Here is a 105,493-nt window from a genome sequence, read left to right as displayed (position 1 = left end):
GTTGTTGTTTTTTTTGTGTGTGTGTGTGTGTGTGTGTGTGTGTGTGTGTGTGTGTGTGTGTGAGACTGTGACTCTTGCTGCACTTCTCTGATTTTGTCAGTTTGTCAGTCCATCTTTAAATATTGAGTTGTGATGCTGAATCTCTTTGCGTTGTTAAAACTGAAATTTTCTGTTGCATTTTAACCTCTCATGCCAACCTATGGTGAGTTGATATGAAATAGATGAATAATACAATAAGATAGACACTATTAGTTTGTATACTACAGGAACATTTCAGTCTTTTTGGTGTAGTTTTTTTTTTTAATCTTTCTAACTTTGTCCACATTCTGTTACATTAAACTCCAAATGAAAGCACAAAGAGCTGCTTAAGTGGAAAGGAAAACAAGAGCTGCCACTGTTTAGTCCAGCACTGTTTGCCTCTTTTGAATTTGGATGTCGTTAACGTCAATCATATCACCCCCTACTGTTGCACCATATGTATTACAGTCCATTTTTGACTGGAAGCAAACAGACTGGTTGCAGAATGTTTCCCCTCCAAAAATCAGATGAAAAAAATGTTGATTTATAAAATAAATATGTGACATAGTAGACAGTGCTTTGAAAGCTGAGAAGTGTGTCGGCGCATCTCGGTTTTACAAGCCTTTCACCTGAAAACAAGCAATTATTTTGAAGACATTTACAATTCAAAGCACGTTTTGCATTTCCACGGCTTCCATTATGGATACGGCAGATGGTACATCAGCAGTCGTGCAAAGTTGAGTTTTTGTCTAAGACTTTTAATACTAATCATTTAAAAATGCCTGAGTGGAATCTTGAGATTGGTTAGGGACTTCCCCAGTTTATTTATTGTGAACAGAAAAAAAGAATAGCTTGTCATCTTTTCTTGCTTCAGCACTCCTTAGCGAGCCTTTTGGCAAATTTTTAATGAATTTGTTTGAGTATGATGCCTGCCTCGACCTTTTTATGCCATTATAGCGGCTTATGATGCAAATGTGCTTTTCTGAGTAATAAACTCCTGTTAATTTGAAATTTTATTTTCTGCCGCTCAGAAAAAATCCATTAGATTTTTGTTCTTCTAGTTAAGTGTGTGCGTTTGCGTTGCAGGTGAGAGACACTGTACTCCCAACTAGACGCTCTACTCTGCTCAACCCGCCTTTCCCCACCTACTTCACCGAAGAGGAGGTCGACCTGGACGAAGATCTGTACGATGACAACCTGTTCGTTCACACGGAGCCGTCCGTAACGCTGACCTGACCTGCGTGTAACTGTGTGTTTTAATGCTTTAATAAAAGAATCACCCCTGGATCTGCCTCGTTGTTTCTCGGCGAGCGTCAAAATAAGCAAGAGAGTAGCGGCGAGCCGGCCTGTTTGATCAAAAAAATGATTTTGGTGTCCCTCTCCACCCTGAAACCATGGTAACTGTAGGAGTGATGATGTCACTAGAGGATCCCCAAGCAGAGAGAGAGAGCAAGAAGGGAAAGACAATGAAGCAAAACAAAGAGAGAGCCGGATATGTTGGAGAAATGTGCAATATCTATGCGCGGTGGAGAGGAGAGGGCAGGGGAGCAGCTGAGCCGAACACAATAAGAGGAAAAGCGAGTGGAGTGCAGACTAGAAGAAGGACGAGCTGTCGCGGAAGAGGAGGGCAGTGAACGGGGTGTAAGGGATGGAAGCAAACACAAAGGAAGAGGGGAGAGCTGGAGAAGGTGTGGAGGGCAGCAGAGGGAGAGGCAGAGTTGAGGGCTGACAAAGGTTGACATTTGTGCATAAGAGGATAAATGAGAACATTAAAGTTGCAGGAGAAACCGCTGTGCGCTTAAGTGTGCGTTTGTGTGTTCATGTTCAGCAGTTTTCAGATGAGGGAGATTAATTTGGGGATCTTAAATCTCTCGCTCTCTTTTTATTTATATATTTATATGTGGTAGCGATGAAAGTTTTTCAGTGGTGTGTTGGATAAATAATCACATAATTGCCTTCCTCTGAACTGTTTAGTGCCGTTTAGCGGCTCTATCCTCAGCCGCCTGCATATAAATCAGCTGCCCTTTCTGCTCTGGATATCTGCCGTGTAATTGACAGCCGCGGTAACGAGCCCCCCCCCCCTTTTTTTTTTTTTTTGTCTGAAACCGCTGTCGAGCGGCAGCGACGCCTCACAGGAAACCCCTGCAACGTCGGCGGACGGCCTCTGCATCCCACGCCTGCTCCCTAATTGAAACGGCACACAGCGGCTCGCTCTTTGAAACCCGGGTGGGAGGGACATCCACGGGGTTAACTATCATTTAGGCAACAAAGGAGCGCGAGTGACGAGGCGGTTTGTGGCGTCCTGCTCTGTGTAACATGCCACAGCTTGTAGGTCTGCGAGGAAGCAGCGGGCGCTTTGAAATGGAAACGATGTCGTTTGAAAGTCCTGTTCTGCAGAGGCTGCACATCGTCAGGCTCCTGGTTGGTTGGAGGGGGAGGAGGGTGGGTTGGGAAGGTTGGCGTCTTTATAAAGCAGCAGAGCAGAAACGCAGAAAACCAAACCCGTCCTTGATTTGGGACCCGAGAGTTGAGTTCATATAGCTGAACAACTTTGACTCGCGTAAGCAGAAGGACAAAACGAAGTACGCCGATGAATGCCTCACCTTCTGGTTATTGTGCTTTGGTTGGTTGTTGTGGCAACGCCATCAACTAACGGATCAAAACTCAGTTAAGCTTTTAGCACTTACAAGGTTGGAAATGAGGATGTGTATGGTGCTACTTATTTATGATTAACAGAAAAAAAAAAATCTAGGCTGGCATTCAGACCTATTGGCACTAGTTGAAGAAATGTGTCATAATTCTTCAACTACAGTGTTTTTTTTTTCTCTTTTTTTTTTTTGCAGAATAACACTTAGAAAGTCAAAAATTCATTGTTTACAAGCAATTCCTTATTCAACAACGCTTGTGGGCACCCGTAAAAGTAGATCTCAATGTCTACAAACCTTTCATCAACAATCAATATGTTTCTTTTTCCCCTGGGTAATAATGTGACCCATTTTTCTTCTGACAAGTCTGGAGGAAGTCTCATAATTATCTTTCCCCCACGAATGGTAACAATGAAAGTCATAATAAATCTTCAAGCCTCGCCGTTAAGAACTGCAGCAAAGAGTGGCGACTTGAAATGAACAAGTCTTCCTAACAACAATTAGACCCTGTCTCCATGACCACCATCAATAAAATTGATTTTAAGGTGTTTTTTTGTTTTTTGTATACATCTTTACCAGGATAAAGCAATTACAACCAAAAAATTGCAGAGTTGTATTCTATTTAGCATAGCTTTTGAGTGAATATTTTACTAAAGCAGCAAAAACAAAGCGCATAAAACGGCCTATTCTTACACAACTGTACACACACACACATACACACACACACACACACACACACACACACACAATGTGATAATGTCACAGATTGACCTCCTCAAGAGTCACACAGAAAGCAAAGAACACTTCTCAGTCCCTCCTCTTCCACTTGTCATTCTTCTTCTCATTCTCTCCTGCTTCTCCTCCTTTTGCCATCGTTTTCCTTTTCACCTTCAGCACTAAACCCCCTGCTCCCCCAGCTCTCCTCCACCTCTTTCTTTACCCCCACCCACCCGCACTCAGCCCTTCTCCCTCTGCTTCCATATTGATTTACTTGACATCCCGCGGTCACATTCTTGTGGCGAAGGTTTCCGGCTGAACCCCCCACTTCTCCCCCTCCTGACATTTACCTCGCAGTCACAACATGGCTCATTTAAACTTCGCAAAACGGGATGATTTTACATGTCGGCTGCCCCCCCTCCCCGCCCCACAAGAAGTAATGGGCAACTGCAAATATTTCTAACAAGGTAATGGAGCGATTTAATGTTTTTGGGTTGTTGTTTTTTTTGTGTGTGTGTGTGTGTGTGTTTTTGTGTGTGTGTGTGTGTAGGGTAAATCAAGGACTGGAGTGTCTTTAATAAACATCAACATTCGTGTGCTCCTCGTTCATGGATTTTCACTCCTTCTTGACTCCTCTTATGTCTCAGGTCTTAAAGTGGGACTCAACTGAGTGGGAATTAGTGAGACAGGGATTTTGTAAGGTCATGTAAGACACACATGCAGATTAACAGACCAAACATCTGAAGGCAGGATGGGGACGCCTACCGAGAGGAAAGTGGGGACCCAAAGGCTGCACCCTGCTTTCACCCAGCGGCGCTGCAAGGAAGGAACCCAAATTTACCAAAGTGGGTGGGAGGCAAACACACACACACACACGCACACACACACACACACAGGAGACGCAGGTGTGAGCAAGTGGGAAGGGCTTGCCACAGCAGGATCCCCGGCAGCTCAGCTTAAAGGGAAACGTGGTGGCGGCTGTGAACAAGAGGCTCTATACTTTCTGTCCTCGTTCTGGATTTAGTGCCACTGGCTACAGGTTCGTCTCAGCAAATGAGATTATTATTGAAAACTTATTTATTTCAGCCATTTAACTGAACTGAATTTCAGATTCCTTAGTGCTGTGTGTTGCACGTCTATATGGTCCTGTTAATTTTACAGCCAACAGAAACACAAAATCCAGTTTCACTGAAAATGTGAATATTACATCAGATAAATAAAAAAAAAATATATATATGTGTTTATTACAAAAATGTTGGACTCTAAGTGCACACCATGCATTCATGCAGTGTGGCATGTGGTTCTGCTGAGGTGTTTGGGAATCCCAGGTTGCTTCAATATTTGCCTTCAGGTTGTGCATTGCATCATTGTCTCTGATGTGTCTCTCTTCTTTGTGTAGGTCAGGACGGTTTGCAGGCCAATCGTTAAGAATGACATCTCGGTGTGAAAAGCAGATATCTGCACTTTTATTTGTACTTTTGGTAGAGCAGGCAGGTGACAAGTCCAGCTGGGAAATCAACCAGCATCTCCGAAAAGATTGACAACAGAGGGAAGTGAGAAGTGATTAAAAAAAAACAACCATTTTTCTCCTATCAGTTTTTTCTTCCTCTCAACTTTCCATCAGCACTTCAATCAGCCAACATCTTTGGCAATAAAGTTACTACTCTTGTTGTGTAGAGTGTGTCGCTTACTTTTTACTAGACAGCTTTCGAGTCAGAAGTCTTCCACATAATTGTTTAGGCCATAAAATAGCAATACTGTCAATAGCAATTTATTTTTAACGCTCTGATGTAATATCCAAACCCTCCGAGAAACATGTTTCGTGTTTTCGCAAGCTGTAGTAACGCATCACTGTGTTTCATGAGTGTAAGCACCAAAACAGTCACAGTTTTCACGATACCGTACTTGATTTGAAGAAAAATAACCCCGGTCCAATAATTTCGGCAACTCTCCATCACAGAACAAGGAAAATTGTGCCACGATGGAGAGGAGTCGTGGTGCTACGCATGAAGCAGAGCTTTCACAGCGGGTAATCAATTCACAATCGACTCCACTCTATTTACGGACAGCAAATAAAGCTCCTACAAAGAATTTCATCGTCGCAAAAAAAAGAAAAAAAAAAAAGGAAGAATTTATTTCAGTTCCTCAGATTAACAGACTCGAGTGCTTACACAAACACTTTGTGGCCCAATTGCTTAATGATACGAGTCTGAGTGAAATTGGCTCGGCGCCCTCTCACTCTTCTTCTTCTTCTACGCCGTCACTGTATGACTGAGGCAGTTGATGTGCTCAAGAGCCAGCTGTCCCTCAAATAACACACTCAATAATTCATGCTGCAAGACACACGCGTACACACATAATGTCTGTGTGCGTAAAGTGTGTAGATGTGGGTCGGCTCATCAGTTCACCGACTCTTGTATGAACCCAGAAGGAAGGTTGCAACTGTAAGTGCTGACAAGCCCTGGACAAGAGAATCTGGAGGTAATAAATAAATAACTAATTACACTCTGATTTAGAGATAGTCACAATAAGATAGAGTGCGACAGTAAGATAGAGAGTGTGTGTGTGTGTGTGTGCGTCCTCTTTACTAATTGAAATCAGATCGCTCGTGTGTTGAGCCAGCAGAAGTGGAGCAAGCAGATCCATCATGTCGGAACAGGGTCGAAATCTCAGGCCGACCTTCTCTCTCAAACACTCTCAAGTAATTTCCCCTCCCCGAGAACGCTTAGATTCAGCTGAAACTTGGATAGCACTTCAATTAGCGAGAGGAGACCGCATGCCGAGTTAAGGCCTCATACAAAACTAAAAGAACAAGAACTGAGGAGATGAGAGAGTCGGACATATTTGCTTATTCTTTGGCGGGAAAACAACAAGAGGAAGGGGCTGGGGGGAAACCGAGGTAGTTTTGAATTCGGTTTTTCACAGCGACTCAAACAGAGTGATTCAGGCAGCACTTGGATGGCAATTTTGGTTTGCTGCGAGGTAAAATTACTGTTTTTGTCGAGGGGGAGTCATGGTGGCTTTGAAGAGGGAAATGACAGCCCGTCGGAAAAGGACGGAGCAGAAATGTTGTACTCAGACCGATGTTGTTTCTTTGACCCGAACACTGGGGCAGCACAACTTAACTCCTCTGTCAGTTCCTCAGTCTGCTTCTGTCATCCTAAAGTCTCTTAGGAACTGTGTCCAGTTCGCTGGAAACCTCGAAAGAGCTGGATAGAAGCCAGTGTTTGGAGTGATATTAATAGAAACTGTTGAAATGATAAAAACAATAGAAACGTGTCTCTTAAATGTCGTAAAAGCTCTGCTCAACAGCCCAAAAGCATCTTAAACTCAGTTGCAAGTGTCACTGGTGATCCTTTGGTTGCTGTTAGCAACACTGTATAAAATCTAATATTAATTGTTTGCAGGATGGACAATGTAGATCTATAAAGCATATAGACAAGCGTATTGACCAAAGGAGAAATGGTGGAGGAGAAAATGTTCAGAAATTCCCAAAATGAATTGCATGTTGGAAAACTAGTGGGATTTGCTCATTTTAGTGTTCAATCACTAGGGAGACCACATTTTAGCAAAGTTGCATAATAATAACTGTTACTCTATATTTTCGAAGCATTTGATGAAATACAAAAATGATCAAATGATCACTTTGGATGCGTGCCTACCGCTGACTTCCATATGCAAGGCAGCCATATTGGATTTTGAGATCAACGTTGGTGACGAACGTTTGACTTTCCCATTCACAACTCCAGCTTTAAGGCGCCTTTCATTCAACTTTTCCAACAACAAACTTGGAAAGTAACATTTAAAAAAAAAAAAAAAAAAATAAAACTACACGAGCAGACCAAGCGAAGCAAAGCAAATGCACTGAGATTGGATATTATTATTTGTTTTTTGCCGTTGGTTTAATGGTTGAAAAAAAAAAAAACAAACCGAAAAAAGCCAAAACCAAAACAAGTGGTTTCCTTCAATGAACCCAAGGTTAACAATAACCCCCCCAAAAAACCAAAAAAAACCAATTCTCAGAATAAGGTATTCCCAGGGAGGAATGAGAAAAATATGGATTTATTGCAATTGATAACATCATTGTAATATTTAACAATAATACTGACATTGTAAAAGAAATCCATTAACATATATGTAGCTCTGCTGCTATGATTTAAAAAAATATATATATTTTTATCTATAAAACTCACATAAAGACACAAATATACATACTAAACCACAATGCATTCTGTTATTTAACTATATGTAAAAAGTTGCATGACCATACATGCAAGCATTTCGTATTCTGACTTATAACCCTGCTGTTCTCTTTTATATCGAACATTCCTGCGTCATCACGTCAAAATCCAGACTTTTTAAAAATCCTTTGACGTAAAAAAAAAAAAAAAAAGGTTCTGTATGCCCACGAGTCTGGCATGAAATTAAAAAAATATATATATATATCTTCAACTTGAAATGAGTCACTACTGTAAAGAAACTCGGCTACAACCAACACTTGTTTTAGTTCTGCCCGCTTCTGTAGAAATTCAGCCCTGGAGGAGAGCGTTTGATTTAAAACCAAATAGCAAAAACCACAATTAACTGCAAATGCAATATAAAAGTCTGGGCATTTCTCGAAGCTGTCAGAGTTTGGCGTTTGCAGTCAGATAGAGATAGTAACCCTTTAACCTGTATCAGGAATGCACCGTGAAAAAGTCTTTGCTGTCCAAAAAAAAGAAGAAAAGAAAAGAAAACACCCCTTAGAGAAAAGCTAGATTTTTTTTTTCAGTGATCTCACAGGTGAAAAGAACGCCTGAAGAAATATTGTGCTCCAGTAGAAATATTGTGCTCCAGTGAGAAAAATCAAAGACAGACCTGTCCTTGGCATTTTAGAAAATCCTACATATAGGGTCTCAGTAAGAGACAAAACAATAAAGTCCAGCAAGTATGTGAAAGAAAAGCCTAAAAAAAAATATATATATATATCATTTTTGCATGTAATACTATAAGAAACACAAACAATTTTTTGCACGTCTCCAAAGATTTCAGCCACTTTTTTTTCTGGAAAGGAATAATACAAACAAAAAGTCAATTTCAAAATCATACCTTGTTTCTCAAACAACTGTAGTCTGTTCAGACGTCTGTCACCTACCTGATCCAAGCAAAATGACATTTTGCTTTTCTTTTCAACACTCAGGCACATTGAATTAGTACATTCAGAAAGTTAACAGTAGATATTTTGTGTGTGTGTGTGTGTTTAAATGAAATGATTCTTTGTACTCCCACAAATGAAGCTGAAGTGACAGCTCCTGAACAGGAAGCCATTCATTCAGCCTGATTCAGAGAAACTGGAGGGTACAAAGGAGACAACATCAAAAGAGAAAAAGAAGAAGAAGAAAGACTGAGCAGGAGGTCTGGTATTATGTTGGAGGCTAAAAAGATTTGTTTTACAACTTGAAAATAGTTGTTAAAAAAAAACTGTTTCATAGTTTGCGTTGCGTCTCAACTACGCTTTTATCACGCTTTGTCACGTTACAACCCCAAATTTTGATGTGTTTTGTTGGGATTTTATGTGATAGGCAAAGTGGTGTCATTGTGAAGTGAAGCAACATACATCTGAAAAGTGTGGCAGGCTCTAGCCTTTACTCCCCTTTTCTCTTATATGCAATGGTAGTTTTGTAATTGGGTCACATGGGCAGCTACCCACGGCGACATTAGAAAGGGAGTGAATGCGAACCAGATGAAAACAAAATAACTTTTGCCTTTACCCATTCGTGCAGAAACATCCACTTTTGACACCCCTAAATAAAACTCTAAATACTACATAAAATTTGCCGTCAGTAATCCTCATATATCAAAAGTTTATTTGTACTAGAAGTGTTATTTGTGCGGTTGAAAGTCACACTACACAACACCTCATAACCAAGGCGAAAGATGGTAATGGCAGCGTCATGCTGTGGGGGACACTTCTCTTAGGCAGGAAGAGGGAAAGTGTAAGATTCAAACAGAGGATAAGTGGAGCTTAATACAAGGCACTTTAGAGGAAAAAAAAGCATGTTAGGGGGTGAAAAAGACTTGGAAAAAAGGGGAGGGAAAAACAACTTTAAACAGCCAGAGCTAAATCAAACTGAGGATCTTTGAAAACATCTTAAAAGCTGTCATTCACAGTAGCCCTCTACCCATTTTGACTTAATTTCAGATAGTTTGTACAGAAAAATGCGCAAAATTCTGAGTCTCAAGATGTGCAAAGCTTGTGAAGACAATATGCCAACAACATGGAGCTGCTATTGCAGCAAATGGTTGGTTTTTGGAAAGTATTGACTCATGGGGGCCGAATACAAATTATACACCACTCTGTGTTTCTCTGTTACATAAAATCATTGAGTTTTTTTTTGGGTGAGAAAGTGACAAAAGGCTAAAAAGTTCAAAGTGGTATGAGATTAGACACACAAAAAAAGCATAGTGACGAAAGAAAACAACAAAAGCTTGAAATGTTTGAGAAACACAGTCAGTCCTCCGCTCTGTGTGTTTTCCACTAATTATAAGAATATTCATCTGCCATGAAGGCGTCTCAGGGGACGGGAGCGTGCCTCTGTGTGCGTGGGTGTGCATGTGTGTAGGTGTGTGTGCATTGGATGAGCTACAGACAGAAGGGTGGGCGGAGTGAGAGCAAAGCTGAAAAAAAAATTACATCTGTTTTGGGTCAGCAATAATACTTTACAGCCTGTCAGAAGGAGGCGGTAACGACGTCTCTAAAAGGCAGCACACTTGAGCAGATCACACGTATGAAAATACACAATCATCTGTTCTGCTTGGATTGGAGTATACACCCCCCCCCCACACACACACACACAATCACAGATTTACGCACCGTCCCGGCTTTAATCTGATCTTTAAACACACTGGGGGATCACCAGAGATCGCCCAGATATCTATATGATAACGAAATCTATTATCACTGCATCATGTTGAATCAGCACACGTTGCCTCAGTCCGCTCAGAGGGAATGCTAATGAGGATGCAGATCAGTGGTTTCAAAAGTGCCTGAGGGTTATGTTATATTCTTCCACCGAAAGGAGTGCGAGCTCAGGCTGTGGAGCAACACCGCCACTGAGAGGTTCCTGCGAAAGGTGCACAGGCGGAGCGACGAAGCGGGAGGGGGGCGGGCGGGTCGAGCGAGGTAACATCACACAGGACTACATAGGCTGTATGGAAACGGTGTGAGGTTCTGCATTCGTTAAGCTAATGATTCATTTGGAGGTAATCTTAGGTGATTTTGCTACAAAAATCAACCGATGGATCTGTGAACTGAGAGGATCTATTTCATCAGACCCTCTCAATGCAACGTTTTCATTAGTTTTTTTTTTTTTTTTAAACAGCATGCTGCAACGCAGTGGATGGTAACAGCTGATTTAAAACACACTAAAGAGCGCTCAAGATCTCTCCTTAGCTGCACTGTAGTGAGGCTCTGCAGAGAAACACCGGATTGACCTCCAAATGCACATCAAGCAGATTGGACACTTGAAATAGGACATTCCTCTGAGGAGTCGGCTGCAAAATTTCCCCAAAATGTTGGCGTTGCATGAAATATTTTTTTTCTTTACTTGAACATGTCCTCTTGTATTTTCTCCTCTGCTATCTAATTCTGAGTGGAAAATTGCAAAGCCTCTTGAGATAAACAAAACAAGCCATGGGTTTTATTTCCACCTCTAAAAGCTCTAGCAGAATGATCAAGAGCTAAATCTTAACAGCTAGACTAAAATAAAAAAAGTCTTTCCTTTAGCAGACTGAAGAAACTGAGAGCAGCTACTATCTGGAAAATGTTGCTTTATGTAAAAGATTATGTGCACTATCAGAAGGCCCTACTCAGACTTTAACTCAAACCACTTGTTTCAAAGGTCAGAGTGCATTGCACCGTAGAACCCATTCAGACCAGTAATAACTCTTCACCATTAGATCATAAGCCCTGACATTGTAATCTACTTGTTCTGTCTGTTTAATCTATTGTGTTTTATTCTTATGCGTTCTTATCTGTGGTTTTGAGAATACCACGCAGCACTTTGGTGCACTTATTAGCTGTTTTTGAAGTGCTTCATAAATAAATTGACATTGACATACACGACAAAGTGATTGAAGATTTGAAGCAGCCTTGATTTATAAATAGCTTTCAAGCATAATTATAGCAATGGTAAAGACATGTAAAATGCTCTGCTGGTGTATTTTGACATCTAATTAATCAGCTTCTAACGTGGCCTTGCGTTGTCAGACTAAATGCACAAAGCTGCAATCTGAAGGAGTGCAGCTTTGACCACCAGGGGGAGGTCAAAACCTACTTTTTAGAGAGTTTGTGAACTTCAGAGCTTTTTATATGACTGTCCTTCTGTCAGGCCAATAAAGACTAACTTTTATATGGCTTCTGACAGATTAAAAGTTAAAAAAGAAGAAGCTCAGAATGCTTTACCAGTGACTGTAACTGCAAACATTTTTTTTTTTGACAAAATACTGCAGTTAGTTGTTAGGTCACAACACGTAAAAAGAGATAACTGCTGTAATTCCTCCAGTAATGTGTGAGGAAAATGGCACAATTAACATTGTTTGTCCTTGCAAATGTCGTTTACCACCATCTGGTAGGCTGGCACATCAGCTGATAGGATAGAAGATTTAAAATCATTTTTGTGCTATTCCCCTATTGTGGGCTTTTAATCTCTACGTTGTCTGACCCCTCTTCTCATTTTGTTTGTTTGTCTCATCTCAGTGTCGATGTGATCTTTATTTATGTCGGCTGTGGTCAATTCCACTTTGCTTCCACATCTCTAATTATGCTGCCTTTAGCAAAGTGTCCAATTCACACTGTCCATCCTGCTTCCACGAATCCAGTCCTTATGCAATAAAACATCCTCGTCTTTTCTACTCAGTCTCTTTTTCTGGCACTGAAAGTGCTTTTTGAATTGTGAATGTGTGTGAATATGTCAGAAATAGAGTTTCACATAACATTTCCAATTCTAATGTAGCAAAATCAAACCGTCTTGTGTTTTTAAAATAAACGCTAGCAAAAGATTTACCTGATGGAAACAAAATTTAAGGCACAACAGAATTACTAAGCCTTCTGTCGCAATGCCTACATTGTCCACAAGGTGGAAGCAGAGGTCTTCGTATTGTCAGCTCTGCCTTTTCTCTTGCCTGAACAAAACATCACGACGGCCCGTTGTTCTCTCTTTATTATTTATTTAGGATTAGAAACATGAAAACAAGAACAGAATTTTTTAGAAAAAGATTCATATAAAACGATGATAACAGTATTAAGTTTCTCTGAGCTACGTCTTCCTCAGTTTCTGCTGACGTTGGCACCGCGCTATGGGAGTTGTATCTGAGGTGTCTTGAACCTGAGTTTAGAAAGCTTGTTATTCACATCAAAGATAATATCTGAGGCTGCAGCGACAACAGAATGATTTGCCTTTTGTAGTTTTGTGCATCCATGTTGAATTCCAGCACTTCCAGCTCTGGTCCGGTGAACCTGGTGCGGTCCGTTTTCCTCTGAGCAATAAATATGTGGGTTGAGAGCGCACAGATGGGTAGTTTTGGTAGAAATATCTACGAAAAGCTAGTACAAAACTGGACCAAACAGATGGGATTAAGACATATTTTTGTGTGTTTGGATGTGCAAGTTGTTGGGGACAGACAGAGGAAACATTTGGTCAGGAGAGAGGCGGCAGAGAGCGGGTGCTGACCGCGCTGCACTTTGCTCTGGATGGCGATGGAGGCAGCTGGGTGAGATGAGGCGAGGAGGGAGATGAGTGAAAGGGTCCGCTCTGGTGGTCTCTCCACCTCGCTGAGCGCTCCGAGTTGGGAGCTCCGCCTCGGGGGCTGCGCTGCTGGGGAGGGGTGGAGGAGAGGCCGGGAAGATATTGCTGTTGGGAGGAGGTGTGGGGGGAATTAGGGTGACACCCAGGTGCTGGGTGACGACTGGGTGATGGGTGGCGACCAGATAAGGAGTGACGGCCGGGTGAGGAGTGCCTCCCAGACGCGGCACCCGTGGTGAGTTTAGGTGATTTGGGTGTTTTGGGAGATTTGGGAACGGGTTGAGAGACGGAGGAGCTAGAGGGAGCTCCTTGGCTGTGAGAGGTGGAGTCTCCATTGTTGGCAACTTTGTAGAGGAAGACATCGTACTGAAGTGGTGGGCTGACCTCCTGGTGCAGCTTGGCCTCTTTGGGCAGTAGCACTTCCAGGCCAATGGTGACTCCATCCTGATGAGGAAATATGGTAAGGAAAAAAAAAAAGGATGCAACAATGTAGGGAAAGTAAAACAAAATGATAAAATAAGGACTAAAACAGAAAAAAAAAACATGGGTGGGTTGATCATGTGACATAGTTTCTTGGTGCAGGAAAAGTGGAGGACTGATTGTAATTGTGTAATTTTAAATTAATAAAGTTTGGCTGAGAAGAATCAGAGCTCCGTAAAGTGCAGGAGTGATGCCAGGGAAAAGCTAAGTTTTATTTCTAAAAACTTTGACTGCGAGGTGAACGGCGACAGCCTCCTTGCACACCATCAGCTTTAAGTGATGTTTCCCTTCAGGATTTCATTGACTAAATTTTACAAGCAACACTTAATATTTCTTTAAGCGAAACATTTCATAAGTGGGAATTTGGAATGTGTATATCTCCATAAGTAAATCCAGGAGTTCGAACTGCAAATATTACTTAAGCACACCACCAGATGGCAACGTGGATGAATCAGAGGGGATTATAACCTGGAAACTAACACCATCTCCAAGGCTGGGAGGTAGATACACAGAATGATTCAAGAATAAAATTAACATTATTTCTGTCACTAACACCATGCTTTGAAATATGGCAAAAAATATGACAATTTGAAGTTTAATCCTTTATTTCCTTAGGCTTTTATAAAATAAAGAAAACCTTCTTACCAAGGCTAGAAAATAATGTTTACAATCACATTTTATAATGTTTCCAACATTAGATGGGTTTTTGCACCTTCTAGTAAGTTCTCTTAATCCAGAACGGACTTATCAAAATGAGGTGGAAATGCTGCTGCAGATAAATAGCCTGGATTTCACAGAGGAGGTTGTTTGTGCTTAAGCAGGACACCCATTATGTAATATTGGAGGTTTACTAAAGAACAAGACAAATCATTAGGCCTTCTGATGACTCAAATCAAGCTTTCTCTGTTTAGCATTAAGAAAGCAGAGAAAGGAACACACATTCGCACTGTTAGCACATTTTGATTGAAATGTGCTAACAGGGGGTTAAATAAGCATACGCATTTCTGGTCAGAAGTTTACATACATGAAAGCCATTTTAAATCATTACTTTCTTTTTTAGGTAGTAATCATACAACAAACAGCTTCAAGGATTCTTAAGATCAATAATTGTTGTCGAGAGCGTTATCTCTTCTGACATCACCTGTTGGGGGCAGCAGCATCGGAGCCAGGGACCTAAAAAGGCCCAGTAATCTGATGAAGAAGGTTGGTTCTGTTCTGAGGACGACTGTGGAACCTCTGGAGATCATGATGATGATGATGCAAAGAAGGCTTTTATATAAAATCGAGAAAATGATTGGCAACCTTGGCCATCCTCTTCATGACAATGCCATACAAAGACAGTGTCTTTAATCAGAGACTTTGCTGTAACACAAACCACTACAGGAGATCCTTCTTGTCCACGGAATCGACAACATCTCTTCAGATAACCTTGAATAATATGAGCTACAACTTTTATTGTCCTCTGGGATTGGCAAAGTATTTTTGCATTTATTGGTTTGTTTGGTATCGGCTATTTTTTGGCTTAAATACCCAACTGAGTCCATGTCTCTGCTATCTAACCATTCATTTAAGATGAAGTTGAATAGTTTGGATTTGGTCTTTAATTATTACACTCACTTTGTGCAATGTGTGAATAACACCGTCCCACCCATACCATAATACCACCACACATTACTGTACTGTGTTTTATGCTGTGAAAGTTTTAGATTGGCCCAAAGGTCTCACTCTTTGTCTTTGTGCTTTCTCAAAAAAAATAAAGTTTCAGTCAAACCTGAAAGTGCTGATTTTGGAAAAAGGGGTTCATACTTGGTTTGTAAGAACTGTGACTGTTACTTTGCTGTAGACGAATATAAAACATCTGGAATAGTTAATTGGGCAGGCTTTACTTAAAAACCCAACCGGCTGCCAATTCTGCAAATGGAACATCTGGAGCTTATTTGTGCAAAGAGGAAATCGATAAAATTACTGATGACCCCAGAAATCCCCTTCATTAAGCTGTTATACAAAAAACACGTTGTCTTCAGTCAGAGTCTTCAGTCAGAACCGCTGTAACGTGGACCTCCACAGGTCCAAACAAAACACTGAAGCTGTTTGTTGTGTGGTCATTCAGCTTTTGGAAAAAGTATTCAGATGCATCACTACCGGCCCCAAATTAACTAAACATTTATGCCCGTTATGAAAGCGTGCAAACCTCTGACTGAAACTGCAGTTTATAGTTAGGAATGTATAGAAAGAAAGAGGAAAGGTTTTCGTGGGAGTTCCTAATGCAGTCACACTCTAGGAGCTGTCCGCGGTTCTGAAAAGGTTCACACTCGCTATTGTGTTTCTGCTGCGTAATCTGTGAGGAGCAGGCCTACTGCAGCACAAAAGTCGGGTCAGCCATGCATTCAGTTATTATTTGGTTGGGCAGCACTAAGCGTCATTGTGTGCAGACAAGCAGAAAAAGAAAAAAAGAGGAAAGAGCAAAAGAGGAAGGCGGCGTTTGGGGGTAGGAGGGGAGGGGAGATGGAGCTCATAGCAACACACGGGGACAAGCTGGGTAAAATGAAAAAGATTTATTCCAACAACTGTGAACTGTGACCCTCCATGAATAGCCAAAAAGGTAGAAAAGAATATCAAGTACATTAAAGATAGCAAAACACATTGAAAACCAAGACACAGCGCTTGTAATATATGCATATAGATTCAAATATCAACTCTAAAGCAATTACTTTATCCTCAGGTAATCTAGACATATCAACTTATTTTAGCAATGCTGCACATTAATAGTTTGCAAATACAGATTCACTTTATTTCCACATATTTTCTTCTTCTTCTTCTTTTTTTTTCAAATTGTACGTTTTTTTTCAGACACATTTTCGCTGATAACACCAATGCATGCGGGCAGAGAGACACGGTTAGGTTGGGGGGAAAGGCTGAGGCAGAGGGGGAAAGGCAAAGAGAGAGAGAGAGAGAGAGAGAGAGAGAGAGAGAGAGGGGAAGCTCAGGGAAACAGGAGAAAAGACAATGCAGAAGTTCATTGGTCAAAAGACCAAGGCAGAGCATCAGTAGAGAGAACAGTCAGTCAGTAGTTGGTCCGAGCCAGAGATTTTAGTCCAGCATTAAAGGCAGATAGAAGGAGAAAAAGGAGGCAGCGGCGCCACTGTGTGATCGACGTGAGCAGCATGGCAGCCTCGTAAACAGAACTATTGTGCTTCTCGCGTTGGAACTATAAATATGTTTTGTGCTCACTTTTAACTTTAGATCTCGTTAGTTCCTTTTAGAAAATCTTACTTAGCAAGGTGTAAACTTTTACTTTTTTTAAATCTTTTTTTTCTTCCAAAAACCTCTGTGTGCGCTCGCACCGTAAAATATTTTGGTCTGATTCAACCGCCGCACACTTGATCGTGTGCCGACGTTACACCAGGTTGTTCTGGAGCATGTTTACCTCTGCGTTTTCCTCCGTGTTGTTGGGGGTGTGGCCGTGGACGACGGAGGCGGGGCGGTTGTTCTCGTGCTTGGGGGAGTGGGAGTTCAGGATGTTCATGGACCCCTCCTCTTTAGGTTGGGGGGATTTGGCTTGGTTCTCCTTCTTCTGTGGCTCGTCCTGCGGAGAGAGAGAGAGAGAGAGTCAGTTCCCGTTCAGCTACGAATGAGACGTGGCAAGTCAAACGGCGCTTTATTCAATAGACAAATGCTTTCTCAGAGGAAACGTCCGTGTGTAATAAAACACGCACGTCTCACCGAGACCAAACAGAGCAATTTGCAGGAGTATAGCCGGGGTTGTGTTTACTGTGCAGAATGATTTTATCTACTAGAAATTAATGAAAAGAGACTGCTTCTAACTAAACTAAAAGTAAAAGTTGACAAAAACAGTCTAGTAATGTCTGTAGAGATGGAAATGGAGACTAGAAAACAAGTTCCCATAACACGTGCAGATTTTAATGTCTCCACAATATGGTGCATTTTAGAATCAATGTTAAATTGCTTTTATTGGTCTTTAAAACTATTGATATTTGCATTTTGAACTTTTATTCTAGACTACCCAGGTGCTCAATACCAGAAAGGGGAAATGAGCAGAAAGTGAAAACCATTGGGGTTATGCAGCAGAACAACACCAGTTCAAAAGACAGAATTGATTTGGTGTGGCCTAATCAAAGAATGGACTTAAATCTAATTCAGATGCTGCACCTTGACTAGATGACAATTCGGACAAAAACAATAAAAAAATGAGTGCGTCAAAATTCCCCCAGAATGATGTAAAAGACTGGAACTTATCGTAAATGCCTCATTTCAGCTTTTCATTATGTGAAAACTGTTTTTTGGGGGATTTTTTGCATTTTCTCTCTGATTTTTTGTTGTTGTGTGTGACTGAAGGTATGTTTGATGATCTGAAACATTTAAGTGTGGCTTTATGAAAATGTTTTTATGGTAGGCTTTCAGCAAGCGCCAGTATTTGGATAGGAGAATGTGTCGATTTTTAGGTTCAAGGTAAGTTTCACGACCACGTCAACATGGGACGGGGGAGAGGCTTGAGGAAAGGAACCGTCACAAGCAATTATGAAGAGTTGCTGGACTGAGCAAAAATAATTACTGGTAACTTATCTTCTGCATTTACATCGGATGAAGAAAAATGTTTAATGAAGAGTGAGAGATCAAAAGAGGTTCCATTTGTTATCTTTAGAAGTTATCATGTAGGCTGACATGGTGCCTTCTTATGTAATGCCCCGGCTTATAAAAACTACCTATTAGTTTTGTGACATTTCCGAAAATGCAGTCCAGGCTGTGAGCTTGCCGTGGCTTTTTAGCCTCTAGCCCTGACATTTAGAGCATCCGGTAGTCACGGAAACTCATCTATAATCGCTGCGGGGAAGCGTTAACAGAGCTGAAAGCACAGACTAAGGTTGAAAAAAAGAAAAACCGCAATTGTTTTCAATTGTGAAGGTTTTTTTCGCTGCAGGTGCAGGACTTATTGGAAAACAAATAAAATAAATAAATGCATTAGTGCTTAAGTTCCAACATTTGAATTAAACAGACCTTATTATCAGTCAAAGAGACGTGTCTGTGTTGTTTGGGTGTTTATGCATTTGTTTATGTGTCCGTGTGTAAATGTTCAAGCGTGTCATTTATTGGAGTGTCATGGACGTTTGAAGGTCAACGTCACAGCAGGCCGTAAATAGGGCACCATTGATCGGTCACGCTTAGCTGCTGCTGGACACAACTCACCAAGTACGCCTCAGCATGACAGATGAAAGGTTTTAAAAGTTGAAAGCTACATTTCTACTCTACTCAATGGTCTTTGCTGGTATCTGTAGACTGAGTGAAACCATCTTATTTGAACCCAACTTCGCTGTTTTGCAGGAACAACAAAGATTTATGCACACAAAGCAGAAAATACTCTCCTCCCACCCCCTTTAGTCCCTCTATCAAGACGGTAATTAATGGGCTGTCATTTGCACCTATTTGTGTGCTGCTACAGAGCAGTTTGGTACACAACATCATAGCAAGCCCTAAATAAGCTTCAAAGAAGATATAGAGAAGAGCTGCACAAGGAGCTAAAATGGCTGCATGCGCTGTGCTCAGGGAAATGGAGGCGCTCCTGCCTCGCCGAGCACCTCGGGAGGCTGCAGGGACGCGGGTGAGAAAGGAAACAAATGAGGCAGCCTAGTGTTTAATCGTACTGCAGAGGCTACCGCAGAACACACGTGAATGAGTGGCTGCCTCGCGAGAGCTCGGCCATTTGTCATTTCACCCGGCGCGTGCGTCGGTCTGGGTTCAGGAGAGAAAACGTTTGAAGTAAGGTTTCCAGCTAAATTGACAGCTAGTAGTGATTGCACAGAGGGTGGGCTTCCAACAAAGACAGGGAGGGGAGAGGAGGCAACGCAGACTTCTCCACTGGGCTTACCTGGAGGTGGTTATAAGGCTTTCTGTGGCTATACTCCCAGGGATTGCTGGTTGTTGATGGCCTCTGAGAGGTGGGTGGTGGGTGTGAAAATGGTTAAACACCAGCATGCCGCACAAACTATCTGCAAGTGAACATCCTAATGACAGTCTTCTGATTTAGCTGATGGTTTGGAGTCAAACTGACAGATGGCAAAGTTCCTCTCTCACACACACACGCACACACACATGGCAGCAGAACACGACAGATTCATAGAATACAGCAGATCACTGTTTAAGCTGGCTTGGGGGGCGTAGGAGAGAACATAATAAGGAAGAAGCGAGAACAAAAGGTAAAGCTGAAGAGAGACAGACTGGAAATACTGAAAACAGAGGGACAAGAGCAAAACAGGAGGAGAGTGGAGGCATACCTGACAGATAATGTTGTCATAGTACGCCAGGTTGTGAGTATGAGCTTGGGGGGCAGGCGGAGGGGTGTCACACAGTTTCCTTACATTTGGCTGCGACCCGTCAGCTGTCGTCGAAACCGAGAGGCCGTCCGTCTGCGGCTCGCTGCTCTGGGGGCGGTACTTACTGCGGGAACGCAATGAGGGACACAAGGCGCGATATAAATATTTACAGAAGTGTCTTTTTGTTTCTCCCTTCGCTGCGATATGAGTCACAGTAAAAACAAAACAAAAAAAAAAAAATTTGAACAACACTGTGGAATGCAAAGGGGGATCCAGCCCACACACACACACACACACACAAACACACACCCCCCCACACACACACACACACACACACCTGCGTTTGCGAAGGCGCATGTTCTCGTTTTTGAGGCGGTACAGGCTCTTGGCGAAGAACACGATGATCATGAAGAGCAGGAGGAAGACGAAGCAGGCCACGGCCACCACAACGCACAGCACCTGGAACTCTGTGACGGCCCATTCACAGCGCAGGCCTTTATTCCAGATGTAGTCCTGTACGTTACACCTGGACACAAAGGGATGGAGGGAAGAACAAATATGATACGCAAAGCAGACAATAAGACCCCCCCCCCTTAGTGCTGAATGCTAAATTAGCCTTGTAAGTACTATCACCACTTTGACCTTGTAGATAATGACGCCTGCTGTCAGTGAGTCAGTATTGAAAGGCCCATTCTGTGAGCTCGTGGCATTGGCAGTTTTAAAGTGTATGTGTATTCAAACCACACAGACAAACACAGTTTTTGGCTTTTCATATCATTTTAATTGCCTCCTTTTTTTTTTTTTTTTTTGTACAAAATCAGAGTATCTTAAAGCATATGTTGTATTTTTCCGTTAACCTGTTCTGCCTGTGCGACTGACTGAAAACATCCCAATCCTTTTTGAACATATGTAAGTTAATATATGTCAGGATTTTACCTCCATCCATTTTTCCATCAAAATGTACTTATTTTTCCTGTTCCTGCTTCAGGAAAACAGCAGACTGGCGGTGCCACCGCCATGTTTCGTGTTGTTCAGTTGCCAGTTTTTCGCCACAGCTGGTGTTCTGATTGTAAGGAGCACTTTCTTCCAGATACTTGTTGAGTTTCCTGCATTACATGTGGCAAATTACCGACAATTCTTCTCATTTCTTTCTAACAATAATGATTTTCTTTAGCCCACTCTTCCATATACAACAGATTTGTGGAGTACATGGCTTACGGTGTTTCTGTCGACATTTTTTTCACCAAAACTGTGAATCTCTGCAGCTCCTCTGGAGTCACCATGAGCGCCTATATGCTACATCTCAAATTAACTTTGCATTTGTACTTTAATTTTTGTTAATGTTCAAAGCCTCTTCACAAATTTACTCCTAAATTGTTTGCCATCTGGCACTGGTGTGTGACCTCCAATCGACCTCTGAGGCCTTCGCTCATTTGCTAGATTCATAATGGAATAGAAGTGGACCAAAATCAAGAGGTTTCACCGGTTTTCTTTAGGATTAACAGATCCAAACAGGTCCCAAAGAGTGAAGAACATCTGAAAACAAACCTATCAAATGAAATCCTCATAAAATACATTAAATTTTGACGCTGCAATGTGATAAAATCCGGAAGAACTCAAGTGGTACAGATACTTTTGCAAGGTAGACTGCAAGATGTGCAACATTTTTCAAACAGGAGTGCAATAGTACTTGCACGTTATGTGGTGCAACCTGGAGGCTGTCCAACAAGCAGCCTTGCTTCTAATGAGATCAAAGGATCAGAGCATGTGCATGCATACATGCTTGTATTTTAGCCTTAACCTGTTCTACCTGTGCAACTGACAGCACTTATCTTAATAAGGTGCAAGTGTATGTATGTATTTGTGCACATGCTTCAGATCGTGCATAGGACAGGATGAGCAACAGTTTGTCACCAAGCTGACGGTCAAACTGCAGATGGGGCAGATGGTTCCAACATGATGCGTCCGGTCTTCGTTGTGTGTTGGCATTGTGCATGCGAGGATACTGTGTGCGCGTGTGTGTGTGTGTGGGTGTGTGTGTGTGTGTGTGTGTGTGTGCGTGTGCGTGTGTGTGTGTGCGTGCATTTCTCTGTTGTCATTTTCCTCACACTTCTTTGAGCAGGCTACTGCCATGTGCTCTCTACATCTCTTACCTCAAAAAACAGAGCTAATCCATTGGGGACCCTGCTGTGATCTTGACGAACCCACATGACACATTAAGCCAGCCTTCTGTCTTTGTGCATGCGTGTGTGTGTGCGTGTGTGTGTGTGTGTGCATGTATTTCCCTTAATCTTTCCTTTTGTGTCAGAGGACAAAACATTTGGGAATGATTGCAATAAGCCAAATTAATAAGGAGAATGTTTTTTGATCCAAATCAGAGGGGCCAGTTATCAGCCTAGTGGCAACGCTGTGTTTGCAATACGCTAAACATGCATAAAAGCGACAAAATGAAGCTGACCTGAAGCCTCATCACGTCTCTCACCTGCAGAAGGCACCCATTCCTGCCACCACAGTGCACACCCCTCCGTTGAAGCAAAAGTTTGGTTCAATGTCACACTGAGAAACACAAACTCCTGGTCCGGACAGCACAAAGCCCAGCCTGCAGCCATCTGCACCCACAGCCCCACCTACACTCATTCCGTTGTTGTTGTCTGGTCCCTGCATAGGAGGAGCGGGCAAAGATGACCCGCCGCTGGTGTTTGGCCTTGAGTTCTTGCGGATCACCGGAGAACCTGCCAGGAGCGGATTCTCATCCTCCATGTCGGGCGGAGGCGAAGGGGTCGGATCAGGTTCTGGGGTCGTGTCTACTGCTGAGACGTCGTTGTCAGAGGACAGGTAGTCGTAGTACTCAGTCAGGGAGTATTTATTAGGTTCTCCACCTCTCTGCTTTTGAGCTTTGGGGGTTTTTGCCCAATCCAGAGTGACGTCGGCGGGCACAACATCTGGCGCTGGACTGTGAAACGCCACCGTGATGACGTCATCGGACAACGGGTTCCCGGGATGGTCTGGCCCCGCCCCTCCGGCTGTAAACTCCTCCCCGTGTTGGTCCTCCTCCACAAAATCCAAGTAGTGGCGTTTGTGAGAGTGGTGATGCCTGGTGGAGCTGAGTGGGAGTCTGGCACCGATTCCTGCTCCGATCAGGTGCTCTCTCTCTGCTGAGTCGTCACTGAGAACCATCCTGGTGTCCAAGGCCTCCTTGTGGACGGACGAGTGGTTGTGGTGAGGGTGACGTCTGGCCAGCGAATGCCGCCCTGTCAATCAGAAACAGCAAGAAATATTTTTTAACCGCAAAGGTCATTTGTATTGTGATTCCTTATTCTTGCACAAGCAAAACAAAACTCTGAGCTCTTGGTAAGTCATGATAGTTTATATCTGCCTTAGGCTTGACAATGCAAGAAGGTTGGTTCAGCGCCTTGTGACCCCATGAAGGCTGTTATCTTGCAGAAACTCCCAAAGACAAAACATTTTGTGCTTTGGTCAGAAGAATTTGTATTGGAAATCTTCTGGCATTTCAAAGACTTTATGAAATTTTCCACATAGGTGATAGATTCTACACCATTTGTAACAATGGTGATGAAGAGCTTTTTCACATCTTGTTTCTTTCTTTCACATTATACCTACCTGAAGTGGTTGTTGCTTCAAAGGCCAATTCTTGCCCGGCCAGATATCAAAGCCTCAAGCACACATGTCCAGTTAAAACCTCAGAAGCATTTGGCAAATTTAGCCAACTCGCCTCATTCACATTAGTGAGAGTAGGACAAGTCATAGCTTCTACTAGTTGCCATGGAGACTTAGTCTCCTCAAAATCTCATTCTGGTGGTAAGACAAGCCCAGTTCTTTCCTAGTCTTATTTATCACAGTTGCCACAGTCATTTTTTCTTGATCAAAAATGATGGGATGTATAAACAGCAGCTATTTTTAATATAGACCACAAATCTACTAAAGCAGCACCAGCAGTTTAGAAAACATGAATCAAAAATGTATTAAATAACACTTATATTTATTTTATAGGAATTGTTTTCGGGGTGCTAATAAGAGTTATTCTTATATTTCTGCTTAAATATCCTAATTTATTAGCTTCTGAACGTGGCATTTCTAAAAGGTGGATTATTTTTCAGTGTCAACACTGTGTGCTATTCCTTTTAACACACTTTACGCCAGGGGTGGCAGGTACTGCGTCCGCGTTATGACAAGATCACGTACACAACCCGACACGCAAGCTGACAATTCGGAATAAAATCAATTGTGACTGAGTTTAACAGCCGCTGTCAGCATGACTGCGAGAGGGAACGCTTTGAGTTATGCTGTCGTTATCTTGCATCTTACCTAAAGGCAAGGCTGACAATTCCCAAGTTTCCGACTCTGCTTTGTGCATAACGTTAGTGTCTCTTTACAGCACTCAGAGGAAATGTCTGAAAGTTTTCCTGGGCTCGTTTCCCAGCAGGATACGCCACAATCACACCGTCACCTTTGATAAACGTGTTACATGTTTATCGTAATAAAATCTCTTAATGAGAGATGCGTTCTAAAAAAAAACTGGAAATATCTCATAGGAATCAAATAAGATTTTTATAGAAATAAAAGCAAAAGTTGAAGATGGAAGTGTGCAGTCTGCATGTCCTATGCAGGATTTGTTACAGTAAGTGACTGACCAATGTTCTCGGGTGACTGAGACTTGTTGAGGATTAAATCAGGATTTAGAGCCTGACTGGTCAGGCTTGTCTGCACTTTGCAGTCTGGGGAGAAGGACTCAGACAACAGGGGTGCAAATACACAACGAAGTAAAAGTTCTTGATATTACATGGTAACTGCACTCAAATTACATTTAACCTGTCATTCACAGGTTGTCATTCACAATGACAGGGGTGTCAAACTCCAGTCCTCAAGGGCCGCTGTCCTGCAGTGTTTAGATGTGCCACAGGTAAAAAACAGTGGAATGAAATGGCTTAATTACCTCCTCCCTGTGTAGATCGGTTCTCCTGAGCCTTGCTAATGACCTAATTATTCTTTTCAGGTGTGGTGCAGCAGAGGCACATCTAAAAGTTGCAGGACAGCGGCCCTTGAGGACTGGAGTTTGACACCCCTGTCACGAGAGGACCCAAATTTGGGTCCTCTCGTGAATGACAGGTTAAGTGTAAAAAAGATCTACAAAAACTTTCTAAGAGGCATCTAGAAAGTAGTAGATGTAGTAGAACATTTTCAAATGTTGTCTCATCGCCTCTTGGCTAGGTCTTCCTCAAAGAAGAGATTTTATCTCAAGGGGTTACCTGGTATAAATAAACCAGAAACTTTAATCAAGTTGTGTATAATTGACATTTTGAGTGTTTTATCAATACTGTATAGAATCACCTTTAATTGTGATCACAGCTATCACAGCTAGTCATGTGTATATGTCCATACACAGACTGGATTTATTTATTTTTTTAAAGTATTTTTTGGGGGGTGCGGGGGGGGAAGCCAACTCCTAGTTTAATTGGTTGGAAAGATTCAAAACATCAGCTTACAATTTTGCTACACATTCTCCATGCATTTTAACACATAAATATAATTTCACATAAACCACCCCACATTAGCTCTGGCTGTTTGTTTAAGGTTATGATCCAGGTTAAAAATTAAACTCCCCACCTCTATCAAGTCTTCTGCACCCTTTATAACACCCCCACTACCCTAGCATGATGCTAGGGTGGATGTGCATGTGAAAGGATAGTATGGTTAATATTCTAACTCGTTCGATCTAATATCAAGATAGTGCAATCATTAAATGAAGGGCATTTGGTTCCATAGTATGGGTTACTTAATATGTAACCCAGTATTCCTTTACTGGGTTACTTGGTACCCAGTAAGGGAATACAATAATATAATATTATTAAACACTAATGCTGACTCTTATCCTATTGAAATTCCTGCTTGGAGCTAGATGAAAAGACAGAGGGCAGCTATGACTTAGGTAGATGTGTAGTCTTCTCCCAATAGGCAGATTGTCCATAGCTTCATGTCACACTATACTTAGACAGTGAATGCCACATTGCCCCTAATCTGCAAATCGGCGTGTACAAGCGTGTGTGGATAGGTGAAAGTGGCTTGTTGTGTTAAAAGAAAGTCATAAGTGGCCTGCAAGGCTAGAAAAGTGGTTTTTAAGTACCAGCCATTAAGGTCTTTATCTTCTGGGAATACTTTTGTATGTTCCCACAGTTGTCTGTCATTTCTTTCCACTTTTCTTTTGGCCTATGGCTACAGATACAGCTAAGCCTAGCCAAAAGGTTTGCTGGATGGCTTGTCTTCCATTGCCACCCACAAATTCCTCGGTTCAAAAAGAGGTGCCACCTTTCAATACACGGCTCTTCATTCAGACCTCAAACAAAAACCGTCCGAACGTGCCTCGAGTCACGAAGACCAGTGGCGGCTGAGAAGCCATGAGATTCACCTCGCTCGCACACACTCGTGGAGCGCAGTTGCCATGGTGAGATGTAAAGAGGTGCTGTGTTGAAAGGAGGAGCAGGGCGAGGGAATTGCAGTGGAAACAGAGAATCTAGTGTTAGTGTTCTTTCTCTTCCCTGATTTTCAATCAACTGCCCGGCCAGTCTGTAGGTGCTGGATGCCAGCTCCATCTCTGGGAAAAGAAGGATTTGGAATGAGTCTGAAGGCCTATGTTTTATTTTTTTCTTCTCTTTTGTAGGAAGAGACATTCCCCGCCGACTCAAACTGATTGCAGCGGATTCAGCTCTCACTTAAGGGCTCAATCTGCCAATTTGCTCTGTTGAGACTTAGGCGAAGCTGCATCCTGTTAGCAGCTGGAAGTCTTTGTAGAGAGTCCAAGAGTAAAAGGGGAACATGAGGAGATTACAAGATTCTGAAACTGAACGCACAACTCTCTGCTTTTGCTGTGTGACATCTGTCTTTTGCAGGCTGTGATTTGTGCTTTTAACTGACAGTCAGCTTGCAAACCTCTGGCACTGCATTGAGCGAGTCACCATGGTAACAAGTTCTACCTGAGGTCATTTTGATTGTTTCGGGGGGAGACTTGAAGGAGTTGCACCGATTTGCACAGGGGAAAACACTGTGAGAAAGAGACACAGCTGCAAAGTTGCAAACTAAAAATGGCAAAATAGTCAAGGAGGGCTAAAAGACTAAAATTAAAAATTGAGAATGCAATCATAATTTATTCATAATTTTTGTTTCAGGCATTCTAAAATGACTCTATCCATCATCTCTTGTGGGTCTCTCACTGCTTGTTAAGCTATAAATACCATCCTGACATCACCTCCTTCAGTGTGTTTTGGTGTGAAAGTTGGAGACAAGCTGATCTATTCTGACATATCATGAGGTTTCTAGGGCTGCAGGGCAGATGGACCTCACAGTATGTAGTCTCTGAGTTAGTACACACACATTCGCATGACAGTGCACCCAAGAGTCTGGAATCAATCCAAGTTATTTTCCACGACTGCATCAACAAAAACCAATTGCTATGTACTTAAGGATTTATTAGCCTTTTACCCGATTAGTTCTTAGAAAAAATGTTGATTAATTCCTCACAGAAAAATTTCCAAAGGTGCAATTGCAATCACAGAAGCTTAAGCAATTAATTAATTAGGTAAATAGTTCATAAATAGAATAGAATAGAATAGAATAGAATAGAATAATGCATTTGAAGACCATTTGTAGTGTGATGCCTACCTATAATTGTTTGCTTCTGTGAAAATCACTGCTCAATACAAGCATGGCTTAAAAGTTATATATATATATATATATATATATATATATATATATATATATATATACACACACACAGACAGACAGACAGACAGACAGACAGACAGACAGATAGATAGATAGATATTATAGGAATTTTACCAATAGATAAAACTGTTCCACCAGGCCAATGATACAAATGATTCACCTGAGCTCACGGTCCTAATTGATCACATCCCCCTTCTCACGTGGTCTAAATCACAAGAGGGAGGTCGCCAGGCCTGCGTGCCTATTTCCTGGTCAATATGTCACAGCATTAACGCCTGGTTACACATCGAGGTCGAGGGATGCGACGAGGAATGGGAGGCGCGGGGTACAGTCTGCGCGCTCCCGCGTGAACCCCAGCGACCCCATGTGCTTGCACGAGTCGCCCTGTTGCTGGGCAGCGGCGGCGCTCGTTTTTCTTTCTTTTTTCTTTTTCTTTTTTACGCCCGAAAGATTTTTCTTCCTTTATTTCCAGTAGTCTGCTGGGATTTTTCTTTTATATGTTGGAAACGGAAAGACGAAATTAGAAGAAGGAGGGAGGGAGAGGGGGGGGGGGCAGATTGGGTTGTCCTGTGACCCCCAACCGTCCACCCCCTCTAATGTCTGGTGGAATTTACTGCATTTTGCGGCACAATGGGCTTCATGTAGACCGACCACAGAGCACCTAATCCGGCCTTTGTCTGGGGATGAACCGCGTCAATTCTTACCATCTATAAGCATATCTCACTTATAAATACAGAATGCATTAATTTATTGCTATTTAAACGAGGATTTTGGATCAGAAAAAGAATATCATGGTATATATATTATGTATGTTTTCCTTGTTACATACTCGAACTATTCAACAGTGACAATTGTATCTATAGCAATGTAGCTAAAACCTATCATTAAGAACCTATAGTATTCTGAACCTATAATTAAGAATACTATAGGGTAAAAAAAAATAGCGAGTGAAACAGAAATGTTACACTGGTTATAATTAGGAGGACACCTGCATGTCCTCCTCCTAATTATATACATTCCTCTTGCTACCTTTACCGAATTAATGAAATATAATAGCAGTACTGCACTATTACAACATATTGGCAATAGTAAATCAATGCAAAGCCTGTGTCCATGTGGTTGACGAGAAATAAATATTTAGCTGAACGTTGCATCTCTATCTGGACATTTTCCACGTTTTATTAAATCCTCGTCAAAGTGCAGGTGTGATTTGATCCACGCACGTGCGCGCTGTCTTGCACAAATGACCGAACTACACTGCCGCGCACACGCGCAGGGTGGGTCTCCGGTGGAGCGGTGGTCTTACCGTTATGTGCACACAGAGGGATGATGAACATGGAGATGGTCAGCAGCACCTGCCAGGTCTCCAGTCGACTCTCTCCACGAGCCATAGTGTGGGTTAGCTATTCCCTTGACACGCTGATGATAATAATGATAATAATAATAATAAAGGATCTGATCTGATCTTGTCCCCTTCTTCACACCGGTCAGATGCGGCCGCAATTAAATCCAGATCAAAGCGGATCCTGTCAAAGTTCAGATCTGCTCCGTTTTGGTCATGCCGCCTTCTGCTTGGCTTAACAGCGAGGGGACGGTCCCATTGTCCCCAAGCGGCTGGCCTGTCCCTCTCGCACCTTTTTGCGCGCGCGTTTCTCGCGTTTCTCGGTGCGCCGTTGGGGTTCGGTCGACAGACAGCAGCAGCAGCAGCGCCGCCAGGAGTTGTAGTTGTAGCGTAATGACGCGCGCGACCAACGGAGGGGTCCGTAGACGAGATTTTAATGACACGAGTCTCTCGCGCTTGCTCGCTCGCCTGTCTGCCTGTCTGAGCGGAGCAGCGCGCGCAGAGTGCGTTCGGGTGTCAAAGTGCCGGCGTACACACACTCTCACACACGTCGACACACGCGCGCACACACACACACACACGGTAAATGCTCCTCTCCGAGTCCGGCTTCAGCATGTGCGGTTCGTGTAGAATGGGAGCGAACGTGGGGATTTACGGGATTTGTTGTCAATTGCGCGTCAATATGCTCCATTTTAGACCCCAGTTCGGATGCATGAGAGCGCATTATGTGGGCCCCCCACTTTGGGTGGCGTTTATGTGTCAGTAGGTTATTGGGTGCATGCTGCCTGTAACTGCCAGCAGAAATTGGTGTGTACACGCACAGGATTGGATAATCCTCTTTATGTTATGCTATCGACTAGAGACAATGGCATCTGCTCCTTAATCACTTTGTCATGCAGGACAGGCTTGAGGCAAAAGCGAACTTGACGTCTGCTTAGGGCGCCCTGAATAGCAGGACTCTACTGCACACAACATAATGACCAACAATACACCATTGTATTCATTGGCAGTTTTTGATGCAGGGGATACAGCTGTCTTCCCAGGGTGTTAAAGGAAAAGAAGAAAATTCTGTCAATTGCACACCAAAATAATATGCATCGTGTATGCACATGTCAGTCAGTGGGATATCCACCTCTGTGCAGTATTAGTGCAAGAAAATATTGCACCGCCACTGGTGGCTGACAAAACTGAATCTGGTGTCTGAAGGGCTACTTGGAGGTTTTACTAAGCATGCTATTTGATTTGAACTGCACACACCATTTCCAGCACAAAATCTTTTGTTTTTAGACTGGTCAAAGTTAAACTGGCTTATTTTTACACTGAAAAGAGATTTTCTTGTGTGTGTTCAGATAAATAAAAAAGTTTTGTCTGTCGGTTTGTATGTGGGAGAGGGTGTGTGTCTATGGGTATGCGTGGGGCAGCAGAACGAAGAAGGAGGGGCATTATGCATGCAAGAACTACTAATTTGCAAATACCAAGTAAAACAGTGAAGGAAAAAAAAAACATATGTCTTTTTATGTATGTAACCTTTTGCTCTACATCGATGTCAGCTTATATATATTTTACTCAATCACATTTCCTTATCTGTTCCTTTTATCACCCTAAGCGGGCATAATCACAGTTCACTGGCACTAATCCAGCAAACAGGAATAGCCTGCAGAGGGCTGTCATCCCATTCCCCTCCTAAATTGGATTATGTAAGAGACATTATGAAATAATTAGGATTGAATGCATTGATTTCAGTGAATTAGTTGCTCTACCATTTTCATCGGTAATTGAATCTGGAATTGAATTGAGACAAACCGCTGCTATACAGAGATTTTTGTGTGTGTCCTTGGTAAAGATGCGTAGATGTTAAGATATGTTATTTCTGCTGTATAATCTCACTTATTTTTATTTTGTTTTATAGGAAGTATACGTTCAGTTTAATACATTCTTTTAGAAGAAAAGAAATTTCATGTTAAGAAATAATTGCATTTCATAGACTCCCCGCAAGCACAATTATTAGGACCCGCAATGACTGCTTTAATTTAGATATAGTTTTAGCAGTTTTTTTTGTTTTAGTGTCGTGTGCCTCGGCCAGACAAGAGTGTCATGTTTTGCAAAGGTTTATGAGTCAATTATATGAAACACTTAGAGAGTGTAACGGCAGCTCAAACGGTTTACTGCCACAAGACGGAAATAACAAGTCTTGATTTTTTTCACATGCAAAAGAGGTCAATTCTTGTTTGGAAGCGGGAAGGAAGTATTAGTGACACTAAAGTGGTAAATGAAAAGAATTATTTAAAATTGTTTGCCTTATTGTCTTGTTGTCAGTGCTCAGGCGGCAGAGGGCGGCTGGAAATGTCAAAATGGCTGAAGCAGGAAGTAGTAAGAGTCGTTTTGTTTCTTTTTAGTTGTTGGTTGGTGGCTTGACTTACAATATGAGGATTGTGGGTGGACAGGCAGATAGGTGTTGGTAAAATACTGGTTTGTTTTCTCCCTTACCTGTGACAGCAAGCACTTCAAGTGAGTGGGTTCAGCATATCCTCTTAATTAGTCTTTGTGTGTACGGTGGCTTGGGATTCCATGGCATAACCAGGACGTGGCAAACAAACCAAAGAGAGGTCCCAGACTTCAAAGACACACGGAAACACAAGGAACTAAACAATTCGGGTTGTTTGGACTGAAACAAATGACTGGATTTTATGGAAAAAACACATTTTGATCATTAAAAAGCATTACCGAATGCTTTTTAATTGGTGGAAGAGCTACTGTGTGGATCGGTTTATCCTCTACAGGGGCTGAGAGCGTTAAGGTGCATTTTAGCACTCCTATGGGACTTCCCAGTCATCAAAACAAAAGCCCACACAAACCCTGCGAGGTGAGCTGTAGAGAAAGGTAAAGGTAAAGATAATTTTATGTGTATATTTTCAGCAACAAGGCAATACAAAGTGCTTTACGGGAATTAAAAGGAAATACAAACAAAACAAAACAAAGGAAAGAGCAAAAGAAGAAAAAGCTAATAATGTTGATCCAAAGTAAATAAACTGGATACTCCTAATCAGGGCATAAGCAAGTATCAAAAATTTGATGCTATTCTGCTGGCAGAAGATTGTTGTACAAATATAAATATGAGTGGTATGAATAACTTTGATACTACATAATAACAAATATATTATAAAATATATATTTTGTTTTAAACTTAAGAAATGCTGTAAAATTAAAAGGTTTTAAAATGGTGTCAGTGACAGATACTACTGGGGGGGGGACAAAGATGAATTAATTTTATAACCTTTTTATGTGGTATACCTGCTCCTTCTCCTCATCCATTTTCATATTCTGCAGCATCAAGGATTTGTTTCTGTACTTCATATTCCCATATTTTAAACAAACCACAGAGCATTTTCTTTTTCCAACCGCGAGTGCTATGACGGGAGCGAGCAGGGACTGTCACAAAACGTGGGAGACGGAGAGTTTTGGAGAATGAAAATAGATGGGTGAGTGTTGAAGAAGGGGAGCAGAAGAATGGTGCAGTCTGACAAAACACGAAAAAAAAAAAAATCACACTGATGTACTGCCAAACAGAGCAGAACAAAATTGTTCCCGCTTCCACCTAACATCCCTGCACACACACACACACACACACGCGCATACACGCATACACACACACGTATACAGTATGTCATATAGATATACATATTCAATGTTTTTCACATTTTTTACAATAAAGCCAATTGGTTATTTTACTGTATTTTCTTTTTTGCTGGGCAAAAAAATAATAATAACAACCAGACATACACATGAAGAACAAGAAGGGCTCTTTTCACGGGGATGAGCAGATGGATGGGACCCAGAGGGGCTGAAAAACACACCTTAGGTGACGTCAAGCTTTGTGTGTGTGTCTCTCCCTTTGCATGTGGCGTTCGGGCCGCATGAGTTGCTTCCTGTTCCCATGTTGAACAGTAAGAGGTGGACAGGACGTCCAAAATTCCCTCAGCACAAATGGCTGAAACCTTTTCTCTCTGCATAACAAGACTATGTTCACACATAGATTTTGCAACACATCAAGGAATAGTGAATTGTTTCCTTGCTGAGGTTAGATCTTTGATCATTAAAAAAAAAACAAAATTGAAAATGAAATAGGCTGCACTATACATTGCTTATATCATATTAATGTGTCAATATTAGTGAAGTGTCTCAAGAATTTCCAAATTTGTGAGGATAAACTATATACTTTCTACATGTTTGTAGCTGTCACAGCAGATCTAATTTGCTCTGATATGACTGTATGAGTATTTTATGGAATTTCCCAGAGTCTGAAAGAAATCATCACATTGGTATTTTATTTTAGGTCACATTTTTTTACTGGTTCAATTGTTGGTACACGGAGGAATCCTTAAAAGCACACGAAATGTTTTTTTTTTTTGTTTTTTTTTTCCAGTGACCTCCAGCTTTTTGGAGGTTTTCATGACGCTTATCTCTCGGACACAGATGGCTTTGTAACTCTACAGCGGTGATAATGCCTGAGACCTGCTGAGAAAAGGATCTGGGAGCTCTGGATGTCATATCTATAAATATATTTTCACTGGGGCTTTCCTGCTGCATTCCATTATGTTCCTTCCTACAGCTACTATATGCTTCTGTTGCATTTTTCATTTGCAAATCTCTTCCTTGCTTTCCTCTTTTTTTTTTACAACCTGACTCACATCAGATGTATATGGGTATTACTTTGTGAATAAAAATGACATCTGTGCTTCCCATTTTTTTCAAAACGAGGAAGGTGGTGTGTAGAGTCTGTGCCTTTTTTTGCTTTCAGATAAGGAAATTGTAAAGAAAAAAGTATTTTGGAAAAATATTTTAACAATTTCATACATTCCAAAAGTATTATTAACAATAATAATAATGAACTGTGAGGTGTTTTAAAACCTCAAAATATTCTAGTTTATACCAAAAGAGGGATGGAGAAATATGTTCTGCTGTCCAGTAGTAAATTAAGAAAGTAGTAAAACACACATAAAAATTGTGTTTATATACTGCAGGTAAATCTTGTTCTGCAAAAGTGTCTACCAGTTTTTAATGTTCCCCTGATGGCTTCAACAGATACCACGGGCATAGCCTACCTGCAGTCTGACCGGGATGTAACTCGATTTGTCCTTTGATTGCTGGAAAAGGCTCAAGACATCCAAGCAACACCCAATGGGGTTAAACGAGACTGCAGCACGGTCTAAGCCTCTAGCTGATTGCAATCAGCAACAGCTGAACAGATATGTCACCACGAGATGGCGCACTAAATGCGCACATTGAACTCTCCTTCAAAACTCAATACAAAACTGGTGCAAAAGTCAGGGAGAATAAAAAAAAACAACTATTTGAGCTTAAATATTTTCTAAAACTACTCCAGTGGTTATTGCTTTCTATGGTTCAGAAGCCTCTGTTGAAAAAGACATCTCAAATTAGTTTTTTTCTTTCAAATGTAAGTATCGAGGGTGTGGATGTGACGGAGGAAAAAACACAGCCTTCAGTTACATTTGGCCCGAGTGCAACGCTCACCAGAGCAGCCCGTGGCCTGCAATTAACAAATTGCGCCCACCTGTGTAAATCTTCACCCACAACAGGAAGTCAACAAGATCATCAACAATATGATTCAACACCCCCACTTGGTTTTATGTTGACATAAAAATACATTTGCATTTCTCATCTTTTCTCCCCCCCCCCCCCATGTACATACCAAAAATAAAATGCACAAATTTGTCCACTCATTTTAGTTACAAGTTTGTTAAAAATATCAGTCAAATTAGCCACATGAAATAGGAACAAGAGTTAATTTAATTTTTATTTGAACAGGATAAACAATTCTCTTAAAGCTTTAAAGAAAAAAAAAAGCAACACAATGCAAAGTTAAGAAACGTCAGTGCACTCAAAACAAGCCAGCAAAAACCAAAGGGCAGAAACAGAAAACACCTTTTTAATGATCTGAAACGTAAAGTCAACTAATCCAAGTGGGAAATGACCTTTGGCTTTCATGTTGGAGTAAAAAAACTCCTGCTGGGAGAACAAATGCAAGGTTTCAAGTCCAATCCAGTTTTTTTTGTAATCTTACACAAAATTCCTGATTACTTACTAGAATCAGACTTCTCCTTAAACCTCTCTAGAAACTAAGACTAAAATAAGAAAAGGGAAAACTTGCTGGTTATTCTTTCAGTCACAACCATGACTTTATTGCTCATATTCAAGTAAAATCCAAGTAAATATTATGGCTGTTGGTTGTCATTGACATGCACCTTTATAACAGGATCAGTAATATCTGACATTGTGGCTCTCATGGTAACACTCTGGCTCTTGTGAATCAAAAGGTCCACTCCAAAATGTATCACTTCCACAAGCTCCATTTCTCGTAATGAGCGAGGGCCCTTAATACAGCTTCTGTATTGGAGACGACCGAGATACAGAGGACGCACCGTCATCAACAGGGTCAAGAAAGCGATTTACTGGAAGCCACAGCAGTTAAAAACATCGATTCATTTTCACAGTGGATTTGTTTAACCGATTAGTAAAACAAAAGATCTAACCCTTTGGGGACCTTTTATCAGTGTGCTTTCAGGGTATTTGAATCATCAAACCTTGATGCAGCATCAGATACACTGCATTACATGAACATTTTAAATGTCAGCTAACAGAATGCTAATTGAATCACAGCAAAAATGATAAAAGGATTGACCCTACGACCATCTACATTACAACTAAATCATAACAGGTCACTTAAAGAACATTGGGGAGTTTGGGGGAGATCCATTAATTAGATTTTTACTTCTACAATTTGTTTTTGTCATAAAATTTAAGTTTAATCAGTAACCATTTGAGGGATTTTATGTAGGCACATGACCAGCAGAAAGTATTTGTTTCCATACAATTATTTTTCCATTGTAGGTGTGAATTTCCTTGGATGATGTCAACCTGAAGACAAGTAAAATGTATTAAAAAAAAGGAAGAAGAAAAAAGTTTAAAATGGATCTAAATTTAATTTTGCTCTTATATTGTGGTTTATGGTCAAACCCTTTTTGTTCCAATATAACTGGAGGGTTCTAAATAATCCCAGAATCTTCAGAGTTGGAAAACATTAAGATAACTTTTTAAACTACGCACAATGCTGGTGTTAGCAAGTCCTTCAGATGGAGGTCTTTCCTCTGACATACAAGCACTGCAGATTCCGAAACAAGTAGAGTTTTCAAAGATTACTCTAGAACTGGAACTCAGACAAATATTTCCATTTCAGTGTTTTGTCTTTCAACCTGGATCGATCCCTTTGCACAGTAAGAATAACCTCCAAACAATTTGATGTTCCATGTTGCAGCTGCATAAACCGTATCCAGTGCCTGTTGGACAACCCGTCCGCCGCAGTGTGTTGATCACAGCCACTGAGTTTCCCTGCAGTTAGGTTGGTAAAGTCCAGGTGATTGGACACAGCTTGTAATTATAGACACCTGAAGGGGTAAGCTGATGAGTCCAGAGATGACAGGTAGAGAATGATGAGAAGAAGAAAATATTAATACAATAAACTGGAGCACTATACTCCGTGAAAAAAAAGAGGATTACATAGTCAATCAGCTTCAGCTGCGACGCTTATTAGTTCCATAATCTCCATTTCACCTGTGAAACGGAAGAATTGTTTGTGCAGAAATACTGGGCTTTTGTTGGCTGAGCATCAAAATACAAGTTACTTTACACACAAAAATATTTTATTCAAAAGGTTTTTTTTGAGGGGGAGGCAGGGTTATTGCAAAGTAAATAAAATGTATGTTCACATCTTACTTTAAACCGTCAGACATACCACCTAATCACACCGTTACAACCAGTTCAGGTTAACTTAATGGAAAAAAACAAACAAAACATCCAAGCCAATTAAGACATTGAATAAAAAGTATTTTCTATAGTACCTCTCGAAGTAGCAACTACAAAGCTTTGGGATTTACCTAATATTTGAACCAGATTTGTTCATTCCTGTGAATGATGCTAATTGATAACGTGAAGGTAGTTCTAAGGTGAACTTCCACCATTTCAAAATAACTCCAATTTCAAAAGGTTCGGTGCGATATGAAACCACTCTGAATTTAAACCCACTTTCATAGTTTTGGACCAAGACCTGGAATGTGCTACTGATCTTCCATGTAAAAATACTTACTGAAGATCAGATTATTTTTAATCATATCTGACCAGAGCAATTGACAAAGTATTAATAAATTTTAAAAAAAGCCACCGATTTTTACACTGCCACTGGAAGCGAGCCATATTAAAATACATACTTTCATTACCTTAGTGTAACAGTGCTTCTTGCTGATGGATAATTGAAAGTCCTGTTAATTTCTTGTTAGCATTTGTCAGGAAACTAAATTTGTCAGAATTAGAGTTCAGTGTGGGATGTGGCTGTGGAAACCTCCCATGTCTTTTCCAGCAAGGTGAAGCTGAAGATCAAAAATCTTTTTCAAATCAGAAGACTTAAAGATAGATCCTTGAGGCCGTGCCTCCATACTCGGGATGCAATTAGGCTACTTGACTGAAGTGTGTTGAAGCAGGAACCCTCCAGGTCCAGTTCTGAGGACCGCTGTCTCAGACAGCTCCCTTCCAGCCAATGATGCCTCCAATTGCCAGGGTCAGAGTGACGGCCAGCAGCTAATGATTGGGAACACCTGCGCAGGAACATGACTGGCTCACACATACCTAATCACACCCTGACATCACGTCACTACTGCATAGCAATTACATGTAAGCCAAATAGTTTATTTTGGCCTCATCTGACCAGAACATGTTTGTCCACGTTGTTTTTTTTTTGTACCCTACAAACTGCAACCAGGACTCTTCATGGTTTTCATCTGTCCATTCGTCCATAAAAAAAAGAACAACTAATTTGCAGAGATGGTCCTCCTGTCCACAGATCCCCCTCCACCTGAGCTGTGGGTCTGTGCAGAAATGTCTTTTAATGATGGGTTGCAGTGCCATAAGTATCACAACCTATCTTTCTGTCCCCACAATATTTTACAATTTCTGAAACAGTAGCTTATTGAGTCATTCAATTTTTTGCTTGTGTTTTCTTTAACAGCAGTGAAACATTTCACCCTTTGATTTATTAAACGTTTCTTAAGGATGAATATGAATTAAATAGTCAAGACAGGCTTTAGTGCTACTGACTGAAAACAGAAGCAAGCTCTTATATGCTTTCCGAAACATTTTCAAATTAGAAACTGATGTTTCAAGCACAAGTACTTCAGTTTGTAAAGAATTAACGGAGTTGCTCAAGTTTAGGCTATCATTATGCAGAGTTAGAATAGATTTCTGAACTCTCCACATTCAAGTGATTTTCTTGTAAACACACAGATGCACACACAAAGATTCTTTAAAAAAAAAAAAAAAAAAAGCAACTTTAATGAGTCGAGTTTCTCAACTCTTGATGCCAGAGAACAATTATTTCACAAATATAAGACAAAATCAACTGATGACCAAACACACATCAGCTGGGTTTATGTGCTCACAAAGTTTTCAGTCTAGAAACAATGGACTACCAAACAATTGACTTGAACACTTAATCTAGTCGTCCTTCCGTATTAAAGCACATTTCTTTCATGTGTGTCTTGTCTGGTGGTCAGTTCAGCTGTGACTGGATGACGGAGGAGTGGGCTGAGCAGATGCTGTCCCATCAGGCTGTGACGACGGGTCTGAGACAGATCGGAGAGTTTCAGTTAGTTCTCTAAAAGCTTTAAGTAAATAAAAATAACAGCAGCACGTGAAAACCCCGCGGCAACGTCGGAAAATACTCACACATCCCATTTGGGGCTCCGGGGTGTCGAGGGGCCATCGTCTGACCGTTTCCTCCAGGTACCATCCTGTTGGCCGCAGACTGGCCTGAAGAATGTAAGACCAAAGTATCAATACTGAACACATAGGACCAAGAAGCAACAACGCAGCAAAGAGAAGTAGGGATATTAGCGTGAGGATAAGTGAAAAAAAAAAAAAAAAAAGTGTCATCTTTCAGTTGATAGTTGTGCATTTGGTTCAGACCTGAATGTTGCATTGTGTAACCCGGCTGGCCCTGCTGCTCCCTCTGCTGGCGAACCTTCATCTCTGCCTGTTGCAGCTGCTCAGTATGGAAAGTCTGCCTCTCTGTCAGCAGCTGTTGGCGCTGCTGCTCCAGCTGCAAAACACACACACGCGCACACACACACACACACACAAAAGTTTGATTATTGAGCGCTTCACTTGAGTAAAAATTCCTCAAAATTTTAGATTAATTTACATCTCCACAAATAAGAAGGAGATATAATGTCTTGACGACGTTATCAAGATATTAAAGCACTTAGATCAAATTCAATTGCCTTTTATACACTAAAAAAAAGTCACAGATGTAAACCTTATCTCACTTTACAGAAGTTAAATGTGCAAGAGGCTTAGAGTTTCAAATTTGGGCAACAGTGAAGCATATATTATACTCACAGCCTCTTTCTCTCTGTCCATGATGGTTTCCAGCTCTTCAAAGTGTCTCAGTTTGATCTCCAGCTTCTTCATCTGCGTCTCCACCAGGAGAGCCACCAGAGACTTGATCTTCCTCTCTTCTACTGCTGCTAAGTGCTACAAGAAACAAAATCAAGAGGAAAAAAACACAACCTTTAAGACACAAACAACAATTTATAGTAGATGTCGACAAATAATAGAGAGAAGAAAGGGAAGAACTCGATAAGTGGCTGAGGCAGATTTCAGTTTTTCTCTGCTTTATATTTTTTCTTAGATTCATAAAAGGAGAGTGAATGGAGTCTCAATGATTGGAGTTCTAAGAGACTGGAACTGCTATTTCCTCCTTAAATATTCCATATGATTGGGGAGGGTGAGCTTCACCTTGGCCTTTGAGGCAGCAGATGACAGAGCTGCTGCCGCCGCCGTGGGAACGCTTCCCTCCACCAGGTCCAGCTCCATCCCTCTCCTCCCATCGTCCCCTTCTCCCCTGTTCTCACCATCCTCCCCCCTGACTAGAACACAAATAAATTACAGTTAATCTTACACAGATACTCAAGAGTATTTTTGAAAAGTTCTCATTACACACACACACAAACAAACAAACACACATACCATCGCCCTCCTCCGTCAGAATACTTTCACTATGTTCTCTTTTAACTTGATCTCCGTCCACTTTCGGCACGCCAGGCTCCATCTTGACTCCGTCCAGCCTCACAGGAACCTGCAACACGTGCAAATTGAAAAAGGAAGAAACACCCGACGTGATCGGGGAACGCTCTTACTAATTTTCCCTCTCTCTCTACCTGAAGGGAGCTGGAATCAAGTCTTTCCGCTTCCATTGCATCTATTCGACAAAGAAATTGATCAATAACACACAGCAGGATTCAGACAGACGTTCTGGAGTAATTTATGTGCTTTTTTTTTTTGTTTTGTGTTTTTTACCCATTTGTTCTGACTGGTTGGATGGATCAGAGGTTTTATACAGCGAGTCTTCCTGTGCTCTGGAGAACTCCTCTGGGGGAAAAAAAAAAAAATCATGTCAAAACATCTTACCTGAAACTTAACACCTCACATCGACTCAAACGATTCTCACCCAGCGCCGCCTTCGCTGCAGCCGACGCCACACGTGGATCTACCACAGACGCCAGGAAGGCCACGGTGCTCATGACGGGGTTTTCCGACTGGCTAAAAGGCACGGGCTGATACGCCAGCGGCCCCAGAGAGGCCGACGAGTCCTCCAGGTAGGGGTCCTCGATGGGCAAACGTAGAAAGTGTAGGATGCATTCGTCCTGCGTTCTGGAGCCCACGTGCTCCGATACTTTGTTCCAGTCGTCCCTGTACACTTCTAAGGCCTGACGGATTGAAAGATAAAGCATATTTCTGTGTCAGATGACATGTACTGAACAGGAAAATTAAGAAAAAGGTGAAAAAGCAGTAAGAAATAAATAAATATTTTAAATATAGAGCCAGATCATTTATCAAGTATGGATCCACAACGGCGTATAAAGAAATACAACTTTTCAGTCTCACCTCCAACAGTAACAGTGTCTCCTGCTCTGTCCATTCTCGTCCTGCGTTTGCTCCTTTAGTCTATAAAAATAAAAAAGACGTCGCAAAAAGTTTCAGACTTAAAATTATCACGTTTGATAATATATAGTTAGTTATAGTTATATATAGACCTTTGGGTGTTTCCTGGCGTAGATGTCGGTGCGCAGACCAAAGTTCTGGTAGTCTGAAGGTTTCTCTCTGCTCTTCTCTGGGAAATTCAACATGTGCTGTGAGGCGGACACCTGCAAGAACAACAGTCGTTACGATGAAATCTCCAAAAGAAAATCTGGAGACGCGAGTCCTGCGTGAGAGCAACAGAGCCGACCTGAAGGGGTTTGTGCTGCAGGGGTGCCAGCCCGGACGGCGTGTCGGCCAGGACGTTGAAATGAGGGGTTGGAGGAGGTCCCATGGGGAGGGGTCGGCTCTCTGCATCCACTTGGTAGTTGATCAAACCCCACTGTTCTAAAAAAGCATGAACCCTGGACACAAATAACGTCTTACTGAAGCACAGACGCCACCGCAGGATTTCACGCTCGTACGAAACCCTACCTTATAAGGGCACAGACGTCTCCAGTGAGGTTGCGCCTGCAGGACGTTGAGCTGAGGTAGTCCTGGGGGTTGAGCCGGTACGTGTCGATCATGAAGTTACGATACGCCAAGAAGCTAAAATGCACAAGGGACAATCAAACCTGAAATAAGCTTCGCCATCATTGTAGAATCGTACAAAGATGGCTGAGAGTCCGAGGCACTCACATTTCAGGAGTTTTTGATTTGTTCTTTCCGTTGAAGAATTCAGGAAGAGCACGTTTCTCTATCGAGTGAATGCTGGAGGAGAACGTTTACACGGATATGTTTTAGAAACCGTGAATTTATGAAGATAACGTAATTGAAAGCTAAACAGTTAAAAGTCGGTGAAATGTTTACCTGTTGTAATTGAACCACGACGTGTAGCTTGGTATTATGATATGATGAGTTTGTTCAGTGACATTGTCCTCTCCCTCTGATAAGCGGGGGATCTCACTTCTTCCCTCATCTTCTTCCTAGACACATTATTTCACATAAATATATTAGTTTTACTTTCCAAGAATATTCCATCCGCTTCTCTGTTATAAAACTTTTGCATCACACACACACGAGATACTATTAACGCCGTAAAAAAAAAATAAAAAAAAAAATCACCCTTCCAGGAAAGTCATCTTCCTGATCATCTGAAATAAAATCAAAAATGAACAATAAATGTGTGCACATAATGGTAAGTCAATGTTTCAATTTTTTTGTGTTAAAAGCAACCATACCGAGGTCAGCCATGATGCCTCCCTTCACTGGCGTATTCTCACTGTCTTTCTTTAGGTTCACTACAAAAGTTGAATATAAATTGAAGACAAAATTGGATTAAATGTCTAAAATCACTATTTTAGATATTTTTTCACTAGGTACGGATGTTGTTCCAGGAGTTTTACCATTCTTGGGTAGAGTGACTACTTCCATGTTTGGCACAGGCGTTGGGTCCTCCATGTCTTTGGTCAGGTCTTCTTCTGGCTCCTCTTCCTGTTGGCCGCGCCTTCTCCTGTGTCAGCACACGCGCACACACATATTAAATCTGACAACTTAGTTTGTGGCTGCAAACCAAAAACATATGCGCGTTTGAAGGATACAGTGAACAATTACCCTTTCTTCCCTTTTTTTCTGCCATCAGTGGAAGGAGAGGGTGAGCGTCTTCTCTTTTTGAACGGAGTGGACTTGGAGTCCTGCGGGAAAACAGTCAGGTAGACGCAGAAAATTTAAATCAGGAGAGCAACCTAATTTGACAAAAGCATTAACAATTTCACAGGATGAAAAGAATTGGAATCAAAACAAAACACCAAGAACATAAAAAATATATATATTTCTAATTGCCATAATTGATTTATAACACTCGTAATTGTGTGTTGTTTTTTTTTATGTTGTCTTCACGACGTTTTGGATCTAAATAAAAACACAACATTAAATGCGAACAAATTCACACGAACCTGATCTTCTTGTAGGTGGATTCGCTGTCGAAGGATGAGCGGCAGGTTCCTCTCATTTACACAATAGTCCTCCTCGTTCATCCACTCATTAAACACGTCTGTGTCCAGAACCCAACCTGCATGAACCTGGAGCACACAGACACACACACAAATCTTTAAAAAAAAAAATCCTCACGAAAGGAGGAATGCACAAAATAAAGGTAGATCACAAGTTATTAGCTCATTTAGAAAGTCATTTCTGCCACCATCTAGGACATGTTACCATTAAATATCCTCTCTACTGCCTAGAATTTGAGCTGTTAGCATGTTAGCAACTACAGACATCCAGGCAGAGGTCTCTATAGTCTATAGATCTGTTGCGAGACTGCCTGCTACAACCTTAGCTTCTTCAGCTGTTCTGTTCTTTTTCCACTTAAAAGTTTTAATGTGAAGGTTGACATTCTGCAGAGCTCAAAACTACTCTTTAAACACGCATAGTGACAAAGCTTTGTCAACATTTTTTCATTTCTGTGCATAGTGTCCAACTAACCCTCCATGGCCTCTCTACGTGCGGCACGTCTTCGACGTCTCCTTCCACGTCACTTGAGGACAGCCAGCTGTCATAACTGTCAAAAAGAGTCACATTCTTTAAGAGTCAAGTGAATATGGCAGTGGGTCCACAAAACTTGCTGCGTGTAACCTTTTTGTTTGCGCACATTTTTTAATAAATAATGCCTTCTGACGTCATTTATGCTTAGCGATGTATTCTCTTCCATTACCTGTCAGGGTGCATGCCCCAGTGGACCAAAACGTGTTTGTCCTTTCGCATAACAGGACGCATCCACTCATCTGAGAATAAATACAAATGGAAAATTGAGTAAAAAAAAAAAAGAAAATGGTCATATATGTTACTAAGCACAGATATGTGAAAGAAGATTCACTGACCCTCCTCTGTGGAAGCAAGTGGGCCGTATACGTGATGAGTGGCCATTATACTGTCCTCGGTAATTGCACCCTGTGGAGAACAAAGTCACTCATATCAGAGCTAAACAGTGCTGATATAATCCTGACAAGAAATATAATCTCTGTTCAACATGTAAGAAAATATTTCCTTTACAGTTGGGATCACTTTACCTTGTGTTTGATGATGATGCCAGTGAGTCTGCTGGACAGCTCCAGGTCAACAGTAGGGTCAATAAATACCACAGGGATGGAGACACAGTTGTTCTGATGACACAAAATGTCCACAGCCGTTTAATATAAAATCATTTGTATAAAAGTCTGAGTTTTCTTACACGTCTGCAGATTTGATACCTGGATTAAAGCCTTTTCAATCACGCCAAACATCTCGACGTTTCTCTCAGTTCTTGACGGATTCTGCAGGTCAAACCTTCTCCTGTGTGAAGATGAGCAGGGGACAACATCAAACATCTCTGTCTGGGAAAAAGATGGATATGAAGGAGTAAAAGCGCAGGATGCTTGTTACCCACCAGCCCTGTTCAACCTTGAATTTGTAAGCGGTGCCTAGGATGTGACAGAGTCCGCCGCCTGGTTGCAAGTCCAGGAAACAATGTGCCTGCAGAGAACAGATCAATTTAGCTACCCAGTTTCAGTAAATGTTCATCATTTACTCTGATGATGAAATCTTTAAGTTTTATGGTGGAAAAAAAAATGAACAGAAGTTAACAGAAGTTTCCTTTAGAAGTGAAAATTTCCAATGGGAACGGCAAATATTTCCTCCCAACCGTCGAGGAAACAAGAGCAGATTAGTTTGCCATTCTTTACCCATTTTGGATACAAAATGGAGCTGTCTGTAACATGACATTTAGTGCTGACTGTGTGCCAATTAGTACCAGCTTTGACAACCAACAATTTGAAGAAATCTCCCATATTCTGTTATCAGACTAATAAAGTGAATTGTTGCTAGGTGGCTCTAATATAGAAGATCTAACAACAGGGGATAACTTAGAGTTATTTTAGTTTGATCAGGCTGCATAATATTCCTGTTTTATAACAGTTGGCTTATTTAGGTTGAACCAGGACCTAAATAAATGAAAATAGGAATTAAAAAAGACATCAGAAAATAATATAAATGAATATACAAAGGATAAATCAGCAAGTTTGAACATCTCATCTTTTTACCTGTAGGTGCTTATTACTTTTACATCATCATTGATATTTACATAACAACTAGCAATACCAGGATAAATTTTAGGTAGCAAGAAAGGCAACAAAAGTACCACTGAGGTGGGAGGTTCGTTTGTTAGACAACACTCACTGGAAGCTTTGTAAGAGCAGGGTTGGGAGCTTGTCTGCCAAAGGCATCCTCCTGGAACTGGAGAAGCTGCAAGGTGACTGCAGCCAGGACCTGACAAGATGGAGCGTCCACCAGCACATACTAACACACAAAAACAAGGATTTCGAGAGAAGAAGGCATTGATCTATTAATGGTTTTGTTAAATAAAAAAAAAGTTAATTTCTTACACTTTACAAGCAATATTCCCAACTTATCGGAAGAAATTAAACAACGAATTTAATCTTACATTTAGTTACACATCTGGTCGCTATTTTTTTTTTTTGTTCTATTTTTTTTGCTAAACGTTAAAGCGGTGCAGCTCTGTAATCTTTAAAAGAAAAACTGAGCATCCCCATGTGAAGTTATTCAGCAGAAGAGATTTGTTTACAGTGTGTCTACAGGGTTACTACTAGCAGGGGGCGGCTAGCGTTTCCATCTAGCTACCTTTTTGTAGTGCTTCCCGATCCACTGTCGCACCACCTCCAGCTGGGTTAAAGTGTCCGGACTCTCCCAGAACCGAGCAGAGGGACTACTGTCTTTTTTGCGATGCGCCAACGCTTGGTTTGTCCCCGGAAAACCGAGGTTTGTTCCTCCGGACATTGTAGCCACTGCAGTACGGTATAAATTTTCAAACACGAAAAAACGAAACTGGCTAGCGCGGTTGTTAGCGGTTTGCGTTCTCGTCTTCTATCGCGAGATTGCAGCTCTACCGTAGTGAAATAATGGGTAATTTCTTTTTGTAAAGGATTAGCCTTCCATAGATGGTATGTTTTTCAAGTTTTTTTTAAAATTTATATATATATTTGTGTCTTATTTTTCTTTCAAAATTTGTTTGGAGAATGAAGAATTAAAATCTCAACAGATTTATGGCAGACCACACCTTTATTTTGAAATGTAACCAATAAGGAAGTACGTTCGCATTTCAAGAAAACAAGTTAAGTGGCACATGTACTGCTCCTAACTTCCTACCTGCAGTTTGTATGACAACTTAGTAAGTATAAATTACTTGCTTGGGCTTTGTGCATTATGTCGCTGTAGTTAATATTATTGTGTCATAATTCGCGAAAACAACCAGAAATGTAACAAGAGAAAATAATATTAGTACTTGACATTCTGCCAAGCGTACTAACTAGTTGTTATTATCCTGTATTGATCTTTGCCCATGCATCACTGTTGTTCACATGTTTTTGCTTTAATCTTCATTTTGCAGGCACTGGGATGTCATGGGTGTTCAGGGGTTGACAACATATGTGGAGTCCAACAGAAACTTCCTTCAAGATGTGAGGTTCAGGGATAGTCGGCTGGTTATTGACGGCTGCAGTCTATATTTCCGCCTCTACTTTAACTACGGATTTGATCAGCAGCATGGAGGAGACTACGATGCGTTCGCCTGCTTTCTCAACGAGTTCCTATCTGCTTTGGAAACTTGTAACATCAAGCCCTATGTGGTGCTGGATGGGGGTAAGGATACAGTTGCTGTCAGTTCTTTGAGCTCATGACTGGCATGTTTAATTGATAAGTTATACTATCGAACAATACAAAACGCAGCTTAGTTGATCACCCTTTCAATGTAATGTTGTGGCATATGCCTACAATTTACCTGTCTCTTTTTCTGGTAACTGGTGAAAAAGACTTTAAATCACTGGAATGGTATGAGCTCAAATAATCATCCCTCCAGAGTGCAGCATGATAAATAATAGGTGGCTTAACAAGTTTGAGCTGATGTGATGCGTTTGGTTTTCTGTAATTCTTCATTTTTCCTTTCAGAGGGAAAGTCTTGTCTTTTGGTAACATTTATATTTATAAAAAGCTATATATAGGTGTGACTGAATGATAAAAAGGACTTTGCACCAACAGACTTTATTAAGGCAATTTTTTTTAAAATCATATTAAGGAATGGACCCAAGTGACAAGAAGTTTGCTACTCTGCGTCAGCGTCTGCAGTCCAGGATAAAGGAGGCAGACAGCATTTGTCATGGTCGCAATGGCTCTGTCCTCCCAATCCTTGTAAGGAAAGTCTTCCTTCAGGTCCTGAATCAAAGAGGAATCCCGCTGGTGCAGTGTCCAGCAGAGGCAGACTGGGAGATTGCCTGCTTGGCGCGCCAGTGGAACTGTCCAGTGCTGACAAATGACAGCGACTTTTACATATTTGACCTTCCAGGTGTGTGGCTGAAGTGAAAGTGTTCCTACATTGTTGATGATTCAAATAACCTTTTCTAATAACTTGCACTTTGTTATTTACACTGCTATTTATGTCCCCTTGTTTTCTCTTCTCTTCTTTTTTTTTTTATCTCAGCTGGTTATCTGCCACTTAATTTTTTCCAGTGGACCAATCTTAACGGAAAAGCTTCTCAGCGCTACATCCCATCCCGATGTTACACCACTAACAATCTGTGCCGCTGTTTTGGGGGCATGAATCGCGAGTTGCTGCCTTTGTGTGCAGTCCTAACTGGTAATGACTATGGTGCTCCAAAAGAGACCGAGACCCTCCTTGCTCTCGCAGACGTGAGTGCATTAGGAAGAGGCGGTGGCCGAGGCAGGGGGAAGGCACCCGTTTCTCGTGTCGAGGGCATCCTTATTTGGCTGTCATCGTTTCCAAATGTGACGGAGGCACTGAAGGAGGTTAGCAGGTTAATGGATGGAGCGGCTGGGGCAGGCAGGAGAGGACAAGGAGGTGGGCTCAGCTCCAAGCTGTTGGCTGCTATGCAAGAGTACAACATCAAGGCTCAAAGCCCTCTTGCTCCATGGTTCTCCGAAGGTACGTTAGCTCCAAGGGGGAAGACATCTGGTCTGGCACAGCTGCCAGAGTGCTTGTCTCTGGCTGCAGCACGGGGACAGCTGTCTCCCTTGGCTCTTGACGCTTTTGTCATGCAGAGGGTCCTTCTCATCCCGCAGGTGGAGAATAGCAAACTAGCCAGCAGCCACTGTAGTTCTAGACCAATACGTCAGGCTGTGTATGGGATTTTACTGCAAAAAGCTGAAAACACTGCAAGCCCAGCGAGTGGCGCACTGCCGGCAAAGGCAGGACAAGTCCAAATGCAGGGAAGAGGAAGAGGAAGAGGTGGTGGAGGTAGGGGCCAGCAGGGGCCAGAACACGTGTTCAATGCAGCTCCAGTACAAACACAGTCACATGGCTCTGGTTCTCCAATTTTCGTGGAAGAGTATGACCGTTTGGACCTGAACCTAAGCAAAAAGCAAGTGGAACCAGTCATCCTCTGGAACCACATACATCTGGATGGGCTCAGTCAGGTAAACACATGTTGTATTAATTAACAGTATTGCAGGTTGTTCATTAACTAGTTGGTGCAAAATGTCAAAGTGTAAGGAAATTGTACAAGATCTCTTAATATTATTACAAAATTGCACATTGCTTGCATAAAAAGGCACACTGTTCCATGTTTTTGCTAATGCAAAAGCTCAGTCATCTTTATATTCCCATCTGGAACTTGGGACATCTTAAACAACCAGCTGGCTGACTTCAGTCCCTTTAGTGAAGATTCAGGAGAACCATTAAATAAGGCAGGGTAAGATTATTTAAAAAGTTAATTAACATTTTTAGGTCAGTCCATTGTTGATAGCAGGATAAGTCCAAATGCAGGGAACAAAACTGAATAAAAGTGTGTGGTTGTATTGTGAAAAAGTTTGAGGGTACTTTTGCAAATCTTTTGGATTTTGAAGAGTTTAAATTCTTTAAAATACTGATTTCAATTGTAAAATAATTCATTATAAAGTAAGTAAAAAAACAACAAAACAGGCATTTTTCTAATCCTCTATGCATACAGATTTGAGTACAGGTCTGTTCCAGTTTGAATGATTTGACTTTGTTGGAAATGTTTGCTCTGCTTGACTCATTAGCAGCCTGAAACATCTTAACTTTTGACTGATGAAATAAGAAAAATCCCCATTGATAAGACTTTGGGTTCATCTGTCGAGCCGTTTCTTGTTTGACTATGGTTGTTTTTCAATACGTGTCATATCCAGGCTCCTGCTGCAGTGCGCCTTGGTGTCCTGTTCGAAGTCTTGGGTGTGACGCAGTCGGCCCTGGCTCCAGTTCCTCTCCATCTGCAGCTTGCCGTTGCGGTGACTGGATTCTGGTTGCGTGAGGCCACACCAGCGCCTTCGCAGCCCCTGCTGCAGGCTTTAGTGATAGGCATGATTTATGGAGAGTTGACATCAAACAATCAGCCTGGAGCGCCCCGCAAAGTACCTGTTGGTTAGTTGATTTGAAAATATGCAGTTTGTCAAGTCGAGAGATCCGCCTCTTAACAGGTGAAACGTTCTAGCCCCACAGCTAAACTGGGCCGCCGAGCGAGGTTTTCTGTCAGCGCTAGATCGCCAGCGGGTGAGATCTGGTGAAAGACGAAGAATGGACGTCGGGGCGACCCACTGCCTCAGCCAATGGCAGTCCTGCCTCTGGAGTGCCCTGTGCCTGAATCAGCTGCTGCTGGTGCCGCTGCCCGAGCCCAATGTGTCATTGTAAGAGGATTGAAACATTTTTCTACATATTCAACCACCTATTGAGGTACGAGCTAGATTTCCTGTAATGAAAAAAAAAAAAATCCTTCTTGCTTAGGTTGTTCAGCGGTACCTTGGTGCACGGCCTCTTCAGGTACCTGAAAGAAGGCTGGCCTGTGGAGTCGTTACTGCCTGGTGGGTCTTTATCTGGACAGCTCTGTTTCTGCCTGCTGGATGCTGTGAAGGGCTGCAGCCTCAAGGCAAACCCCTCCAGCTTCGGATCAGGCAAGAAGAACAGAGGCAGAGGGAGGAGAGGGAGAGGCGGAAGAGGAGGAAGAGGATGGTCTCGGGGTGGAGGGAGGGGTTCAGAGGAGATAAACAACAGGTTTGCTCTCCTTATGAGTGAGGAAGAAGAAGAGGAGGAGGATTGATAGAGAGGCAATGAGAAATGCACAGATCTAGAACACTATGATCAAAGGTTATTCTTTGGAGGAGAATAATATTGTTAATCTTTGCCGTCATGCTTTGCACTATTTTAATCTCTTCCAGTGCTTGTGTTTTAAGTTTGAAGCAGCCATCTAAAATGTGATGTATAAAATTCTCTGATCAGCTGTTTCAAACCACGTGCACCATTTTACAAGCATTTTTTAATACATAGACTAATTATATTTACCCAGTCATGTTTGCTTAAGGACTGAACACTGAATGCAAAATAATAGTGTTTTTATTATAGAGGTAATAAGAGCAATGCCAGTAGGTGTGAACTAGAAATGGGCCAATCAGGCTTTGTCTGGCAGATGAGGATTTTGAGTTTTATTTGAGGTCTAAGCTGCTGATTTGGGTTATTTATTCAAAGAACGCCTAAGAAGAGAAAAATGTGCTCAATGTTCTGAATGAGTCCAAAAAAGGAGAATACTAGTATTCAAGATTTTCTTCATTTTTGCATCAGAACCACTGATTTTTACTCGACTAGATCGAAGCGTGTCCAATGCATTTAGAAACAAAAAAAAAAATTGGAAGTTATGGCAATTCAGCTCAAACAGAGCTGACGAGTAGATAACGGGGAAATTTTGATTGTGCATCTCTTGTATTGAAAAAAATATTCTACTGCTGAACTTAGATTTTTTTTAGACCAAATGTGGTGCTATAAAAAGTGACAAACTACCAAACAGTTTTGGCAATGATGGGAGTTCTGAATTGTTTTTTTTTTTTTCTAAATTTTGACCAATAACATTGTGTAAAAAAAAAAAAAAGTCTGTTAAAGTAAATTTTTTGTGTTCTAACTCTTGAAAATATCAACAAGCAAGCAGTGTTAAGAGGGCAGCAAAAGGGAACGACTGCAGATCAATTTTCCGTTTTAAACCCATTGACTTGTATAAAAAAGCTCACACCTCAACCAGGATTTTACATTTTGCAGAAATTTTACAACATAGTCCAATTATGATTTTACTCTGTTTCTGGTGCTTCTACATTGGGAGAGTCGTCTTATTATAAAATATGGCAAATAAAAGTAAGTATTACTGACCAGCTGGAGGCAGAGCAGATTATAGTGAATTACTTTAAAGTCATCAGTGGTCACAGCTGGTATGATTTGACGCATGACTGGCATGAAAGCTGCAAAAGTAAAAAAAAAAAAGAAAATGGCAAAGGGGCAAGATGACCACCACTATTATGACTTCTGCGATTTATGAATACACAAGAATATTTTACACATTTTTTTAAAACATTATTTCTTCAACGTTAATTCATGTGGTGCTGTCTACAAATATGTATTAAAAATGTACATGAGAGCAGTACAGAATTTACATTCCTATTTTTATTCCCACTGTTTTACTTGTAACTAAAGCTGAAAATAAAATGTTTACACATTTTCTTCAAAGGCCTGTGTGTGGTATTATTATAAAGCATTAAGATGGCACTAAAGCTTTTGCTTGAAATAAAAGAAAAACGCAACACGTAACATAAAAAAACTGCAGTTTTAGAGTGAATATAAGTTAAATATTAAATAATGTAGTAAAAACATGTCTGTAAGAGGACATTCTTACAATAGTGTGAGCCATCAAAGCACGACTGGATCTTTCAGGGGAGTAAAAAAAAAACCCAACAAAAACAAAGAAAAACCCTGCCTTTTGTGAGTCAAATCGGTTTCTTTCAAAACTGTAAACATACGTTCGAAAATTAAAATACACTAGATAAGATTCTTTCACTACGAGGGGGAAGTGGTGGGGGCTGAGGAAGAGGACGCGGCATGCGGCTGAGAGTCTATGAGGTCCATATCTTCATCTTCGTTCACTCCACAAGTGTCGACCACGCAGATCAGGCAGCTGGTGACGGGGAACGCTCGCACCTTGCTGCACGTCACCCACCTGACAGCAGGAAAAGATGAGGACGATTTGAATCGGTTAAGGGTCTGAAAAATGCAACGCAGAAATGCGCATACGCGCGAAATGAAGACAATCGAGTCGTGCTTTCACACATAAACCTCAGAGCAAAAAAAAAAACAAAAAAAACTTAAACAGCAGTTAGAATTTCCTGGAAAGAAAGCTAAAATACCAACCTGTCGGTTTCAGTGTGGTACTCCAGGACGTGCCCGAGCCGTCCCACCCCCTGGAAGCCTGCCAGCACATAGATTGCATCGCCGACAGCTGCACACTTTACCGTCACGCCCCGCCATGGCATTGGTGAGGCAGCTCGCCACTCGTTGCTGGCAATATCGTAGTACTCCACTGAATCCAGTCCACCTACAAGAACACAAAAACATCCTTGTATAGCAGCTGCCCTGATGTACAGTTTACCGATCCCTACTGGTCCCCCCGTGGTGGTCGCAGTTACCCAAAGGCCCCTGTCCTCCCACAGCATAGATCCTGTTGTTGACCACCACCAGTCCATGGTTCTTCCTGGCCTCTCTCATCCCACACAGCTCTCGCCATCTGAAATGTGCAATTAGGGTTTAGGAGAAAATAGTTGCCAGCTGGACAACAGCTGCTTGTTCTATTTTAAAAGTTACTGGTTTGAGAAAGCCTTTCTGAAATTTACTAGATAAATAAATTTTTTAAAAAATCCTCAAGTCTACTCTGCATCAAGTTAAATTATAGTTATTCTTGGACTTCTGTTTGGATGTGCTATTTAAATGTGATTCAAATGTAATTTTCAAAAACTTGAAGCTTCTTCTCTGGGCTGTAAGAACAAAATGGTTGTCATTCAGTTCTTGGAGCTTGTTCTTGTGGTGCAATGTTTGGCAACTATTATATACAGATGCTACAGTAAAAGTGACTTTTAAGGACTTCACAGGAGTTTTTGTGACATAACAAATGACCTGGCCAGAAAGAACTTTGTTCTTGCCACCTCTAATAAAAACGCAATTATCTGTGTTCAGAGTCTGTATTATTGAGGTCTAATTTACTGCCATATCAAACTCTACTGACTAACTGCTCTTTCTGCTGCCAAGATATGAGGAAGCAGTAATTGTAACTGATTAGTAAGCTAATGGAATTTGACCCACTAATTATTTGCGCTACTATATGAATAAAATAAATAAAGTAAATATCTAAAATTTACATGAGTTAAGGGAAATATTTGCACATATTTGTAGGAATATGCCAAAATGTCATTCTGTTGTGTCTGTGGGCAAACTATCACATCCGATTTAACTAATCCATGTTAAACAGATAAACACAAAGGTGTAAATCATCCACCCTGTTAACATCAGAATAAACATAGAGTAAGGAGGAATAAACTAATTTTGAGTCGCATTGTCGAGAGAAAGCAGTCCGAGGTCCTGAAGCTTCTGCTTTTACAGGGAAGATGAGTTAATCAAGCACATTTGGATACTCTGCATCTCAACGCCTCTGAAAGCAGCCAAGCTGTACTTAGTTTTTCCATCGACTACAAAGACATGGGAAGTCATGGAAATATCCCTCCCGCTCTGAAAGAAATTTAGCAATCTTTTTTTTTTTTTACTACACAAAGAGGGTTTATTATAGCCTAACACAATCTTTGGAATGAGAATTGTTTGCGTCAAACACACGAAGGTTAAGCAGACCCAGGGAAGAGCTGAGAGAGGAACGGGGTGAAGGCTGACTGCAATTGAAAACCAAGAAACAGTTTGTCTCTGATGAGAACAAATGGACTAAGCACGTTGGACTCTGAAGGAAGTCTTGATTACACTCTCCGTGTTGTGGGCCGATCATCTCCTTTGACCAGCAATTAATTAAACCTCACTAAACTCTCACGAGCTTCACCGTCACTGATTAATTTAACGTTTTCGCCACACTCCCTATCCTTTCTCCGGCACATTGTACTCACTGCTGTGTGCCGGGGTCGTACACCTCGCAGTTGTTGAGGATCCTCCCGGAGACGTTGTTGCCCACCGTTCCTCCACAAACATAAATGAGTCCGTTGGCTTCGACGGAGCCGTGGCTGCAGCGGGCCAACAGCATGCTGGTCTTCACCTGCCATGACTCTGTCCTTGTGTCGTAACATTCAAAAAGGTCCAAAACCGAGCTGCCTGCAGACGGACACGCAGACAACACCGGAATCCAATGACCACAAGCCTCACACGTGCAACAACTTCAACTAAACCACTGCATTTCACTGTCTGCATCCCCATTAGTAGAAATAAAAATAACTCAGTCTAACATCTGAAAGGTTTTTATCCTGCATCTTGACGCTTACCCACTTCCGATCCGCCCGATGTGTAGATCTTGCCCTGAGAAGCGCAAGCGGCCAGGCTGTCGCGAGGAGTGGGTGGACCTAGCTTGGAATACCAGCTGTCTTTCAGGACATTGTAGCAGTCCATCCGCTTAATAGGAAACAGCTGCGAGCCCCCCAGGATGTACACCACGTTGTCCCAGAAGACGGCGGTGGCATCGCGGCGTTTCTCAAAGGGGCAGCGGATGTCTGTCCAGGTGGAGTCCTGCATGGAGAACACCGACGCTTCACCAATACAATTCGAAGAGACATGGTTTTATGGAGATTACTCAAATGATTTTGAAGGATATACCTAGCAAATGCTTCTGCACCAACATCAAAGCACTCGTGCTCAGATGTGTTTTCATATATATCCCTAATACCTTTGGGTTGAAGTAGCGGCAGGATTGAGGCTGCGAGCCTCCGAACAAGGCGATGCGATAGTCGTGCTTCTTGCGCCGTGGCCGGCTGCTCTCTCCCAGGTCTTCCCGGTCCTCCAGAGACAATAGATGGTAACGCATCCCGCCTTGGAGAAAAGAAGTGGGATGCTGACGTCAACCAACGTTATTCTTCTGAATAAAATGCTTATCTATAATGCACAATTCCGTTTAACAAATAAACCCCTGCTCTCTTCCTACTCACTGATGACCATCTTGAGGCACTGCGGGTTGTCCTGGATGAGCGGCTCTGCCTGCACGGTCTTTGACAGGAAGGTTTTGGAGACCAGAGGGAAGCGAACGCACCCCAGCACCTCCACCATGTACTGCTCTCTGTTGCACACGTCATATTTCAGCCAACGCACCGCCGCGTCATAAATCTAAAACACAAACGTATGAAAAAAAGCAGATCAGAAAAACAAAGTTACCACGGTCAATCTATAAATTGAATTTGTGCGTACCTGAGCCTCTGCACGAACAGTGAGCTTGTCCTGGTGGAGCAAATGTGTGAGCTGCGTAACGTCCAGCTGCAAGAACTCATCCAGCTTATAGACTTCTGTAAAGTGGAGCTGGAAAAAGTCCTCTGCTGCGGCCTTCAGCTCAGGACAGTCCATACAGTCTGCTAAGGCTGAGATGCCTGCACAAGGACAGAAAGACAAACCAGTAAATACAACTCATCGCCGTAATTTGTTGGACCTGGGATTGTATTTCAAGCATGTACCCAGGCAGTTTGTGGCGTCGATCTGTCCTTTAAGGAACTCCACACACATCTTCTTCACTGGCTCAATCTGGTACTGGTTGGCTGCGTCCAGCAAAGACTGAACGTTGCTGCTGTTCACAGAGATTCTGACACACAAAGACACGTATCGGGGGGGGGAGACAAAAACACACAGAACATAAGCCTCATTTAGAAACATTTGGACTTTCTTTAATAAAATGTTATGAATATAACCACTGTTCCCTAAAGAAGAGAAACGAGGTACAACACATAGCTCCAAGAAGGGAGGGAGGTAAGTGAGTGACCCCGTTTGTTTATGTAGGTCCTTCAAGCAATGTTATGCCATTTCTTTCGAGATATCAAATCCCCTTTAGAACCGTCAGTGATGATAGGTTATTTATATCCAGGTGGGGCCTGCCACCCATTATCACCCGTCATTGTCCAACAGGTGTGATTCAAGGTGTCTTCAGTCAGGCCATGTGGGGGCGTTATATGAGGGTTGTACTGAGTGGATCGACTGAAAGGGAACCACAAACTACATATTTATGACAAAGCATGAGAAGACATTTTATGGCAGAATCTTACCTTGCTGTGTAAATGAATTCAATCAACAGCTCAATGATCTCGGGCTCAGCACTCCTCAGTTCCACCTCATGAGACATTGATTCCATCATTCTGGCTGGACACGAGAAAATAAGCAGTGTAAAAGAGAACCAAACTGAACATTGTGGGGGGTTTTTTTTATATATAAATTCTTTGTACTAAGCATAGACTTTCAATGGACGGTTTAAAAATGCACAAAGTTTTTAAAAAGTGCATTTAAGAAAAAAAATATATATATACATTTTCTTAAGAAAAAATATTTCCCAATATGCACAGGAAATATGATTCCTGTGTATATTGGCACAGGAATCAGGGTAATCATCTGAGAATCTGTATTTAAAGTAAATTTGAGTGATCTTACGGAAAAATCTTGTTTGTAGCTTTAAACATAATTTGCAATGATGTTTACAAAGAACTTTTTTTTTGCATGTGTCCGTGTGTGATTTTTACTGGTGAACATGAGGCTGAAGAAGTGGCTGGCAGCAGCGAGGACCACTCTGTGGGCAGGAAAGTGTTTCCCCTGAACCACCAGGGTCACATCACAGAGTGTGCCCTTGAGGTAAACACCAAGCACAATTGGGCGGTAATACATTAAAACAGACACATCTCCCATGCAAAGCCAGTTTAAAACAAATCTTTGCACCTGCTTTCTGAGAATGTTCATGCCTGCCATGATGCCGGACAGCTGCCTGTATTCTTCTTTGGAGGCACACTTCCTCTCGCTCTTCTTCTTGGAGCTTGCTGCCTTCTCCGGAGACGCTACGCCCGTCATGTCAGGTAGGTATTTGTCTGACTAGCTCACGTAAAGCAATAGCAGGCTCGCTGCCGGCGGTGTGTGGCTTTTGTTGTCGCTCAGCAACCAGCCAGCGTTGTTCGTGCTAACAAAGACAACGACTTGTTTTCAATTTTTAAATTTAAAAACGAATGTTAGATGTCACTTTTCTTAATGGGGTGACTAGGACAGAAACTAGACACTTATGGGAGATTGAGCATTAATTTAGTAAGATAGTGCTCAGCTTAGCTTTGTATCTCCCTTCTTTTGTCGTCTTCTTCTCCACCGTCGAGGCTGCGTAGGAGTTCCAGAGAAGGAATTATGCTGCCCCCTTCGGTTGAGTTTAATAAGAACAGTAAATATTTGTGATAATTTAAATAGAATTATATACATACTTTTAAATAAATAAATAAACAAATAAATAAATAAATAAATAAATAAAAGTTGGAGATTACTGCTCTGAGAGACACTTACATGGACTTACATATTCCTCCTCAATTGTTGACGTGAAAAAAGTGCAACTTTTAAGGAAGCTTTAGAAAACATTTCTTCACAAAGTAATCAAATAAACGTGAGTCTTCATCCAACTCTGATTTTCACAGATGCGGTTTTTTTTTTTTAGTTATTAATAACTGATAGGGGCAAGATTAGGTTGTATGTATGTACTTTTAACAGTTTCTGTATTGGGCAAAGCAGTTGTTTAAAGAAATTCTTACATTTTTTTACTTTTTCTTAACCTTTTGGGACCTAATTGTTTGTATGATGATTAATTTTGTCTGTTGTGGCTGTGTCTGTGTATTATTTTTTTTTTCCAAGTTTATTAATTTTTTTTTACAAATTTAGCTACATTTACCAATAAAATCCATGAAATGCAATAACAGTTTGGAATAGACTGTCATTTTGGTAGTCATATCTGTCGGTGCAAATGCAAGTATCAGGCCTTCAGTGCTTTTACCTTGTGTGCGTGCGTATGTGTGTGCGTGTGTGTGCGTCTGTCATCTGACGCTCACCTGTAGTTACAACGTTCAAGCATAGCACGGAAGATTTTTTTTCATGGCCCGCGTGACACTGACGTCATGTGGAATGTGGACGACAAAAACTTCATGAACACAATAAGTGACCTAAAAACAAGCTAAAGGAAACTAACGCTGGTGAAAATGCTCCGTCTCCTCTGCTGTTGCTTTGTCTCCAGCGACAGTCTCGGCGAGGTATGCTGTCGATACATCGCACCGAGGTTTCTATAACTTCTCGCGAGTAAAATGAAACGAATGGAGAGATCTGTCGAGCTTCAGTAGTTTTCTCGAACGTATTATGTGTACAAGAACTATATCCTCCTGACTACCAGTAGTTCATTTTTGTCCTCTGTAGAGGACATTTCTAAATTTGAATATCTCCCACCCCCTACATTCTACTGAATTAATTTCTTTTGGTATCTGGAGAGGACATTTAGGGCTTTTCAATACCACATGTGAAGGAGTGGGACTTTTGTACGTATCTTTTTCTAATTCATGAAAATTGCGTTCATCAGTAATAACACATTTTATGGGAAGAGACAAAGAAAGTGTATAAAACCTTTTATTATCTTACAAAGAATGTGGGATTTAAAAAAATTGGTGATTGGACAATATTTTTTCCTGGTAATCGGGAGGATAAATCACGTCTATGTATGTTTATAGAAGATGATTTTTTTTTTGTTGCTTGAGAGGCTGTAAACAAAACTCACTTTAGATCTAAATTTCATAATAGGTTTTGCTGTTCTCATTGTTTTGCTCAATTTCTACAGTACAAAACTTTGTTGTCTTTTGCCATTAGGACAGCATTAGTTACTCCTGTAAAATTATGGCCATTAGGTTGACCTTTTTTTATATCTAAAATCTATGAATTGTAGATCTAGGGAGTGAGATGGCCAGAAAGGAGGCTGATTTTTACTCTTTTGATCTATTTCTGTGTATATTTAACCATATTTTTTAATGTCTTGCATAAGATTATGCTACAGCAATAAAATATATATATTTTTTAATCTCTCAACACATCTTTACAGGGGATTAATTAAATGAGACCAACATTGTGTGTGTATAAATATGAGAGAACCATCTCTGCTGTTTCAGAGGCAGCCTTTGTTGCAGCCTGGATCTCCATCTGAAGTGACTGAAGCTGAATCAGCCAGACGGGCCCCCTCGGCTCACAACGGTAAGCCAGGTCTGCGTTTCACGATCTGCACTGAAATGTTGTATGAATTCCAGAATCTTCTTCTATTTCACGCTTTTCTTTTTGCCTGCCGCCTTTGTGTGTCTTTTGTGCGACGTCCAGATGCGCCGATAGTGAAAAGGAGTGGAAAGCTGGTGATGAGACGGGTGAATGTGCCAGAGTTGGATCACAGGTTTACTGACATGGCAGAGATCTTCAATGAGCAGCAGGCACACTATGAAGCCATGGTTGGACACATCAGAAAGTTGAAACAGAGCTGCGACATTACAGATGTTGATAACCTGGATTTTGCCGAGTGCATAGGGGCGATAAGGAAGGAGCATGGTGAGCAGCAAACAATTTTTGTTGAAAGCAGCATAATAAGCAGGTGGTTCTTTTTTCTGTTGGTTGATTTAATTTCTGTCCACCTTTCTGTCGTCAGAGACCACATACAGGGTGTCTTTGAAGATGAAGGGCTATGACTTCTCCCTCATATTGGATCCTGTGGGCCCAGAGGGAGAAACTGAGGAGGAGCCACTGCCTCTCGCTCTGCAGAGAGCCCAGAATGAGTTCAGGGGTATTTCAGACAGCGCCAAAGCCACCGTCTCAAAGGGTGCCAAACTCCTTCAGCTTATGGACTGGCTGCTACGGAGCAACAGTCAAATGGTTGAGCAAGTGAAGGGAGCAGCAGAAACCTACCAAGAACAAGGAAGACTGAATGACAACCTGGAAGAGAATATCAAGGAAGTGAGAAGGGCTAAAGAGTTATCTCAGAGATACAGGAAACAGGCAGATGAAGTTTACACTGAAGCTGTACAGATAGCAGGGATTGATGTATAATTTCCACAGTTTTTAAATAGTTCATTTAAAAAAATAATAATAATAAAAAAAACACTTATCTTTGTGATATATGTTATTATCTGGAACGGTTGAATTACAAGCTTAGAAATGTTCTATCTTTGTGACCCTTTGTGCCATGCTTGATTCAAGATCTTGAAATCTTGAATTCAAATTTTTCTTTTAAATGTTCAGAAAGCAGAAAAATGAAAACATTTTGCATGTGGGAAACTAGATGATAGCAAAGAACGTTACATGTCATTGTTTTCGTTTTTTTCTTCTTTTACAAAATAAACTGCGGTGGCCAAATTTATTATCAGCAAAGTACTCACAGAATCGTGGTAAGTTTCAGACTTTGCTTCTTGGATTAAAGGGAACCATCTTCAGAGGTTAAAAATACCACCGGACCATGTTTTCAGCCGTACATCACTATACTTAGCCAATTATCTATAGAAATGTTTACTTTTTCATCAATTATGGCAAATTTCTTTGACTTAAAAAATACATATTATCTAGGCATTTTGTTGGTTTTTCTAGTTGGCTTATAGACTGATTATTTGTTAGCTTGTTTAATTGATGTTTGTTCTCATTTTTATAGTTTCACTTGTGTTGTTTTTTTTCACACCACTGTCTTATTTTAATTTTTGTTGTTGTTTTATATTTGCTTTATTTCAGTTTTGTCTTTGTTTAAATTTTAGGCCTTGGGAAATCTTCAAATGTCCAGATTTTATTTAATAGATTCGAAGACATTTTTAGTCACATTCTATTTTAAAATGTTCATTTCTTTTTTTTATTCTCTCCTCTTTACATGATTCATGTTGGTCTTAAATTTAAATAATAATGGCCCTAACTAGTCTTAGAAATTAACTTACTGCAACTGACAAAAGCACTGTTCAGTGCCTTGTTTTGATTTTAATTGCACCTGTTGTATTTCTTGCCGGCCTTTTACACATCTTATGTGCTTTTTTTGCCCGTCAATGCACAAATGTATTCTGATTAAAGTGATTGTCAAATATAAGCATACAAATAAACACAGAACAACAGCAATACTAATAACACTACAATAAACAACAATGAAAATAGCAAAAACAACACAGCAAACTGGAAATGTAAATCTTAGCGTAAAAATGCAATTGTATGTACGGTGCTTTTTCTATTTGACCAAGAATAAGTTAATACAAGAATACAGAAATTCATGTATCCATCCATTGCCTATACCTGAATATTCTTCGAGGGTCACAGTGAGGACACCTGAAGAGGGCAAATACAGAAATATACTAATTTACGTGGTGGTTATTTTTCTTTTTTTCTATCACTTATTGCTTTATGTGTTTTTGACGTAATTTTATTTTCAATATTTGTGGTATAGTATAATTATGATAAAGTCCGAGGCCCACATGTTTTTTAAAACACATATTTTCAGTTTATCTACATGCCTATCAGTAACCTAACTGATCAATTTTTCTGAGCATATAACTATAAAAAGCAGAAGGGGGCAGCAGAGAGTCACCTTAATGCTTGGTCTTTGTCACATTTTTAAACTTCACTGTCTGAATCTGGATTGAAAAAATGTCGATTTTCTTAAACCAGTTATTTTATAATAAATGTACTGAATATTCTGGTTCCATTTATTTTCCCCCAAAAAAGAAGTGCTACACGTGTGCTTACACAACTGATGAAATGAGAAATCTTTTCTGTAACTAAGAAAAAATATGTTACTATTGGTTTGTGCGAAATGTGTTTTTTATGATGAGACATTCAGTGGGAGCAGATTTGCAGCTTACCCCGTATTAACTGATTAAAAATCGTAGATTTGGCATTGTTATTAACATGAAAGCATACAAACACATGGTCATCACGATGATTAATTCTTGAAAATCCATGGTGTTGTAAATTCGTGTCAAAATGCCCTTGCATTGTTTGCTATAAATACACAGAGACGCCGTTTTGCATTTAGATTTCATGAATCTAAATGTCAAATGTCAAATAATTATGGTAAATAATGACGAGGCAGATAATGTGTTTAAATGAAAATACATAAAGTTATGCAAGTAATGTCAGTTTATTGTACAGCAGAGATTTTCAGATAAAGTGGCTTTACAGTTTGCTCACTAAGTATAAAGTCGCAACATATGCGACTTTATGTGTTGCATAAAATATTTTATTATCTTTGATTAATATTGTTCATATTCGGTAGATCACTTGGCTGTCAAAGACCAAAGAATGACATCGACAACCTAGCTTGACCATGGAAATTATCACTTTGAGCCTCATAGACTAATTTGATTGAACGCCATATTTGAAGGCGTGGTTACAATTGACCTCCTGCTCTCTGATTGGCTAACACATCTGCCACTCAGCGGAGCTTGCGTCTTCGCCGTTGGTGGTAGTCTGACCGGAGAAAGTAACGAAGATGGAAGGAGCTGATGGTGTTGAATTATTAAGGAGACTTATGGACTAGCAACCGGTTAACCTTTTACTGAAATCTTTGGGCCAACGAAGGACAATAATATCGGGAACCTGACGGGTAGCATGCCAGTAAGTGTGGAGTAACTTTCTGAATTTCACTCGGTGCGGCGCCGTATCCGAGCTAGCCGTGTTGCTAATGTGGATGCAGCAGCCGGGGTGACAGCTCGAAGTCATTCAGTAAGCCGTGACAGAGAGGCGGCGGGGGATTAATTTACACTCTCTGGGAGTCACCGCCTAAGAAATACGATATAAATAACAACTATAAGCGTTGGTCTTATTTAGCACTAGTCGACAATTTTATTTTGGGGAGAAAAAACGTAGTTTAGTACAAGCTGTATGGAGCTTAATAACGAACGAGACAGTAGTGAACTAAACCGAACAGTTAGCATTGTTAAACATTAAAAGTAATGGGTAAGCTACAGGATTCGTCTCTTTCAGTTGTAAATTTTCTGCCTCAGAAATAGAAAGTATCTATCTGTTTAAAGAGTGAGACTTTGTACTTGGCTGATTAGCTATAGCCGTGTGTATCAGGGTGTGGACCTATTAAGATTCTTCAGGTGTTTTTTCTTCTTGTTTGAAAGGGAAGCGAAAAAAACACCTCGGCAGATTGGGATGTTGGATAATGCGTTGTTAGAATATTTTTAATAATCTGTCATGTGACGTAGCTTTTCCCTACTCTGACTGTTGGGTTTCCTGTATATGTGTATCACCTCTTATGCCTTGGTATTCATTTCCTCAGAAGGCAAAATTGGTTTCTTTTACAATTAGATCATATGATCACATTCAGGTCCTCCTACATACAGTTTGCCCAGTTATCATACATTTCAGTCAAATCAGTTTGTCATTTTCTATCTAAGGAAGGGCAGACAGCTGACTGCATTGAGTCAAAGCCTTTGCAGAAATCTGTCCTTGTGAACAAGCCAGGGGACAAAAGTGGAGGGGAGCAACTCCTTTTTAACAAGAAGCAACCTCCATGTGAGCAAGTCTGGCTTTAAGAGCCCGTCTGCTTCAAGCAATTTGGGGTTAACACACAGGAAGACATTTGATGATATCATTAGCTGTGTTAATGGCTTTGTCTGAAAGAGAGTTAACCGGAGGAGTGTCCAGATAGGAGACATAACCACAGTTGGTTTCACAGGGGGGAAAAAAAGAGCCTTTAGATTTCCATCCCAATCGTTTGTAGATTTACTATCCACCAATAAACAAAGAGCTCTGTTGGGAACATTTTAGAACAATCGGATCTCTAATATAGGTTTGGAGCTTGACTATTGAGGGGATTATACTTGATAATAAAATTTTAAGTTCAAATTTGGATTTGATAGGGACAAATGTGATATCTCCTTTGATTCTCAACAGAACTGTTGCTGCAACGGTCAGTGGCTTGTACTGCTTTAATTTGAGTCTGACCGAATATAAATAATTATAATAGTTAAAATGCATGAACTATATTGTTAGATTCTCTGTGTAACTTTAATCAGAGATTATTGCTTTCTGTCATGTGAGCATCGTTGAAGTCAACATTTCTTTTGCCTTTAGTTAAGGAAGTGACTGCCCACTGTTGGCTTGCTGAAGGAATGTGTGCATTTACAGTGGCATCCATGTGCCAGGCCTCTTAATGTTTTGTGACAGCGAAGCCCTAAGGTTATGGAGTCGGAAGATAGAGTGGGCTTTTCTGTCATCTAGCATCACCAATATGCACGAGAGCCAGAAGGTTAGTGCAATATTGTCTCACACTGAGCAGTTCTCCTTGTATTTGCGCAATAACAGCACAGGTGGCACAGAGAGACTCATTTTCTCAGTAAAAGTTTAAGTTTTGTGTGCGTGCAGGGCTGGGAGGCATGAAATATTGTTTAATATTGCCATAACAGTATTGTCAATGCTGAGCAAAGACTAGCGAAAGTTCATTCGATACCAAGTGGCCAATTATGTTGCCAAGCAGAGTTTTAATGCTTTTAATGCTCGTCTCCAAAGACATTACATCCAAGCAGTCCCTCGCAGTTTCCACATTACATATTGTCATGACGATGTAAATTGTGCAGCCGTATTTTGAGCGCTCTGATCCAGCAGACATCTGAAGAGCATTTCAATTTAGGTCCGCGTTTTCACATTGGGTAAGTTATCAAACTGCGACGAGCCAAGCTGGGACACACGGAGGGGAAACGAGCGGAGGAACGCTTGTAGGAGCTGTTGTGCGCTGTATCCTCCAGCGCACTTGCTGCACGGAGACGGAGAATTGATGGGATGAAGACGCATCGCTGGCTTAGAGGCAAAGTAGAAGAGAGTGTGGGCTGCTATAAGAGGATTCCTCTCTGTAGGATTGCTCCTTGTCCCTCAGCGCTGAAGCAGACACAAGCCAGAGACTGTTGTCATGTTTGCTGCAGGCAGTTTTCTGTCAGGCATTATTGTTTGAAGAAGAGAATGAAAACAGAAGTATCGCCCCGGCTCTCGCCAGTTCCTCTCAGCGTAAAGCTACCTACTGTTGTGAAAGACCTTGGGGGCGGGAGGGGAGCATGGTGGGAGGCAGTGATGCAACAAGACTGTCCGCAGGCCACGATAGTCCAAATAAACAAGACTGGAGTAGACAGAAGCAAAAGAGGGATGTCAAAATAACGCTCTTTTGGGTGCTGTTAGGAGCTCCTGGCAGAGCTGGAATGGTGAGCAGGTGAGGTTGGGGCATGCATGAACAGAGTCATGTAATCACTGTCACACCCCAACTTTGTACCATTTGTAGGTTAAAACATTTCCATCGAGTTGCTGAGACGTCCGATTGGATCATATATAATTATAGTAACAGATCTGATATTGGAGCTCAATTACAGAATGCAAGTCATGTATAATTTATTCTAAGCCGGGTTTCACATTGGAGGAGTCATTGTGATTATCTCACCCTAACCAGTCGCTCAATGCAGCTGCAAGCCTGTACCACAGGAAAAAGCAGCCTGGGCGGCTTGGTGGCTCACAAAAACCACCCAGTTCGTCATTCTTTCTGTCTGTCTTCCCTCTTTTTGAGCCTCCATTCTTAACAGTCAAGTTTCTTCCTCAAACCAAACAAAACGAAACAAAACAAAAAATAAAAAAAGAAGGAACATATGTGTGCAATAGGAAATGAGGTAATCAGTTGGGAGGCGGGGGGTGTAAATGAGAGGGAATGTCCTTCTAAATCATTCTCACTGGGACTCACTGCAGTTCACTGGCAGGTATGTTTGTTGTTACTGCAGAGGTTTTTTTTCCCCATCTCTTCTTCTTAAGCATCTGTAATTTTCCATATGAGCTTAATACAGGAGGATTGTGTGTCAGCTTGTGGGTGTGATTGCCAGAACGTTCAACCGCAACAACAGGGATTAGGAATGTAAACTTACACGAGACTTGTGTCGAAAGAGGTCTTCAAGAAGGAGTTAAAAATAAGCTCATTTGGACTGGGCAGCTGTGTCAGAGTTTAACTCTGTGGTGTTGGTGGAAGTTCAGAGGGAGTGAGTTGTCAACTTCAGCGAGCTTCACAGGAACAGGTTTCGTCACACACACTTCTGCAATGCATAAAACATTCTCCATCACCCCACGGCATGTGGCTGATTTCAGCAGAACTTTGCCCGGCTGGAGCAGAACTTCCTTTGTTTGAGCTGTTCTGGGTTTTAGGGAGGTGTGTGCGTCGAAAGATTCTTCTGGTTCCTTTTTTTGTTTCTCAGAGGCTGAAAGACTGCCAGCCGGCCAGCACAGATCGAAACCTAATGAACTCTCTGTTTTATTTACTCCAGTGTCTCACTCCTATTGAGTTATCCACCTCTTGAGTTGTTCCACACACCAACTTGCTCTTTTGCAGGCAACAGCAGAAAAAATTTGATTCAACAGCAGAGCTGGGAGATTGAGTTTTGTGGTAGCTTCTCCATTTTCATATTTACCACAGCTGCGTAAAAAGGGAAACCTCTTTTTTCATCTTTTCATCACAGTGCAAAAGAGTCAAATAATCTGTATTTTAATTAAAAGCGTTCCTAAATAGAGATGCACCAATCAGATTTCAGTGTAGTCTGATCTGCTGATTCAAATTTTGATGCATTGAAATCTATCAGAATCACTTGAAACTATATAAAAAAGTTTAGCTCTGTATATCTCCAACTTTGTTCATCTAATAGGCGTTCGTTTTATTTATCATCCTGAACTGGGTGTTCAGCTCTGGTCCTCAAAGGTCTGTGGTGTCCTGCCAGTTTTAGATCTGTCTCTGCTTCAAAACAGCCGATTCAAAAGATCCAACGTCCTCCTCTGCATACCATAAAGTTCTGCAGAAGTCTGCTAATGAATTCTCACCCCTGCTGTTCTGCTTGCCACCTCATCTTTTCAACTGTTTCCTATTCTACTTATTCATAACTTGGACATGCTCTTGCTCCTGCATCTCAAGTCTTCTCAGCTGTGAACTGTGTGAGTGTGTTATCTGGTTGCTCTGCATGAACGCAGAATTACCTCACCACTTGTTGTCTGAGTTGTTCAGGGATGCTCTCCCAATAAATATCGACTTCTGACATAATCAGTTCAGCAGACAAAGACGAGCGATGAAGATGCCCCTATGAACATAATTGCATGCTGCGGAGTTCTCCCAGCATGAGTAGTTTTCTGTTTTCCTCCACAAGATCGTTTTGCATCAATCTGTGTAGAGACTCCCAAGAGCTCAGACATCTTAGCGCTGTTTTTCTTTTCATTAAAATAGACTTTCATTCCTAGAGATTAATTTAATTTTTGTCTTGTCAAAATAGATAACTCTTAGGGCCAGGGGCAGGTCATTTAGTCAAGTGTGAAAGATTAAATGTACAATTAAACTTTTACTTTAGAGAGCTAACATGTATTTTATGTTTCATAATGAAGTGAATGTTTTTATATTACTTTCATTCAGGGATATTAGTAAAACCAAAAGCTGACGTTTTGACTTTTCACAGCATGAAACATTGTTGTATTCCGAATAATTCTTTTGTGTTAACAGCACATTGCCCATTAACATTATACACTGAATAGACCAAAAGAGAATGACCAATGGCCTAATAGGGTGTTGGTTCCCTTGTTGCCAAAACATCCCTGACAATTGAGGCGTAGACTCCTGGAGGTATACTGTGATGTCTGATGCCGAGCTGTAGCTGCAGATCCTGAAGGTCCTGTAAGATGTGAGGTGTGGGATCAAACCTGTTTGCTCAGCAAATACCACAGAGACTCGATTCGATTGGGGAATTTGGAGGCCAGCTCAACACCTCAAACTCAGATTTTTTTGTTGTGGTCTTTTAACTGTTCCTGAACAAGTTTGGCTTTGTGGCATGTCTTCATTATCCAGTTTGTAAGATGCCACACCCATCAAAGAATACGGTTTCACTTCAGCAATGTTCTGGTGACGTAAAAGAAAACACGATTTATCAAAACAGACTTACTTTTTCCATTGCGTCCTGATGCTCGTGTGTTCATTGCTGAAGTTCTCACCGACTGTGAAGGGTCAGTATTCCTACCCTGACTGGTGTTGATTGAGAAGACTCATGCTTAAACTACAGTGCAATGTGCATTCTGACTTCTCTATCAGAACCAGAATGGACTTCTCTACCAACTTCAGCTACTTTACTTGTTAGATGGGACCACATGGGCTAGCTTTCACTCCCCAGTGAGGCATCAATGAGTTCGCTCGACCAGTAGTTGACTGGGAATGTCCCACAAGAGCTCCATTTTTAATTATCTGACTCTTGATGATCTGAACACTCTTTAAAATACTTATGCTTTTTATTTTTCTTGCTTGTAAAAAAACAACTCTGAAGTCAAAAATATATCCCAACAACTAGCAGGTACTTTTAAGAGTTTTTTTTTTTTTTTTTTCTAATGTCCATTCTTATTGACGTTGAGTAATAAATACATCTTTTGTTTTGTTGTACCCATTATCTTATGTTGGACAATTGATTTGTCAGATTTATTTATTTATTTTTTGCTTTGTACTTCCTCTTTGTCCTTATCACTGACTTTGCATCAGTTTCTTCCTGTAGCTTCAGTGGGAAGTAAATCTCACCTATTGGCAGCACAATGGGCAGCTGCTGTATGTAGCCTTTTTCTGGGTGCAGTTGATTGAAATTACATGCCCCAGACGTCACCCCGGACAAAGTTAATGAGTTAGAAGTCACTTTGGAGGAGGAAAATTCTCCCTCTTACAAGACTGACTCATCCACAGTTTAATCACAGCCTTTATTAAAACGCATATGCTGGCCTTAGAAAACGACATTTTCTTTGTTGTCTGTGCGAAAGAACGGAATAACAAGCTGCCACAAAGGACTTAATTTCTCTAAAAGGAGGCTATTCTGATTTTTAATTCTTCCTCATTTCATGAGTCACTGGCTCCCCTCCCCCTTGTCATTCCTGTCATTGGTACAGTCCATAAATAGACACCTGGCTGCAGTGGAGGAACCCATGCGGCAGAAAAAAACGTGTAACAAGATGGATTTATAAATAAAAAAATAAAAAAATCTACATCCAGGACCAGGGAAGATGTAGAAGGTGAAATTTTGTTTTGAAGGATGCACCAAAGGGACAGTAGGAGTCAAGGAAAGGTGGAGAGTTGGAGGATAACGTAATTTTTCATCGTTTCTGTTTTGTAAACTTCTAAATCTGTACTGTTCAGTCATTTTTCTGGATTCACTTCTTCAGTATGAAAGATTATTGTTTGACAGTTTGATTATAGATGAGCTGAAATGTGAAAAATCTGTAAGAGGTTCAACTTTGTCAGTGTCTGACTATGTTCGACTACTGTGAATAAAAGAGAGGGAGTTAAAGAGCTGTCCCCAACAATTATCCCATCTCTAGTCTCAGTCTGAGAGCGTTTCCTTTTCTCCACGTTTTTACATCGAAGGACTTTTTCCTCCCACTTGCTTTCTCTGTGACTGCATCACCAGACACACCAAACATGGACTTGGTTGCTGCATTCAGCTGCTAATGTAGCCTTGTGCTTGTTATTGCGTAGCTCAGACAAGACACAGGCACAATGCAGCCTTGAATGAAAACAGATAATTCATCCAAGGCACTGAGTTGTCCCTGTACTTAAAATAAGTTTCCTTGTCTTCGGCTCACACTTTAAAAAATATATTGGACACCTTTTTTATGTTTTGTTATGCCATCAGCATTCGGATTTAACCAATACTTTTCATCTGAATACGACTATTTTCTGTTTAAATTTAACACCATGCAACAGATGCAACCTATCTTCACATTGACGTCCATGAATTTCTCTTATTCAAATCACTTTGAGTAAAAGCACTTTGAATTGACTTGTTGCTGAAAATGTGCTATATAAATAAAATGACCTTAACTTACATAAAAATACTACAATTTTGTGGTATGTTATTTGCACAAAAAATTGAATATTAATTAAACACTATGCGTGACCCACTTATCACAAAACGTTGAAATATTTTTTTACTCAAAATATCTAATATTTGCTATCCGATAATTCCTCACATTTAAAGTGCTATAAATGAGACATCAGAAAAAGTTAACACGCCACCAGAGGTTTTTTATTTTATTTTTTTGTTTGTTTGTTTTTGTAACAGAATCTCTCCAGTCCACCCTACCTGACCTCTTTTGGCAGTAATGGGCACTCCTCCACATTCCTCTCATGTACAAGAAAGATAACTGGCTTTTTAAAAAAGTCATAGCCTGGAATCTAGAAGATTGCTGACAATTACTAGCATTAAACATAATGCTTTCATAGTACAGTTGGCATGCTAAGAGGCTGGTTCAGCATGTAGGTTTAGAAACGAACCACATGGTAGCAACATGAGCAGATAGCCTGGCTAATTAACTAACGCAGACTCTCTCTGCTACTCTAGAATGACTAGAGTGTTGACGTCCTGTGCAGTAGTTCTCTTCAGTTAGAAACTTGGACTAAAATGCTAATCTTTTAAAACAGTGGCAGTGTCTTTGATTCTTATCTAATTTAATTTAAAGTCCCTTAAATTAAGCTAAACTGGCAAACCAAAGGGGCAGCTTTGATTTTAAACAAACTGACAAACGCACTCCCCTATAATCTTTTTCTCTCATTTACGTCTGTGTGTTGTAAATGTGATGTTATAATTGTAATATTAGTGTGTTGTCTAAGCGGCATTAGGAATTGATTTTCTGTTTTGACTGAAAGGAATAGATCACGTCATGGGTTTTGGGTTTACATCTTCTGAAACTGTGAATTTGTGGTAGTTTCAGGTAAGAAGACTCTTCTACCAGCCCACACTGGTATGTTTGTAGAATTTCGGTATGCTTTGGTTCGTAGTATTTTCAATTGCTTATTATGTAAATTCTGTACATATCTGTTAATTACTCTGTAAAACAGCACTATCTTTTTAAAAGTGATGGGTGGATTTGCTTTATATTTTTACGCTTCGCTGTTGCAACTGTTTTATGCTTTTCTTTATTTTATAGCCTAAAAATAAAATGACAGATATTCCATATTCCTGTGGAAACTTATCAGAAATAATCAATTGCACCACAAAAAGTGAAGCTGCAGACTTTTGTTTTGTTCGTCTGTAAACAACGTCTACAGATTACTTCATTTGGAAACCTGCCCGTGCACTGAGTTGATTAATAAATTATTTTAGCCAGAGGAACACCTCATGCATTATGAATGCCCTCTATCGATCTTAATTCTGTTCCATCATTGAGCTTTAAGCAACCAAACTGAACAGCTGTTAACCTGTAAAGAAGTTCTGCTGTGTCATCATCTTCTTAGTTTCTTTTTTTCTTCTTCTTCCAGTGCTGGCTGTGACAAGTTTGACTGAAACACTACAAAGCTTCATTACTCATTTTGAAAATTACATTTAGGGTGGGGAAACTCACTTATGTAGAGAGTCGCGCAGAGGAAGAGTGCCTAATGGTGTTTCTTTTAAAACTAAGCCTGATGGCACACACCATAAACACACTGGGTGGTGGGGGCGTGGGGGTGTTTTGTGCAGAAACTCTTAAGTGCCTTTTTCAATGTAACAGAAAATAATGATGAGGCTTTAAGTAGAGATGAAGAGTGAGATTTGTTCCAGATAAAAATACATAAATTGACATAGCATCCACTTTTTCTCTCTTCATAGACGTCCAATCTGTACAGCTTGTTCAGCAAGATCTCTCTCTCTTTTTTTTTTTTTTTTTTTTAATATATATATTTCTCTCAGCGGTGGTGTCAGCCATGGTTTTTTTTCTGTGTGGGTGATGTTAGATTTACAAGCCTAAGTTGAGATGGTGCTTGATGCAGAGGTGTTAGTCTGGAGAGGGATGAGAGGCAGGCAAGAGAAAAAAGCAAAAGGATGGAGAGACTTGTACTTCTTTGAAGTGCTGCAGCCCCGGAGCATGTACATTCACTGTTTTGCTATTTTCATTTGAGTATTTTTATCAGGAGGATGTTGAATAATAGAAGGTTCCTCCATGTATGTGTGTGTGTGTGTGCGTGTCGATCAATACGAACCACATCTACGTATAAATAGTTTGTGTGTTTAATCTGTATTTTTGTCTTTCTTGGGTAGAAGCGACTCCACTGCAAATGAGGGAACATGTTGGCAATGGACCAAGGAGTGGTGGAGGAATGGCTGTCCGAATTTAAGGTAGGACTTTATTCTGAGTACGAAGTCTGAAACGTCCTTCACTCATCATCTGTATGCGAGACGTTTCTGCTGCTCCTTCTTACTGGCAGAACGTATTTCACTCACAGAAACGAACGCGCTGCGTGAAGTGCTTTGTGCCTAGAGAATTGCAGCGCTCCCACTCAAAACACGAGGACTCACCTGGTACACGGAGCAAAAGATGAATCTTAGCGTAAATATATAAAGATAAATCTATTATCCTCCAAAAGCAAGTAACTAGTGTTATTGATGAGCTACATCTAAGGCGAAATATGTTAGAGCAAGTTGTAAAAAGGTGTCAAAATGCCACTTATTGGCCATCAGCTCTAATGTCTCGTTGCCCAGGATGTAACTTTTTACACTTATTAAGACCCAACAGTTCATGAGAACAAAAGGAAACTCTGTTAATTTAATTAGCATAAATACTATAAGAAAATGTAATTGAGTTTAATTCAAAGGGTTGTGATGATGGCACAAAAAATAACTTTTTTTTTTTTTTCTCTCGCATCACTCTCAAATTACTGGTTGTTATGTATATAGCATCCAGCAATTGTTACAGAGGCTTTGTCGCATTAACATCTGTAAAAAAAATTTTTTTTACCATTTTATTTATTATATGTGGTACCAAAATAAAATAAAACTTGGCCTTGTTTGTCAGAGAAACCACCTTGTAAAAACCAACTTCTTGCAGACATTGTTGACCTATTAGGAACTTATGCTTGTTATTTCTGTCCTCTTTACCCACATCTGGTTCACCAATCAGGCATCTGGGATCTTATGTTGCTTTGAATGGTCGCACACATTTAGATTTTTTTTTCTTTTTTCTTTTTTTACTTTCTGAACACAGTTAAAGTGGTGCACACCAAACAGGAAGAGCAGCAGGGTAGAGTCGGAAACCATGTTTGTTTAGAAACCTAACCACTGACGGTGCTTTTAATGCAAGATGTTGCTTAAAGTTGAATAATTTATGAGCAGGGCTGCAGTTAATTATGCTCTATTAAATAGTAAAATCATTGTTTGTTAGAGTGATATCACAAAAAAACTATAAGGGATGCAATATTTCTTAACTGTTCCAAATGTGAGAACTTGTATACAAATATTTATTTGCTCTAATGGAATCTAATTGCCGTAGACTTTTGCAGGTTTTTGTTGTTTTTTCAGGAACTGTCTTGTCACTGGACATTTTGCACTAACTCTGTGTCAGTTGTTACTTGCTGTGAGTCTACACATAATCTGTGGTGAGGAAATGTGGTTTTGTGGCAACAAGTAATAGCATCTACAGGCAGGTGACTAAGAGTCACATTCTGTCGATAGTTATAGGATGAGAATCAAAATCAATTGAAGTAGGGTATAATTTAAAGTTTTTAGGAAAGAATAAAATACTGTATGAAATTTGAAAAAAAAAAAAAAAATTCTACACAAGTAATGAAAATAGTGAACTACCGATAGAAAATGGTTTATCAAATGGGATTAAAGGTACATTTAAAAAAAATAATCCTTAAGCAGATATTTAGTATGCTGTTCATAAAGCCCACATTTTTGTGCTAACCCATTTTTCCTCCCTTTTGATCCAATGTATTATTCTCATCTTAAATGTTTTTTTTTTTTTTAAATGGATGTTAACAGGAAATCATAGTTAATACAAATAAAGGCCTCAGAGTGTCAGTCTGTGTGTAATTAAGCTACATAAAGTGTTTCAAGAGACTGAGTTACTGAAATGCTTAAACTTTCCACTATTCTAATTTATTAAAACAGTGTTGCAAACTTCTCTGTGTTTGCATCATTTCAGACCCTCCCAGACAGTGCCATCGCCACCTATGCCGCTTCACTTAAAGAGAAAGGCTCTCTGATACCGGCACTCTACAAGGTCATACGAGAAAACTACAGCGACGTACGTACACACAGATTTAATCTGTTTGGAATAAAAAGTTTTAATTTGGCAACATACAAGTTTTATTTCTAGACTTGAATCACAAAAACATGCATTACCGTTGTGTATTTTTACCATTTCCACAACTTTTAGTCATGTTTTTTTTTTTTTCCCCCTTTTTCAGCTGCTGGAGCCAGTTTGTCACCAGTTGTTTGAGTTTTACCGGAGCGGCGTGCCACAGCTGCAGCGTTTCACACTGCAGTTCCTGCCAGAGCTCCTGTGGAGCCTCCTGTCTGTCAGCGCTGCCAGAGACCCCCACACGTCGGGCTGCATCGAGGCACTGCTGCTGGGCATTTACAACCTGGTAGGAGAAAGAATGAGCCCCAGAGAGGACCTGGTCTTGATTAATGTTGATTAAGTATTTCCATTGTGGTGAGAGCAAACAAACCATGTCTTTTGATTTCCCAAATCTTTATTGCGGTTCAGGTTAAATATATGCTGAAATACTCAGGTTATTGTAGAATCATAAGTTTTAAAAGTTACTTTTTTTTTTCTTGTATTACTAGAAAGTTGAGCATTGGGGGTGACAGGAAGTTAGGGTGAGAAATAGAGGAACTGAAACGCAGTCAGTTTGCAACTTATAAATGCCCTTAATCATTTCACAGATATTGCAGCACTTTTATTATTAAAATTATTCCACTTTGGCTCTAAGTGCTCTATCAGCAAAGTGCAGCATCTCCTCATTTCCTCTCTGAATACCAGAATAGGTCAGCTGTCACTCAGTCAGCACGTTGACTGGCTTCTAATAATCTGTTTGACATTCAGAGGCACACAGGGGACATTAAAGCCCTGGGGTTTTTGATTGTGTGTGTGTGTGTGTGTGTTCACACAAATAAGTATTCACACTCCCAACAGAGCTTGTGGGGAAATAAGACCCTGTGGTCTACGTGCAAACGCCCACACATAGCAAATGGGTAGGCCTTAAGTGATCAAAAGCTTCACTACAGTGAAAATCATGTTGTTTTTTTTTTTTTTTTTTTACCCACAGAACTATTTATCCCTTTTCCTCTTTCTTTCTTCACAGGAAATAGTTGACAAAGATGGACAAAGTAAAATATTGTCTTTCACCGTCCCTTCCCTCTCCAAACCCTCAGTATATCATGAGGTGCGTTCCACACTCAAACTTGCAACAACAAAAGAAATCCTCAATTTATTTACATTTTCTCGCATTTTAAACTTCTTCATTTTGCTTCTAGCCATCAGCCATCGGCTCCATAGCTCTCACAGAAGGAGCTTTAGCCAATCACGGGCTGAGCAGGGTTGTGTATAGTGGGCCACACCTCCAGAGAGAGACTTTTACAGCACAAAACAGGTAGGAGGAATGTTTTAGTTACAGTTTTACTTCCCTGGTGGGCAGATTATTGAGAAGCGCTGAACAGTGGTAATTTTAAATGTAACTTTCCTGGTGGGACGACGACGGTAACAAACTGTAGCTAACGTCAACGCGTAACTGAAATACTAGCACCCACAAAGGATGCTCAGGGTCTGAATAAAAACAGTTCAGTGTCATTGTAAGTTATGAATTTCAACTTGAATATTAGACTCCCTCAAGTATATTGTTGAAGACTCATCGTGGTGTGGTGGTGGCGCGTTGAGCTGCTGCCATAACAGATTATTTTATTCATGATGCACTTGACTCATTGATTGCCTTTGGCAATTGTCTTTGCTTCATTTTATCTGAAGTTGTTATGTTGCCTTAAGGATTTCCTAAATTAATGCAACTTTAAATAATCTAAATCGCCCATGTTTGCCTTCCCAGCTTTTTTCTGTCTTTTTTTCCCCCCCCCTCTTTAGTTGGACTGTTTAATCTCATGCTTTTAATTAAATGCAACAAAACTTGTCCTTGCAGTTCCTTGCAAAATTGTCCATCGCAGATGAAAATTGAACAAAAAAATGCTCCGCTGAGATGAGATTCTGCGGTGGTCCATAGAGCTAACCTTTTCTGTTTTTTGACATTGTCACTTTGTTATGGTGGTGTGGAGGATGTGGATCACAGTTTACTTGAAATCTGCTGTAGGTTGCATCTTTATATTAAAGTGGAGCTCCATAAAGCAAATTCTCAGTGACTCTGAATGGTCGCAGATCCTCAGTGGTAAAAGTTTCTCTGATCTTTGCAATTAGCTTCGACTACACTGAGTTATGGGTGAGCTTTCACATTGCCGTCTCTGTGCTCTTACTGTTTAAGGCGACAGGTAGCAAAAGCCGTATAATATGGCTTTTTTTTGTGTGTGTTTTGTTTCAAAATATTCCCTTTTAGTTTTCACCTGTGCTGAATTTGGTGCACGTGACCTTATTTGTTTACTATAAATGCACTTTGAAGTTCCACCTTTTGCATTACCCAAAATTAGGTCACAAATTAAACATTAAGATAACTGAGTGTTGACGCTCGACAGTCGAGTTTTCAATTGCTGCATCTCAATGCATTGCAATACAGACTTTATTTTTTTTTGCTGACCCTCCTACAGACTCCATAGCAACTCTGCAAGAGCTGCAGAGATCTACTGACAGGATAGTTATTAGTCCTGCACCCTAAATTTGACATGGTGTAATAGAGGCAAGATGAAACTCTAATGAAAGCGCATGATTAGAAGTTCTGAGTTCAGTTGGACAAAAGCTGTGTAAGGCACCACAGAAAACCTGTGGAGAACACTGTGGGAAGAAAAGAAAAAGAATTTATCCGAGCACTGTTAAAGGTGAAAAGCGCTCACTCCGGTTTATTATGAATCTTCCACAAGATGAGAGAGAACAACTCTAACACGGGTGTCCAGGTCAAAGCAAAAGAGCTCCGTCGGTGTCATCTTTGACTTGCAGAGTTCAAAATGTCTTTTTATACCCAAGGACAGAATAAGTCTAAAAATATTTACAAGACAGACTTTAAAGAGAACTACTCCCTGTTTTTATGTTCCTATGCAGCTACAAAGCAACACCTTCTCAGTGTGATGACTCAGACAAGCTCATTCTGCTAAAGTTCCTGAGCATTTTAGAAAAAAGTGTTATTTCATAGCGTTGTAAGACATAACCTAACAATAAGTTTACACAGTCATGAGACATTAGCATGTAAAAAAAAAAAAAAACAAAACTTTCCGTCACAAGCTGCTCTGGTCAGATGAGATCATAGTGAAACATTTTGGTCGACATAAAAAAATGCTGTGTGGCAGAAACTTAACTCTACCTCATCTAATTCAGCATCTTTGGGAAGACCAGAAAAGAGCTGATCACAGCTGATTAGTGTCCTTTTTTTTCTTTCGGAAAAACAGAGTCTTTGTAGAGAAATTATTCAAAAGACTTGCAGCTGTAATTGCAGGACAAAGTGTTTTGAAAAAGTATTACTCAGGAGAGCTGCATATATTTTCATCTATAGAAACTATGTTCCCTCTTCCTCTCACTGCTGAAAATACACGCTATGTTCTGTTACATTTAATCCCAATAGAGTCCATTAAAAGGCTTAAGGGACACGATCAGTTTTGCAAGGCCCTTTGTGTTGTTTTGTTAATTAGCAAACAGGTGGAAGTACAGTTGAGTCTGCAGTAATGTTTAATATTTTGGTGAGTCACCTCACGACGCACTTTGACTGCAATGTTCTGTTTTGTTTTCTGATAATGAGATTTGAGGTGCTGACCTTCCTGCTGCTGTGCTACAACGCGGCTCTCAGCTACATGACCCCCGCCTCCCTGCAGTCCCTCTGTCAGCTCAGCTCCAGGTAAGAGAAACAGACACTCCAAAGCTCTTAATGTAATGTAGTGTTTGCTTGCTTCTCTTAGGAAATGTTGCAAACACAGGCCATTTATAATCTTAGATTCATCATCGTTAATGTCAACACGTCCGCGCTAGTTTGCAAGCAGCCGCTGATCTGATCCTCCTATGGCCTTTGCTGCCAGCGAGATCCAAGATACCACTATCTGGCTTCGAGCTGCCATGAGCACTCATCCAGGCACAGTGATTTTTTTTTTTTTTTTTTAGTAAGCTGCCAGCTGCAGCTGAGCACCAGTCTGACAAGGAGTCATCAGCTTGGATTTCCCCTTTGCTATTTGATAGTTGTGTACAAGAAGTTTAAGCCTACCTAAGTTTTGGTTCTGGCTTGTGTAAAACCCCATATGCAACCAATGAATTATTTATTGTAAAATTTTAATAAGTTGTTCATTCTTGCTGCCGTGTTTGTGACGTTTATGTTCAGCTGACATTTAGTTTCATATTAGCTCACGGTGGGGGAAGTAAGCTGTCATAAAGTACCTGTAATCAAGTGTCCCCTGTGGAGTCATTGTTTGGCTTCCCATGTTGCAAGCTGCTCCATTGTGTTTAATAATAATTGCTTTTCCGCTCCAGGGTGAGTATATGTGGCTACCCTCGGCAACAGATGAGACGCTATAAAGGCATCAGCACACGACTCACGGTCACGTCAGAGTTTTTGGTTCAGCTCATAACAGGGATCCACTATGCCTTGTGAGTATTTGACGCATATAATTTAACCGCAACTATGCAGTGAGACTTGAGGGTTTCAGTTCCTAGTTTTTCCACAGTGTGCTCAATATTGAATGAAGGCAATATTGGTACTTAATGATTTATTTGTGCATTTTGCAAACACGAAGCAAGACTGTAAGTCTATTAAAGTAGCTTTACTTGATGCAACTTTTTTTCTCCCATTTTTAATCCATTCTATTAACTTAGAACTAATTTAAACAGACATGTTAGTTGGATATCCATGGTACTGCTAAAACAACAAAGTGTGGCTTCTTTAAAGCAAAAATAATGTAATAATTTCAGACTTTTGCACAAGACTACACTGTAACATGTCCCCACTGTCATTTGTGATTAATCTATTTTTTTTCCCCTTTTGAACAAAATATGTCCTAAAATCAAACATCTACGTGAGAATCAATGTCTTCTGCATTACATTGTATTGCTTTAAAATTCAGAATGTTAGTGGTGTAATTCAATTCATCTCCAGTTAAGGTTTTACACTTCCTAGCTGCTCTTGGTTCGCTGAAGTGTTTAATATAAGTTTCTGTAAATGTACTTTAGCACAGTTCTTGTTCTGCTTTCTGTTCAAGAGCAAAATGTATAAAATGTTAGGAAAAATGACCTGTATTGTATTTTCTGATCTATTGAGACTCTTGTTTGTTTGTGAAATCGCTTGTTTCTCCTGTTGAACAGGTCCAACGGTGAAGCGGAGCTGGGATCCAAAGCGCTGGATGACGTCCTGTATCGAGCCCAGCTGGAGTTATTTCCTGAGGCTCTCTTGGTGGGTGCATCGCTTTATTCATTTCCCCTTCCTCTGCGCTTGTCCTCAGAAATTGGTGCGCGCGTGAGAAAAAACCCTGATTAAGACGCACGTGCTGGCTTCAGTCTTGCTTTGTGTCCAGTATTGTGTGCTGCTTCCTGTTGGGTCTCTGTGTGTCTGCAACTGTGAGCACAGTGTAATCCCACTAGATTATTTACATGCTTTCCCTTCTGCTCAGTTAAGCTGTAATCCTTGAGGCCCAGAGAGTAGAGGATTGAATCTAGTAAGCTCACAATGTTACTACACGAGTCAAGGTGCACGACTCAGGCGCAATCAAAACACAACATCTCGATGCACATTTACAGAAAGAGTGTTTTACATGAAAAGAAAAGTCTGAGACTTTGAGTACAGTCTTTGGACATTTATCACAAATGCGCGCACACACACACACACACGCTTGTTGTATTTGGAACATACACAGTGGCCCCCAAGCTCAGCATAAAACTGTGACGTGTTCTTCACGGGACCAATTTGCCGCAGCGCTGCACACAAAAGACATGTTGTTCCAATCCTAATGCTTTCTACCCCATGATGCGCTCTCAGTTGTTACATGATCACTTTGCGATTGCCACATAAGAATTTATAAGTGTGAGCAGATTTTTGTTATGTAAGGAGTTGTGACACCCAAAATCCTTTTTTTTTTTTTTTTTGTGCATCTGATATTCCTGGTAGCAACTCTGGTATTCTGCTTTGTCCTTTAATTGTTTTACTTCAGTAGGTTGCGTAGTCTTGACTCGATTAAATGAAAAAGAACTCCTCTGCTGTTGTCTACCTCATTTACTGAAAGCATATTTAAAATTCACTGATATCTGTTGTTTAAATTAGAACAATTGTGCGTGTAATGAGTGTGAATATTTGTCTAAGGCGATGCTTTGTTTTACTTGAGCAGTCATTGATTTGGGGATTACAGCAGCTGATCAATAGAGCAACACAAGGACAAAAGAAGCGTTAATAATTCCTAGAATACAAACAGAAGGACTCTTTGTAAACTGTCCAGAGCTGATTTCAAACTGTCATCAGAAATTTTGTATGAACATGTCCTCTTTTTTTTTTTTTTAATCTGTAGGTGGGTAATGCCATCAAGTCTTCACTACACAGCGCAGCACTGAAAAGCAAGGAGGGCGGTCGAAGTATCCAAGTGGAGATTACGCCCACCGCCTCCAGGATCTCCCGCAATGCTGTCACCTCCCTCTCTATAAGAGGACACCGCTGGAAGAGAAACGGTGAGATGCACACACACGCACACAGGAAAAAGAAGGAAAAAAAAAAGGAAAACTGAGGTGAAGGAGCGAAAAGTTCTCGTCTAGACTTTTTTTCCCCCTTTTTTCTCAGCATTTTGTAAGAAACATATCGTTTTGGATCGTTCCACACCAAAGGAGAGGGCAAAATGTCATTATTCAACCACCCATTTCATTTACGCTCACTATTATAAACAATATAATAGTGACCAACCTTTAAACTATAGATCATCTATCAGTTTGATAGGATCTGCTCCATTTTTAATTTTTTTTTTTAAATATATCTTCTAACTTAAAAACATGCATGGTCATGTTAGCAGTGTGAAGCAAGTCACGTGTTTGTCCTGTATGTTGGAAGTTTCCGCTCTCTTGGGGGCAAAATGTGTTTTTAGTTTTAGGAGAGATTTCCTCTCCTTTCCCAGAACAAACATCCATCAGGTAAATTACAGCCTTCTGCTGTTTTAATGAGAGGGTTTTATCTTGTGCCGTCTGCGCTTCTGACAGGAACATGCAAGCAGCTTATGTATGTTCAGATGACGGAGGAAAGGATGATTGAATGTTTGGGAAACACTGCAGACTGCAAATCCATTCAGTTAGTGTGGTCCTCTTCATCTCCACACAGCATGTACTTTGTTATGTTTTGATCAGTAACGTTTTTTATTTTATTTATGTCTGTTAAATTTATTACCTTTTTGTTTGTTTTGTGTTTCTGTGGTTGTGTGTGTCTGTGCACATGACTGTCTTTTTTTTGTTTTGTTTGTTTTTTATCTATGTGCATGAAATGCATCTTTCCATCTGTGTTTGCATGTTTGTGTGTGTGTGTGTGTGGTTTGTTTATGTACTGTCCCGCCCCATCCCCTCCATGCTCCCCGCCACCAGAGACCCAGGAGGTGAGTGTAGACGGTGACCCAACACTGGGGAGCGTGGCCGTCCCCGAGATCAGTGTGACTGGCGTGAGCGGCGAGCGAATGGCCAATGGAGACTCCCTGCGGCCGCGCTCCGACGGACGCAACCACCTCGACGACTCGTTGGGGGCCTCTTCCGAGGTCAGCACGGACTCCCGAGGTCATGACTCCGGAAGTCGGAGTCAGGAGGTCAGGAGGCAGAAGTCTGTGAGGCGAATGGTGGAGAATGAGGGTTCTGGGTTGGCCTCCGCAGGGAGGAGCCAGTACTGAGACCCAGCCTTCCCTCTCCCTAGCCCCACTCCAGGGGTAACCTAGGTAACCATGTGTGGGGGAGTGGTCTGAAAACGCTGCATGATGACTTTCCCCTTTACCTTTTGCGCTGGGCTCCACCACCCTCTCTTCACCTAAATACACTCATTTCTCTCACCTGTCAATCGGTATCAATCGTCATTTCATTTATTCACGCTCTCCCGTGTGGGTTTAGCTTCATTATTAAGACCAGCGTCCATGACTTAAGTCCAGTCAGTTATTTATAACCTCTCTGAATAATTTGAATAACCACCTAAATATGTCTTTTGGTGTCTTTTCAGATCATACTTTTTTTTTAAAATACATAAAATAAAGGTGATTTTTATTGGAGGAGATTGACAACGCCTTGTAAAAGTATTTATACAATTAAACCTGTTTATGTCACAACCACAAACTATTAACTTTGTGTTTAATTTTATTCAACACAAAGTGGCATGTAATTGAAAAGTTGAAACATATAGTGTTCAACTTTTTTTCTTTTAGGTTTTTTTTGTTGTTGTTTTTTTACTAATAAAATCACAAAGTGTAGCATGTAATTGTGTTTAGCCTCGTGAATTGTCCAGAAGTGCTTTGGACGCATCAGAATTTTTGTTTGGGAAGACTAGTGAAGGCCTAAAAACGCACTAGACAAGTCAGGACTACATTTCCCAGGTTTTGTGCATTTCACAAAGAACTGTTTAATCCATCACCTGCAGATAAAAACAGTTTGGTATTAATGGAAACTGACGGGTTTGGCAAGTAATGAGCAGAAAAATAGTCAGTTGAAGTAACATCCTCATTGTGAACAGAGTAGTGGCAGCATTATGATTTGGGGATGTCTTTTTTTTTTTTTTTTGTAGCAGAGGGAGAGAAACTGAATAGATTTCATGCATGGCTACGTCTTCCTGTTCCCAGTTGTACTCTGCTTTGTGTTTATCTCAGAAAATACATTATCTGGTTGTTGCACTACACAATGCCAACACATTCAAGGACTATGAATACTTTTACAAGGCACTGTAAGGTAGGCTTATCAATTAGTATGTTTTTCGTTCAATATATCAGAAAAATGAGACCAATCCCAATGACCTTGAAGCAGTGAGCTTAGAGGATCTCTAGAAGGCTGCAGAAAAGTTTTTGTCGTCTTTACCAGGAAAAAAGGCAAAGGTACTCGGAAGGTCGAAACACCTCAACACATTAATCCTGGGTTGCAACTGGAAGCAGATTGTTTGCTTCTGACCTGTAGTTAGGAGCCAAGGAAGGATATGCAGGTCTTGAACTTAAATTTAATTAAAGACAAATATCTCCTGACCTGCTCTGAGCGGGCTGAATCTGGAGGACTTCAGCAGGACCTTCCTATCTGTCTGTTTTATCTGCTCTGTACTCGTGTTGTTGTCACGATAGCGACAGCTCTGATCTGTAGTTGTGAACATGCTGCCCTTCATGCGGGTCTGGTTTCATGTTTTACAGAAAGCAGAAAATAGTGAGTTTTTAATCAGAAGAAGGGAAGAAGTCTTTTTTTTTTAAATTGTCCTTTTTATTTGCTTTCATCAACTTTCCCTTTGTAATTTTTTTCCAAGGCTTGTGCTTTTAAACACTATTCCTGCTTTCCTTTGGGACAAAACATGCACTCCTTTAAAACTAGATTACTAGCTGTTGTCTCACACCTGTGCTCCTTATTCTAATGTGTGCTGGACTTTTAACTAATAATCTTTTGCTTGGTGGCAAGACGTTCTTTGTAAGATGACATTGCAGTGTAAAGGCGCCACCTGCTGGTTGGTAGTAAACCTCATCTGACGTCCAGCCAATTTAGTCTTTTAAAAACAATTATTCTGTTCATTTCAAATCTATTTAGTCATCATTGGATTAAATAAGCTGGACAGCAGATGAGGTTGATAATCCTGCACCTCTTTGGTAACATGAGTGCCTGTTTGTTTTTGTTTTCTTTTCCTCCGTCTGCCTCACAGACGCAGTGGATCTGGGTTCCCCGGACGAGTTGATGGACATAGCTGAGCTGGACGAAGGGGTCTGGCCGGTAGCGGCGGTGGTTCCCGACATGAACCCTCCCGCCATCACTATCAGCAGCAGCACCACCACACTGAACCTGGGAGCTAAAGCGCTGAAGAAGGTTCGGCTCAACGGGCGCAGCAGCAAGGACAAGGACAAGGAGTGCAACGCCCCGACAACGGGGCGGGCCGCCAGCGAGAACGCGGACCTGTCCAACAAGCGGCTGACGCTCACTTCCAGCCAGTCGGTGCCCAGGGCGGGCGCCCTCACCAGCCTGACTCGCACTGCCAGCGCCGTCTTCTCTCGTTCCTTCGAGCTCGTTGCCAGCAGCAGCCCCACTCCCAACCACCCGGCCTCCGAGGTGGGCTGCTTCTCCTGCAGCCTGCAGGAGGACAAGATGGGGTACCTGAGCCCTAAGCCGAACCACACCCCGCGCTCCACAAGCATTAGCGTTCACTTCAGCCCCGACCTTTGAGCCCTTTAAGACTCTTTTACTCAAACGAACCCTCATCTCTGATCCTGTGATCTTGTGACCCTGTACCTGTGATCTGGAACTCCAAGCCATGCCAACTGCATTCGACTGCAAAAGTGTGAAGAAAAACTCCCCCAACCTCCCCGCGTGTTTTTCTCCATCACTTCGTTTTAGGCGTTTCCGACTCTGCGTGCCGTAAACCGGCTTGTCGTCTCGCTTCAGTCCGACATCCAGAGCAGCTCGGCGAATGATGGAGGGAGGGCATCGGGTGTACCACTTTCAGGTTTCTTGTCTTTGTTGTTATTTTTGAGTTGAAGTCAAGGCAGGTCATAAGTCTGCCCTCATAAATAAATGCACTTAAAATGATCACTAAAAAAAAAACCTGTTTAAAAAGTTATTAAACCTGCATTTGTTGCCCAGTTTTCCACCCATGCTCTTTGTGTCTGTGGGCAGGTGTACTATATGTGCGAGCATGCGTGTGTGTATGTCTTTTTTTTTTTTTTGTTTTTTAGAAAACGGCTGCTGATTGGTACAGTGAGTAAAGTGAGATTCTTAGTCCAAATATGTGTTTCTACTACTTTTATATTACTAGTAATTCCCTTCCCATAGCAATACAGAACACTTCTATTCAGTATTTTTTTAATGTTTTGGGGCTGATCACTCCGACCTCATTGGACAGCAGTTTTAAACGCGCTGCTTCTCGATTCCTCCTGAACCGCATTGAAAAGCAAGCCACTGAATAATCAACCAGTATGAATAGAATCAGCTCTTCTGTTTACAATCACACAGTATTCTCACCGTGACGGAGAAGCAATACTTTCCTTCCTCATTGCTCCTTTTAGGGCACCTTCTTTACATGCCGCGTCATAAATGGCAACACTTTGGATCCCGACTTCTTAAAAATGACGAAGATGATTTGCATCTTTGAGGGCGATGAATATGAATGATTGAGTACTGAATTTTGCACAAAGAAGAGCTAATCGGTTGTAATGAACTTTGGTATTTTTCATACGAACAAGAGTTTTTGACTCTGAAATTGTATTTTTTCCCTAAGGGGACTTGTTTTGTTTTTTTTCCCAACTTTTGTGTGATGCAACAACCCCATACAGCAGCAGGTTGATTAGATTCAACAAAGTTATTTCTAATTATCCCTAAACTGTAAGTGTTCAAGCAATATGGGGGCACATGTTCTAACCCAGCCATGTCAGATGTTTGTAGTACTAAGGTGACGTAATTCCTGCCTCTCCTCTTGTTTGTTACTTCATCCACATGTCAAAAGACATGTTAATACCAAGAAGTGAATAAAACTCCAACCATCTGCTACAATTGATGTTCTAAATCAAGCCGTCATGCTGCTCCACCCTCGGTCTGTTTACTATAGCTGTTGAGTGTCTATAGCTTGGTGGGACGATACCAATCATATTTCTTTGTATGTGGGTTTACAGTAAAATGGTTAAGCTATCCTTGTACATCATACTGTTATACTAAAGTTGGTTATATTTGCCTTTCTATGTCTGAAAATAACTCATTGCTACAAGTTCTGGAAATAAAGTGTTTCTATATTTCACTGGTGCGCTCTGAGATGTTTCTCTTCTTCCACTAGGGGGCATTCGTATTATTCAGACCAGATTTGTCAAAGCTGCATTATAATAACTGAGCGGAAATCTGGTTTATTAATGCAGCCTTCAAATCTGGAAGAAATTATTTCATTTTTAAGTGTAGACACTCTCAATTTGGAGTGAGATTTATCTGGGCTGTGTGAGGCAATAGAAATGAAGTCTTGAGTCTCTCTCTCCAGAGTAGTGAGAGTTGGCATCACTAGATCACAAAACCACCTGCTGAGTGCCAGAAGTCCTTTCTGCCCTTCTGAACCCTTTTGATAAAATCTGAAAACTTCTGTAAGAGACTTAATGGATCCTGCAAAGCCATGTAAAATTGGCTAAAACATTTTTGGTGAACCTATGCTGCATATTTGACTTGGAAAGTAGAACATGTAAATCATATCGGGATGCAGATGCAAATAAAGACTATATATGCACATTTCTATGTATTTCATACACATGGCACTGCTGACGTATTCCTGACTCTTAAGAATTGACTTCAGGGGATCCAATTGATGTTTTTTTCCAACTTGAAACTACTTCAGAATAAAAATCAAGATGTTTTCAGGACAAGTATTAGGCCACTTTTACAAATTAGATTTCTTGAAAGTAAACACCAGATTGAACTGGATGTCAAAATAATTGTTTAATGAAGTAACCCACAATTGGGTGAACATTGGGTGTCTGGTGAATATTTTTTTCTACTGTGAATGCACTACTTATCTGGTTTTCATACATTGAACAAAAAAACTTATTAGTAAAAATATTACTGTTTATATTAAACATTTAATGTGCAATTATTAACAGAACAAATGTACAAAACCTCTGTCAGAAACATTTAATACTCTCGATTAATAAAAAAAAATGGGTAAAAAGCAAGTATGTGACAAAAAAAAGGTACTTGAATAAATAAGAAGTCAATACTATCACAAACAGTGCAAATGCTGCCCCAATACTGTTTACGTTTAGCAAATTTATTTAGTCATGAGCAAATGTTGACCCCCGATACGTGCTGTTTGTTTTAGCAGGGGTTGCAGGAACGCCTCTATCCACCAGGTGGCGGCAGCTGGAAGTCCGAGGCCGTCAACTAGTTTCTTTATCCTCCACGTCTCTTCCTTTTTCCTGTCCTTGGTAGAAGCGTCGGGGTCTTCGTTGTCGGAGCAAAAACATGGCTAAACTGAGCAAGGAGACCAAACAGCGGCTGCAGCAGCTGTTCCAGTGCAGCCAGTTCGTCATCCGATGGGGCTTCATTCCCACCGTGCTTTACCTCGGTTAGTATTAAAACAAATGAAGGCGGAGGAGGGGAGAAATGAGACATGCATGGCTAATGTCGGCTAATTAGCCTTGCATGCTAGCTTTTGACTGAGAGGTACTGTTGATTTCCCTGTTTCTTTCTTCATTTTAAATGTGACGCATTTATAGTTTTGTTGTGACTCTCCAATATGCTCACCGACGCAGTTTTATGAACAAACCACCTTTTTTATGACCCGAAAAATGTAAAGGACCCAATGAGAACAACCCCCCCGCCTCCCCGTGGCTTAAACACTGTAGTTCCTAAATGAGGCCTGAGGGGAAGGGGGGAACAGAAAATGATCTGATTTTAGATCAGCAGCAACGATGGGAAACTTGAGAACTTTGCATAGATGTGCTGTGGGGACTACTAATGGGGAACTTAAATATTTTGACCACACACATCCTCTAGCTATCTGTGTCAGGATCTTCTCTGACTTCAGCATATCGGAATCACCAGTTCTGATGTCACACTTTCTTTTTTTTTTAAATCACACAGGTCTCTTCTCTGGTTTAGGCACACTTGTGACGTGGTTCTGTATTTTGTTGGGATTTTATGCGATAGGCCAACACACAGTGATGCATAATTGTAAAGTGGAAGCAAAATTTGGCTTTATATTTAAGTATATGAGAAGTGAAGCAAGTGCATATATTCTGAATGAGTATAAACGTCGCTGTTCTGTGCATGGAAGCGAGCCGTGCAGCTGTGATTGCAATGAAAGTTCGGGGTTGGCTCTGGAAAATATTAACTCATGCCACACTTTTCAGATCTTTATCTGAAACAAAAAAAAAAATTGTCAGCCTTGTGTCCCCCCCACTCCCTCCTTTCACTAGTAAACAACTTTTTACTAGTTGTTTACACAAGCTACCAATAAAATCCAATAAAGTTTAAAGTTGTAAGAAAATATGCAAAAAAAAAGAGGTATGAAAATGCATGTAGAAGTATAATGAAATGGCTTAAACCACTTCACTTTAAATGGTATTTCAAGCTTATCATTTTCACACTGTCACAGTACAGATTAGTAGAAACAACTTGTTATACCTTAGCGTATCAGTGAAAGCAGTTTCGATTGCTCATCAGTGAGCCAGATATAAGAAAGCCAGTCGCTGAAACTCCAGCGAGAATAGTTATTTCCCTAAAAAAGTAAAACATAGCCGTTTTTAGTCTTCCGTTTCCAAAGAATCCGTTGCACTGAGGTTGACGCTTTGGAACAAATGACAGAGATGAGAATTATTTAGGAATGATGATGGCGATACTATTGTTGCTTTAATTTTTTATTTTTTTTTCCACCTCTGCTGATGTTTTATATAGTTTAGAAATATAGTAATCCCCCTGGTTAATCTTCAGGCTTTCTGTTTATTACAACATTGAAGTAAGTGTCTTAAAATCTTCTGTGTGGCAGGTTTCAAACGAGGAGCAGATCCAGGCATGCCTGAACCTACGCTGTTGAGGTAAGAATATATATATATTTTTTTTGCTTACGAGGTTTGATGCTCACATGTTTTTACTGAAATGAAACCATCTGGACTCTGAGAAGATGTAACTGTTACAAGATTTTTTTGGGTCGGGTGGAGGGGGAAGAAGATGCCTCGATTTAATAAAAAAAAAAAAAAAAAAAAAAGGAACAGAATGTGATCCGACGGGCTTCACTTTCTTCTAAAACCATTATGCTGGGATTTATTTTGACTTTTGGACATTTTGGAACTTCCACTTCTGCAAGGGTCAGTTTTGAGATTTCACATGTAACCTTGAGTAAAATAAAAAAAGTTTAATGTAACTTAAATTTAGATTTTAATTTTTTTCACAGTCAGTTTCTTAGCCTTATATTCACGGCTTCTCAAAGGTTTATATCGCTTTAAAACTTTCATTTCCACAAAGTGGCTCCTCATGTTTTTTTTCATGCAAGTAAATATTCCAAAACAATTATCCCCGTTTTAAACAATGGAGAGAGAAACAAATGGATGCATTTCTTTGTAGTTGGCTTCATGACCAATGTTTCTCTATCCAAATAATCGATTGTCTTCTAATTTGATGATAACTCAGAATAAATGAGAACTGGTTTTCGTGCACTTAGCCCAGTTTTAAATTCTGTCATCTGCTCCACTCAAATGTGTGTTGAAAACACAAAAACAAAATCCTCAAACTAAGTCAGAGTTCACTGGTGTGTCTTGCCCAAAAGTTACTCATTTAAATGGAAACTCATTTCTATTAAGTCATCGTATTTCGGACTGAGTCATCCCTGAGTGAAGTGTGATTTCACACTGGTTGACTTTTCCTACGCAGCAACTGGTGCGTTAAACCTCGAGTAGAAACTGTAGTGTCCTACAAAGTGTCTGCCTTTATTTTTGTGGAAGCAAACTGGACAAATGTGGATTTCTGTAACCTAATAAAATGTTGTTGTTTTTTTTGCTGACTAAATGATGACTTGGCTTAGGAAAATGAGCCAGATTAAGCTAATGCTACGATTTTTTCTTTAGGGTAAAAACAAAAACTCAGCTGAGACTCTTGAATGTTTGCTGTGGTTGAAAGAGAGAACTATTGTTTGGTTTCTCCAGAAATATTTTCTAGCTACAAACACACCGCTTGGCAGTGTTTTTAGCTAGTTCAAGTTAGAAACGCAGGTTTCTAACCTGAACTTTGGGAGGGAAAGCCAGATATTAGATATTTTTCTAACATTTATTTTTCTGATTTGCTCTAGTTTGCTCTGGGGTTGAGGAACACCTTCACTCGGCCAGACCCCGCCTCTCATCGAGACCATGTGACGCGTTTTTAGAAGACCAAGAAACGGACTTCCATCACTCTCCCTGCTCTCTGTAAACCCTAATGTCTGACAGCTGTGGGGCAACATGTTCAAAGCGCAGAAATATATTGTACAGAGTCGTATGTCTCTGGACTCCCATGTCTCTAAATTAGATTGTCTCAGTGTATTCCAAATGTTTTATGTTTTGATTTGGGTGTACAGAAGGAACCCGGTTTACTTTTTTTTATTAGTAAGACAGTAAAATGTGAAAGAAATCCGATTCTCGTGGCGTTTAAATCGAGAAATTAATTATCTAATTGTCACATGCTTAATAAGACAAGTACTCTGTTTAAGCAACGATTTTAATTTCTTCAGTCTGAATGCGACTCGAGTTTTAAAATAATCAGTTTCTCCGACTCGCACGAGACCAACGTGCGGCACACAATCTCAAAACATGCACACACTGCGCTAATATTTTTGACTAAATGTCTCAAATTTAAAAAGCTGCACGAACTCCAGAGTCGCCATCCGAAGCAAGGCGAGTTTAACGTCGGCTTGAACTGAGAGGCTGCGGACCAAAAACCCAAAATCAACACTTTTGATGTTCGACTGAACGTGGCAGTCAGTGAGGAAGCAGAATGCGTTTCAGAAGGAAGTTTAATAATTAGATGAGGTCAAGATCAGCTGTTGTGACGTACATGTTTGAAGTAGTTAAAATAAGATTTTTACACCTCAAAACACTCAACTTGCAGTTCTTATAGCTCGTCACGATGGTGGCAGTGTTATGCTGAGGGGCCGGTGTACGGCCAGTAGCACTGATGTATAATTCATAATGATCTACATCCATTTTTCTCGGCTCAAATCAACAGACTAGAAAGTCTTGATAAAATATCAACCCAGAATAATCCAGAAAGCTTGTTAAAAAGTTTGTGACTTATCTGCAACCTCATCCAAATGTGGCTGTGGGTGTATTTATATATTTGCCTGTATGTTTAATTTTCTCCTTTTTCATATTACTCTGCTTCTGCTGAGTAAGCATGACTGCCAAATTTTGGACAGTCTCATATAATATGTGACATAAACAAAATATTCTGGGGGGTTAACATGAAGAAACATGATTCTTATGTATTATTAATAACTTTTTTATTTATGAATGTAAAAAATAAAAATCCAACATGAATTCAAATATTTTGTAAAAAAGAAAAATTGCTGTAAACTGAAAACAAAAGGAATTTAACAAAAAGTCACAATAAAATATAAAATGTATTCAATAAATATCTCTTCTCCAATAAATACAGTGCTTAATATAAATAATTAAATATTCTCAGAATAATTATTTAACTTGGAGATCCAGTAAACTACTGTGACTTGAACACTCTTGCGAAGAGCAGAGATCACCTGATGGACCTGAGCGGTTCCTTCCTAAAAGACGCTAGTCGGCTTCCGTCTCGCTGAGATTACTGCTCTGCGCTTTTCGCACCTGCCTTTTAGTCAGCTCCCTCTTCCACTCGACAAGGAAATCGCGGATCGAGCTAAGGACGCTGTGCGCCATCATCTTCCTGTGGTACGAATCGAGGCTTTCGAGGTCCTTGAGCAGCTGCAGCTCCTGGCTGCCGGTCAGAGCCACGACACGGTCAGCGTTTCTCATCTGCGGGGACAGAAACGCCAAGATGTTTATAGAGGTGTCTGCGAGCGCAGGGGCCAAATACAGAAGAAAACATGACTGTCCTTCCACTTTCCATTAACACGTGTGGCTGTTACGTTTTATGAGCAATAAGCCTATTCTGTACAGGAGGAGGTTTACTTTTTTGCTCTCACTAACACCATAATTTGCTGGGATGCAGCTGTGCTCCTAGCAGCACCTGACAAAAACAGAAGCATAGTCGGACACATTTCAAGTCAAAATATTTTTTGGATGCGTTAAACATTTGCTTTAAACCAGCAAAACAAAATGTAAAATTTCACATTTAGACCTTTACTGTTTTTTTTTTTTCTAGCGCTGCATATTGCCTTACAAACAGCTGCTTTGCAGCTTATAAAAGAAGATACTAAGAACTTGTTCATCTAAACCACCCGGTGTAATATGATTTACCATGTAGGTGCTGATTTTCATCATTTTCTTTCCACTTATTGCAACTCCACATGACCACCTTACAGGTATTTCATGTGTAAGCCTTTATTTATCGTGATTTATTCGTGGCAACTCTGTTGCTTTATCTCAAGGCCTCAATTGAATTGACTGAGATGGACAGCCGAGGACTCACCGTTCGCTTGATCTTTGTGATCAGCCGAGGAAGGGTCGCTTTCAGTTCGGTCACGATGAGTTTGCCGGGGTACTCCTTGTCGACGTGTTTCAGGAGAACCGAGTACTTGGTCAGATCCTGAGCCAGCTGCTGGAGGCCAGCCTCCTAGAAAGTCACGGGAAGCGCCGTCAGATCTCCGCTTCACGAGAAGCATCAGAGTGAACAGAGAAGGAGATCTGGCTCACCTTGGACTTTGGGAATTTAACCGGGATCAAGGTCCTGTTCAACGAGTTGTAATCAACATTTCCACGGAATTCATTCTTAAACTGACAAAAGCAAACGACGACACACAATGATCGTTAAAAAAGAAGGATTTAGATGTTTTAAAATGAGCTAAATAAATTCAAATCACTTAAGGAAGCGAGGTCTCACCTCTTCTTTGTGGCCCTTGGTGACTTTAAGGATCTGCGCCAAAGTCTCGGTGATGGAAGGATCGGTCGGGCTCGGCTTCGTCTGGACCACCTCCTCTCCGTCACCTGAGCTCTCCTCCGGAGGCAGAACGGTGACGGCTCCTTCCAGAGGAGCTCCCGGGACGCAGAGCGGCAGGGCTGCTGCCAGCATCAGGGCGGCGAGCAGACGGAGATCTGAGGGCCAGACAGTTAAACCATGAATGAATGAATGAATGAAAAGAGGAAACCAACACACAGGAAGCTGCTCGCAGCAGCAGCTCCGGCTGCAAAGTGACTTACTAAATTTAGAGTGCATGACGCGCTGCTGGGAAGCTCTGAGAGGGTTTCCTCGTTGCTGTCGGACCCTGAATGAGATGCCCCGTCCTGGAGACGGGCCCTCGTTTTATATCCTGCAGAGGGATTTTCCAACAGGACTGCCTCCGTAAGACAAGTTTGCATGATTGCGACTATTTATAATGAGATGTTTTAATGAGTGTGAGGTGAAAACCCAGAAACTACGCTATGTATTTTTACTATCGCAGTTTATTATTATTATTATTATTATTATTGTTGCTTCACCCATTAAGAAGAAACTACACAAAAATAAATATGTTATTAAGAATAATCATAATAATTATTCATCTAATTGTTGGAAAACCCTGGGTCAGACTTTAGAAAGAGCTTATAGAGCTAAATAATTTCTTTAATTTTTTTTTTTTTTTTTTATGAATTTGTGTTTTGCAAACATATTGCTTCATATCAGAGTCATAGGCTGTATCAGGTGAGTTGTAAGCATATTTTGGTATTTTTATGACTATAAACGATCCTGAAATATTTAAAAATTATAAACTTATTGTAACGTCTATGTTTTTATTTTTTGGAACAAACTTGAGCTTTGGGATATGTTGCAGTGCGACTGCGTGTAGTCAGGTATAGAGTTTCACCAATGTTACTATCAGTTAGTTTATTTCACGTACCATAAGATTTCCATTACTTGTATTTAATTATTTTCATTCACAGTTTATTTTAATTGTAAAGAATCTTGTTAGAATCATTATTTTGTCACTGCACTTGAAGAAGAAACCTTCACTTTTTTTCCCCCCCTTTGTAACATAAACATGATGCAGAATTAAAGATTAAATAAATGTTCCCAGAATAAGGCCTGTGAGGTAAATTATATTCCAGAGCTCAATAAAGTGCTGTTTCATCTCAAAATTAGTGAATTAATTTTATGTAGATTGCAGCAAGTTCCAAACGGTTCTGCATATTAGTAAGCCCACAGATTTAAAAAAAGAGAAACATTTTGGACTCATCAAAATTAACATAATGAATTTAAACACATCTGAGGTTTTGATGTCAAGCAACTCGAATGACGCAATCTAGATCTTATTCGTCGCTGTCAGAAACTAAGATCTACATTTTAAATTCTGTGCAATAAAAGGACTTTTATAAGTTTCTATAGAGTTTTATTTAAAAACACTTCCTTCCCACATAGGGATGTTAGAAAAAGTTAACTTTTAATTATTGTAGAAGATGAACAAGTTCTCAACACAAATTTATTTAAGTAGTCTAACAAAGGATTTCTGAGTACAGCTGGTAGTTTAAAAAAAACAACAAAACGTCAATATTAATCCAGTATGCAGCAACTCTTAAAAAGTTGATTAATTATGTTTCCTTTAAAAAAAAACAATATGACCGATTATAAACACAAAAACCTCAACATTTTTAATCAAACTTTATGTGATTGCGCAACACAAAATACTGTGTAATTATGGAAATGTAAAGAAACTGTAACTGTTTCTGTATTTGCATTTTTTAACAAAAAAAATAATAAAATCCAAAAACATGTCATGAACATATATTGAGTTCTCTGGGTCAACACCCAGTACTTTCAGCTGCAGCTCTTCTTTGGTGAGTTTCTTGAGTTTCTTCCAGTTTTGCACATTTAAACCCAGCATCACTTTGGCTTCTGAGGGAAACATCCCATGTTGCTTCCACCACAGTGTCTCCTGTGGGGATGCATATATTGTATATAGTAGCTTTGCATTTTGAACAGGGAAGTATTCTGGTATTTTTCGCTGTGATGTTTGAGACTAAGTAAGTGAGAATAAGTTGGTGGTTATGGGGCAGCGGGGGCAGTTACTGGGAAGTGCCCAATCTTCAACATTCTCGTCCTCAAACCACCATCAAGTTTGTTAGGGTTTACTGAATTTTGGCACAAAAAAAAAAAGAAAAATCCCATTCATAATGCATTCATAAAGTTTCTGCTTATTTTATTCCTTTTTTCTGGAAATAAACAGAGTGTGGTGAAACAGAAGCAGCTGTTTCATTTTGAATCCTGCGTTTGGGTTTCAGCGATCAAACCGATATGGTCTAACATGTAGACGTTTGTTTTTGACTAAATGTACGTTTGTTTAGTGCTTTAACTCTTAGGCCAGTGTTATGTAACTCTGTTTTGTCTTACACATTTCTGAATTGTTCCTTACTTGCTTCCTAGGTTTTGTTTTAGGTACCTGGTGGTTTTTTGGGAAATGTTTCGGTGCCGTTTCAGGGAAATATTAGAGGTCGTCTCTGAACAGTTTTCAATATGCAATCGGTGTATAGGAATATGGATACTAGTTTTCAACAGACCTTGTAAAAATGTAAAAGCAGCTCTTTGTTCTGATTTTAAAAAAAAAAAGTGAAAGCATCAAAATATTCTCTAACTAAAAATAATTTACAGGAACTTCCAATTTCTTCATGCTTTGATGCTGTGGTGAGCACAAAAGCATTTTAGCTGAATATTGCTCTTTTTAGCTGTATAGGAAAATTATTGAATGAGCCTAATTGGGTTGAAATTTGATTATTTGTATGAATTCTGCTTAAAAACCAAGAACCAACAAACGCAGAACGACCTTGTTTGTCAAAATGCGAATCCAGGTTTGTGTTCACATTTTAGCTTAGGGTTTTATGTAATCAAAAGCTCATCAAAGAACTGGGTACTGGAAATAACCATAGACAAAATGTGTTCATCTATGGTATTTATTAATACTTGTGATTTGTGCCTATAAAAGTAAAGTAAAAATAATAACAGATGGGCCAACTGGACTGAACCCTAGATGAGTTTAAGAAACTAAAAGCAGTCAAGAGCTACAGAAACACATCACATAGACATAGCAGTGTTACAGCAAACACAAAGACACAAACGTTTTAAATTGAGGCAAAACCGACAAACAAACAAAGGCACACATTACCTCCATTTCTACATATGCGATACATAACACTAACCTGTTAGTTTCTCATTCATGAACCGCAGCAGTGACCCTTTCGAAAGTGAAGTCCAAAGGTTTTACCGCCACTTCCAGAGGACAGACTTAAGAGAGCAGCTTGTGCATGCAGGAATTACTCTTCCCAGGCATTTAATGCATGGGTGTGTAATGATAATGCCTGCATGTCGCTGCCTCTTATCACAAAATAAATGACTGCGTGATTCCTATGGCATACTTTCTCCATAAACCTTGCTCCCTCTTTGCCGACCTCAGGTGCTTTATTCAAAATACTCAAGATATAAGAATGCTTCCCAGGCAAACAACCCCTCCCTACATCAGACGTTTTGCCACAACTCGGATTACTTAAAAATCTTGTAAGTCCTGTGTCAGTGCGTTGTTGCACCCTGGATCTGACCGGCCTCACAGAAGGCCGGTCAGATCCAAGATGACCTTGATCAAGATGATCAAGGTCATCTTGATCAAGGGAACGTCATTCAGCGCATTAGAGCCAGTCCATCGTCTGCAAGCGAATCAGTGAGGTTCCACTGGTCCTGCTGTCATTTTTTCTTCCTTCAGTCATCCGTCTACTGTACACAGACACTTAAATTTGCTGATTAAAGAAAAGGAAAAAAGAACACTCCCTGTAGCAACTGAAGACAAAGGAAAAATAAAAATCATAGTTTTTTGTTTTTTTTCCATTTAATTACTGCCTTAATGTAATGCATCAATGTAAGAAGATACTCAGTAGTATTTAACTTTAAGAAGTACTTGTCAGTTGCAGATTTAGCCATTTGTTCATATTGTAACAGTTTAGTGGGTAGTTTCATCGATATTTTCTTACAGAATTGGCCCTTTGAGAACATTTGCGTGTGCGGATAGACATTTTTGAATATATGTTTTTTCAACCCTTAATGTATTTAGATTTTGTCCAGCTGTAACACGTGTGCTAAACGTGTTGAGGTTTTGGGTATGTTTAAGCCTCCGAAAAAGGCCCACTTTAAAATTTGAAATGATAATAAAGCTGTGCATTTCAGCATGCTCACACACCACATTTACATCGGCAATCCCTGTCACTCGCTTCCCTTTATGCATTTTTAGTTCAAGAAGCTGCATAATTGAGGAAGAACTTAGCTCGGCGTGCCATAAATATCACAAATTGTGACATCATGGTTCTGCGTTTTTAAATACATTTCAACAGGATCGCTGACTTTGTGAGAATTTAGACAGTTACTTGGCACAAGTAGAAAAATTCTAACAAAAAATTTGCTAATTTTTTAAGGGGAAATTACTCCCAGTAGAAATCACCACCACCACAGGGGGGGGGGGAAAGCTACGGCTTTCTAACTTATGAACATGTCCAGAAAAGCGCTGACGAGTCTTAAGGACAACCCTGGAAAACCAAATTTAGGGACTCAATTGGTAAAATCCTCTTTTACGAGTTTTGCATGAATGAAACTCAGGGAAGTTTAGCATCTTGTTAAATCACACATTGCACAACAGAGTAAAGAATGATCAGTTTATGTAGATGTCTACTTCTACAAATGTGATGAGGCTATCTCTATTTTTTCATAAACAGCAAATATAGAAAAAAAACATTAAAAAAAAAGATACATACTTACATTCGCATCACATACAGGGAATTCTTTCATTCAACCACCTGTACCAAGAGCTCTTTTATGAACCAAATCACTAAAGGTTTTGAGGTTTAGTATAAAAACAATGCCATCTGTGGCTTATTAAACTGGAAAAGAGACTTTGATCTCTTGGTGCTCAGTCTGCAGTTCTTGGAAGTTGCAGCTAGGTGGCAGTCATGCTTAAATTCTGACAAGAGGGACTCTGATTCCTGTCTGCGAGGCGATGTCCTCAGGCAAGAAGATGCTAACGTCTTCTTGCACACACTCCAGTGATTTATAACTTTCACAGCGATCAGAGCCAGCTTGTGGAACATGTCACTGCAATGTAGCGATTTGCATTTGAATGGGTTCGCAATTCGAAATTGAGAAACTCATCTTTCATGAAACCATTTGCTCATCTTACCCATTCTTAAAAATATGTTCTGAAATTTTAGGCTGATTATATTATTGAGCTGAACAAAGCAACTAAAAAAGTGATATTAATCTACTGAGTCCAATCTAACTGTCTATATTATATTACAAGCGGGTAGACTATTAAATCTGAAAGCAATTGGCTATACTATCTTTTATCTAGGGGTATCAAAGTAAGGGGGTTAAATACAATTGCATGCCACGCTTGGTCAGATTTGTGTTTATAAAAATCTTTGGAAACCATGACTCTTTTTTTCTTTTTATCCGTTGGAGTTTGTGTCTGTCATATAAAGCGTAAAAATGTTTAAGAGGAATAAACATTTTTTTTATTCCTCTTAAACATGCCTAGTAAAACGCCTTTTACTGGCCATTTTATGTGCACACCTTGCACTTTAAAAAGCAGCATATTGCCAGCTGAGTTTTAAAATAGCATGAAGTAAGAATTGCTACTGTATTTAGAAGTACCAATTCCAAGCAGCTGTGTTGGGTAAAAAAAAAAAAAAAAACTGCTTTAGAGTGGAGGCTCTTTTTATTATCTGGAATAAAATTTGTGAGAGAGTTTGCAACGGAGGATCCAAATCTGTCTGTGTGGAATACGTAGCCTCACGTTTCACTCTAACATGATAGTTGCTCATCTCTTTCCTTTTTTCCTGATTCTGCCTCATCTTCTTCTTTCCTGCCGGTCATTATCGTGCAGTTCCTCAGCCCCGTCTCCCATCCTCCTCTCCATCCACCGCTACCGTTTTGTGCCTTTTTGTTCCTGGGGGTCAGTGTGTTCTTCTCTTCCATCTTCCTCTTCCTTTCTTTATTTTATTGATTTATTTTTTATTTTTTTAAACCCAACTGCACGTGCTGTTCCATAAGTGACGAGAGGAATTGTATCTCTGCTCAGTTCGCTGTGGGCTCTCTTCAATATTTAATCAAGTCTGCATTTGTTTGAAGAGAGCCCAGAATGTGAGTGAAAGTGAAAGATAAAGAGGGACGTCTGACCGACGTGAGCTGTCTGCTGCATTTCAATGCAGGGCAGGCAGAAAAACCGAGAGCAGAGCGTGCACTGTATATTTGTGCATGTGGTGACAGTTGATGAAAGGCTGTCCCCACACGGTAAATAGTTTATTGTCTCTCTTTTGCTTTCTTTTCCCACCCCCTCCTTTATTCCCGCCCCTCCCCTATAATCTCATTCTTCTCTCGCTGCCTCATCTTATAACCATCATGCGCCATATAGCCCTGCACTGCATGCGAACAATGCCTTTTTCTTTCTTTCTTTCTTTTTTTCTCTTGTCGTGTGTATTTGAATTTGCTGCGTGTGCATGTGTGACTTGTGTGTGCTTGTGTCGTGGGCTGGTTTCAGGGTGCTCCCCGGGGACACCCCCAGCAGCATATTTCATCATCGTCCAGACAGAGCACACACACACAAAAGAGAAAGTTCCCTGCTCTTCTTTTGCATCTTCAGCAATTTTCCTACATTAAGACAGTGCTTTCCTTGCTTCCTTCTTTCGCTTTTAGGTTGATTCTGGTCTTCAGAGGAGAAATTTGCAACTCTCTTTGGGTTTATACAAGAGCTCTTGAAGTTTTGTTCCATATTCCTTTGAAAACTGGCTTCTCATTAGCTATGCGTCTCCTTTAACTTTGTGGGAGAAAAAAGTAAGGTTTTTTTTACATAAGTAAAAGTAGCAAAAAAAAAAATCACTGTGTGTAACCTCTCTCGCTTCCTCTTTTCAAATCGTAGCTGATTTGAAAAGGAACTTAATGAGACAGAGTGAGATGTTTTCTTTTTTTTATACAGCTGGAGGATGAAGGTTTAGACTTAGTATCAGGGTCGTTAAATTAGGCTTGCTGAACCGCAAATGAGAAAAACCCAGCTCAGACGTTCTGAGGTAGTAAAAACATTTTCTTTGCCGTAGACGTAGGTTTAGGACTCTCCCCGCGTTACACAAACAATCTAAATAAGAGGGAATACCCCTTCTTCCCCCAAAAAAGGATTTTACACATGCAAACTCCTCCCCCGTAGTAATTTTGTCCGCATGGAGATGTCCATATTACGCAGCCTCTGCTTTGATGTCATCTGAAAATTTCAGGGGACACTCTCTGAAACAAACTGAGTGACCAGATTAATGTAATTTTACACGCAAGTGACCTTTTAACAGCCCTTTGATAATAAGAGCTATTTTTTTGTCTTAGTTGCATCTTCTTGGAAAGTCAATGCAATTAATTTGGGAGCAACTAACGTGATCTTATTGGTGGGTTCCACATCTTAAAAGTCTTAAAGACGAAGAAAACCTGTTTACTTTACTGCGACAGATTGTTTAGGTACTGAAAAAGAAAATCGTTTTAATGTTTTTCCACATGTCATCTATAAAAAAAAATAAAAAATAAAAAAAGTGAAATGCAATTCTACTAAGGAGTTTGAGGTTCTAATGCTTTATTTGATCAAAAATGACACGAAATCCACTGAAAATTGCGTCTGACAAATATCGTCTGCAGAAAGGTTTTATGGTCAGATGAAAGAAAGGTCAAGGCATCTATATATACGGTGACAGCAAATGAGTTTGGAGGAGTCAAACCCAGAAACATTGTACTCGCTCTGAAGCACGGCGGTGGTAGCATCATGGAGTTTTAAAGGAGGAGGCTCACGTCCTGATTCTACAACTCGAACTTAAGTCGACAGAGAGATGGTTGAAATGTGGAAACCAGTGGTTGTATCAGTACCAGACATGCATCAAAACGGTGTGAAATGGCTAAAACATGTCAACGTAAAGCTTCTGAATCCCCTTCCTAAAGCCCTGATTTCAACTATACTGAAAAGTTGAGGTCTGGTCATATAAAATATGCTAATTAAAACTATTTGCTTCCAATTCTGAGCGTAAAGTCCAAATCCAGCATGCCGACATGGCATTTATCTTGAGTGCTAGTAAACACTTACAATGCTTATAATTAATGCAAACCGCAGATAATATAACATGGGTTTGTGTAAAATGTTCACTTTGATTTGATTCATTTGACTTTGACACCAATTTGTTTTAACTGTAAGTAAGTAGTGACTTCTGCAATATAATCCATCCCATTTTTTTAACCTTGGTTAGACACTTTTGCTTTGAAATAACACTTGATTTACATCCATGTCGAGCTTATGACCACATTGCCAGAAAACGACATTTGATTAACAAATAAAGTCTAAGCAATGTATATAAATTGCCATAGAAAATGTGAAAATAGTATCTCAAATATAGGCAAGGCTTTTACTGTTTCACTTCTCAGTCTTGAATATAAAACTTTCATTTTACTTGTGTTGTGCTAAGATTGTGTTTCTTTCTGTTCATGCATTATTCATTTGACAGACACTCCGGCACATACCGCCTCACTGTAATTCGCTGCAATAGCGCTGCCATAATCCGAGTATCTGAAAGAGAGCCAATCATCCCAAATTACAAACCCTATCAAAAGCCAGATCCGACACTCGAGTTATCCGACTGAACCAGCCGCACTCGGGCTGAACTCTGCTTGACTTCATGTTGTCTGGGAATACTGGGCTCAGACCCTCGCATATCTACCGAGCTTAAATGAATTCTCTTTCATATCTTATCGGAGGGAATTCTTTAATTAAATTATTCAGTAATCAGCAAGTTCTTATTAGACCAAGCACTGTTGTATTTTACTATTTATCCATGTTTTATTCTCTGTTTAAAAACACACAAAAAAAGATGGTGCAGAAAAATAATGAACAGTAGCTTTCATTTACATCGACTACGATGCAGGAAAAGTGCAGCAACTCATACCACGATTCAGCTAAGAGTAAAAATGCACTTTGTTCTAACCAATAAAGAGATCAAATAATATAAACTGACAAAATTATCAAATCACATTATATTCTGCTCTTATATAAACGGTGCTCTGGATTAACCAGTCCGTCAAAGCACGGATTCATTGCTTCCACGAATGAGTCCACCTGCAAACGTAACGATCAGGTTTTCCTCAGGCGTGGATGTATAATCACAGTCATGTGTTAGCAGCCTGAACATCAAGGGACCAAGCACACGACCTTGGAGGTTACCCAACCATAATAGAGATTCAAACATCTTATCTGAAATGGACTCACCGTGGTCTGATTCAGGAAGTTTAATGTGACACGGAATAGATTTTAGGCTAAATAGAAATTTCTCTTTGACTCTGAAGAAAGACAGTATTTAACAGAAAGCTAAAATCAATGTACAGGGATGTGTTTTTTGTTGTTTTTTTTTGTTTTTTTTGTCTGGATGATTAAGTACTGTGTCCAGGGTGGTGAATATTGCATCCTTTGTGTAACGGTTGCCACAATGTCAAGTTGTACAGATCTAGCAAATGCAGGAAGGCCGACTGTGATGCGCGATTGAAGAAGCTGCTCAAAACATTTCGTTTTTACGAGGGTCAGTGTAACAGGGTGGTATTCAGGAAGGACACAGTAGCTTTTTAGCAAATGGTAGATTTGTGGCAACCCTCTGGAAATTGAATTCACACAGAGAAAAATTAGGTTATGGTTTCAGTTATACATAAATATGTATGAAGTTTTAATCAAACTGCATGTATGTGATCTACTATATTCCCTAAAATGTATATTGTTACAGAACTGAATGTTGTAACCAAAGCATGAAGCCCTTTGTGGAGTGGGATAAAAATGGGCCAGAGAGTGAGTTCAAAGTGTCAAGGGATCACACTTCTCATCCTCATCCTTCGGGGAAAGGTTTTCCCTTGAGTGTTGGAAAGAAGGCTACAACTTATCTTTGAACCTCGGCTTGAGAACAAGCAGTTTGGGTTTTGATCGGGTTTGTTGCCAGTAAAGCTGCTCCTTGTCATAGATTAATTTTTTTAGAGGATTCATACACAGAGTCTAAAGGTAGATGATGAGTAGGGTGGCTGGAAGAAAAGCTCTCAGTTGACAAGTTGATTTACTTTCTGTAAGTGTCACTGAAATGATTTATGTTATGAAAAAATGTGTTTATTTCTAACAGTTAGGATTTTAAGTTGTTTGGTACAGTTTTTGAGATTTGTGTAAAATGATTATATTTTATTTCATGTCGAACTATTTTTTGTTGGAAATTATCGCGAGATTTGTGTATATGTGATTTGTGCATTTGTGCTGCGAGACTTGAATAAACAGAGAAGGAGCAGAAGCCTGGAGTTGAGCCACGTGCAGCAGCCTTGTGTCTCGTGTCACTTTTAAGGTATTTTGTAGTTATGTTTGTAATATTTAGTAAATTTATTGGTTATGGTGTTTTAATTACTTAATATTTTGATTTTGAGCGGACGACGAAGTAGTATTCTGCTAAAGACCTCCGAAGTGGCAGGCGACCACGAGGTAACTTTGTTAAAGCACGTGTCGCCTGTCTGTAAATGTATCTATGTCTAAAGCTTTGTGTTTTGTTTCTATAGTTTTCACGGCATTTAATAAAAAGAGCCCGTCTAAAGAAAGCCATGCCAGTGTGTCACTTTGGAGCTACACATTCTGACCTTTGCCTATGTTCATGAGATATGGATTTTGACTCAAAGTACTGGATCCAGGATTAAAATGACTGAACTAAACTTCCTTTATAGGTTTACAGGGTTGGTGCTGAGAGATGAGGCGTGGAGCTCCATTCTCTAGAGGAAGTTTGGAGTGTAAATGCTACTGCTCTGCCAAGAAAACATTTAAATGAGTTAGTCTGGCTGTAATCGGTGTCAACTCGGAGGAGACACCGAGGCAGACCTTGAACTCACTGGAAGGGCTTTGCGTCCATTTTTGTCTGAGATCAGGATTCCCTAGAATGAATTGCTGATGGTCGCTGGGGTGAACGATGACGGGGTTTTTCTTCACAAGACCATAAATGGCTGTTCAATAAAATATTTGTAATTTTAACAATTTCACTGTAAGGATGGAAAGACAAGTAATGCAAGTTTGCCACTCGAGATGTACATCGCATACAGGAAGAGAAACTGCGCAGTTAATATTAATCACAGCTGATCAGTCATTGTCATCTGGTAGGCCATGTATAATTGCTTAACTCTCTGTGATTGGTTACAGTTACAAAAAAACAAAACAAAAAAACATATACATAAATAGGCAAATTTCTTAGATCTTTTCACAGCAGTCATGCAGAGAGGTTTAATACATTTTCCCTAAGTTTTGCCCAGAAAAGCATCACTCATAGTTCATGTAGTTCACTACAGGCCTCACGTTAGTTTTTGCCTGATGCTGACCTGTGTATTCTAGACTTGAATTATCATTACGTAGAAGAAAATGCCAAATTAACCTAGTAGATGATGAACTTATGTTGATGCTTAGCAAATAAAAATACAGCCATGGACAGTGATGAATATGTTGAGTTGATATTTTCTTGACTGACTTTTAAGTGCTCTCTACTGGAGAAAATGTGTAATAGCAATCAATCTTTTACAGTAGAGAACTGAAAGGTTTTTCAACTCTGTGTTACTTTGATATGTATTTAAACATTGAGACATTCCATATTTTAGCAGTTTACCAGCCACATTTACTTACAGGTATGTGCAAATTTTATATTTTAGTGTCAAGTCTCAGCTGCGAATTTAAGATTATTAACAATTGTGATTTCGAAATTAAATTAGACGTTATTTAACAAACCGTTACCAGTTTTCACCAATCTCTTTTCTTCACTGAAGATGATAAAAGTTCTGAAGATGTTTCCAAATGTGAACTATGAACTTTCATCCGAGTGAGCTTTTTGGCTACAAAAACAAGACGTATTGCAGATGCAGACATAAATTGGCTGTTGTGTATAAAAGGCAGAAAACATTCTGTAAACTTAAAAGCAGCAAGACACGAACATGAGTAAGGTGGATGATCACAGGATCACCAAAAAGAAAACCAAAACCTATTGGCTGAATTCCATTTTCACCCCTCAACCTTTATTCTTAGACATTAACTGTGCATTTGTAAGTGGTTCGGGTTTTCCAGCTGTTTCTGTGGAGTAGAAGGAGGGCAAACTGGCAGACTTAAAAACCAAACAGCATAATCATAAATATGTTCTCATTTAATATATCTTTATAATTAACCCTCCTGTTATGTTCGTTTCTGAGGTACAGCAATAATGTTCGTGGGTCAATTTGACCCGGAGAGTGTTTAATCATGCAACAGTGTCAGAAACCAAAAAAATCCTCCAAAACTTTTTTGTATCTGATTATTAACTTCAATACTAACCATTTCAATCAATATTTGTGCAATGATGTTTTTTTATTTCTCACAAAGGATCAATGATGACAATTTACTCATGTGGACATAAAAATGTAATTTACATTTTTTATGTCCACTGAAAAAAAATCTAGACATAAAAAAATAATAATTTCCTTGAAATTTATCTTTTGTAAAAAAAAAAAAATATATATATATTACATTTAATTTTTTTTTCAAGGGGTGATCTTTATAATTGAACTTCTTAAAATGAAGATATATCACAGATTTAAAAAGAAATTTAGCGCCCCCTTCACTGGGCCAGGACCCCTTGGCCTCGTTAGCTGCCCTGACTAATGCCTAAAGAAAATACTAGGTACAAATCTTAACATTATTAAAACAATTTTATTGAAACCACTGATAAACATTTTTGTAATATCTAATAAAAAATTTGATCATACATGACCTACTT

At 40.4% G+C, this 105,493-nt stretch overlaps 9 protein-coding genes across 19 annotated transcripts in view; 5 read left to right on the top strand and 4 right to left on the bottom strand.

Annotated features, from left to right (window-relative positions):
* mrpl3 (mitochondrial ribosomal protein L3) overlaps positions 1 to 1,305 on the top strand; it is a 12,222-nt gene extending 10,917 nt beyond the window's left edge. For both annotated transcript variants that reach the window (XM_007547567.2, XM_016669322.1), the window contains one exon: positions 1,105 to 1,305. In XM_007547567.2, the coding sequence (XP_007547629.1) occupies positions 1,105 to 1,254 (150 nt within the window). In that variant the 3' untranslated portion in view covers positions 1,255 to 1,305. The remainder of the gene's footprint in view (positions 1 to 1,104) is intronic.
* A 10,418-nt stretch (positions 1,306 to 11,723) lies between these two features.
* LOC103135020 (chondroitin sulfate proteoglycan 5-like) lies at positions 11,724 to 29,732 on the bottom strand. 3 transcript variants are annotated; one of them, XM_007547564.2, is made up of 6 exons: positions 29,015 to 29,732; positions 22,454 to 23,222; positions 20,309 to 20,497; positions 20,017 to 20,095; positions 17,070 to 17,228; positions 11,724 to 13,606 (listed from the first exon to the last, which is right to left on the bottom strand). In XM_007547564.2, exons 1-6 carry the CDS (start codon positions 29,097 to 29,099, stop codon positions 13,058 to 13,060), a joined length of 1,830 nt encoding a protein of 609 aa, XP_007547626.1. In that variant the 5' UTR covers positions 29,100 to 29,732; the 3' UTR covers positions 11,724 to 13,057. The 3 variants fall into 3 exon arrangements, with proteins under 3 accessions (XP_007547626.1, XP_007547625.1, XP_007547627.1); XM_007547563.2 differs by having other exon boundaries at positions 19,933 to 20,095; positions 29,015 to 29,730; XM_007547565.2 differs by lacking the exon at positions 11,724 to 13,606 and having other exon boundaries at positions 16,183 to 17,228; positions 19,933 to 20,095; positions 29,015 to 29,713.
* An 8,695-nt stretch (positions 29,733 to 38,427) lies between these two features.
* smarcc1b (SWI/SNF related BAF chromatin remodeling complex subunit C1b) lies at positions 38,428 to 46,064 on the bottom strand. Its single transcript, XM_007547562.2, has 28 exons — positions 45,809 to 46,064; positions 45,347 to 45,466; positions 44,559 to 44,644; positions 44,383 to 44,464; positions 44,203 to 44,295; positions 44,014 to 44,083; positions 43,848 to 43,917; positions 43,619 to 43,694; positions 43,090 to 43,215; positions 42,749 to 42,828; positions 42,541 to 42,647; positions 42,376 to 42,435; positions 42,260 to 42,288; positions 42,005 to 42,120; positions 41,834 to 41,905; positions 41,630 to 41,743; positions 41,406 to 41,559; positions 41,212 to 41,322; positions 41,063 to 41,122; positions 40,626 to 40,884; positions 40,475 to 40,546; positions 40,336 to 40,376; positions 40,145 to 40,253; positions 39,914 to 40,044; positions 39,515 to 39,649; positions 39,083 to 39,215; positions 38,843 to 38,926; positions 38,428 to 38,739 (listed from the first exon to the last, which is right to left on the bottom strand). Exons 1-28 carry the CDS (start codon positions 45,962 to 45,964, stop codon positions 38,672 to 38,674), a joined length of 2,814 nt encoding a protein of 937 aa, XP_007547624.1. The 5' UTR covers positions 45,965 to 46,064; the 3' UTR covers positions 38,428 to 38,671.
* aste1b (asteroid homolog 1b) lies at positions 45,867 to 51,919 on the top strand. Of its 2 annotated transcripts, none has more exons than XM_016669241.1 (7): positions 45,867 to 45,946; positions 46,575 to 46,825; positions 47,259 to 47,525; positions 47,661 to 48,613; positions 49,346 to 49,577; positions 49,648 to 49,840; positions 49,938 to 51,919. In XM_016669241.1, exons 2-7 carry the CDS (start codon positions 46,588 to 46,590, stop codon positions 50,248 to 50,250), a joined length of 2,196 nt encoding a protein of 731 aa, XP_016524727.1. In that variant the 5' UTR covers positions 45,867 to 45,946; positions 46,575 to 46,587; the 3' UTR covers positions 50,251 to 51,919. The 2 variants fall into 2 exon arrangements, with proteins under 2 accessions (XP_016524727.1, XP_007547617.1); XM_007547555.2 differs by lacking the exon at positions 45,867 to 45,946 and adding an exon at positions 46,159 to 46,355.
* On the bottom strand, positions 51,616 to 57,350 carry klhl7 (kelch-like family member 7). 4 transcript variants are annotated; one of them, XM_016669244.1, is made up of 12 exons: positions 56,910 to 57,350; positions 56,717 to 56,819; positions 56,249 to 56,342; positions 55,667 to 55,791; positions 55,407 to 55,582; positions 55,151 to 55,325; positions 54,892 to 55,034; positions 54,494 to 54,755; positions 54,125 to 54,326; positions 52,652 to 52,749; positions 52,377 to 52,560; positions 51,616 to 52,185 (listed from the first exon to the last, which is right to left on the bottom strand). In XM_016669244.1, the coding sequence occupies exons 1-12, from the start codon at positions 57,036 to 57,038 to the stop codon at positions 52,026 to 52,028; spliced, it is 1,851 nt and encodes a 616-aa protein (XP_016524730.1). In that variant the 5' UTR covers positions 57,039 to 57,350; the 3' UTR covers positions 51,616 to 52,025. The 4 variants fall into 4 exon arrangements, with proteins under 4 accessions (XP_016524730.1, XP_007547618.1, XP_016524728.1 ...); XM_007547556.2 differs by having other exon boundaries at positions 54,494 to 54,734; positions 56,910 to 57,349; XM_016669242.1 differs by having other exon boundaries at positions 56,717 to 57,350.
* Positions 57,351 to 58,027: 677 nt separating this feature from the next.
* LOC103135018 (uncharacterized) lies at positions 58,028 to 61,290 on the top strand. Of its 2 annotated transcripts, none has more exons than XM_007547561.2 (4): positions 58,028 to 58,246; positions 59,147 to 59,228; positions 59,349 to 59,570; positions 59,668 to 61,290. In XM_007547561.2, the coding sequence occupies exons 1-4, from the start codon at positions 58,196 to 58,198 to the stop codon at positions 60,063 to 60,065; spliced, it is 753 nt and encodes a 250-aa protein (XP_007547623.1). In that variant the 5' UTR covers positions 58,028 to 58,195; the 3' UTR covers positions 60,066 to 61,290. The 2 variants fall into 2 exon arrangements, with proteins under 2 accessions (XP_007547623.1, XP_007547622.1); XM_007547560.2 differs by having other exon boundaries at positions 59,147 to 59,237.
* A 1,123-nt stretch (positions 61,291 to 62,413) lies between these two features.
* hycc1 (hyccin PI4KA lipid kinase complex subunit 1) lies at positions 62,414 to 85,815 on the top strand. 3 transcript variants are annotated; one of them, XM_016669239.1, is made up of 11 exons: positions 62,414 to 62,604; positions 72,038 to 72,115; positions 73,923 to 74,024; positions 74,188 to 74,367; positions 75,088 to 75,168; positions 75,260 to 75,375; positions 77,668 to 77,763; positions 78,387 to 78,503; positions 79,215 to 79,302; positions 80,408 to 80,564; positions 81,459 to 81,790. In XM_016669239.1, the coding sequence occupies exons 2-11, from the start codon at positions 72,065 to 72,067 to the stop codon at positions 81,752 to 81,754; spliced, it is 1,284 nt and encodes a 427-aa protein (XP_016524725.1). In that variant the 5' UTR covers positions 62,414 to 62,604; positions 72,038 to 72,064; the 3' UTR covers positions 81,755 to 81,790. The 3 variants fall into 3 exon arrangements, with proteins under 3 accessions (XP_016524725.1, XP_007547615.1, XP_016524724.1); XM_007547553.2 differs by lacking the exon at positions 81,459 to 81,790 and adding an exon at positions 83,737 to 85,815 and having other exon boundaries at positions 62,416 to 62,600; XM_016669238.1 differs by lacking the exon at positions 81,459 to 81,790 and adding an exon at positions 83,737 to 85,815 and having other exon boundaries at positions 62,416 to 62,604.
* A 1,128-nt stretch (positions 85,816 to 86,943) lies between these two features.
* Positions 86,944 to 90,155, top strand: tomm7 (translocase of outer mitochondrial membrane 7 homolog (yeast)). Its single transcript, XM_007547550.2, has 3 exons — positions 86,944 to 87,120; positions 88,543 to 88,591; positions 89,839 to 90,155. Exons 1-3 carry the CDS (start codon positions 87,018 to 87,020, stop codon positions 89,852 to 89,854), a joined length of 168 nt encoding a protein of 55 aa, XP_007547612.1. The 5' UTR covers positions 86,944 to 87,017; the 3' UTR covers positions 89,855 to 90,155.
* A 577-nt stretch (positions 90,156 to 90,732) lies between these two features.
* LOC103135196 (interleukin-6-like) lies at positions 90,733 to 95,242 on the bottom strand. Its single transcript, XM_007547812.2, has 4 exons — positions 92,536 to 95,242; positions 92,369 to 92,402; positions 92,145 to 92,288; positions 90,733 to 91,528 (listed from the first exon to the last, which is right to left on the bottom strand). Exons 1-4 carry the CDS (start codon positions 92,886 to 92,888, stop codon positions 91,313 to 91,315), a joined length of 747 nt encoding a protein of 248 aa, XP_007547874.1. The 5' UTR covers positions 92,889 to 95,242; the 3' UTR covers positions 90,733 to 91,312.
* Between the last annotated feature and the right edge of the window lie 10,251 nt (positions 95,243 to 105,493).

Source organism: Poecilia formosa, unplaced genomic scaffold, assembly GCF_000485575.1.
Source record: "Poecilia formosa unplaced genomic scaffold, Poecilia_formosa-5.1.2 Scaffold21, whole genome shotgun sequence".
NCBI lineage: Eukaryota > Metazoa > Chordata > Actinopteri > Cyprinodontiformes > Poeciliidae > Poecilia > Poecilia formosa.
Note: the sequence above shows the minus strand (reverse complement) of the source record. Positions and strands in the feature narration are given on the sequence as shown.

What these genes read in the sequence shown, in the direction of transcription:
- klhl7 (XM_016669242.1), bottom strand. Translation starts at nt 57,038, where the DNA reads ATGACGGGCGTAGCGTCTCCGGAGAAGGCAGCAAGCTCCAAGAAGAAG. An exon ending in GTGCCTCAAGATGGTCATCA is followed by an intron (nt 55,035 to 55,150) that starts GTGAGTAGGAAG and finishes CTTTTCTCCAAG; the next exon opens with GCGGGATGCGTTACCATCTA. An exon ending in TACGACCCCGGCACACAGCA is followed by an intron (nt 52,750 to 54,124) that starts GTGAGTACAATG and finishes TGCACATTTCAG; the next exon opens with ATGGCGAGAGCTGTGTGGGA.
- tomm7 (XM_007547550.2), top strand. Translation starts at nt 87,018, where the DNA reads ATGGCTAAACTGAGCAAGGAGACCAAACAGCGGCTGCAGCAGCTGTTC. An exon ending in TCCCACCGTGCTTTACCTCG is followed by an intron (nt 87,121 to 88,542) that starts GTTAGTATTAAA and finishes TCTGTGTGGCAG; the next exon opens with GTTTCAAACGAGGAGCAGAT.
- LOC103135018 (XM_007547560.2), top strand. Translation starts at nt 58,196, where the DNA reads ATGCTCCGTCTCCTCTGCTGTTGCTTTGTCTCCAGCGACAGTCTCGGC. An exon ending in GGCTCACAACGGTAAGCCAG is followed by an intron (nt 59,238 to 59,348) that starts GTCTGCGTTTCA and finishes TGCGACGTCCAG; the next exon opens with ATGCGCCGATAGTGAAAAGG. An exon ending in GGCGATAAGGAAGGAGCATG is followed by an intron (nt 59,571 to 59,667) that starts GTGAGCAGCAAA and finishes TTCTGTCGTCAG; the next exon opens with AGACCACATACAGGGTGTCT.
- LOC103135020 (XM_007547563.2), bottom strand. Translation starts at nt 29,099, where the DNA reads ATGGCTCGTGGAGAGAGTCGACTGGAGACCTGGCAGGTGCTGCTGACC. An exon ending in ATGACAACATTATCTGTCAG is followed by an intron (nt 17,229 to 19,932) that starts GTATGCCTCCAC and finishes CTCTCTCCGCAG; the next exon opens with GACGAGCCACAGAAGAAGGA. An exon ending in ACACGGAGGAAAACGCAGAG is followed by an intron (nt 13,607 to 17,069) that starts GTAAACATGCTC and finishes TTTCCTCATCAG; the next exon opens with GATGGAGTCACCATTGGCCT.
- aste1b (XM_016669241.1), top strand. Translation starts at nt 46,588, where the DNA reads ATGGGTGTTCAGGGGTTGACAACATATGTGGAGTCCAACAGAAACTTC. An exon ending in ATCTGGATGGGCTCAGTCAG is followed by an intron (nt 48,614 to 49,345) that starts GTAAACACATGT and finishes TGTCATATCCAG; the next exon opens with GCTCCTGCTGCAGTGCGCCT. An exon ending in CCCGAGCCCAATGTGTCATT is followed by an intron (nt 49,841 to 49,937) that starts GTAAGAGGATTG and finishes CTTCTTGCTTAG; the next exon opens with GTTGTTCAGCGGTACCTTGG.
- LOC103135196 (XM_007547812.2), bottom strand. Translation starts at nt 92,888, where the DNA reads ATGCACTCTAAATTTAGTAAGTCACTTTGCAGCCGGAGCTGCTGCTGC. An exon ending in TTAAATTCCCAAAGTCCAAG is followed by an intron (nt 92,289 to 92,368) that starts GTGAGCCAGATC and finishes GTGACTTTCTAG; the next exon opens with GAGGCTGGCCTCCAGCAGCT. An exon ending in TCACAAAGATCAAGCGAACG is followed by an intron (nt 91,529 to 92,144) that starts GTGAGTCCTCGG and finishes CTGTCCCCGCAG; the next exon opens with ATGAGAAACGCTGACCGTGT.
- smarcc1b (XM_007547562.2), bottom strand. Translation starts at nt 45,964, where the DNA reads ATGTCCGGAGGAACAAACCTCGGTTTTCCGGGGACAAACCAAGCGTTG. An exon ending in AGACACTGTTACTGTTGGAG is followed by an intron (nt 40,885 to 41,062) that starts GTGAGACTGAAA and finishes TCAATCCGTCAG; the next exon opens with GCCTTAGAAGTGTACAGGGA. An exon ending in TGCAGCGAAGGCGGCGCTGG is followed by an intron (nt 40,547 to 40,625) that starts GTGAGAATCGTT and finishes TTTTTCCCCCAG; the next exon opens with AGGAGTTCTCCAGAGCACAG.
- hycc1 (XM_007547553.2), top strand. Translation starts at nt 72,065, where the DNA reads ATGTTGGCAATGGACCAAGGAGTGGTGGAGGAATGGCTGTCCGAATTT. An exon ending in AATGGCTGTCCGAATTTAAG is followed by an intron (nt 72,116 to 73,922) that starts GTAGGACTTTAT and finishes GCATCATTTCAG; the next exon opens with ACCCTCCCAGACAGTGCCAT. An exon ending in ACAGGGATCCACTATGCCTT is followed by an intron (nt 78,504 to 79,214) that starts GTGAGTATTTGA and finishes CCTGTTGAACAG; the next exon opens with GTCCAACGGTGAAGCGGAGC.